This window comes from Mirounga angustirostris, unplaced genomic scaffold, assembly GCF_029215605.1.
Source record: "Mirounga angustirostris isolate CCGP_5_RB_7025 unplaced genomic scaffold, mMirAng1.0.hap1 SCAF_4, whole genome shotgun sequence".
Lineage (NCBI taxonomy): Eukaryota > Metazoa > Chordata > Mammalia > Carnivora > Phocidae > Mirounga > Mirounga angustirostris.
In genome coordinates this window covers 107,054,123-107,198,301 of record NW_026991712.1, presented here as the reverse complement: position 1 = coordinate 107,198,301, position 144,179 = coordinate 107,054,123, and the positions used below count along the sequence as shown (strand labels likewise).

General features: G+C 39.2%; 1 protein-coding gene and 3 long non-coding RNA genes across 4 annotated transcripts; 3 read left to right on the top strand and 1 right to left on the bottom strand.

Annotated features, from left to right (window-relative positions):
- Nucleotides 1-53,560: 53,560 nt before the first annotated feature.
- Nucleotides 53,561-68,769, top strand: LOC123859350 (uncharacterized). The gene is made up of 3 exons (XR_006794436.3): nucleotides 53,561-53,821; nucleotides 61,710-61,790; nucleotides 67,703-68,769. It is a non-coding gene; the product is annotated as an uncharacterized LOC123859350 (long non-coding RNA).
- On the bottom strand, nucleotides 61,789-95,468 carry LOC129046448 (uncharacterized). Its single transcript, XR_010410820.1, has 3 exons — nucleotides 94,845-95,468; nucleotides 66,276-66,446; nucleotides 61,789-63,321 (listed from the first exon to the last, which is right to left on the bottom strand). It is a non-coding gene; the product is annotated as an uncharacterized LOC129046448 (long non-coding RNA).
- LOC135364144 (uncharacterized) lies at nucleotides 78,523-81,029 on the top strand. The gene is made up of 2 exons (XR_010410823.1): nucleotides 78,523-78,870; nucleotides 80,497-81,029. It is a non-coding gene; the product is annotated as an uncharacterized LOC135364144 (long non-coding RNA).
- Nucleotides 92,832-143,683, top strand: PALMD (palmdelphin). The gene is made up of 8 exons (XM_045897125.3): nucleotides 92,832-93,364; nucleotides 109,713-109,793; nucleotides 115,789-115,913; nucleotides 135,224-135,338; nucleotides 135,475-135,508; nucleotides 135,630-135,743; nucleotides 137,767-138,861; nucleotides 143,325-143,683. The coding sequence occupies exons 1-8, from the start codon at nucleotides 93,320-93,322 to the stop codon at nucleotides 143,366-143,368; spliced, it is 1,653 nt and encodes a 550-aa protein (XP_045753081.1). The 5' UTR covers nucleotides 92,832-93,319; the 3' UTR covers nucleotides 143,369-143,683.
- Nucleotides 143,684-144,179: the final 496 nt, after the last annotated feature.

The window sequence follows — 144,179 nt, the reverse complement described above, 5'->3', positions numbered from 1 at the left end:
ATAAATTAATAAAAATAAAGTAGGTCAAGCTTACCCCAAAACCATGTTTTGTAGCAAATGTGAACTCAGAGAGATGATCAAATTCAGATGCTCAGTTACTCAAAGAAAAGACAGCAGATGCAAGCAGAGTAAACAAGACAGTTGGGGCTAAGAGCAAGATCAAGGTCAAAGCTGGCAGAAGCTAAAGGGGAAAAAGCAGGGCATTGGCATATGGGTACATTTATCAGATTATAAAAGGTGACTTGTCTGCCTTTCCTCTTCCCTGCCTTCTGCAAACGAACATTTGCAGGGTACTTTTTTTGTATCTAGAACCATATTAGGTTCTGAGATTACAATTAATAAAACCATTAGAATTAGATAATTTGCTTATTTCCTTGTCATGCTTATTTGAACTGCAAAGCAGGTCATTACTAATGTAGTTAGAGAGGAACTTCTCCTGCCTTGATTTCTACTGAGCCATCAGTATGATCTGTATCAGATGCCAAACTGAGTGTGAGTCAGATCACCATATGTAGAATTTCTCCCTGCTGAAAAGTTAAAGTAGTTTCCCAAGTCATGGATCCACCTCACTCACCTTGAAAATATAAAAACGAGAAAGGGAGAGAGAGAATGAAAGTGGGAAAATATTTGGGAGGAGATTTCTTTGGAGAAAGCTATGCTTTGAGCTTTCTCCCACCTACTCAGGACAGGGAAGTGGTCAAGTATTACCTCATGTCTCTCCAGCATAATAAATGGACTTCCTGTGGCACCTAATTGGCCACTGGATTTTCCCCCGTAGTTGATGGGCACAGAAGACTGAAGCTTGACTCAAACCTCAGCTAGCCAGAATGTCCTGTGGCAGGGTAGCCCTATTGGCATGGAGCTACTCTCTCAAATTTTTGCTGGGACAAGGGATGTATGAATGTTTCTGGTGGATGAGATGCAAGGCCCTTGGTAGACAGAGCTACCATGGCATCAGAGTGGGCCCAGTGAGGCAGGGACACCTGGACAAGCAAAGAAATTCCAGGAACAAGAAACTAGAAGACTCTTGATTCCTAGGGACTGTGGAAGGGAGTCAAAGTGACCATGCTATATAGAGATAGATCTGAGAGGGTTTACAAACCTAAATGTGAGAGGTCTGCAGGGATGAGAAGCCCAGAAAAACACAGAAAAATGCCCAACAGAGAGAGAATCACATTGGAAAAGTACTCAGCCCAGAAGAGCCAATTTATGACCTTTTCTATTCCCCTCCACCTGCCCTCCCAAACCTCAGTAGGGTCAAGAAAAAGCTCAAAAACTGGAATGAAAAGAGTGGTAAGGAGGAGAACAGCACAAAGCATACGAAGACAGAAGCCAACAATGTCTCTTCCATCATGTCTATCAACTAGAAGAAGGCCTGGGTTGGAAAAAGGGAAAACATCTGATACTGAATCAAGTTCATTGTGTATTAACATCTTAGACTTGGCAACTCTGATTTATTTATTGAGACTCGGTTTGTTTCTTAAAAGAGATGGTAAGATATCTTAATAACCAAGTAAGAGCAGAAAAGTTATGGAACCTACCCAAGTTCTGATTCACTAGCAAGAGATAATTACTCTCATTGAATGTCTGAAATAAAGCTGAGAGAGACAATAATGAAGTTGTGTTTTTGCTATGTGTCATGAGTCGTGTCTCCCCACAAAGGCCTGAATCTCACAACTAATCTGTCTCAATCTCCTCCATCTTCTCTTTCTCTCACTCCTCCTCCTCCTCCTTCTTGTCTCTCACCTTCCGCCCCCTCCAATTCTTCTCTCTCTCTTATCTGTGCATCTGTTTGTCTCTCTCTTTTTCTTTTTCAAGGATCTTTGGAATTATCATTAAAAAGAATTAGAAATAATTGACATTATAACATACCAAAATAGGTAAATAACATTCCCAACACAATCCAGTTTGCATCCTCTATTAGTCAGTGTTCTGTTGCAGAGAGCAGAACACACACATAAAGCACTTAGTCCAAGTGCACATAATAAGTACTCAATGAAGAACAGCTATTATTACTTTAAACACCACCTCTTAAGCATGCTAAGGGACAAGGCATCTTGAGAATCACTCACTTTTTCTTTTTAGATGTTGTTCTGCCACTACTTACAAAGAAATGCATTGTATTACTCATTCTCTTTCAACTCATACATATTGTTTGCAGATACCAAGCTTCTTTCCAATCATTAGAAATAATAAATCACATTTGTACATTCCAAACTCTGAAGGAAGTTAAATATTTACAAAGTTCTGCGTGGCAAATAAAGAACAATTCATTGAGACAGGCCCTTAAGAATGATTCTTTATACATTTTTGGGAAACTCTATCAGAAATTTGGCCAGAACACTTTAGCAATAATTCATCTGACCTTTAATGTTATCACTGCTTTTAACTTCCTCAGATCCACACAAGAACAGAATGCAGCAAGATCAACAGGAGCTGTTAGTAAACTAGCATTTTTCTATCGTGTAAACTTTCGATGGTGCCAACTGCAATCACCTAAAAGACATAGTAGGGTGAAGCAGATTTTTTTCCATTTTCCTTCTGCCTTTCCCTGCTCCAAAATCAAATGGAAAAAAGTGCTCAACTTTCCAGCCATCTAATGTTACCAGAAAATCTTAAATTTTCCGGATTTTTATGAAAGCATACATCCTTAAAATGAAACATCCAAGTAACTAACAATTTTGTGAATCTTTGTGGTCTACAGAGCACTTCTGCTATTCACCACTCTTGCAATGCTCTCCCTTCCCCCATGAGCTAGACTTTATCCTCCTAATTTATAGATTAGGCAACTACAGCACAAAGCCAACCAGCTAGCAAGAGCTGGGTTATAACTCAACTATTACACTTCTGAACCTTTTTCATTTCAGTATTTCATGCTTTCTTAACCTCTTCAAAAAAAATATTTTCTGCTCCTTATTGAAAGTTGATCATCTATAAGGAAGTGAAGTGATTCCACATTTAGGACTTGTAAGGAGGACAGAGGAAACCCCAGTTCTTCTTATACAGTTATTGAATGACCAGAAGATGCAGCACATACTCTCTGGGCTTTTAGGTTTCTTCCAGTGAAGTAGACATTCTCACTGCCTTCCAGGGAGGTAATGAGAGAAAGAAGGGAGCAGATGAGGATGGGGATGTGTATCACGTGCTAACTGATCTTAAAAGTAGAGCTGACTTCAGCCTTTGCAAGCGTGTGCTTTAACATAGACCTTGGCAGATGGCATAAGCGAATTCAGAGAGGCTATGAAAATATGGTTAGGGAGATCCCAACAGAACACCCAAAAGCATCTCCTGCTAGCTCCAAATCCAGCATTCAGGAGGGCTGGGCACCTTCATACATTGAGTCTGTCAGTCAAAAACTTCACTGTGGGCTGAGGAGGTGGAGATGCAATGTGGGCTTATCTGGAAGGATAAGAGATCAAAAGAAACAGAGAAAGTGTCTATGAAGTGCTTTGAGCTCTTTAAAGATAAACGCTTACTCTGAGATGCCATCAGCAAGGACTGGTCGTGGCTCTAGGAGGGAGATGTTAATTGTGTGTTACAAGTAGGCTTGTTTTGCTTACACCTACAAGGATAGTGACTGATAAACCTGACTCACCAGATAGACACAGTTAGTAATCTCACTCTCCCTAGTACACAACAGAAAAGGTGTTGTCCTAGCACAACCTTTGCTCTCTTTCTATGCCATACCTTAAAGATTGCTTGCCTTCATCAGCTGTATTGTGAGCTATGCTCTTCCTTTTTCCCAAATGCCTGCAATGATAGAATTCTGCCTCCAGATAGGATTTTACCTTCGTCCCCTTTTAGCCATCTCCTTATCTTTCTTTGCCTAATATTCCTTTCTCATCTACCCTCACATCAAGAGCAGATATGTCCAAGTTTAAGAAATAGGAAAAATTTGAACTTACAAATATAGTAATCATGAGTAATGTTTCTGAAATATTTAATTTACAAAGATTAACAGTCTTATAAATAAATATTTTCCGAAGTGCATTTAAAATGTATTTAATATATTTTTGAAGTATATTACCAAGTACTTTTCCAATTGCTTAAAATGAGGTTCACTTATATTATCTTCTCTTAGAGAATCGTTAAGTAGCCAAATAAATAAGTAAATAGAATCAGAATTCAATATTGCATTATCAGGTTCTTATAGCGTGTTGGTTTCAGCAATGTCATGAAGGGGATAATACTAGAACAGCCAATGGATTTCATTAAAATTATAGCTAAATTTTAATTTGGGCTTCACTACAAAAATCATTTCAGGCCCTAATTACTCTTGGGTATGGGACAATTTTGTCATTCCTCAACATACTAATGAGCCTGGTGATCTATTAAACAGAGGGGATGGACTGTTTGAATTTTCCAGGCTACAAAAAGGCTACTCAACTCTGGTCATCTTTCAAAATTACAAATCTTTTTGAAAAATATACTGGAAGAAAGCTTTGAACAGCTATTTCCTAGTTCTTTTCAAGGCATAATGCCTTGCTCTTAGAATTCTTTCAACATATAAACTAAAAGCCAGTTTTAAATTTATCAAAATCCCCTCAGCATGCCTCTTTTCCTGAGCCCCATCCAGCCGTGGAGATAAATTTCTATGTTCATACCACCAGGTTTAAAATTCCAACTACAGGGACACCATAGGTGAGTTATATTGCAGAAAGAGAATTAAGCTTAGCAAATACATGAAAGCTAAATTCCCTATTAGGTTAGCAAAAGAAAAATTTATCCTCCTTACAAAAAACAAAAACAGGGGCACCTAGGTGGCTCAGTCAGTTAAGCACCTGACTCTTAATTTCAGCTCAGGTTATGATCTTGGGATCATGAGACTGAGCCCTGCATCTGGCTCCACCATCTGTGGGGAGTCTGCTTGAGATTCTCTCTCCCTCTCTGTTTGCCCCTCCCCCACTAAAATAAAAAATAAATCTTTTTTTTTTTAAAGGCAAAAACAAAATCAAAACCCTGTGCTTAATGTGGAACCTGTTTTGTATCTTCACTTTTCTTTCCCTAAAAGTCTTTAAAAGTAATGATCAAGATGTTTCAATAAATTGAGTGCCAGGTCAGAGTGAGGTCACTGTCTGCTAGGAAGGAGATACTTTGCAGTATTAGCATCACTTGGTCAAGAAAGTTATAAAGAAAACTATACATTCTTCCAGGTTCCAGATCTGATAGACTTGTGGGGAAATAGATAGATGATTAGATACATAGATAGATGATAGATAGATAGATAGATAGATAGATAATAGATAGATAGATAGATAGATAGATAGATAGATATAATGAAGAAATCCCTCCCAAACTGCTGAAAAGCTATAAAATTATGTGTATGTTTATAGAGTCCTAGCTGGACCCACATCACACATAAAGTTTATTTCCTTAACATAAGACAAAAGAAGAGAGTATATATCAAGGTACACTCTTTTTTCTGCTTCATTCTATTCTGACCCAGTATTTAGATGTCAAAAATTTATGGGTTTTTTTATTTTCCATTTCTAGATCCCTCCAAGATTATTAAATATTCAGAAACACTCAATCAATCTCCTTCAGATATTCTAGAAAAAGCTTGCTTGGGAGAAACCAGTCATCTTCTGTTTCAATCTTCTGAAGTCTACCCAGGTGAAAGAAATTTGTCACCACCAGCAAGTCACAGGCATGCTTAGTACCACCAATATTTACTATTTTTTGTTATTGTTTGCCCACCCACTAATTCTACGCAGCCTAACAAACAGAAGTAGGTCAAAATTACCTGTATATTAAGAAAAAAAAAAACTAATATTGAAGCTCTCTCCACTTGCTCTCTACTTATCACATTAATCAGCCTTTTATTTTTCTTCCATGACTTCTCCAAATGTTCAAATAACAATAGACAAGACCTTCCACACAGCATTTTTCCTTTTAGATAGTAGTAAACAGGGTAATTGCTGGCATCAGGATGGTCAAGGTCAAGCAGGCAAAAACAATGATTTGCTTATGATGTGCCTTCTAGAAACACATCACCAGCCTCACGCCATTAGTAAAGTTGGTCCTGAATTAGAAGAAAGGCCAACATTTTAAATTACTCTCTGGAAAAGTCATCTCGGAAAATATCCTTCACTGAATCCTCATCCCCTTCATTTGTTCTTCCTTTCCTCCATTCCTATTGATCCTCAGTGTGAATTTTCAAGTTCTATGGCAGCCACTTCCAACCTCATTGCTGAGTTGTTGCCAGAAATAGTAACAGGTTCGCGAAAAGAGCAACAGCAGAAGTCACTCAGAAATATTTCCTTTCAAGGAATGCTCTGACAGAAATAACCTTCAATCCCTGCTCTCACCAATGTCCTGAGATGTATGTAACATTAGTCTTAGACTGGGTTCTGAAGACTTAGAACAGACATCCTGACAATTTATTCCACAGAATCCTGGAGCTTCTAGAGTTGCCCTAGGGGCCACCCCAAAGGCAAAGATAGAGCAAATCTACACCTGCTCTAACCCATGACACATAAACACACACACACACTACACTCAATGCCACATCCAATTTAGCTCTGGTTTTTTGGGTTTGTTTGTTTTTTTAATTTTGAATTTCTATGTAAGATTTCCTTGGCAAAAAAAGGTTTGTACTGCTAAGAAAAATTATTGACTCAAGCTTAATCTCTATATTTTATAAATGAGAAAACTGAAGAGAGTAAATGATTTTCCCAAGGCCACATAAATAATGAGTAACCAAGCAAGGTCTTGAATCCAGAGCCTCTGAGTCTATATCTAGCCTCTTTTTAGCTCTTTGTTATTTTTCTTCATGTCAAGAAGTCAAATGTTTACCCAATGTGTCCACTTCTGTGACCTACATTAGTTTATCCAAAACAAGGCAAACTGATGATCAAACTATTAATTCCACCAATTATGCAGCCTTAATAAATAAAAATCAATAAAACTAAACTTTCTTCTCTCACAAAAATTTTTTTAAATCTTCCTAAATCCCTTGGCAGAAGTTTCCTTCAAATATTTTTTCTGATAAATGTCAATAAGGTCAAGAAAGAGGCCATGTATAGATTATATAGCTCCTGTACATCTGCAAGGCAATGTAATTATGTGGTCAAAGAATGACACAGACCCAGAATGGATTTTTAAAGTTTCATCATAAGTTTCTGAAAAGTGAGCTCTTGAGGAGGTGGGATAGGGAAATAATATGACTAAGGCTTAGGAAGACACGATTTTATTTTTAGTTCATCAGCATTGCTATAAATACAAACTGATCATGGAACAGAAAGGAACCCAGAGAAGTAAGCCCTGCATTCAGAGCCACTTTTTTCTGGAGACTTCCGCTTCTTTTAGGAAAGACAATGAGGTGCTGAGCAGAGATTCTGGAAACCTTCTAGGTTAGAAGAACAAACTTTCTTTGGTGAAATACTCTATACTTTGGGTTATAATCCCAAAGGGCTGAGTCTAGGAAGAAGGATAAACCAGAAATAGTTCAACCTTTGCAGGGACTGAAATACAACTTCATATCATATTCATTTCTATAATTAGAATGAGTTGATCTGGGATGGCTAATGCTTCTACACTCTTGCAAAAAAAAAAAAAATACAGTTAGTAAGGCCTGGGATAGCATATCATATGCTTCAAATTAATTTCATAGATTTCATTATACGTTGCTCAGCACAATCAAAAGTAACAAGACAATGTGATTAAAAACTAAAAGAAATAAGAGAAAACAGATTTAGAAGATTCAGATGATGAAAATTCTATACACAGACTTTAAGCCTTTATTAATATGTCAAAAAAAGAAAGAAAAAACTTAAAGAATTTTGACAAAAATATAGAAACTATAAAATAAAACCAAGTGGAAATTCTGTGCTATGGTGAGCGCTGTGAATTGTTAAGACTAATGAATCACAGACCTGTACCTCTGAAACAAATAATACATTATATATTAAAAGAAGAAGAAGATAGTAAGAAGGGAAAAATGAAGAGGGGGAAATTGAAGGGGGAGATGAACCATGAGAGACTATGGACTGAGAAACAAACTGAGGGTTCTAGAGGGGAGGGAGGTGGGGGGATGGGTTAGCCTGGTGATGGGTATTAAAGAAGGCACGTATTGAATGGAGCACTGGGTGTTATACGCAAACAATGAATCACGGAACACTACATCAAATAAATAAATAAATAAATAAATAAATAAATAAATACCAAGTGGATACTAAAAACTCAATGGATGACTCTAAAATTAAATTATGCACAGCTAAGGACAGAAATAGTGAACTAAAAGCAAAATTTGAGTAAAATCATCAAAATGAAGCATGGAGAGATAAAAGTAGAGAAAATTCAGAAAAAAGGGTAAGAGATATAGGAGATATTATAGTGAGAAAGTCTAACTACTTATAACTGAAATCCCAAAAGAACAGATTGCTAACGGGGCGGGAAAGTAGGAATTCCAAAGTTTCTGAGCAAATGGCTTTCGAAACAGTTAAAATCACCTAGTTTCAGCAGTATCTTTTGCAACAGTCAACGCTAAAATAAAATTATAGAATTGTCAGTCAAGGCCCAAGAATTTTATAACTAGCCTAATTGTCATTTGCCTAAAATCAGAAGCCAACTGTGGAAGTTATTCTCCTTGTTTATTTTAACTGAAATAAATAGGCATTGAAGTGTATGACAGTTATATTAATATCTTACCTTTTCAGTGATAAAAATGGTTTTATATATTTGTTTTTTATATTTTTTTGTTTTTGTGCTTATAAATATGATGCTTACAAGCCTACAAAAATCTGAAGCAAAAACTATCTTACGGGGGGGTGGGGGGGGGCCGGAGCAAGATGGCAGAGGAGTAGGAGACCTGGATTTCCTCTCCTCTCAGGAATTCAGCTGGATAGGGATCAAACCATTCTGAACACCTACAAACTCAACAGGAGATCGAAGAAAAGAAGAGCAACAACTCTCTCATCAGAAAAGCGACCACTTTCTGGAAGGTAGGAAGTGCGGAGAAGTGAATCCGAGGCGATATTCGGGAGGATAGACGGCGGGGGAGGGGCCTCCGTCGGCCGCTACTGGCAAGTGATAGAGCCGCGGAGCACAAAATCGGAACTTTTAAAAGTCTGCTCCGCTGAGGGACGTCACTCTGGTGGCTAAGCGGGGGGTGGAACCCTCAGGACAGTGTGGTCTCGGGACCCTCGGGGTCACAGAAAGACCGGGGGTGCCTGAGTGCGGCGGAGCTCCCAGGTAACGGAGCAGGGAAGCCGGCTGCAGAGGCGGAGCCCAGGCGCCATAAACCGTGATCCGCGGCCCAGTCGGGCCCCTGCTCCTCCAGCAGGGACCCAACAAGCAGCAGATCCGGGGAGACTCACCTTCCTCCCCCGGGAGGAGCCGCGCGGGAGCGCACCGCAGGGATCTGCTGGGTTTGGAGACTCCACACGGGGTCGGGTGCCAGAGATAGAAACGCGCGGTCACAGGCCAGGTGAGCATGGAGTGCGGCTGGAGACCGGGGAGACGGGAGTGACTGACGGCTTTTCTCTGGGGGCTCACTGAGGAGCCGGGCTGAGTTCTCGGCTCCTCCGGGGCGGAGATTGGGAGGCCGCCATTTTCACTCTCCGCCTCCAAAGCTGTACGGAAAGCTCGCAGGGAACAAAAGCCCCGGAGAGCAAACCCGAGCAGATTACTTCGCCGGGAGGGGGCAAGGGCGGGGCAGTTCCGCCTCCGGCAGAGACATTTGGAAACCACGGCAACAGGCCCCTCCCCCAGAAGATGAGCGAGAACAGCCGGCCAAGACCAAGTTTACCGATCAACGAGAACGGCAGAACTCCAGCGCTAGGAGACTACTGCACATAGAATCCATGGCTTTTTTACCATGATTCTTTAGTCTTTCAAAGTTAATTTTTTTTTAACTGTCTTTTTTTCTTTTTTTTTCTTTTTGAATTTTTCTTTTTCCCTTTTTCAACCAACATCTTATCAATCCCTTTTTTTAAAAAAAAAACATTTTTCTTTTTCATTTTTAGAGTCATATTCTATCCCTTCATAGTAGTTACCCGTATTTTTGGCTTATATATATAAGTTGTTCTCTCTTTAAAATTTTGAGATAGTTTCTTCTAACAGATTAAAATATACCCTAAGTCTCTAGTATATGGTGTTTTCTATTCCCCTGCCTGATCACATCCTCTCCCTTTTTTTTTTCTTTTTTCTTTTTTTAAATCCTCTTCTTTCTTTTTTCAAACAACTTCTTATCAATTCCTTTTATAAAATTTTTTATAATTTCCATCTTTACAGTCATATTCCATCCCTTCATCATATCAACCCTTATTTTTGTACATATATAAGTTTTTCTTTCTTTAAAATTTTGGGAGGCACTTTCTTCTAAAAGACCAAAATACACCCCAAATCTAGTGTGTGGCACTGATCTATATACCAGCCTGATCATATTTGATCACATTCTGGTTTTTTTTGTTGTTGTTGTTGTTGTTTTGTTTTGTTTGTTTTTGTTTTTATCTTTATCTTTTTCTTTTTCTTTTTTTTCTTTTTCTTTTTTCTCTCTTTCCCTTTCTTTTCCCACTGCTTCAGGTCTTTTCTGATTTGTTTAGAGTATATTTTCTGGGGACGTTGTTACTCTGCTAGCATTTTGTTCTCTCATTAATCTATTCTCCTCTGCATAAAATGACAAGACAGAAAAAATCACCTCAACAAAAAGAACAAGAGGTAGTACCGACTGCCAGGGACCTACTCAATACGGACATTAGTACGATGTCAGATCTAGAGTTCAGAATCATCACTTTAAAGATACTAGCTGGGCTTGAAAAAAATATGGAAGTTATTAGAGAAACCTTTTCTGGAGAAGTAAAAGAACTAAAATCCAACCAAGTAGAAATCAAAAAGGCTATTAATGAGGTGCAATCAAAAATGGGGGCACTAACTGCTAGAATAAATGAGGCAGAAGAGAGAATCAGTAATATAGAAGATGAAATGATGGAAAATAAAGAAGCTGAGAAAAAGAGAGATAAACAACTACTGGATCACGAGGGCAGAATTCGAGAGATAAGCGATACCATAAGACGAAACAACATTAGAATAATTGGGATCCCAGAAGAAGAAGAAAGAGAGAGAGGGCCAGAAGGTATAATGGAGCAAATTATAGCAGAGAACTTCCCTAATTTGGGGAAAGAAACAGGCATGAAAATCCAGGAAGCACAGAGAACCCCTCTCAAAATCAATAAAAATAGGTCAACACCCCAACATCTAATAGTAAAACTTACAAGTCTCATAGACAAAGAGAAAATCCTGAAAGCAGCTCGGGAGAAGAGATATGTAACCTACAAGGGTAGAAACATTAGATTGGCAACAGACCTATCCACAGAGACCTGGCAGGCCAGAAAGGACTGGCAGGATATCTTCAGAGCACTAAATGAGAAAAATATGCAGCCAAGAATACTATATCCAGCTAGGCTGTCATTGAAAATTGAAGGAGAGATAAAAAGCTTCCAGGACAAACAAAAACTAAAGGAATTTGCAAACACAAAACCAGCCCTACAAGAAATATTGAAAGGGGTCCTCTAAGCAAAGAGAGAGCCTAAAAGCAACATAGACCAGAAAGGAACACAGACAATATACGGTAACAGTCACCTTACAGGCAATACAATGGCACTAAATTCCTATCTTTCAATAGTTACCCTGAATGTAAATGGGCTAAATGCCCCAATCAAAAGACACAGGCTATCAGACTGGATTAAAAAACAAGACCCATTGATATGCTGTCTGCAAGAGACTCATTTTAGAACCAAAGACACCTCCAGATTGAAAGTGAGGGGGTGGAAAACCATTTACCATGCTAATGGACATCAAAAGAAAGCTGGGGTGGCAATCCTTATATCAGACAAATTAGATTTTAAATCAAAGGCTGTAATAAGAGATGAGGAAGGACATTATATCCTACTTAAAGGATCTATCCAACAAGAAGATCTAACAATTGTAAATATCTATGCCCCTAGCATGGGAGCAGCCAATTATATAAGGCAATTAAGAACAAAAGCAAAGAAACACATCGACAACAATACAATAATAGTGGGGGCCTTTAACACCCCCCTCACTGAAATGGACAGATCGTCTAAGCAAAAGATCAACAAGGAAATAAAGACTTTAAATGACACACTGGACCAAATGGACTTCACAGACCTATTCAGAACATTGCATCCCAAAACAATGGAATACATTCTTCTCTAGTGCCCATGGAACATTCTCCAGAATAGATCACATCCTAGGTCATAAATCAGGTCTCAACCGGTACCAAAAGATTGGGATCATTCCCTGCCTATTTTCAGACCACAATGCTTTGAAACTAGAACTCAATCACAAGAGGAAAGTCGGAAAGAACTCAAATACATGGAGGCTAAAGAGCATCCTACTGAAGAATGAATGGGTCAACCAGGAAATTAAAGAAGAATTTAAAAAATACATGGAAACCAATGAAAATGAAAACACAACTGTTCAAAATCTTTGGGATGCAGCAAAGGCAGTCCTAAGAGGAAAGTATAGAGCAATACAAGCCTTTCTCAAGAAACAAGAAAGGTCTCAAGTACACAACCTAACCCTACACCTAAAGGAGCTGGAGAAAGAACAGCAAATCAAGCCTAAACCCAGCAGGAGAAGAGAAATAATAAAGATCAGAGCAGAAATCAATGAAATAGAAACTAAAAGAACAGTAGAACAGATCAATGAAATTAGGAGCTGATTCTTTGAAAGAATTAACAAGATTGATAAACCCCTGGCCAGACTTATCAAAAAGAAAAGAGAAATGACCCAAATCAACAAAATCATGAATGAAAGAGGAGAGATCACAACCAACACCAAAGAAATACAAACAATTATAAGAACATATTATGAGCAACTCTATGCCAGCAAATTAGATAACCTGGAAGAAATGGATGCATTCCTAGAGATGTATCAACTACCAAAACTGAACCAGGAAGAAATAGAAAACCTGAACAGACCTATAACCACTAAGGAAATTGAAGCAGTCATCAAAAATCTCCCAAAAAAACAAAAGCCCAGGGCCAGATGGCTTCCCAGGGGAATTCTACCAAACATTTCAAGAAGAATTAATACCTATTCTTCTGAAACTGTTCCAAAAAATAGAAATGGAAGGAAAACTTCCAAACTCATTTTATGAGGCCAGCATTACCTTGATCCCAAAGCCAGACAAAGACCCCATCAAAAAGGAGAATTACAGACCAATATCCCTGATGAACATGGATGCAAAAATTCTCACCAAAATACTAGCCAATAGGATCCAACAGTACATTAAAAGGATTATTCACCAGGACCAAGTGGGATTTATCCCTGGGCTGCAAGGTTGGTTCAACATCCACAAATCAATCAATGTGATACAATACATTAACAAAAGAAAGAACAAGAATCATATGATCCTCTCAATAGATGCAGAAAAAGCTTTTGACAAAGTACAGCATCCTTTCTTGATCAAAACTCTTCAGAGTATAGGGATAGAGGGTACATACCTCAATATCATAAAAGCCATCTATGAAAAACCTACAGCGAATATCATTCTCAATGGGAAAAAACTGAGAGCTTTCCCCCTAAGGTCAGGAACGCGGCAGGGATGTCCACTATCACCACTGCTATTCAACATAGTATTGGAAGTCCTAGCCACAGCAATCAGACAACAAAAAGAAATCAAAGGCATCCAAATTGGCAAAGAAGAAGTCAAACTCTCACTCTTTGCAGGTGATATGATACTTTATGTGGAAAACCCAAAAGACTCCACCCTGAAACTGCTAGAACTCATACAGGAATTCAGTCAAGTGGCAGGATATAAAATCAATGCACAGAAGTCAGTGGCATTCCTATACACCAACAACAAGACAGAAGAAAGAGAAATTAAGGAGTCGATCCCATTTACAATTGCACCCAAAACCATAAGATACCTAGGAATAAATCTAACCAAAGAGACAAAGGATCTGTACTCAGAAAACTATAAAATACTCATGAAAGAAATTGAGGAAGACACAAAGAAATGGAAAAAACGTTCCATGCTCATGGATTGGAAGAACAAATATTGTGAAGATGTCAATGCTACCTAGAGGAATCTACACATTCAATGCAATCCCCATCAAAATACCATCCACTTTTTTCAAAGAAATGGAACAAATAATCCTAAAATTTGTATGGAACCAGAAAAGACCCCGCATAGCCAGAGAAATGTTGAAAAAGAAAAGCAAAGCTGGTGGCATCACAATTCCGGACTTCCAGCTCTATTACAAAGCTGTCATCATCAAGACAGCATGGTACTGGCACAAAAACAGACACATAGATCAATGGAACAGAATAGAGAGCCCAGAAATGGACCCTCAACTCTATGGTCAACTCATCTTTGACAAAGCAGGAAAGAATGTCCAATGGAACAAAGACAGTCTCTTCAACAAATGGTGTTGGGAAAATTGGATAGCCACATGCAGAAGAATGAAACTGGACCATTTCCTTACACCACACACAAAAATAGACTCAAAATGGTTGAAAGACCTCAGTGTGAGACAGGAGTCCATCAAAATCCTAAAGGAGAACACAGGCAGCAATCTCTTTGACCTCAGCTGAAGCAACTTCTTCCTAGAAACATCGCCAAAGGCAAGGGAAGCAAGGGCAAAAATGAACTATTGGGACTTCATCAAGATAAAAAAAGCTTTTGCAAAGCAAAGGAAACAGTCAACAAAACCAAAAGACAATCGACAGAATGGGAGAAGATATTTGCAAATGTCATATCAGATAAAGGGCCAGTATCCAAAATCTATAAAGAACTCATCAAACTCAACACCCAAAGAACAAAGAATCCAATCAAGAAATGGGCAGAAGACATGAACAGACATTTTTCCAAAGAAGACATCCAAATGGCCAACAGACACATGAAAAAGTGCTCAACATCGCTCGGCATCAGAGAAATCCAAATCAAAACCTCAATGAGATACCACCTCACACCAGTCAGAATGGCTAAAATTAACAAGTCAGGAAACGACAGATGTTGGCAGGGATGCGGAGAAAGGGGAACCCTCCTACACTATTGGTGGGAATGCAAGCTGGTGCAGCCACTCTGGAAAACTGTATGGAGGTTCCTCAAAAAGTTGAAAATAGAGCTACCATATGATCCAGCAATTGCACTACTGGGTATTTACCCCAAAGATACAAAAGTAGGGATCCGAAGGGGTATGTGCACCCCGATGTTTATAGCAGCAATGTCCACAATAGTCAAACTGTGGAAAGAGCCAAGATGTCCATCGACAGATGAATGGCTAAAGAAGATGTGGTATATATATACAATGGAATATTATGCAGCCATCAAAAGGAATGAGATCTTGCCATTTGCAATGACGTGGATGGAACTGGAGGGTATTATGTTGAGTGAAATAAGTCAAACAGAGAAAGACATGTATCATATGATCTCACTGATATGAGGAATTCTTAATTGTAGGAAACAAACTAAGGGTTGCTGGAGTGGGGGGTGGGGTGGGAGGGATGGGGTGACTGGGTGATAGACACTGGGGAGGGTATGTGCTCTGGTAAGTGCTGTGAATTGTGCAAGACTGTTGAATCTCAGATCTGTACCTCTGAAACAAATAATGCAATATATGTTAAGAAAAAAAAAAAGAAGAAGAAGGTAGCAGGAGGGGAAGAATGAAGTGGGGGAAATCGGAGGGGTAGACGAACCATGAGAGACGATGGACTCTGAAAAACAAACAGGGTTCTAGAGGGGAGGGGGTGGGAGGATGGGTTAGCCTGGTGGTGGGTATTGAGGAGGGCACATTCTGCATGGAGCACTGGGTGTTATGCACAATGTATGGGGATTAACATAAGAATAAAAAAATAAATAAATAAATTTTTAAAAAGTATCTTACAATTACTTTAGGTAAACTTTCAAAAATAACTTAAGTTTCAAGGAACAAGACACAGCAAATATTTGATACACTCCTCAGTTAAATATTCTTATCAAACTAAATGTGACCAAGAGGTAACTGAACTCTGGGGAATTTTTGCCTAGTGATGTGGCACTAAGTAATCAATTGGGAATAAAAAGTCAGCCCCGGGGGAAATTTGTAGTGTAAAAGCAACCTTTTAATATTAAAATGTGTTCAAATTTCACAACATTCCTCTCTTAAAAGTCGCTGATAAAAATTCTGCAATTCTGAGTCATCATAGAAAGGTGTCTCCGATGGAAGACGATTGACCGAAGACTTACTTGGATTCTATTCGATATTGCATGAAATGAGCTTGATAGGACTATTATCTAGCAATGCTTGCTTTTGAAGTTGGGGGAAATCTGATCACAAATTGCCTGACTCATTTAAGAGTGAATATCTCTGGCATACTGCTTGGTGCCAAAGTTACCTGAAAGGATCCATTTACTTCTAAAAGGTGAGTCATTTACTACCCACTCACTAGTCAGATGACGTCAGTATTGGTAAATTTTTTGCCAATTTCGTCTTAGTAATATTCATCTTCCAGATTTAACTGAGAGAAAGGAAAATTGATTTGAGGAAGGAAAATCCACAGTGCTTCTGCATATTTGTGCTTTATTTAATCAAGCTTGATGAATTATGCTCAACAAAATAACACACAAATACAATTTCTTTACAATTCCAACACAGTGTAAAAGGTCACAAGATTCCACAACAATACTGGGTTGACCAGATGACAATAACAAGGGGTCCCTTTATATCATGTGGTAATTCTATTGTTGTACAGAGAATGAAATTTAATGCCAAAATAATTATAGAGGCAACTCCATGATAACAGTGATTTCAAAAAGGGTTCTCTTTGGAAAGTTGAAAAAAAATTTTGAAGGTCCATCAGAGATTAAAGAGGAAAGAAAATGTAATTCTGAAGAGAGACAAAGCAAATATGAAACCTAGCCACGGAGCATAGTTCATGTCAGGGCCAGCAGATGAGAGGTCAACAACACTAGAGCTAGAATCCAAAACAGGGTTCACAAGCAGGAACAAAAGTCAAGCTAAGAAAGATAAGCAGCCCAGTTCAGATTCTTTCCGCACATAAGCATGAAACTATTAGATGAACAAGGATGATGGGCACCCTGTGTCCTTTATGAAAGGAGAACTGACTGATAGCCTTGGCCCTTGGATAATGCCAATGTGGGTCAATAGGTCATTCTGCTCCCATCAATCAAGGGACTATATTGGCATTTATGTATTGGCAGGACAATGTTTTCAATGTTAGTTTTGTGATTTTAGGTGTAGCAGAATCTCTCCTCTAATGCAAAGACTTCTTAGTTGACAAAGGTGATCGAGTCAACATAAAAAGTAGATAAAGCATGCAATTAGAAGCAGTATTTGTTGGGTTTCACTAGATAAACAGACTCGCTACAGCATGTACTTAGTATATATTTCCCGAATAAAGGCTGGGAGAATAGAGAGTCCACTCACATTTCAGAAATCACACCACAGGGACAATTGAGGCCATCAAATTCTGCCCCTCACTCATGGGAGGAATAGCTCTCTACAACTTCCCTGGTTAATGGGCAGGCACCTTCAACCCAAACACTTCTGGAGAAGGGAACTGGTAAATTCTTTTTTTTATTAACATATAATGTATTATTTGTTTCAGGGGTACAGGTCTATGATTCATCAGTCTTACACAATTCACAGAGCTCACCATAACACATACCCTCCCCAATGTCCATCACCCAGCCACCCCATCCCTTCCATCCCCCACCACTCTAGCAACCCTCAGTTTGTTTCCTGAGACTGAGTCTCTTTTTTTTTAATTATGTTATGTTAATCACCATACATTACATCATTAGTTTTTGATGTAGTGTTCCATGATTCATTGTTTGAATATAACACCCAGTGCTCCATGCAGAACGTGCCCTCTTTAATATCCATCACCTGGCTAACCCATCCCCCCACCCAAGATTAAGAGTCTCTTATGGTTTGTCTCCCTCTCTGGTTTCATCTTGTTTCATTTTTCCCTCCCTTCCCCTATGATCCTCTGTCTTGTTTCTCAAAATCCTCATATCAGTGAGATCATATGATATTTCTCTTTCTCTGATTGACTTATTTCGCTTAGCATAATACCTTCTAGTTCCATCCACGTCTTGCAAATGGCAAGATCTCATTCCTTTTGATGGCTGCATAATATTCCATTGTATATATATACCACATCTTCTTTATCCATTCATCTGTTGATGGACATCTAGGCTCTTTCCATAGTTTGGCTATTGTGGACATTGCTGCTATAAACATTGGGGTGCACATGCCCCTTCGGATCACTACCTTTGTATCTTTGGGGTAGATACCCAGTACTGCAATTGCTGGGTTGTAGGGCAGCTCTATTTTCAACTTTTTGAAGAACCTCCATACTGTTTTCCAGAGTGGCTGCACCAGCTTGCATTCCCACCAGCAGTGTAAGAGGGTTCCCCTTTCTCCGCATCCTCGCCAACATCTGTCATTTCCTGACTTGTTAATTTTAGCCATTTTGACTGGTGTGAGGTAGTATCTCATTGAGGTTTTGATTTGGATTTAGGAATGGGTAAATTCTTAAGATTGCCAATTCTACTTTTTTTTTCCCTTTAAAAAACTTGGATAATTAATATATTCACAGGGATCAGATTTTTTAAATTATAAAATAATGCTAGCAAAAAGTCTCCCTCCAACCCATCTGCCTGGTTCTACAACCATACCAGCAGCCCCACTGTATCCCACCCTGCAACGAAGAACCACTATTATAAATGTTCTGTTTATTCTTCCAGAGGTTTAATGCATACAAAAGTGAGTGCGAATATTTTTTTCCAGTTCTACTTTAAGGAGTTCCACTTATTAGAAAACACTCATTTGCTATGATTATAATTTGGCTTCCTTTTATTGAACAGAAAACTTATAACAATAATATTCAAAGACATTAAATAATATTAAGTTTGAACATATATGTGTGTTTGTACACTACCCTAAATGCTTTACAGTTATTTTGTTACATTAGCCTTACAAAAATCCTATAATGTAGGTAAATAAATCCTTGACTCAGGAAAATCAGCAAATGGAATACAGGTTAGCAAAAATATCCTCTGATTTCTTTTCTTCTCCATCTCCCCTAATGCTCACATCTACACCCAAATCATCTTTTTGCTCCTAAATTCTGGCATGTTCACCTGTAAGGGAGCCATGTATCCAATACCAACCTCGCAGTTGCTTAGCCCACATAGTCTTTAGCATAGACTTTGGAGAAAAACAGATCTAAATTTGAGTAAACCTTTACCATTCATGAGCTATGTGAACCTGGATTCTGTCCTTGCCTCTCTGAAATTAAGAAATTGGAGGTGGGGTGAGTGTGAGGGAACACAAAATGGAAAAAACTCTACAGATTTTTGTAACCAAATATTTATGATTCTGAGCCATAATTGGGTCCCCAGATTTCTTTTATTTTGTCCCTTTTTATTATATTCTATGGTGATTAATCCAAACCATTGTCATTTTCTTTTTTCCTCCTTACCTCATGTCTATAGCCCTCATTATCAGCATATTAACTTCAAATAACACCATATAGGCAAGTGTGACATTAGAGGAAATACATGTTTGGTCTCTGCCCCTAGTTTCTGACACAGAGCTCCTAAAACCGTTGTAATTTCCTAAGTGATATGGATGTTAGGAGCATCTTTTTTTTTTTCTAATATTTTACTTTTTACTCCAGTTCCTGACACAGAGCTCCTAAATCCTTTGGAATTTCCTAGGTGATTAAAAAAAAAAAATGGTAATGCCATTCTTTTAGAGTAGGTCTATTAATGACAAATAATTCTCTTAGTTTTCCTTCATCTTAGAATGTCTTGATTTCCCCTTCATTTCTTTTGTTCAAATGAGACAACTCTTAGTGGGCTCCTGGATAATTTTAGGATGGGGGCTGGTCATCAGAAAGGCCAAGCCATGATTAAGAGCTTGGAAATTTCTGGAACACCTGGGTAGCTCAGGGTTGAGCGTCCAACTCTTGATTTCTGCTCAGGTCATGATCTCATGGTTGTGGGATCAGCCCACATCGGGCCCTGTGTCAGGCTCCTTGCTCAGTGGGGAGTTTTCTTGAGATTCTGTCCTTCTCCCTCTCCCTCTGCCCCTCCCCCTGTTCACTCACTCTCACTCTCTCTCTCTCAAATAAAAAAAAAAATCTTTTGGAAAAAAATAAAAACTTGGAACTTACAGCCCCACCCCCATTCTCTAGAGGGGGAAGAGGGTCTGGAGATGAGTTAGTAATTAATCATGCCTACATGATGCTATTTCCACAAAAATTCCTAAACTGCAGGGTACAGGGAGTTTCCAGGTTGGTGAAAACATCTACATGCCAAAAGGGTGGTATGCCTCAACTTCATGGAGACAGAAGATTCTGTGCTCAGGATCCTTCTGGACCTTGCTCTTTATGCCTCTTCATCTGGCTATTAAGCATAAGTAAATGTTTCCCTGAGGTTTTGAGCTGTTTCAGTAAATTATCGAATCTGAGAGAGGTTTGTGGCAAACCTCAACTTTGTAGCCAGGTTAAACCAAACTATGGGTACCCTGGAGACCCATTACTTGCAACAGATGTCTGAAGCAAGGACAGTCTTGTGGGACTGAGTCCTTAAGCCTGTGACTAGTTAGTGGCAGAACTAAATTAAATTATAAGATACCAAGTTGATGTCTAGAAAGTTGGATAATTGGGTTGGTGTTGGGGGGCGTTACAAGGAACCCACCTATTTGGTGTCAGAAGTGTCAAAAAAATCTCAACAAATTTTTAAAAATTGAAATAATCCAGAGTGTATTCTCCAACCACTTCAAATTAGAAATCAGTAAGAGAAACATAACAGGAAAATATACAAACTTGGAAACTAAACAACACAATAACTCATAGATGAAAGAGGAAGTCTTCAACTAAAAGAAAATTTCATTGAATTAAATGAAAACAGAAATACAACATATCAAAATTTGTGGGCTATAGCTAAAAGAGGGTTGAGTGGGAACTTTATAGTATGAAATGCATACATTAGAAAAGAAGAAAAGTTTCACATCAATAATCTAATCACCTACTTCAAGAACCTAGAAAAAGAAAAGCAAACCAAGCCCAAAGTAAGCAGAAGGAAAGAAATAATAAAGATAAGAGCAGAAATCATTGAAATTAAAAACGGGAAAACAGAGGAAAAATCAACAAAGCAAAGAGCTATTTTTCCAAAGATCAATAAAATTGACAAGCCGCTAGCAAACCTCACTGACAAAGTACAAAGAGAAACGACATAAATCACCAATACCAGTAATGATACAGAGGATCTTACTACAGACCCTGCAAACACCAAAAGGAAAATGGGGGGAAACTGTGAATAATCCTACATACATAAATTTGACAAAGTAGGTGAAATGAGCCAATTCCTCTAGCTACCACAATTAAACTAATATGAAATAGATAATTTGAATATACCTATAACTATTAAGGAAATTTAATTCACCAACTTAAACCTACCAAAAAAGAAATCTCAAGGTAGAGGTGGTTTCACTGGAGAATTCTACCAAACTTTAAAAAATAAACACTAATTCTGCACAATCGCTTCCAAAAAATAGAAGAGGGGAAAGCTAATATTTTGGTGAAGTTAATATTATCTGACAAGGACATTAGAAAAAAGAAAACTACAGACCAACATTCTTCATGAGCATAGACACACAAATCCTTAATAAAACATTACCCAATAGAATTCAATAAAATACAAAAAGAATTATACACCATGATCAAGTGAAGTTCATTCTGGGGAAGAAAGGCTGGTTAAATATTTAAAAATCAATCAATAGAACCCATCATGTTAACAGGCTAAAGAAGAGAAAACATTTGATCATATCAATTGATGCAGAAAAAGCATTTGAAAAAAATCACTATTCATGATTTTTAAAAACTCTCAGAAAACTAGGAATAGAGTGGAACTTGCTCAGTTTGATTTTTAAAATCTACAAAAAACTACAGATAATGATGAAAGACTGAATGTACACACACCCCTCCCCACCACCTAGATCAAGAACAAGGAAGGCAATGATACCCCTCTCTCCACTATAGTTCTGGAAGCTCTAGCTAGTACAATAAGGAAAGAAAGGGAGGGGGAAAGGCAGAGATTGGAAAGGAAAAAATAAACAGCTTCTATTTTCAGATGACATGATTGTCCATGTAGAAAGTCCTAAGGAATTTACAAAAGAACCCCTAGTACCTCCTAGTATTAATAAATGAGTTCTGCAAGGTCACAGGACATAAACATTCAAAAATCAATTATATTTCTATATACTATCAATGAACAAATAAATGCTAAAATTGAAAATGCAATACCATTTACAATTGCTCAAAAAAATAAAATACTAGATGTAAATCTAGCAAAACAAGGACAGGACTTACATGTTGAGAAGTATAAAACACTTATGAAAAAAATCAAAGAAGATATATTAAATGAAAAGACGTAACATAGTCTCAGATTGCAACACTAGGCATAAAAGTGTTACTTCTCCCCAAATTGATATAGAAATTTTAACACAATTCTTATCAAAATTCAGTAGGATTTCTTACAAATATAGACTAGACTTCTAAAATTTATATGGAAAGACAAAGGAACTGGAATAGTTAAAACAACTTTTAAAAAATAAAGTGGGAGGGGGGCACCTGGGTGGCTCAGTCGGTTGATCATTCAACTCTTTGTTTCAGCTCAGGTCATGATCTCAGAGTCATGGGATAGAGCGCCAAGTCCAGCTGGCTCCACACTCAGCAGGAAGTCTGCTTTCTCTCTGCTCCCCCCCCTGCCTTTGCCCCTCCCCCCACCCCCACATGTGGTCTCACTCTCTCTCTTCTCCCTCTCAAATAAATAAATAAATCTTTAAATAAATAAATAATAAAGTGGGAGCAATCAGTCTACCTGAATTTAAGACTTATAAGTAATCAAGACTGTGTGGTCATGTTGGAGGGATAAGCACACAGATAATGAAACATAATAGAGAACCAAAAAATAAACACATGCAAATATGCCCAACTGATTTTTGGCAAAGGTAGAAAAACAATTCAATGGAGGAAAGATCGTCTTTTCAATAAATTACGCTGAAGCAATTGGACATCCATAGGTGAAAGAAAAAAGAAGAAAAGAAAGAACAGGAAAAAAAAGAAACTTGACCCAAGCCTTACCTTATACGAGAATCAACACAAAATAGATCACGGACTTAAATGAAAAAGGTAAAACTATAAAACTTTTAGAAGAGCACATATGAGAAAATCTTCAGAACCAAGGACTAGACGCAGTTTTTAGACTTGGTACCAAACAAAAAATTGATAGGTTGGACTTCATCAAAATTAAACCTTTTGCTGTGTGAAAGAACTTGTTACTGCAAGCTATGGACTAGAAGAAAATATTTGCAAACCATGTATCCAACAGAGGACCAGTATCTAGTAACTAGACTATATAAAGAATTCTCAAAACTCACCAGGAAAAAAATCCAGTTAGTAAGTGAGCAAAAGATGAAGAGACATTTCACCAAAGAGGATCTACAGATGACAAATAAGTACATGCAAAGGTGGTGGGCACAGCTCGCCACTAGAGAAATGCAAATTAAAGCCTCAAGGATGTATCACCACACACCTATCAGAATGACAAACACAAAAAATTGTAATAATCCCAAAAGGCAGCAAGGGTACAGAGAAGCTGGATCATTCACACTTCGCTACTAAGAATGTATAATGATACAGCTGCTCTAGAAAACACTTTACCAGTTTCTTCAAAAACTAAACACAGCTACCTTGCAATCCGAGAGCAGTTGCACTCAGGCATTTAACCCAAAGAGGCAGACTTATGCGCACATAGAAACCTGTACATGAATGTTTATAGCAGTTTTATTCATAATAGCCTAAAACTGGAAATAACACGTGGCACTTTATGTACTAGAATTATACTCTTGGAGCCTTTTAGTTATTTGCTTCCATGTCCTTCTACTCAACTAAAAAATGACATGTTTGAGGTCAGAAGTCTTATTTACCTGTGGGACATCGCATGGAGGGTTAAAGGATGAAACTCCAGAGCCAGACAGTGTGGATCAGACCCCACATGGTAGCTCTCTGTCTTTGGACAAGTTATTTGATTTCTCTGTTTTTATTTTCTCGTCTATAATAGTGATAATAATAAGACACTTTCCCGCACAACACTGGGAATAGCTCCTGGACACAGTGAGCTCATACCACGTACACCTGGCTTCTGGCACCTCGCCCAGAACCTGGCAAAAAGTAAGTGCTTTAATAAATGTTTGTTGAATGAATAAGTGAGTGAATGAATGCATGAACTATTAAGGTTCCAAAATACTTTCCCCACACTGTATAAATTATTGCCCCTTTCTATCCCCATCGCTAAAAATCCAATCAAATCTCTTATCAATCTCATCATACTAGCATAATAAACTCTGACCTAATAAATGAGATAATGTTTAACATAGTTAGCCCAATGCCTGACACAAAATACTCAATGATAGCCATGAATACATGGCTACAGTCTTATGAACTCCTTCACAGTTCTATCACAGGGAATCACTCTTCTCTTACTCCAATCACGAAGTATAAATCTCTTAGCATAACATTGAAGTTATGGCAATCTGACATTAACCTAGTTTGATATACAAGAAAGTGTTCAGTAAATGATAGCCAAAATTATATTTACTTACCCACTAGATTCCTTTCCATGTCCTATATTCAAATCCTACCAAATTACCCATTATTTCCTGAAGAAGCAATGACTCTATCTGAAATATTCTTCTCTTCCTTATCTGACATATATTCTCTCTTCAACAAAGCCCCCCATCTGTCTCTACCCAAGCCCTACCCACACACCTATCCATCTAAATCATTCTTTAAGCATTCACTTATTATTTATCTTCTTATGCCCAGGGTCCAGCACAGTGCCTGGCACATAATAATGCTCACTGATGTTTGTTGCATTGAATTGAGGAAGAGAGAGAGAATCGCTAAAGTCACCAATTTTCAAAACTCTTAAAACCTGCACTGGTTTCTTGGAAATGTAATCATTATAATTGAGTGCTATGTGCAGTGTTTGGTAAAGTGCTTGAGTTTCTAAGAAGTAGGACACTAACTGTCAAGACATTATTTTAAAAGTTGCCACATGAATCTCTTAGGAAATGCTGAGTGTGTCTCTAAGGGGTGTGTCCAAGCTGGGTATTAAAGAATGCACCACCACTGTCACCCCCCCTCCCTGGTTCCCTGCCCCCAGGAGCACTCCTCCCAGCCACCTCATCTCGCACTGCCCAAAGTTCCCAAACACACATCTAGTCCACATTCCCACCATGTCCTTTCTACTTCTTCTAGCAAACTTCTTTCTCTTTCCCATCAAATCCAACTCCCAGGGTCCTATTCACAGCTATTTTAAATAACACTGATACCTTGATGACTAACACAACTTACAGGTTTTTTTCTATCCCTGTCACATCATTTGAGCACTTGAGCATTTTGAAGTAATTCCTGTTTTGACTTCATAAATCCCAGCCAGGAATTTTACCTCATCCTTCAGATTACTGCCACCAGATAGACAGTGCCAATGATGAGAATATAAGCTTTACAGAACACTGAGCCGAACTTTGTATAAACCTGACTTCATTTTCAAAAATTAAAAAAGTCTAATTAAAAAGGCATAAATTTACATTCATTATATAATTGAATCAAAAAATTCTTAGAGCAAAGATATCACTCGCAAGGTACATGAATCTACTACTTATTTAATTTTCTTTTTGGTAAAATTTTCTGACAAGATTTTGACAGATGTTTCTAAATAGATTTTTCCATCAGAATAGTTTCTACATCTTTAATGAGCTAGGTTGGTTTTTTTTTTTTTCATTAATAAATCACTCCCTGACCAAAATTGATCCACACAGAATGAGGGCACTCTTTCCCCAGCTGTTTTAACTCTTAATCACTGTTTCACCAAATCTTTACCTCCCCATCACACAAGGCACAGAAATATAATTGAATTTAAAAAGCTAAGCCTTGTTTTCTCTTTCCTTATACATATGATATCAAGTCTGATCATATACATACATTTTCCATCTGCAACCTGAGATCTCACAGTTTCCTCCACCTCTTAACATAGAACTTCTAGCAAAGTCTGTGAATGTCCCACCCAGCCAAGGCCACTGATCCACAGGCAACCAGGGCCTCCAAGGCGATTTATGGAGCAATGAGGGTAATACCTCTCTCCTACTTGGGTTAATCTCCAAAGGTGAGGATCCTCACAGGTGTTTCTCAAACTTCACCGTTTATATTTTTAGTGAAAGGGATTTTTCTATTTTTACTTATTCTCTTTCCCTGTCAAAAGACCAATGATAACACTTTCATGTTCAGAATCATTTTTCCTCTTCAATGTCTAAGACTTTATGACTCAGCCAAGCATGGGGTCTGGCTCTTTTTGCTTTTAGGATGAAGTTTCCTCCCAGACATGCTCAGCTTGTATAAACAGTTCTGTGAACTGCCTGGGCATCTCACCAGACATATCCAGCATGCTTCAGTCCTGGAAGGAGCAAAGCTCAGGTTCAAGTTGATTCCCCACCACCTACTAGGACTAAGTAAAGGAAGAGGACAAAAATTCATTGCATTAAAACCTCTTGCAGATTCTTCCATTTCAAAAGAGAACATCTGAAAATGATAATACCTTCACCCAAAGAAACAAATGCCTGACAGCAAAACTTCCAAGGGGAGAGCAGGTGAGGAAATATCTTTAGAGATTTTCTATGAAATCACACACTACCAGGATTATATTGGCTGTCTCCTCAAAACATCCAGGGCTTTCATAACTCACATAAAGGATCACTCTTGATGGGCATTATGGGTCCATCAGCCCACCTCAAGCCCTGGGTCCTAAGTAGCACAGGTGGTGTCATATCCTGTCTCTAGGACACTTAAATATCTGCACTCAGGAGCTGGCCCGCTGCCACCCACAGGGAGAAACTTCACACAGGTTTATTGTGGTAATTTGGGGATCCAAAAACAACCTGACATTTAAGTTTTGCCACTAATTACTCTAACAATCAGCACACTGTTCTTTCAGTACCACCTTGACTTTCCTTCATTTCCATCCAAGCTTTCTTTTTGAAATAAAAGTCATTTCCCACCTGACTTCTTTTGCTTTCTCTCTGTGCAGATTTGTAAAAATCTTTCCCCTAGCTTTCTTTTATTTTTAAATCTATCTAAGGACTTTCAAAGTGTGTAGACAGTGGTTGATCATGCAGTTGTTAGATTAAGCACTTGCTTCCTGTGGGGAAGGGAGAAGTGGGTCACTGACATTTATAAAGCATAATTCTGGGCTCTTTACACAGATGTGAAAGCCCCACGACTTCCTTCAAGGATGAGTTGTGTTGCCTTCATTTTACAGATGGAAAAACAGAGGCACCACGAGACAAAGTAAGATGCTCAAGGTCATATAGCTCCTAAAGTAGGGAGACTGGGTTTGAGCCCAGGTCTGTCAAACTCCAGATCCCACTCCCTTTCCATATACACAAAGCTTTCCATCAGTCAGAAAGAGAATTCCGTAGATAATTCTCTTCACACCAGTCAGGCCTTGAATTTAAGTCTAGCAATTCACTTCTCAATCTACCTCTTACTGGATGTTCCTATAGTCACCATGTTAGAAGAATATTTATGCCTTGGATTTGTCTCCAAGTAGATATCTCTACTATTTTGTCTCATTTGTGTGGGTTTTTTTTGTATCTCAGAGGGCAGTTTTAGAATTATTCCACACTTTCTTATGAAGTCCTAGCCGGTAAACATACTTTCTCCCTCCTGGAGACCACTCATTTGGATGAAATTACTTGGGACTACTTAGCCAAATTACAACTATTATTGAAGTATGAAATAAAACTGAAAGATTTAAATCTGCAGTCTCAAAAGACCTTGCTTCTGGATGGTAGGGTTAATTGTTACCTGGAAAAGGTCCTGATATAAGATGGTTTGGGCAAAATTGATTGGGTAAACAGTAAACCTTAAAGACTATAACAGTTTGATAAACTGTAATGAGGTAGAAAATAAATGTTAATATAATTTTGTAAACACCAGTCAGACATACTAGGTGAAGATTACATAGAGTCAAATATTTGTATAGAACATGCCTAAAATTCTGGGTATTTAACCTTCCTCTGTAAACTCTTCTGAATTTTGATTTGTGTGGGCAACACTGTTCAAGAATTCTACAAAGAAATACTCAACCAATGAGGTCAGCCTTAGTTAAGTATCTGCAAAAAAAAAAAAAAGAAATGAAATGTGTATATAAGAATATAAATCATTGAGTCAACACCACCTAGGGAAAACACAGCAGCTATGTAGAAATGCAACCAGACAATTTCAAAATCCCAGAGTAATTTACAACATATTATCTAGTTACTGTAGCCTACAACAGCATCTTGCATTAGGAAGGGTGAAGTGGCCAAGGTCTTGATTGGGACAAAATTCATGTCACCTGCTTTGGGTGGATCCTCATTTAAACAAGTTCTGTAAGCAAATAAAATTTTTATTTAATTTTTAAAATGTCTGCTTTTTTCGTTAAGTTGGGAGATCTGTGCTAGATCTGCATACCCATTCTCAGTAAAAACACTCCCCAATTTTCCCAAAGTTTCCCTCCTCTGGAAAATGTTCCATCATCTTCACAACACAAAAAATCATCTGCTGCTCCTAGTACTATACTTGTTAGCGGCATCTTCCACTTGCCACTCATTATATATTATCTTGTATTATTACTTATCTTTCACAACTGATTATTTGTATCTTACATGTATCTAATTTGTACGCCAACAATAGATTGTCTAGTCCTAGAAACAGGAGTTGTTATGCATCTTTGTAGTCTCCCCAATGTGTAATGTGCTGTTGTATATGTATTGGTGCTCAACACAAAGCTGATTTACCTAGCACTGATTTTTTTTATAATTACCAGGGCTATCTTCTTCAATAAATGTCAAAGATTTTTGCTAAAATATTCTGCGAATCAGAACAGATTATTTTTTTAGTTCTTATATAAATATCTTCATTGCAACTGATATAGATATAATGTCTGGTGCTGAGACAGTCATTAATAAAATTTACAAAAAATATAAATATAATATGTAAGAATTCTAGAAATAAAATACCAGAATAGGCCTTGAAAAACCTCTCATGATCATTCTGCCTCAGCATTAAATGATCTTTTAACCATTCATTCAAAAACATAGTATAAATACTATAATATCTAAAATTACTTTTTATCATAGCTTTGATGTATTTATATGTAATTCATTAATAATTCTAGTATACTGCTTCAATTGAAATGTTTTGGTACATATTTACTACTCTTTAGTTGCCAGATAACACATTGCAGTATAAATCTTTTTAAAGCTTTGAATCTTCCAGGAATTGGTTCATTTGCTCCTTTGGCAGATGTAACAAACATTCTCTAATTTTATTATTTCATTTCCTTTTCAGTGATCCAATACCTTTTATATTTTTTCATTTTGATATTTTGATAGAGAAGTTCAACTGAAATTCAGCATGTACTTAATTCTAACCTTGAATAACCCATAAAGTAAATACATGATGACACTGACAAGAATCTCTGGACCTTCCACAAATTCTGACATACTTTGGAAGACAGGGGAGAATATATGTATCATAACAGTACAAGAAAATCATGACAAATGAACTGATAAAGATTGAAGTGACAATTTTCCAGTTTCTTAAATATATCAACCCTTAACAACCTAAGATTATAATGAACTTTGAATAAAAGCTCAGTGCCTTCCCCTACTCATGTCCATTTTAAACTTGAACTATATCCAGTTTTTGGGACTTGACCCTTACGTTAACTCAAAACTCAATCTCTGGAGGCCAGTCCTAAAACTAACATGGAAGACTCGCAATAATGAACAGGAAATCTGGCTTTCAACCTGGTGCCTGAACCTCTGTCCAAACCTTTAATATTCATTAACCATGAGTCCAAGTACCATTGCTGAGAGAGATTTATGAAACTTATGCCCCACTGGAACATTTTGAGGTAAGCCAGACCTAAAAAGAACTTTATTGTTTGTGAGAGAACCTAACAGACAACTCTGAAGAAGGAAATCTGATTTCACAATTGAATTATCAGCCCCCCGAGGAATTGAGACAAGTGACATCTTTAACAGAGGAGAAATCCCAAGAGAAAGTCCCAGTGAGGGGAGGAGCATAGCATGGACACAGAAGCAGGAAGAAAGTGGAAAAGGGGACTAAGGAACTAGGGAAAGGGACAAGGGAGGAGACCAAGACCAAACCTGAGGAGTTTGTAAGAGGCAGGTCATCCAGTATCCCCACTTTCTGAAAGCCCCTTCCCTCCCCGACTCTCTCACACACACATACACACTCTACAAAGGTTAGGTTCCAAAAGAACGTTGGTTGCAATAATCCACACTGAGGTGCTTTACTAAGCAAGCAAGAGAGGTAAAAGCACAATCTCTGCCCTGCCCAGTTGGGAGGGGAGGGTTAGTGGAGATGAGGAGATCAGGACAAAGGAGCTGAACTCTGAAGTGGAGCTTAGAACACACCAGAATGCCCGTCAGCATCTTCTTATCTAGCATCTGCCTCCCTGACAGAATGGAACAGTCCCAGAACACAGTGTTTTTGCTTAGTGGTGGCTGGCCATGACCGTATGAGGGAAAGCTGTTCCATAGATGAAGACATCTTTTTTTTGGGGGGGGGGGGTTCAGAGCAAGAGCAAGAAAGACAGATTAATAGGGATTTCTCTTTCTAAAATCTGACTCAGACTTCCCTTTTAGGCAAATCTGCCAAAGACATTATTATTGCTACTTTTTGTAACATAAAAGCTAGAATTGAGATATTCCCAATTTAACTTAAAAGATTAAATTTTTGTATTTCAGCACTCTCCTACCTGAGAAAAAGTGATAGCTGAACTATAGTGGTAATATCCCCCTCTGAAATGCAGATTTTAATGCAAATGAGGGGAAAACTTCCTTAGAGAACACAATCAAAAATAGAATGGGTTGCCTTCAGAGGGATGGACGTCTTCAGTACCTCTTCAGGCAGAATCTGGGCCCTAATAAGTGTTTAGAGAGCATTCATGAATCAGGGGTGTGTGTGTGTGTGTGTGTGTGTGTATTTTCAGAGAAAGAGAGAAATAAGTATGGCAAAATGTTAGCAATTATTGAATCTAGGTGGAAAACATATGCGTGCTTCTTATTCTTTCACTCCTCTGTTTGAAATTTTCATAATAAAATGTTGGGAAAAATCCTATTCAACTTGTGTGCATAACCTGAGTATTCCCAAATCATTACATTATACTAGAAGTGTGGCTTTGTGTTCTTTTTTCACCAAATATATCATAGATATGTCTTCATATGAATTAATTTATGTTTACATTACAGTGTAAAGTAGTCCTTGTTTTGCTTTAACTTTTTTAAACTAGTCATCATGGGGCGCCTGTGTGGCTCAGTCATTAAGCATCTGCTTTTGGCTCAGGTCGTGATCTCAGGGTGCTGGGATCGAGCCCCGCATTGGGCTCCCTGCTCCGTGGGGAGCCTGCTTCTCCCTCTCCCACTCCTCCTGCTTGTGTTCCCTCTCTGTCAAATAAGTAAATAAAATCTTTAAAAAAAATAAAAAATAAACAAACTAGTCATCATTACTCTATGAAATATTAGGTAGTTTCCATTTGTTGTTATGTTAAATAAAGTAGCAAGGAGCATCTTACATACATATTTTTGCTTCTTTGTGATTATATCCCTAAGTAATTTCTAAAAGTAGAAATACAAGGCCACAAGTACATGTATTTTACATTTTGAAACAATGGTTGCAAGATTGTTCATACAATTTGTACCATTGCATATTCCCTCCTACAGTGTATTGAGAGGGCCTCTAGCCTCAGTTTTGCTAAACATTGGTTATTACCAATTCTTAAATATTTTCTATGATAAAATGGTAAGCATTCTCTTTTTTTTAATTTTATTTATTCATTTAACAGAAAGAAACACAGCGAGAGAGGGAACACAAGCAGGGGGAGAGGGAGAGGGAGATGTAGGCTTCCCGCCGAGCAGGGAGCTGGATGCGGGGCTTGATCCCAGGACTCTGGGATCATGACCCGAGCCAAAGGCAGACACTTAACAACTGAGCCACCCAGGCACCCCAGTAAGCATTCTTTTAATTTGCATTTATTTCATCATTGATGAGTTTAAACTTTATTTCATATGTTTAATGGCCATGTGTATTGTTTCTTCTGTTTTTCTCCAGAAGTGTCCACTACTTCCTTATTGATTTTATACCTCTTTTGTCATACCTCTTATATAAGAAAGCTTAGTACTTTTTATCTGTTGTTCAAATTTGTTTATAGTGCTTTCTTTTGCTTTTTTTAAGATTTATTTATTTATTTGAGAGAGATAACCGGGGTCAGGGGGAGAGGCAGATGGAGAGTGAGAAGCAGAGAATCTCAAGCAGACTCTGCGCCGAGCACAGAGTCCGATATGGGGATCAATCTCAGGACCCTGAGATGATGACTGAGCCAAAACCAAGAGTTGGACACTTAACCAACTGAGCCACCCAGGCACCCATTTATAGTGCTTTCTATCCCAGAAATATTTTCATGCAACCAACCTGCAATTTTTTTCTTTAGATGTTGGCTTTAGATGTCATTTTTAGAAAGCCTTCCCTATTTCTAGATTATGAAATTCTTGTGTAAATCTTCAACTATCATTATGAGTTTTTTTACATTTAAATTGTAATCGCTCTGAAATTTAATTTGACATAAGTAGCTGAATGTTTTGTTTTGTTCTGGTTTTCTCCAGAAGCAGAGAATAAGTCTCTTTCCTTCAGGGTTCCATGTCCCGTCCAAATGTCATTCACCGATACTTCAGGATTATTAATCCTGTGTCCTAATTCTATCTGCTCCCTACTCCTAAACCGACCTTACTCTCTACTCCTGAACTACTTGCCAATATGGCCATATGAACTCAAGAAGTACTCCTGACGCAAATATTCACGCGACAGTATTTCAGGACATTCATACAAATTTCTCAAGTTCTGAAGAATCATTTCAAAACCATCCAAGTCTCCCTAAAGTGTCAGCTCTCCTGCCACCCCACTGGCAGTAAATGGTCTAAGTGTCTCAGCTCATTTAAGAAGTGACTTAAGTAAAAGGTAACACTTCTAGCCGTCTCAGAGTTTATCAAAGTCTCCGGTTCACAGAAAAGGACTGAATTTTCTCCCATGCCACTGCCACTTCCCTTGATCTACACATGTGACAAGTCAGAGTGTAGCATTTTCCTTACAAAGACTTTTCGGGTGTCCTCTGATCACAGACCTGACATTAGAAAGACGGGGAAACTTAAAGCCAATGGTGAAGAAAAGGAATCTGTCCCACTGTATTATCAAAAATTGGTCTCCTTTTCTCATTCAGGTTTATCCCTAAAGGTTTCCTAATCACTCAGTGACAGCTCTGTGTCTGGAGTCTCTGTGTATGTTTGACAGAACTGAGGTGAGAGAAGGCATATTTCTGTTCCTACAGAATAAAATTGAAGGCCCTTTCCTTTTCTTTTTTTTTTTTCTTCATAAAATGGTCAGGGAGGTACTATGAGAGATAGACTTTCATGAATCAAGCAGAATAAACTTACTGTGTTGGCTATTTCCAAATCACAATGGCTCCATTTTCTCTCTCATCTGAAAGTCAATAATCTCTGTTTTGCATCACTGAATTTGTTTTCTTTTGAACCAACTACTTTAGGCCTCAGGTTAAAAAAATTACTCTGGGTGCTGATCACAATTTTATTTCATGTCTTCCAAGCAGGTCATAACTTGCCCCTCCAACAATACTATCCCCATCTCTTCCCCAGAAACTCCTTCAGGGAAAACTGGCATCATTCTTGCATTTGTTAGTCTTTCGTTGTATTTTCTCCCTGGAAGAAGGATGAAGTCGTCTGGTTAAACAAGTTTATTTCTTCCCGGTCAAGAAGAAACAGGCCAGCCCTAGGATAGCCACTGTGAGCTGTGGTCATTTGCAAACCTGTTATTGAGTATGCCACCTATGAAACTGAAGCAGAAGGCACAAGAAATGTTGCCACAATCCCCTCACCTGTTCAGTGATGGAAGCAAGTAGGAGGACTGTGAAGCTTTAAGTGCTTAACTTCGACAACCCACTGGCATTCGTGGAGTTCACCATTTGCACGAGGGCCCTCTGAGGATAGGAAAGTTAGCATACAGCAGGATATCTCATGATATATTTTTTTGAAGTGTAAGCTGTAAGCCAGTCCATTACAACCTGTCCACCTGAGCTGTTTGCTGTTTTACTCTCTTTGATCTCTGCATAAGCAGTATCAGTCCAGACCATACTGAAAGATTGGCAGTGATACGGAAGATAGTTAGGAGGTACCATACTTTCCAAAAAGCCATGATTTAGCCATGTGGAATCCACCCTGTCTCCGATAGGGAGCTTGCAAGCTTTGGCATGTCTTCCTGTGCTGTCCTGCCAGCCTCCACACATTATATTTTGAAAGCACGTCCTCCAACTGCCGCTGAATTGGCAGGATGGACCTCCTGTGGATCAGTTTTTCCATTCTCTCAGTCCTGCTTAGGCACGGTGTTCTGTTGTCTGTCAACTTTCTATTCTAGACCGGGCCCTGCTCTTGGCCTGCTAGAAACCTGGGAGCTGTTGGAAAGGAGAGAGCCCTGTTAACGGTGCATACCAGACAGTCAGACATCCGAGCCTTCCCCACCTCTCCCGCCACACATCTCTGGCTTCAGACCAGCAATAAGCAGGGGCCGAGCAGAGGGTATGTGATCATTTGGTTTGTTTAAACCAGATTCTTTTACTGAATGTTCACTGGTCTCCTTACAAATCCTGTGCACATGTGATGTGTAGCCAGAATCCTTTTTGGTCCTCATTAAACCCAGGGATCATCCCTCTAGACCCAGTCCAGAACTATCAGTGACATCTCATGAGCTGTCCTTTTGATACATTCCAGCAGAAGAACATTATTTGAATCAACTTCCAAATAAAAAGTGAAACCAACAGTTGTTTAGTGAGCACAGGCTCTTTGCCCAGCACCACCTAGAATACTCAAGATGGCACAAATGTGGTATAAGGCATGATCCTTGCTCTCAAGGTACTTAAAATTCTATTACGAAGAAAAGACCACCACCAGAGCCACGAGAGAAAAACAAGTAGTAATGAATTAAATAGTATGGTATAATTCTTAGTATTATGGATGATAGGACTGCCAAGAAAGAAAAGATATGAGTGAGATGGAAGTGTTGGGGACACGCTTCATGAAGGAGTTTGACCTCAAAAGATGAATTGATAGTACTTTGCTTTGTAGGCAAAGTCAGGACGTAGGAAAACTGAATGCATCATAATGAAAAGCTTTGATGTTTTCAAAGGACGATTGAATAGGAAGTGTCTTTTGCCAAAGAATACATTTATAATAATAAAAGTAAGAGTTACCATTTAATGAGAGCTTACTATGCGGCAGGTACATCGTATAACATCATATATGAGATAATGTATAATGGCATTTAATCTACACAGTAAACCCTGCTACCATTATTAGCCTCATTTGAAGGTTAAGGAAACTAAAGTTTACAGTAGCTAAGTGGTTTGTTCAACATCACAGTAGGCAATAGTGTGCCAAGAACACAGGCCTCTGGCCCCAGAACCAAGACCTTGACCAGCTGCACCCAGACCTCATGCTGTATTATTATCACTCACAAAGGACAGTGCTTGAACTCTGGTCACAAAAGTCCAGTCAGAGCCCATGTTGTTCAAGGTTCCTAAAACTTCCATCCTTAAAGAATATTAGTTTAGAGAGCCATGATAGCACAATCTACCTGAGGAGAACACCAAACTCATTTGGTCATGTAATTTTCCTAGTAAATGGACTGTAGGGCCCTACTGGTGAAGAGCATGGATGCTGGGGCCTGTAAGGTTTTGGTCTTCTCACTATAGTCCAGAGCAGTCCCAGAATTTACAACCTCGCCTTGTGTTATTGGCAATCAAGAAGATCCCATGAGTTGCATAGGAACAACACCTACTTAAGACCTTACAGATTCCTTAGTCTGCCTTAGAACAGATGCAAATATTTCAGGCCCCCCTACTTATGATTAGGCCCACCCTGGACCTCTCAAGCTGTTCTACTGTGGGGAAGGGCTCCTGGATCACCCCATACCTAGTCTATCTTTGACATAAACGTCGACAAAGCCCACCACGGATCCATGTGAGTCTTCTCTTAATGGCCAAGTCTTAGTAATTTATTTCTTTATTCAACTACTATTTACTGAGTACCTACTATGTGATAATCTCTGTTCTGCCAAGTGGTATCAGAAGAGTTCTTTCTTCTTTTTTCCGCTTTTGTCCTTCCTCATACTCATCCCTAGTGAGGAGCGGGATATGTTGCCTAACCTAATAACATTAAAGTTATGTTGTGAAAAGTGCTCATATTACTGAGAAAAGATTGTTGGTTTACAGTAGTTGCAATCTATCAACTACAGGGCTATTTCTTAGTTTTCCTAGAAAAAAAAATGGTTCCCACTGGCCTTTTTGAAATTCACTCCCTCAGCTCCTCCCAGTTTTTTAAAATCTTATTCCTATAAGAAATCTCTGATTTGATAACATTCATGGTGGTTCTGCTTCTCTGGGTGAACCCCAGTTAATAGAGTTCCATATGAAAAATGCATGGAAGCATCTGGATCAGTGATATAATAGGCAGATCCACTTCCTGCCTGTTCAGACAGTGTGAACACTGGGGCAAAGAAAAGGCTTTTTCAAGCAATTGTGTGTGTGTCTATATTATATAAAAGGCCAAGCCAAGTAGTGGAGTATCTACTGTCTATAAGCCATAGGAGGAAAGTATTTAACATAGTTTGCAAATAAGGATGTATTAGAATTGTGTCCTCATGTGTTCTTGCCCTCCCCCAAAGCTAAGCACTTACATTAATATCACAGAATGGGGAAATAATGGAGAAGTTGAGGAGACTTGTGTGCATGATTCCTCTTTTTCCTTTTAATAATAAACTAATTCCAATATTTAAATTAAATTAAAACCAATATTTGTTAGAAATCTCTTTTGCCCACCTCTGGCTACACCTTGTCAAAGTTGAGCAAGGGGGAGTGAACAAAATATGAATCTTGCTCTCTAAGAACTTACAAACTAGTAAACAAATGTCTCAAATGTACATTAGTTTAATGAAAGATAGAATATTTTAAAAATTGCTATAAGAAAAGTTCAAATATAGGTAAATAGGAGCTTAGATCCAAAGAGATTGCTTCTGGTATGTTTCTGGGGTGAAGGAGTACTTTCATATTTGAACAGAACCATGGAAATCTAATAATATGTTATTCACTCAACAAATACTTTATTTATTTAAATGTTTTATTTAAGGTCCTTTTACACCAACACATAATGATATCTTACATAAATGCATAGATACTATCATAGCACCACACTTGAAGCTATGACTTGGAAATCAGAACCTTTGTTTAGAGAAAGAAGTGTTAGAAAATGAAATAAGTGAAGGCAAGGTGATGTTCATCCTAGTAAACCACCCTTTGGAGAAGGCCATCGAGGTGTTATAACCTCGAAGCTTCATGATGGTCACAGGTAGAAAGAGGTAGTTCTCTCTCTCTCTTTTTTTTTTTTTTTTTTTTGTAAAAAATGCCTGCATTCTGGGGCTTGAGGCCCTATGAAGCTAGGAAAATAAAGACTCATGAGGAGAGGCAGTATCTCCTGGCAACGGACTAATCTACAACAACATTGCACTCACCACCAGTGAGTCTTGAAGGTCATAAAACCACACCTTATTTCACACAACCACCTAATACCCAAGTGGAAGAAGACACTCCAGACCTTGAGGAAACAACTTGCCTAACAAAACAAGGACAACAGTGAGAGCCTGTTAGAAAGAGCTTCCTCTGTCAAACAGAGCAGCTTCTGTTCCAAGGCTAGGGTCCCTTCGTGAGAGGACAGGCTCACTGGGTTTGCTGGGGTTTGTTGGGGTTTGCTTTGTTTTGTTTTGTTTTGTTTTGTTTTGTTTTGTTTTCTTGCCTCTCCAATCTGGCTCCACTTCTTCAGGCTGAACGTGTTTGATCTCTGCCAGCAGCATCAGCAAGAGGTGGCTCTTTCCAGGCATCCCCCTGAGCATTCTGTATCATGACCCCCTCCTTCCAGTAATGAAGCAAGTATCTACTACCTGCTCAGACTTCATCTAGGACCAGACAGGTTTACATCCTAGTCCTTCTTCTGTAGAAGTAGAGCTGCTCTTCTTCATGCGAAATGAAACTCTCAACATGTCAAAACATAGCCTGTCTTAGATTTCCTGAGAGAATGAGTAGAGCACTCAGGAAGGGGTAAGATCAGTGACAATCAAGTTGTTTTTCTAGCCCTGCCAGAGCTGACAGGAAAAGTGAAGACCCTTTCATACAACAACCTCAGCCTCAGGTCTTCTCCCCAAAACCATCACTTGACAGAACTGTCCTATCAACAATGGGCTGAGTGCATGTGGCATTTATTAAACGAAACTATTTGTGAAAGTAATAGTGTATCTTAGATGCAGTCCTGTCCAAGGAACTAGAACAAAATAAAGTCAAGGACAAATCACAAGTGTTCAAACACACTGCCATTTATGTGCTTCTGATGCTCTCTAGAATATTCTTCCAAGTCATTACGTGCTCTGAAGCAACTAACATCAAAACCAGAGTACCATCTTGACACCCTTGTTAATTGAATGCCTTAGAAATCCAGTGCTGTAAAAAGACATACTCTAAAAAGATAAATGAAAAATCAGTTTAAATTTTCCTTATGTATGTAAAGAATCAAATACTTTTATATGACTAGGAATTAAACAGAAAAAGAAGAGATATTCACAAACAAGAGCAATAGCTCTCAACTGGGGGCAATTTTGCCACACACACCCCCTCCCCAAGTATATTTGGCAAGATCTGAAGACATTTTTGCTCATCACTACTGGGAGGGAGGGAGTTGGTACCGACATCTAGTGAATAGAGGCCGAGGATGCTTCTGAACCTCCTATAATGCACAAGACAGCCCTCTTCCCTAACAAATAATTATCTGGCCCAAAATGCCAAGAGTTCTGAGATGGAGAAATCCTGGAGTAGAGCCACCAAAAATTATATTATTTTCAGCAACCATGAATTTTAAAGTATAGTTTAACAGTTCTAATCTAAGTTCATACTTTGAGCCTCTCCTCATTGTCCAAAAGCCCTTGTTCCAACCATTGTATTGATAGATAATATATGAAAGAGAACATCAAAACACAAACTATGCTTACAAATAAGATAAGCATCTTTGTGCAGCAGAACCAGACAGCAGTGTGAGTTGGATACAGGTGCAAGCAGGGGCAGCCAGGAGTTTTGTCCCTGTGCACAATAAAGAAGGTGGGGAAAGCACCAAGTCTCACTGCAGAGAAGCACATTGTGAAAATAAGTTGAGAAAAGCTATTACATACAGCTCTGTGAGGCTATGGCTTGTAGGAAGCTGGATCCCCAGGAGATAAAGGAAACATATACAGACTCTTAACTAGGACTCGAGCCTAGCCACGCAGTGTTTAAGAATCTATGATGTCCTTAATATCGCCATGGCACAGGAACCTGAGCCATCAACGTAAGACCTGGTTCTGTGTTTGGGGTTAAGGAGCTAAAGGTAGTGACTGCAAAAGCAGTAGAGAGCAGAGAGTGGGCAGTAAATCTGTACCTCAGTTCCAAACACATGCAGAAATTAACACTAAGAAAATTAGTTTTTAAAAAAAAAAAAAAGCAGAGCATAAATGCACTCTGAATTAGTGATTCTCAACTGGGGATGATTTTGTCAACCAGAGGACATTGGGCAATTGCTGGAGACATTTTGGGCTGTCTCAACGGGTAGGGGTGGGGGTGCTACTGGCATCTTGTAAGTAGAAACCAGGGGTGCTACCGTATATCTTACAGTGCACAGGACAGCCCAGAACAGAGAATGGTCTGACCCAAAACACCAACAGAAGCTCTGCTCTCGAAGAAACAAACAAGAATGAAAATGTGTAAAGTCCTCAAAGAGGTCCTTGAGGCAATAACATCCATTTTGAAAACTGGGAAGTTGTGAAACGAGGTCAAAGAAATGAAACAAATGAATGTATTAAAATCTTAGAAATGAAAAAATATCAATATGTTAAAACTCAAAAGTCTACACAACATAGAAAAGTAATAAATTAGTATAGAGTACTGAAAAATTCACCAAAATTCAAAACAGCATGATGAAAAGAATTTTTTTAAATATGCAGAAGTAGCTAAGTGCCTGGAGGACAAATTAAGAGCCTCCAATTTTTTTTTTTTTAAGATTTTATGTATTTATTTGACAGAGAGAGACACAGCGAGAGAGGAAACACAAGCAGGGGGAGTGGGAGAAGGAGACGCAGGCTTCCCGCGGAGCAGGGAGCACGATGCAGGGCTCAATCCCAGGACCCCGGGATCATGACCCGAGCCGAAGGCAGATACTTAATGACTGAGCCACCCAGTCGCCCCAAGAGGCTCCAACTTCTAACAGTAGTTCCAGGAAGGGTGTTAGAGGCAATAGTATCAATCAATGCAATATTCCAAGATAGAGTGAATGAAATAGCTTAAAATACAAAGAAGGCTACGAGCACTTATTAAAAGAACCCTCCAAGTACAAGTAGGATGAACAAAGATAAATCTACATCAAGACATATCAGAGTAAATCAGCAGAATATTAATATGCAAAGAGAAAACTTTTAAGAACTACCAAAGAAAAAGAGATTACCTAAAAAGTAATGACTATCAACATTTTTTTACGCATTTTCATTGTCATTAGATTTCACACTGGTAGCAATAGACATCAGAAAATAATGGAATGATAGCTTCTAAAACCTTAGGGAGAATAACATTCAACCTAAAATTCTACACTCAGCAAAACCATCTTTCAAGAGTATGAGAAAAATAAAAATACTTTTAGACATAATAAGAATAGCTATAGACTCAATGTAGACAAGAATCTCTGTATGTATATAGAGAAGCAAAGGTGTGTGTATATATCCTACATGTAGAATTGTATGTAATCATGTATGCCTATAACACACATATATGTGCATATACATGGATATGTACATATACATATATAATTTTAGCTTCTAAACCAGGATAGGAATTAAGAAAAGGAGAATGTATAAGACTATCATTTTAGAATGGATAAAGACAATGTAGCACATATATATATTTGTGTGTGTGTGTATGCTATTGTATATCTATTATATATATACATGTATATGTATATATCTAATGTATATCTATTGTGTGTATATATATATACACAATAGAATATTTTTCACCCATAAAAAGGAATGAAATCTTGCCATTTGCAACAACATGGATGGATCTAGAGAGTATTACGCTAAGTGAAATAAGTCAGTCAGAGAAAGACAAATACCATATGATTTCACTCATATGTGGAATTTAAGAAACAAAACAAACAAAGGAAGAAAAAAGGAGACAAACTAAAAAACAGACTCTTAACTATAGAGAACAAACTGATGGTTACCAGAGGGGAGAAGGGTGGGGGGATGGGTGAAACAGGTGAAGGGGATTAAGAGTACACTTATGATGAGCAGAGCAATGTATAGAATTGTTGAAATCACTATATAGTATACCTGAAACTAATATAACACTGTATGTTAACTCTACTGGAATTTATTTTTTTTTAAGATTTTATTTATTTATTTGTCAGAGAGAACGGGGAAAGAGAAAACATGAGCAGGGGGAGGGGCAGAGGGAGAAGCAGGCTTCCCGCTGAGCAGAGAGCCCAATGTGGGAATCAATCCCAGGACTGTGGGATCATGACCTGAGCCAAAGGCAGATGCTTAACTGACTGAGCCACCCAGACACCCCTATACTGAAATTTAAAAAATAAATTAATTTTTAAAAATGTTTAAACTATCATTTTGAAGGAAAGAGGAAGAGAGAGAAAGAGAAAGAAATAAAAAGTAAATAGAAAGGATAATAACCAGAAAACACAAGTAAGATAGTAGAAACAAGTCCAAATATACCAATAATCATAGTAAATGTAAATAGATTAAACAGGAAACACATTACAATAAAGGTGCACAGGAAGTTTGGAAATAAGAGGCTAGAAAAGATGTATCATGAGACTATTAATCAAAAGAAAACTCATGTTGGGGCAGCTGGGTGGCTCAGTCGTTAAGCGTCTGCCTTCGGCTCAGGTCATGATCCCAGGGTTCTGGGATCGAGCCCCGCATCGGGCTTCCTGCTCCGCGGGAAGCCTGCTTCTCCCTTTCCCACTCCCCCTGCTTGTATTCCCTTTCTTGCTGTGTCTCTCTCTGTCAAATAAAGAAGTAAAATCTTAAAAAAAAAAAAAAAAGAAAGCTCATGTTTCATATGAGTAAATGTAAATGTTTTGGAAAAAATAATAAGGAAAAAGTTGAGCACTAAATAATAAACAAAGAACATTCCACTGTTATAGCAATACATATATATGCATCTAATAATTTGGCCTCAAGTTGATAAAGCTAAAACTAACAGAATAACAAAGAGAACTAGACAAAACAATGATAGTGAGAGATTTTAAAACACCTCTATCAGAAACAGATCAATCTTCCTGAGATTCAGAAAATTCAAACAACATAATTTTACAACCCTAATCTAAGAGACATAAAGAGAACCCTGCACCTCGAAAATAGGTAACACTTTTATTCGTACATGAAACATTTGCTGAACAAATTCTACAGAATATTTTATTAATCTAAAGAAGTATGTGCTTAAACTTGTATATGCTAGTCATTATCTAGATAGAAGAGTTCTTGAGAAGAGGTAGCTGGAGGAAGACAGAGGTGAAAGAAATATATCTTAGTTTATTTAGTAGACGAATAACTGAGCATCTAGTATGTTCCATACTCCAAAATGGTTAAAAAAAAAAAAATCTTCCAAAGTGCTCGCCCCCACCCCGCTGCCACACACACACTCTCTATCCATTCTCCCAGATGCTTCTCAAGCAGAGATAACTTTTGAAGATTCCCTCCTGATAAACAGGTATGTAATTCTTTTAAGCATATTTTGGGTATTCTTATTTTAAACTACAGAAAGCTTGTAAGGGACAAAGGGGTAAGAATTTCATTAAAGGGTTAACTGGTTTGTGGAGCCTGTTCAGCTAATCACCATTAGTGGTTTTAGATTTTGCTTAATTGCAAGGACTCAGACTGGGGACAGACACACGGTTTTAAATCCTTTTTCCCGTCTCAAAACCTACAAAACCAAGAACCTACTCCAAAAATGACTACGGGGCTGACGAATAGGGGGAAAGGCGGTAAGAGGCTTTCATCTTCTCTCAAGGCGGCAGCAGGGTTCAAGAAGCAACTTGACATGAATCCGACTCCAACTTTTGTTAGTACACAACCTCTAGCAAGTTCTTAACCTCTCTGAGCGTCAGTTCCCTTCTTAGTGAAATAGAGATAATGATGCATCATAGAGCTAGTCTTCCGAGATTGTGGTAATGAGTAAATGACATAATGTTCAAATGTGTAGCACAGGCCTAATGGGTAATAAATACCCAATGCCTGTTAGATCTGAATCTCCCATTCTGAAACAGCGTGCCGAGAGCTCCCAAACCAGCTAAAGACTGCTCCTTTCCTTAAAGTCCCACTCCTGATCCTGTCAGCTGGCCCCACCCTTTCCTGAGTTGGTGACGTCAACTTCATGACCACTTCACTGTTTCCGTGCTGGGAAATTGGCAGCTTCAGTTCAGGAATAAAGAGTCTGTATTAGGTAGTAATGCCTATCAGGGTAAAGTATTCAGAGAATTTCATGGGTGCATTAGGAGGATATCGGCACTAAAATCAGAGCTCCATAGCCCTGGGATTTTGGAGGGAAGGATGCTTGTTTTCTTTTTGTTCCATTCTCCTCGGTGTTTAACATTACTGGGAGATGAATACGCTAGAAGAAACGACTTTATGACTGAAAGAAGACCTAAGGAAAGGTCTGATCATACTGTTATTTACAAAATGGGGTAAAATCCTAAAATCCTACTAGAAGGAAAAAAAAAAACAGAACGTAAAATATTATTACAGATTTTAAAATTTTCAAATGACCATGCCTTAAATTCACAATAGTAGCTTATAATTTGGTCTGAGTATTCCAATTTATAATCGTCAGTAAAATATTCCTATAATAAGAACATTCAGGTACATTTGGAAAGGCAAAAATTGACCACAAATAGGAGGTAGAATTTGTTTTGACTTTATATGATATGAAAACTACATCTACTTAGTATAGGAGGTGCCAGGCTTTCTAATAGTTTTTTCTATTTGTTTGTTGGCTTGTTTTTTCATATCTTTTGAAAGGTTCCAAACCAGATATTTGCTTTCACTACTATGTTTAGCGAGAACACATTTCCCAGGTCTTTCTCCCAACCCAGTGTTTAAGCAGCTGCCTTTCTAATTCAACACTCCCCCAAATCCTGGAGCTAGTGAGCAATGAGACATTGGCTCTCACATCAAACTTATGTGTGAATTTTAGCAAGATGCCCTCCGCCCAGCTTTCTTTTGATGTAACAAAGGAAAAAGACTACTTCCCTCCTAAGAAGTGAAAAAAGGGTCAATAAAAATGAAAGGAAATCGTTTCAACGGAAGGAAAAGGAACACATCACACTTGCAATATCATCTCTTTTGCTAGACCATAAGCACCATGAAGACAGAAACCACAACTAAACTGGTAATAATAATACCTTCCTTGGCAGAGTTCTGTAACAGACAACAGAAAGCACTCTGGCTGGTAAAAGGACAAAGGGATTTATCAGGAGGTATCCAGAGCTTATGAAATTATTGGAATGCAGCAGATTTTAGGCTTTTAGGAGCACCTGAACCCTCAGAATCATTTTTCCTCTGCAGGAGGCTGCTGACCACAGGACCACACTGCCCCTGTGTCTCAGCCAGAAAAGCAGAGCTGCTAAGAATAATATAGAATATGGGATCTATTGTTGGGACTTGACTTTATGCAACTGTGGGAGTAGTTCAGTGATTTATATATGACTATTGCTCTTGCACCTGGTATTGGAGACTGACGGTTCCAGGTCAGCAGGATGGGCAGCTGGGAAGGAAAGATGAAGGTGAGGTACAAGAGAACCAGGATAACTTAGAACCAGTAAGGACGAGCTGGGACCCACACGGAAAACTAAAACCCACATTGGCCTCTTACTGCTTCTAAGCCTTCCACTTCAATAATGGGATGTCCTGTAAGAGAAGCCTTCACGCACAAACCTGGTCCAGGAATTAAAGCTGAAAGGGAGGATTTAGCGGGGGCTAGAAGAGCTGTGGGTTCAGCTCCTGCCCCATGCCAGCAAGGCGACCCGCAGACAGGGACAATATATACAGCTGCAACGGGGCCGGGGTGTCCTCCGTGGACCTTCTGAGGGTAGAAAGAAGATGATGATTACTGCTTTATTTCCACTTTCCAGATCTCAGGCAAGATCACATAGCCCATGCTTACGTGAATTACGCAGGGAAGGGAATTCTGAGAAACATAGTTCAAGTTTAGCTAAATTAACAGAATACAAACCCACCACTATGAAATGGTTGCCTTGTGCCTTCCGTTCCAAGTCCTGCCTCAAGCCAATGCATCTGATAGGAAGACTCAAAGTCACATATGGCACCCTAGTTGCAAGGGAGTGTTGGGCAATGCAGTTCTTCTAGCTTTGTGGAGAGGCAATCTAGAAGGAGATTGGAAGAGAGGCTGGGTCAGCCAACACATAATATATGCTAGAGTAACCAACATTTATTGACTCTTTACTATGTGGTACATGGTATACTTAATATTTCTATGTATCATTATTATAACTTATACGAAATAGGCTCGTGTGATTACGGAGGCTGAGAGGTCCCCCGCAATCTGCCCTCTCCAAACTGGAAAAGCAGGAAAGCCACTGGGGTAGTTCAGCCTAAGAGCCTAAAAGCCAGAGAGCTGATGGTGTAGATTCCAGCCCGAGGCTGACTGCCTAAGAACCAAGAGCACGAGGGCAGGAGAAAACAATGTCCCAACTCAACCAATCAGGGAGAGAGCAAATTCAACCTTCCTCTGCCTTTTTGTTCGTCTCAGGACCTCAGTGGATTAAATGATGCCCACCCACAGTGGGGATGGCCATCTACATTACTCAGTTCACCAATTCAAATGCTAATCTCTTCTGGAGACACCCTCTCAGACACTTGGAGAAATAATATTTTATCAGTCTGGGCATCCCGTGGCCCAGTCAATCTGAAACATAAAATTAACCATTACAGAGGTTTAATTGGGCAAGCTCCAATTAGCCAACCCAGATGGGCTTCACAGGAACCAACCCTCCCTTCCCTCTTTTTGTAATTTTCCTCTTCCCCAGCTGTCCGGAGCCCCTCTCCCTCCACTCCCTACTCCTTCATTTTCCCTTTAAAATGTCAGGTCACCACTTTACAAATCGAAGTTGAGTTCAGCTCCTGCTAGACTCTTTTCCCTCTTGCGATAGTATATTAAGGATCAAAAGCTGTCTTTACCACTTTAACTAGTACCCAGCTTTGTTTATCTTTGGCAATACTTAAACATTAAAATAAAATGGCTTTCAGAACTGCCAACTTGAAAAGTGGAATTGTTCCACCTTTTAGGGACTGTACAAGAACAACTATGAAGAAGAAAGAAAAAGAAAAAGGAGAAGAAAAAGAAAAGCCACACTGGTTATTTCAATACTAAATTGATTGACTAACACCATTAAATTTATAACGGAAATTTTGGTGCTAATAAATGTGAATCTTTCTGAGTTCCTCTGGGATGGAGTTCATTCCTGAGGAATTCACATTGCCTCGGAAGTAAATACAGAGGACTGCTGCAAGGCTTCCTGCCTTCATTTGTCCATTCAACAGATTTTATTGAGTACCTAGTATGTTGAGAACCAAGTAAGAAGACAGAATAACCCGGCAGCCAAAAACAAGATAGGAATCAGAAATCAAGCCTGATGAAAGAAAAGGAAAAACAGGGGCACCTGGGTGGCTCAGTCAGTTAAGCGTCTGCCTTCAGCTCAGGTCATGATCCCAGCCTCCTGGGATCGAGCCCCATGTGGGGAAGCCTGCTTCCCCCTCTCCCTCTGCCACTCCCCCTGCTTGTATGCACTCTCTCTCTCTCAAATAAATAAATAAAATCTTTTTTTAAAAAAAAGGAAAAATTAAAAAAGAGGGTCATGCATAATTTATTATTTATTATCATTATATGTTACATCTATTGAGGACGTGCTAAGTATTGGCACTGTGCTAAATGCATACATATATTATGGAAGACACACCCATCCCCAGATCATTTTAGCAAATGAAATTATTTCAGCCTTTGACCATTCACCTCTTGTATTTCCTCACATAGTTCCATATTCTATTGTTTCTCTCTTAACAAGAAAAAGAACCTGGTATCATTCTGATAACACCTTGGATTAATTCAAATTCACCTACCCTGGGAAAGCCCACTAACATTGCCATCAGATTTGGAAGGCCTGGACCCCGTCTGGATCATAATTTGCTCAGGCACACCTGAATTGTGTGTCCCTCCCAAGTCCCCACCCCAACACTCCCCGCCCCCAGTGAGCATTCTCAGTCCTATGTGTGCAACATTTTACGTAAACTATAGAACATGGTTTGGACTGAGGACCATACACCCTCCAGGCTGCCAGAAGGATGTTGTAGAAGAACTCCTGAACCAGCTTGAGGCTCTTCGTTACTGAAAACAGTCTAGACACCATGTTTTGTTTTTTTTTTAAAGATTTTATTTATTTATTTGAGAGAGAGAGCATGAGAGGGAGGAGGATCAGAGGGAGAAGCAGGGAGCCCGATGCGGGACTCGATCCCGGGACTCCAGGATCATGACCTGAGCCGAAGGCAGTCGCTTAACCAACTGAGCCACCCAGGCTCCCTAGACACCATGTTTTACTCCCAGGAAAGGTCAAATGAGATAGTCTATGTGAGTAGACTTTTTAAACACTGTACAATACTTTGTAAATGCTCCACTTTATGTTTCCCCAGCAAGCTACCCTGGGCCAGGCTCCACATTGTTCAGGACTGAAACGGTCCTCAACTAGACTCCAAGTGACAGGAAGTTAAGAGACTGGTAAAATTTATTATCGTGGCCTACAACTGTAAGAAGTAATTTTTTTTTCCACAAGGACTAATGCAATACGAATGAAACTTCTGCAGGCTGCAAAAAATTGTTGAAGAAATGAAGAGATTTTTCTACAGGCCCCGCAACCAGTCAATCCAGAGCAGTAGCTAGAATTAACCCATTTCATTTAAGGTAACACTTACTGATGGGTGCTGAAGAAAGGAAAATGAATGACCTTAGCCCTCTTTCCCCCACAGTTAGCTTCCTCATGGCCACGAAATCTTTATTCTTCTTGGTTGGATCATGCTCCTAGGAATGACACTGTTACCACCAGTTTCCTAGAATGAGCAGCTGGACCCGGGCTTGTTGGAGAGAGGGTGCAACTCTCCTGTGATTTCTGATGCCGGAGGGTCACGCTGGGTCATGGCCCAGCTCTGTCATGCAGGATCTTCCACTAGTGAGAATGCACCTCTGGCTGCCACTCTGAAGACCAGCAATTTTTTTTTTTTAAAGATTTTATTTATGTATTTGAGAGAGAGAGAATGAGAGACAGAGAGCATGAGAGGGGGGAGGGTCAGAGGGAGAAGCAGACCCCTTGCTGAGCAGAGAGCCCGATGCGGGACTCAATCCCGGGCCTCCAGGATCATGACCTGAGCCGAAGGCAGTCGTTTAACCAACTGAGCCACCCAGGCGCCCCAAGACCAGCAATTTTTTAAAAAAGATTTTATTTATTTATTTGAGAGAGAGAGAGAAAGCACAAGCACAGGGAGCAGCAGAAGCAGGCCCTCCGCGAAGCAAGAGCCCAACTCGGGAGCCACCCAGCCTCCCCAAAGACCAGAAATTCTTTAAGGTTACTTTCCTGGGGACGCCTGGGTGGCTCAGTCGATAAGCGTCTGCCTTCGGCTCAGGTCATGATCCCAGAGTCCTGGGATCGAGTCCCGAGTCGGGCTCCCTGCTCAGTGAGGAGCCTGCTTCTCCCTCTCCCTCTGCTGCTCCCCCTGCTTGTGCTCTCTCTCTCTCTGACAAATAAATAAATAAAAATCTTAAAAAAAAATTACTTTTCTGTTTGTCCTGATGAGTGTCTCCCCAATTCCTTTTCTTTGTATTAGTTGAAGAGCATTGGTTTGAGGTAAAACTGAGGGCCACTTGCTCAGGTTGCTGGTTGCTTCTGAATTAACAAAAGTTTTTACACCCAAACACACAAAACCTTACAGTAAAATCCAACACAGAAGTCAGCAGTTCTTACCATTTTGACCCTGCTCTCATGGTAGTAGGGGAATATGAAACAGGCCACAGGAGAAAGTCTAATGAGGAAGAATTCCCTTGGCAACCTCTATCATCAAAATATTTGAATTTGTCCTCCCAAAATGAGGACCCTTAGTGATCTTTAGTAGCTCTGGAGGAATTTGATTTATCTGAAGAATAAAACTAGGTTAAAAAAAATTTTTTTTTTTTCCAAAAGAAAAGAGAGTATCAGACAGCCAAGTCACTGGAGACCAACAGAAACACTGAGGTCTGAGGCAGGAGAACATTCTCAGAAGGAACTCTTGGGTGTGAAGAAAACAGCGACCACAAAGAAAAGATCAACTCAGCCCTGCAGCCTCAAAAAGGAGGGCAAACCAAGGGGAATTCTGAGGGTGAGATGTATAACGGATTGAGAAACTTCATCATAAAAGTGACTGAATTTGAAGATATCAAGGGGAGGTAAGGCAGAGAAAACTAAATCAAAAGAAGCTACGCTTTTCTGCACAGAGAAAGCACACAATTTTTTGGAAAGACCCAAACGTCATGAGGAAAGGGTTATTATTATTGTTTGTTCTTTCCTATCACAGCAGCCTAGCTGGAAAGCGATAGAGTCAGCTAGAAAAACACAATGCAGCCTTCTGTTCTAGGGGAAATGGAAACAAAAAAAGAGGTCCAAGGTTGCCTCCTTCTTACCCACTCTGGAGGCACATTTTTATACCATTGTTGGACTTTGCGGTTTTCTTCTGGTTGCCATGGCATCGGAGAGACAAATGCCTTGCTTCCATTTTAAAGCTGAGTTCTCTTATAAACAAGATTGTTTCCCTTTGAGATAGTCTCACCCTCATGCTCCACCAAAACTGCTTTCAAAAGAACGTATCTTTTTAAAATATAGATGAAATTCATCGCATCCTTCTGATGACAGGGGGAAAAAAAACCACATTTTTCTTTTAAAAAATTAGAAAGTGCAGAAAAATATTTTTTTAAATGAAATAGAATTGCCCTATGAGCTCTTGGCCTACAGATGATCAATAATTCACATTTTGGCATATTCATTTCAGGTCTTTCCTCTACGTGTGCATATATATATATTTATTTTATATTATATGGTATATAATTGCCGCCCTGTTATGTATATAGTTGTGCAAGTTGTTTTTTCTTTATATCCTATAGAGGCACTCTCCTGAAGCAGGGATAGAAAACCCAGATAGGTCCTTATAGACCTTTAACATTTTCTTCATTTGAATCCTACATATTGTTATCAAAGGAGAATTTAATAAGACAGCAGTTTGGCCTTTATGTCCCCATGAATCTAAAAGTTTATGAAAAGTTAGCAGCAGGGAAGCATGACTTAACGGTGTTCAGAAATGCTTGCAGTGGCCATTTGCTTTCCATTAATTCACACCACTAAAGAGGGAATACAGATAGCATCATACGTTATCCTGGGTTTGTTTGAGCAACAAAAAAATCTGAGGAGGTAACTATAAAATGTCATGATTTTTCTTTCAATAATTATATTTTCTCTACAAGTACCAGAATACTTTACAATTAGTAATTCATTAGCCCATTCATTCTTTTTTTTTTTTTTAAGATTTTATTTATTTATTTGACAGAGACAGAGACAGCGAGAGCAGGAACACAAGCAGGGGGAGTGGGAGTGGGAGAAGCAGACTCCCCGCCGAGCAGGGAGCCTGATGTGGGACTCGATCCCAGAACCCTGGGATCATGACCTGAGCCGAAGGCAGTCGCTTAACCAACTGAGCCACCCAGGCGCCCCTCATTCTTTTTTTTTTAAAGATTTTTATTTATGTATTTGAAAGAGAGAGAGAGAGAACCAACTGGGGGGAGGGGGTGGGCAGAGGGACAAGCAGACTCCCCCGCTCAGTGGGGAGCCCGACGACACCGAGGGGCTCATCCCAGGACCCTGAGATCATGACCTGAGCCGAAGTCAGTTGCTTAACCAACTGAGCCACCCAGGTGCCCCTAGCCCGTTCATTCCTGAAAAATTGAGATTACTAAGCTAGTTCCATAAGGCAGGAAACCAGACTCTGGTGTATATAAAAACACCAACAAAGACAGTGTGCTATAGCAGAAATTGCATCCCAGTTTTGCATCACACAAAAGTGGTTTCCAATCTAAGCCCGGAAATTCAGTAAATGTGTGATCTTGAACATGTTATTAAAATTCCCTAAATCTCAACTTCCTTATCTCTGATAATCTATATTGAAAAACTACCCAGCCATAGGATTACACTAAGAATTAGATGAGATGAGGGCGCCTGGGTGGCTCAGTTGGTTAAGCGACTGCCTTCGGCTCAGGTCATGATCCTGGAGTCCCGGGATCGAGTCCCGCATCGGGCTCCCTGCTCGGCAGGGAGTCTGCTTCTCCCTCTGACCCTCCCCCCTCTCATGTGCTCTCTCTCTCATTCTCTCTCTCAAATAAATAAATAAAATCTTTAAAAAAAAAAAAAAAGAATTAGATGAGATGTAATATGGGGGGGGGGATGCCTCACATCATGCCTGACACATAGTAGGTACCTGGCAACTATTGATATCCTTCTTTCAGTGGCAACCTGAGTTAAACTTAAAATTCTTCTTTGGACTTACACCATTTCTGTAAGCAATGCTGTTTATATTGTTCGTCACGTGATTAGTGATTCTATGTTGTTCTTCATTAACAACCACGCTTGGTAAATCCTACCTCCATTCTCCTCTTAGTAAAAGTTATGTAACGTAAACATTTTCTAAAGAAACTAAGAGTCAGGAAGAACAGGAATGTTCATATTTCCAACAGGTTCCTTTTTCGGAATTCCCAGCTCAGGAGAGGAAACGAGTTAATTTGTGTACCATCAAAACCAAAAGAGAAAAAAAGACTTCCCTATTCACTCTTAAGAAATCTCGTTAACTATTCTACCAGGGCTTCCAGAATCAAGATTTAAAAGAAAAGGAAAAAAAATGAAGTTTCCACACGTTTCGTATCAATAGAAGGATGTTGAAACTGTGCTGGTAAACAGGGTAAGGAAGCAAAAGCCTCATTAGAACCTAATTGTTTTATAATTAACCGTACTGGAAGCAGATGCTATCAGGGGGGTTGCTGGAAAGATTTTTGAAGATCACAAGACAAGACTAAGTTAAACCAATTATTTACTAAATCTCCTGAAAATATATAGCAGGCACCTAAAAGCATTCTCATTTTTTATTGTTGTCAGAATTGGTCTAAGTCCGGGGCACCTGGGTGGCTCAGTCGTTAAGCGTTTGCCTTTGGCTCAGGTCATGATCCCGGGGTCCTGGGATGGAGCCTCGCATCGGGCTCCCTGCTCCGCGGGAGGCCTGCTTCTCCCTCTCCCATTCCCCCTGCTTGTATTCCTTCTCTTGCTGTGTCTCTCTCTGTCAAATAAATAAATAAAATCTTAAAAAAAAAAAAAAAGAATTGGTCTAAGTCCAAATAAATAGTAGAAATGTGATTATTTTTCTCTTGGCTATTAGGTTTGTTTATTTTGCATGTTTCAATCGAGGTAACTAAAATCAAAACCACTTGTATAGGTAAATCAATGTAACATTGGAAACCAGAACAATTCACACCCTGTATTTGTATCCACCCTAAATACAAACTACCACTAATTCTACTGAGAGAGAGATGATAGAGAGATAGATAATAGTTAGATATAGCAAAATACTACTTTTGAACCATTTAAAAATGATTAGATATACATATCTGCCCTAGGCTACTAAGATAATCTATGAGCTTCTATATGTCAATGTCATTTTATGGATGAAAAAAAAAACAATGCCCAAGAAAATTTTGTGATTTGCTTAATGATCTAAAGATTTGAAAACCAAAGTTGAAGTGTTTGGATTTTCTTTCTGGGACAATGACAAGTCATGGAAAGTTTTTGATCATGAAGTTTATATTGTCACTAAGATGTCTTTGGAAGGTCATTTAGGAAGTACTTTGCAGAATAAACTGAAAGAGAGAGAAATCAGTGGCAGGGAGGGAAAAGAGAAGCCTAAATGAAATAATCCAGCAATGAGGTAATTTTCAAAAGAGTGATATGTAACAGGTTTGCTTCCACCAAAAATAGTTCAGTTTGGTTTGCTTTGCTCTCTGGTTTGGTTTGTTTTGTTTTTGTCCTCCTACCCCATTAGAAATACCTTCTCTATTGTCTCTTCTACTTTAGAGGAAATCTGGCCACTGTCCCTCCCCCTTCCTTCCCATTCTTGGGAACTCCCGCCTTGTGGTTTTTCATTCTCACTTCAGATTCCAGCCTCTGGTTCTGAAACCTCTCTGTCTGTAACTATAGGCGCGGATGTCAGGACTGTCCATAATGTGTCTTATTCACTCGTCCAATCTCTCCACTTGCCGTACATACAAGTTTGAGCCCCTCAGAGAAGCCGCCTCCATGTGCAGCTGTAGACTATGAATCCTTTGTGAGATTACCTCTCAACAAGAGAGAGACACGGGATGTCTATCATCCAGCGTTCCCAAGTAAGTCTTGACTTTTAACCCCACAAGCGCTTTCAAACTGATAATGAATTTCTTTGCAGAGAGAAATTGCAAATCCACAAAAAAGTATTTCCTTTTAAAATACCCATTCCTGAGGTTTGGGAGAGCTAGGATAGCCTGACTAGGGGTGCAAGTGTAGAGTCTGTGATTTGGGGCCTGCATTTCAGGGCCCCGTCTTCTTAGGAAGGTTACAAGGTTTTTCATTCTTTTGAGGTATGAGAATATATGGGTTTTTTTTCCCTTTTTCACTGTGAGAATATCTTCCTTCTTTGGGATACATTTTTCTATTTCAGATAAACTGAAGAAATAGGAATCTTGATGATGAAGGGAAAACATGATCATGTTTATTTTTATATGATCGATAAGTAAACTTTTATCATTGGTTTAATAAACAGGCAAGAAAATGTCACATATTTGACAAAGCTCACTAACTTTTAAAATTGAAAGATATTCTAAAGTATGTATGCTCTGATTTTCCATTTTGTATTTGAAAAAAGGAAACAGCTCTCTACCTGGTAAGGCAGTAATTCTTTGATGGACAAAGTATAATAAATTAAAGAATATCCCCAAATTTCCCCGATAAAAACCTTTGAAATACTTGGCAAATCATTCAGAGTTTAAGGATTACCCAATATAAAAAATAATCAATATTATTTTTGGACTAATATGTTTTCTATGTTCCAGGATCTAGTTAATGCACATGTCTGTTAATTTCAATATAGGGGAAAAAATATTTTTTAAACCTCTGGCACTTTCTCAAAGTGCTTATCAGATTGTTTTGAACTTCCCTATTGTCTTTATCCACCACTCAACTCTAAGTTCAGGAGGACAGGACAGCATCTGACATGTTCATTGTTTTATCAGTGACTAGAGATTGTAGGCTTCAGCAGCTATCTCTTGAATAAATTCAACAACTAACTAATCAATTCATATTTTAACAACAGGGCAGTTTTTTTAAATAAATTTGTTATGTTTTAATATCTTTAAGATTACAGACAAGTAGTGAGGATAGTACAGAGAGTTCTAGTATATCTCCCTTACCCAGTTTCAGTTTCCTTTAAATGTTACCATCTTACCATGGGACATTTCTCAAGACTAAGAAGCCAAGATTGGTACATTATTACAAAGTAAACTCTAGACTTTTTTTCAGATTTCAATCTCATTCTCCCATCAGGGTTCTTTCTCTGTTCTAGAACCCAAACCAGGGTACCACACTGTATGTAGTCATCACATCACATTAGTGCCCTCTGGTCTGTGACAGTTTCTCAGTCTTTCTTCATTTTTCATGACCTTTAGAGTTTAAAGGAGTATGTATTTTATACAGTATCCTCAAAATTGGCTTTGTCCAGCGTTTTTCTCATGATTAGACGGGGATTATGGGTTTTTGGAAAGAATGCCACAGAGGTGAAGCGCCCTTCTCATTACATCGTATCAAGGGTATGTGATTTGCACCTGACATTGGTGGTGATAACCTTGATCACATGGTTACAGTAGGGTTTGCCAGGTTTCTCTACAATAAAGTTATTATTTTTCTCATTCCTTACTCTTTCCTTTGAAAGTGAGTCCGTAAGTCCAACCACATTTAAAAAGGGGAAAAGAAAGTACTTACCTAAATTATTTGGAATTCTGCTAGAAAGATTTGTCTTTTCTTCCTTATTTACTTTTTTATTCAATCATTTATGTATATGATTATTAATATATGTATATCTCCTTTGTATTTCATAGTATAATACTATATTATGCTATTTATCTTGGGGCTCAGATTATTCTACTTTGGTCAATGTGCATTCCTTCAGTTTAGCTCCTGTCCCTTTGACACACTCAATCCTTTACTTTTTGAGCATGTCCTTACTTTTTGGTCCCATGAGATGCTCCAGGCTTGTCTTGTGTTTTCCCTGCCCAGTCCTGCAATCAACCATTTATCCAAGGACTCCTAGCTGCTTGTATAGCAAAATGACATTTAGAAACCAAGGTATGTGCACGGATGGTGCTTATGTCTCCTGGGATATCACTGCTTCTTAGACTCTTAGTGGACAAAGCTAAGTAATATATGTATGTTAACCTATATGTAGAACACATGTCTAAATTTTTTTCTATATTAACCCATCTGGGTGTATATTAAGCCCTATGTGAATTCAGACTGATGTCTTCAACTCTAATCCAGGACCATAGGATTCATTCTAGCCTTCCCCTCTTGTAACCTCCCACTCCAACAGTGAGAAATATGGCACCCACCATCCACTACCCACTTACTTTGTTCAGTATCAGTGTAAATGTAAAGCAGTTTCATAATTGTTAACCCATACCTCCTTGAAAAACAAAATCACCTAGAATACAGTATGTATATAGTTCTTTTGTCTTCACTTTTAACAGTTTTGAGCCAAAACTCCATTTTCCAACTTAGATCAGCTTTTTTTCCCCCATACACTGGTGTTGTTATGTTGTACATTTGTACTATAGTTAGAATCATTGGTCAAAGTCTGCATTCCATCTTGGGAATCTCTAATATCCTGGTGGACTTTTTTTTACAATTTGCATAGATTAAAGTTCACTATATGTGATGTGCAGTTCCATAGATTTTGAAAAACACATAAGGTTATACATCTACCATCCCAATGGCATACAGAACAGTTCTATCACCCTAAATTTTTCCTGTATATCCTCTCTGTAGTCAACAACTGCCCCCATCAGCCAACCCCTGGCAACCCTGATCTGTTTTCTGCCACTGCAGTTTTGCCTTTTCCAGAATGTGATATGAATGGAATGACACGATATGTAGCCCATGGGAGCTAGCTTCTTTCACTTGTAGAATGTGTTTTTAAGATTCATCATGTTGCTGGGTAAATCAATTGCTCATTCCTTTTTATTGCTGAGGAGTGTACTATTGAATGGATATACCACAGTTTATCCATTTTCCAGCTGAAAAACATCAGTTTTTAGTGATTATGAATAAAACTTCTATAGACATTCACAGGCAGGTTTGTGTTTGATTATAAGTCTCAATTCATTCTGACTGGTGTGAGGTGGTATCTCGGTTAGGAAATACCTAGGAGTGTAATTGCTGGGTCATCTTGTAAATCTATGTTTAGCTTTATGAGAAACTGCCAAACTATCTTCAGGGACCTTTTAAAATACTATAATATAGACTGCAGAATAAAAAACATTCTTAAACCAATTCAGCTATAAATGAGATTGTAGCATTAATAGTGTATTATCATAATTTTTAAAACCATGCTAGTTAAAAGCCTCTCTAAAAATGTCTACAATAATTCATGACTGGAGGGCCTTGGGTCAATTATTGTTCAGCTAACATTATCTGTGAATAGTGTTGCATTACTTACATACAAAAATTACCAGGTTAAAGCGCTTTTTGTCTTGAGGGTATTTGTAGCCAATGTAGGTAATTCATAATGACAAACTAATTTCAAATGAAGAATGTGGTAATTCTCTACAAAGCACATTCAAACTTCTGCAAATACTAATGAGCAACTTCTCTGTCCTACTTTAAAGCCTCATGTATCTCAAATATAAGAGCACTAGGCTATTAATTTTAAGAAAAATTAAGTGATGGTCTCTCAGAATTATTAGCAAAGCCCTTCTTTTCTATGTCATATATTTTACATGACACTCTTTCCATTGAATTTCTGGTTTAGGTAAATTGTTCCTAAAAAATTAGGAAGTTATTCTTATATCGTCCTCAATCTTCTTCAAGTTCAGCTACATACTTTCTTGGGTATTTTTCTAAATCTGTTTCCTGAAATGTAAACTAACTCGTCAGTTCTTCAAAAGGCAAGGCTGTTTCTTTCATTTTTTTACTTTTCCCTACAGCTCCAGAAAGTCTAAAGACAATTAAGTAGGCATTTTCTTTTTTTTTTTTAAGATTTTATTTTATTTATTTATTTGACAGAGAGAGAATGAGAGAGAGAGCACATGAGAGGGGGGAGGGTCAGAGGGAGAAGCAGACTCCCCGCCGAGCAGGGAGCCCGATGCGGGACTCGATCCCGGGACTCCAGGATCATGACCTGAGCCAAAGGCAGTCGCTTAACCAACTGAGCCACCCAGGCGCCCTAAGTAGGCATTTTCAACTACTCAACTGTGTAATTTATGTGCAGCCTACCTTTTGTCCTCTCATCCAAAGAGAGAACATGGAAAAAATATTAGAGTGTCAATATAAATAAAATGCATTTTTATGTTGCTATTACCTCCTCTGTCCATGAAATCATATATAGTTTCTGAACAGCTGAGCTCATTGTGGATTCATTATCCGTTTATTAAAATACATTTTCCCACTCTTGTCTTTGCCCCCCACCAGAAAAGGACAAAATGATAGAAAACCATTGTAGAGCTTATTTGTGTCTGTAAATATCATGCAGACTAAAATTTTAAAAAATTTAATGTCACCTTTACTCTTCATTCCACAACCTTATTAATAGAGATAACCTATAACCTGTATATCAAGCTATCTTCAATGTAGATCAATAAAAAGAACCAGGAGAGGTAATTCTTTCTTTGAGTTCAAGATCCAGAACCAAATTCACAGGTATGCAACCTGTGCAGACACCCAGGGCTCCACACTGACAAAGGCCCCACATTTGGTTTCATGCTCTGCTGTCTCTGTCTTGAAGTTCCTAATAACTTTTGAACAAGGGGCCCCTCGTTTTCATTTTGTACTGAACACTGAAAGTTATATAGCAGGTCCTGTCAAGATCATATCTTAACCACTAATCAAGGCATGGCAAGGGCGCTTTGTGGAACTGTGCATAGTTTTCCTTCCAACAGGATCTGTTTTTAGGGTGATAGTCTCCTAAATCAGCCAGCTTGGTTTTGCAAAGACTACAATTCTATAAATTCCTCTCCCCTTATTTGTCAGGGATGAGGATACAGTAGGGGAAAAGCAGGGAGGAGCATGATAGTCAAAAGCTTCTTTGCAGTTTTTATATAAAATGGACTTTTCTAATGGTCCAGATTAATGAAGAGGCTTCTGATTTAAGGGGCTACATCTAGTAATCTACCCTGTTCCTGGACCTAGAATCAGTGGAAATAAGGTGTGATAGATGAGATTTCCTATTAGTAGACCTGAGTGTGAATCCCTTTTTCACCACTCACTAGGTTTTTGATCTTGGATAAATTATTTAAACAATGAGGCTCAGCCATTTTTTTTTTAATTTAAAAAATAGAGATAATGACACACTGCTTTATGACTCTCTAGATTTGTTTATTTTGAACATTTCATGTAGTGGAATCATACCATATATGGTCTTTTGTGAATGGGCATTATAGAATATTTTCAGGGTTCTACCATGTTGTAGCATGCATCTGTATTTCATTTATTTTTATTGCTGAATAATACTGCATTGTATGAATATACCACGTTTTGTTTATTCATTCATTAGTTGATGAACAGTTGGAGTGTACCATATTTTGACTATTGTGAATTGCTGCTACAAACATCTACGTATAAGATTTTGTGTGAATGTGTGTTTTCATTTCTCTTGGATATATACCTCAGGTAGAATGACTGGTTCATATTGTAACTCTATGCGTAATCATTTGAGGAACTGCCAGACTGTTTTACAAAGAGGCTGTACCACTTTATATTTCCCACCATCACTGTTTGAAAATTTCAATTGCTTCACATTCTTGAAAGTACTGGTTATTATCTGACTTCTATTTCTAGGTTCTTAATGGATGTGATGTGCTATCTCATTGTATTTTTGATTTGCATTTTCTGGATGACTAATGATACTGAATATCTTCTCAAGTGTTTATTGGTTATGTGTATATATTTCCTAGAGAAATGCCTATTAAGATCCTTTGCCCATTTTTTAGTTTTTTAAAAATTCTTTTTATATTCTCAATAAAAGTCTCAAGTATTTTCTTCAAAAAAAAAAAAAAAATAGAGATAATGATACTTGTCTACAAACTTTTGTAAAATGGGAGAAGAAAACTAATATTATATGCTCAATATTATTGTGGAACCATTCCATTTCTAAAAATTGAAAATACAAACAAAAAAATCACACACACTTGGATGATCACAATTTTTTTAAGATTATTTATTTATTTATTGGGGGAGGGGCAGACAGATGCGGGAGAGAGAGAAATAAGCAGACTCCACGCTGAGTGGGAATCTCCATGTGGGGCTCCATGCAAGGGTTCCATCTCACAACCCTGAGATAATGACCTGAGCCCAAACCAAGAGTCAGGTGCTCAACCAACTGAGCTACCCAGGCGCCCCTGGATGATTATGATTTTTTTTAAGATTTTATTTACTTATTTGTCAGAGACAAAGAGAGCACAAGCAGGTGGAGTGGCAGGCAGAGCGACAAGCAGGCTCCCTGCTGAGCAAGAAGTCCAATGCAGGACTCGATCCCAGGACCCTGGGATCATGACCTGAGCTTAAGGCAGATGCTTAACCAACTGAGCCACCCAGGCATCCCTGATTGATTACAATTTTAAAGACTCCTTAAATCTCCTCCTCTTGGACCATGCTCACTTCAGGGCTCTTTTCTACTTTGTCATGTTGCCATTAAAAATTCATCACATGTATTTATATCCTAGCTGAAAAACACAAAGGAATTGAAATAGGCTCCATCACATAGGTTCCTTACACTTGGCAGACCCTTATTAAACTGTTTGGAAATAAATAAAGGAGATAGGAGGAGTGAGTCAAAAACAACCTCTATCCGTAGTTTTTTAAGAATTGGCCTACCTGTCTCATCAAAGCCCTATAAATCCACATCCCTCTCTCAGACGGATTGTTCTGGGTTTCTCCTTCTCACTAGTTAAAATAGTAAAAGTAAGAAGAGAGTTCTTTCATCTACATTTTGCTTATAAATCTTCATTTCTCCTTGGGGAAAAAAATTAGCTATTTTTGAATTCATCTTCCATTCCCAAAAACACTAAATAAAAATTTACATTTTCAATGTCTTTAAATTGAAAAAATTAGGTTAAAAATTGTTTCAGGCTGTTATCATCACTAAGTGATGTAACTAAATTCCAACAGGATGCCTTCAGAGGACATTCAATGTCAAATTTGTTCAGAGCTATTTATAATTAAGTTTCAATATGATGAAGGTCATAAGTAAACAATCAAGATGCTTTATCAAATTCCACCACCAAAACTTACCCTGCCACAGTCACTTATGCATTGAAACCTTAACTCAATGGCTTTCTTTGTATGTGCCCGGTTGTTGACATTGACCCATGAGAGGAAATCACATAAAACAAGAGACGGTCGTGCCTGGGAGTACAACCAGCCCTCTCAACCTTCCTCAAAAAGTTCAACTCACCTAAAACCAGTTAGGAGATTAGTTTGTCCTGTAAGAATCTGATTAAAGTTCTGAAGCTACAACAGACCATTTCAATCTATTTTTCAAAATTTGTTCATTTCTAATATGTCTCTGTATTACTTCTCAGAATAAAGACATCAATCCTGTTGCTTAATGAACCTGTTTTCCAATTAAAACTGTCATTGAATTTTAGATTTGGTACCTTTGAAATTATCTCATCCATCCCCTTTATTTTACAGTCTAGAAAACTGAGACCAGATAATTTAAGCAACTTGCTCAAATCTTGCAGCATGTTAATAGCAGACCTGGAGCTAGAACTTGTCTCCTGACTCCTAGGTCTACTGTCCTTTTTATTAGCAAGTGAAGCCACTTTAAAGTTTATCATACCTGTCTGTGTCTTTTGCTAAAACTGCCTCTTGCTCACTTACATCAGAACTACTCAATGTCAGAGAAGGCAGAGGCTCAAGTATGGATGTGAATCTCAGGTACAGTCAGAACAAATATTCTTGCCCACATATGAGTAAAAATTGGGAAAATCATTTTTTTTAAGTATAAAAATTTTCCCTGTGGATTTGCAGCATTTATAGGCCTGACATCAGCTGCCACAAACATGAAACAGCTCCACAAGAAAGTAATCTCCAGATGGCTACATCAAGTTGGTAAGATCTGAACTTCTTTTCCGCATGTCTTCACCATCTCATCAAGGGTCTGGATATGCATTTATTCCAGTATGTCTTGTTGTTTTGTTTTGTTTTGTGGGGGGGGGGGGGTTGTTTTTTGTGTGGTTTTTTTTGCTAAAACCAAAATACACATGGAATAGGTTTAAGATCTTCCTAGAAACCCGTAAAGCTAACCCTAGATGTAGCAGGCAAGTTGTATGACACCAGGGCCAAGGGAGCCATCCAAATGTTTAAAACACGGGGTCTCTCCCCAAAACCCTGTTATTACCATAGTACTATGCTCAGCCTACCTTGGTTCAATCTCCATCCCCATCCTTAGCTCACCACTAAAACCTTTGCAGTCTGGCCTCACATTGGAACTTGCCAGAAGGACATTCTTCTCATCTCCCTAGGCCTGTGGAATTAAAAATCTTGGGGGTGGGACCCAGCAATCTCTGTCTTCATAAGGCCTCTAGCTGAGTCTCAATCACCCTAAAGTTTGAGAACCACAGATCTAGCCTACATCCCTTTACTTTAATTAACATTGGTAACAGGAGAAAGGATGCCTGGGTGTCTCAGTCAGTTAAGCATCTGCCTTTGGCTCAAGACGTGATCTTGGGGTCTTGGGATCAAGACCCACATCTAGCCCCCGGCTCATGCTCTCTCTCTCAAATGAATAAATAAAATCTTTAAAAAAAAAAAAAACTTCAGCAACAGGAGAGAGAAGCATGAGGAAAAAGTAAGGGTTTGATGAGACTAGAAAAAGACTGTAAGGAATTCATTGAGGACTAAATACAAGTTGAACAAACAGTTCAAAAAAACTTCAAAACTTCAAAAAATTTTTTAAAACTGTCATATAATAACAAAGATTCCATTGAGTTTAGTTAACACAATATGCAAAAATTTTGCATCTTATCTTGCAGTTAAAAAGAAATAAAGAATGGGGCGCCTGGGTGGCTCAGTCGGTTGAGCGACTGCCTTCGGCTCAGGTCATGATCCTGGAGTCCTGGGATCGAGTCCCGCATCGGGCTCCCTGCTCAGCAGGGAGTCTGCTTCTCCCTCTGACCCTCCCCCCTCTCATGTGCTCTCTCTCATTCTCTCTCTCAAATAAATAAATAAAATCTTTAAAAAAAAAGAAATAAAGAATGTATGGGATGGGGAAAGACAAGAACATAGGCAAGTGTGGTAGATTTGTATTATGTCAGCTTGGCTAAATCTCCCAGAGTTCCCTTCTCTACGTAGGACTAGGTGACTTTGAAGCACAAAAGACAGCATTTGAAAGGCAAAAGAGGAGGAGCAGTCATCTTCCTTTTGTGCTGGGAAGGTCAATGTCAGGCTCAAGGTATAGCTGCAGCTCCTGGACATCATGCTTCCATGCTGTTCTCTTGGGTGGCACAGGGTAGCAGCCAAGTGAACAACTTCTCCATCTCCAGATAGATCTCCCACTTCAGCTTCTACGGATCCTGGGCCAGGTGCACGTTTAGCTCTGTGACAAAGAGTGCCAGCTTCTCTTGCAAGATATGCCCATCACCTGAGTTAAAGGGAATCAGGAAGGGACTGACTCAAGGCCATTTCAGTGTTTTTTCGCCTTCAACTGCCTCTTCTGAGAACTTCAGGCTCCATTACCAGACAAAGAAATAAAAGCTTCATGTAAATTGTGCAATCAGCTCTCACAATTGCGTGATGTCAAATCCCTAAAATAAATTCCTTTTGTGTGTTGATGTTTATATACTAAGGGATACTGAGATAGATACAGATGATATAGATGATAGGTGGATATGGACATGGATATAGATGTAGATATAGATATGGTATGGATCTGGGTATGGATGAAAATGAGGATGTGGACATGGATGAGGATGTGGCGTAGTGTGGATATGGATATGAACATAGGACACAAACATGACACAGACATAGAGAAAGATAATGGTTCTCTGATCAGATCCTAACTGATATAGATTTAGGTACCTGGAAATGGATGCTACTCTAACAAAAATTTAAAATGTGAGTGGCTTGGGGTGCCTGGGTGGCTCAGTCGTTAAGCATCTGCCTTCGGCTCAGGTCATGGTCCCAGGGTCCTGGGATCGAGCCCCGCGTCAGGCTCCCTACTCGGCGGGAAGCCTGCTTCTCCCTCTCCCACTCCCCCTGCTTGTGTTCCTTCTCTCGCTTTGTCTCTCTCTGTCAAATAAATAAATAAAATTTTAAAAATAAATAAATAATATAATAAAATAAAATAAAATGTGAGTGGCTTGAGATGGGGTGATAGACAGAAACTGGAAGGACCTTGAGAAAAATGTTTTTAAGAACCTAAAAGACTTGGAAGAGACTGCTATGAAAGCCTGATGTGCTTCAGTAAGAGTTTAAAAGATAGTGAGTGAAAATAAAATAAAATAAATAAAAATAAAAAACAGTGTCTGAATGTGTAAATAAACTGTGGTACATCCAGACAATTGAATATTATTCTATACCAAAAAGAAATGAGCTATCAAGCCATGAAAAGACATGGAGGAAATTTAAATGCATATCACTAAGTGAAAGAACCCAGTTTGAAAAGGCTACATACTTATGATTGCAACTGTATGACATTCTAGAAAAAGCAAAACTATGGAGACAGTAAAAAATCAGTGATTAGGGGGAAGGGAGGCATAAACAGAGCACAGAGGATTTTCAGGGCAGTGAAATTACACTGCATGATACTATAATGGTGGATACATGTCACCATACATTTGACAAAACCTATAGAATATACAACACCAAGAGTGAACCCTAAGGTAAACTATGAACTTTGGATGGTAATGTGTCAATGTAGGTTTGTCGATTGTAAAAAATATACCACTGTGGTGGGGGATGCTGATGGTAGGCAAGCTGTGTCTGTGTGGGTGATGAAGGAGCAGAAGGCTAACTGAGGACAAAGCACAAACTGACACCCTGCAACCTCACCCCCGCCCTCCTGGGTGGGACATGTGTGACATCTCCTCCAGGAAGCCCCCAACTGTCTTAATGTTAAATGCCTTGCTAGAGGGAAAAACAACCTTGACAATGGCAAGGCCTCCAGGATCTTGTAGGTTCTCTTTAGCATAAGAAAGTTTTTTTGAAAACCTCCCTTTTTCCTTACCTCCCCCAACCCCACAGTATATAACCAATTGCTCCTCACAACCCCAGTGCAGGACTTTCCGCCCAGGGGTCCTGTCCCCATGCTTTAATAAAACCACCTTTTTGCACCAAAGAGGTCTCAAGAATTCTTTCTCAGCCCTCGGCTCCAGACCCCACCCCACCAAACCTCACCTATATTCCAAAACTACATCATGGGGATGAAGGCCCCTGGGAACTCTACTTTCTGCACAATTTTGTTGTGAACCTAAAACTGTTCTAAAAATAAAGTCTATTTTTAAGAGAAAAAGAAAAAAAGGAAGTGTGAGAAATGTTATTGAAAGCTGGAGGAAAGCGTGTCCTTGCTATGTAGTGGCAGAAATGTTAGGAGTACTGTGGCCTGCAGTAATGGGCAAAGTAGAAAACGTATCTAATGAGCTAGAGGATCTAGCTAAGGAGATTTCCAGCAGGTTGCTACAAGTCCCACCTGGCTTCTTTTTGCTCCTTACAGTAAAATACGAGAGGAGAGATGAGCTGAAGAAAAACGTTTAAATATAAAGAAGCCAAGACTTGCTGAGTTCAAAAATGAAACTCTCCCATTCTCAGCCTTCCCAAGATTCTCAAATTAAGAAATCACTTCAGGACAAAGACCAAATCCAGTGGAGAACCATACGATCCTTTCTTAAGGCCTTAGAAAGATCTCAGGCAGTACCTAGAAAAACTACTCAGTCAGACAAAAGGTCCTCTAAGGTCTAAGACTAAGAAACACAGATTTGCTCCTTTAAGCAAAAATCCCTCCAAGACTCTTAAAGGTTATGTCTTGGTGAAAAATTGACATGACTGGTGCCATTTTAAAATAAAGTCAGAGAAACTACTATAGAGAAACTACCTTATCCACCTTTGTTTGAACTGGGCCTAAACCTTTGGACCAGGCAAAATGGCACTTGTTTTAAGCAATTGTTTGAGAAGTCAGCAGAACAGACATCCTGATCACAAGACTGATGGTTGTGGACTTTCTGAAAATAGAATCAGTGGTCAGTCGATGTATAACCCAGAGTAGCTTAGCTTGTAAACACACATAGAAAACATTTTTTTCTCTTCTTAACTTATGCAGTCCCCTGACTCTGCTTCCTTTTCCTCATAAAAACCCCTTGCTTTCTCCTGTAAGCAGGAGCACTATTTAGGTATCTAAATGAATTGTGCTCCCTGAATTGCAATCCTTTAATCCTAAGTAAACACTCATTTGCCTGTCACTGTGGCTCTTGATTTTCTGGATGACATCTCTCAGTAACCTTGTAGGAAGATCAAGGTGAAGGGGAGTCTATCTTGAAAAAATGTGTTTGTGTAGCTTCAGTCTAATAGACTGGATTATAAATCTATTCATTAAATACTCACAAAACTTTGGGGCGCCTGGGTGGCTCAGTCGTTAAGCGTCTGCCTTCGGCTCAGGTCATGATCCCAGAGTCCTGGAATCGAGCCCCGCATCGGGCTCCCTGCTCCGCGGGAAGCCTGCTTCTCCCTCTCCCACTCCCCCTGCTTGTGTTCCTTCTCTTGCTTTGTCTCTCTCTGTCAAATAAATAAATAAAATATTTTTTTAAAAAAACTCACAAAACTTTAAAAAGAATTATGTCTTCTTGGATTTAAAAGGACGGAGACAGTACAAAATGAGAGAGCTTTGAATCCCCAAACACCTTGGGCGAGAAGCAGGTTGAAAAAAACCACTCAGCTGCAAATACTAGTCATTTCATAGGAAAAAGGAAGACTCAGAAGTTAGAATCAGGAGCCCAGAGAGCAGAGGCAAGAGTCTTGGAGAATCCTTCCCAGGCAATAGAGTCGAGCCGTAATCAAGGAACTGGCAGTGTGGGCCTAGCTGGATTGTAGAATTGCCACAGACCATAGACCACTGTGTGACGCCTGTTTTCTCTCCTTTTTGAAGAGCTGGATTGCTATTATCCTATGCCTTTCCCTTAATTGTTGGATACTGGGCATTAAGGGGACGGAAAACTTGTCCCCTTAGTTCACAGGTCTTCAGATCTTGAGGAACATTATTAAGGAGCGTTACCCAGATCTGACCTAAATGATGCCGTTTTGGACTTTGAGCTGATACTGTAATAGCATGAGATTCAGGGATCTTGTGGAAGGGGATTAATAGATTTTTCAAATAGGAGAAACAGAAACCATTGGTTTCTGGTCTCAAAGATGGCCTCTGATGATAACCACCACTATCCCACCACCACCCAACTGAATTATTCCTGCCCCGGGTGACTAGTACAATATGGCAAAAGTGACAGTGTGTGACTTCTAAGACTAGGTCATAAAAAGCATTTCAGTTTCTCTCAGTTCATTCACTCTGGGGGGAAGCCAAGTATCATACAGTAGGAGACCAGAATGCACCACCTCAAAACATGTCTCCTTGGCTTCAAGATTATTTTGAGAAACAGTAAACACAAGAGAAGCTCTGAAAATGGAGTAGAAGTTATCCTTTGGTAAGGCAAATTTATATTTATAAAGAAAATCTCCATCTGTAAAGATGTCTCCCTATTTGTACCAGGAAGATCACTCTAAACCACAAAAGACTCTTATCAATGGAGAAGACACTTAAATCTACGTAATAAACCTTACACTTATTTACTGCGCTTTCCTATTCATCTTCCCATAACTGGCCTCCCCCAAACCCTTCTTCTGTTTTAGCTAAAGATGGTATTTAAACTCCAATTCTAGCCACCTCTTTGAATTACTCAACCCCAAATATTTCCCATGTATATACAAGATATACATGTTAATAAACTTGTTTATCTCTTGTTAATCTTCTTTTGTTACAGGGGTCCGAGCCTAGAACCTAGAAGGGTAGAAGGAAAAAAGATTTTTTCCTCCTCTACAATTCCAGGAGGAAACTCAAGCAGGACGAGGACCATGGGGAAAGGAACTGAAATGCCTAGCCAAGAGCTATATGAGTAAACCACCTTGGAAGTGGATCTTCCAGCCCCTGTTAAGTCTTCGGGTAACAGAGCCACACCTGACCTCTGACTACAGTATCGTGAGATACTCCTAAGTTTTTGACCCACAAAGCAATGAGAAATAATAAATGATTATTACTATTTTAACTGCCACGACATTTTGGAGTGGTTTGCCATAGATGACAAATATAGCAAGATGGGAAATGTACATCAGCAGGGGGAAGGATCCAAACATGACAGATAGCACGTCTTTGATGTGACTAACGACAGGGCCCAGACTGCGCAGGAAAGCAAATGACGCTTTGAAGGAAGGTCATGATTTTAATGGGGATGTTTAAAATGAAGTCAACATGTTCTGAGATATTCTGGCATCCCTAAGAAAGGAACTGAAATGACATAACTTCCTGTGGTTAGAAAAGTGTGGTTATAATAATAGTCATTCATTTGAAAAAAATTTTATGAGCAAATATTCTTAGTAATTTACATGTGTCTGGTCTTTGCACACTTAATTTCCCATACCTTCTGGTGTTTAATATTCACAGTAACCGTGTGAGATAGCTATTGTCAATTTAATTCCATTTTATGGATGAAGAAGCTAAGTCTTAAAAAAGTCACCTAAAGTCGCAATTAGGAAATGGCAGAGCCAGGATTGAAATTCAAGTCTTCTGATTCAGTGCATAGTTTTTGTTCCTTTGATCAAAGTTGCTCTGTGGAGAATACAGAGGAAATGGTAAGTCTTGGAAGCCCTATCCTCTCGGAATTTAAAGCTTTGTTAAGGTGAAAAGATATAAATATACAGAGTAGGTAATTAATGATAATTAGCACTTTATTCTCAGGGAAACAGAGGAACAAAGTAGATAGCAAATGCAACAGGAATTTAAAGAAAGAAAAGATGCACATGCACTAAAGAAAAGCTTCATGAAGGGCCCTGGGGTTTTAGTGGAGGAAGGGTACAATTTGGATAGTGGGAGGGGAAGAGATATTCCTTTCAAAAGCCACAGAATAAGTCAGGAGCAAAGCTTCAAATCAGAAAGCACAGCATATTCAGGGAACAGAAAGGAGACTTCTTAGATCCAACAAAAGATCTATATTAGATCCCAAAAGAACAACTAGAAAAACATTGGAAGCTGGTATGAAGAATTGAAGGTTAATACCATATACAGTGGGAACTCACTGGAGATTGCTGGACAAGGTAATGACCCATAGAAATGTCTATTCATAGATGTAAGACCTTCTTCCAACTTCTGGCATAAATACAGTCAGACCAGCTTTACCTTTCCAACTTGTTGCTAGAAACTGCATTGGCCCCAGCAGGAAGTCTAGCATCCATTTCCTAAAAATGGCATCCCATCCTAATCCTGAATTGTCTGAGAATAACAAGGGCTTTCACAGTTCAATTCAAGGGTCATTTTTTCCCTCAATGTTAGGGGAAGGAGAGAATGAAAAGGCACATCAGTCCACTAGCACCATAACTGGGCTCACCGTCAAGTCCCCGCACTGGCTAAACAGCTATCCACTGCTGAGGTGATGTCCATACTGGACCAGATGACAGTCATATCCACAATGTTTCCTTACGCTTGCATTTCAAGGCTTTTCTTCTTTGATTCTCACATGCTTCGCCATTGTCCCCAGAACACAACCTCATGCCAGGGCAGCTGGATCCAATGGGGCATCTGCTACATGTTGTTCAGAATCAATCTCCCTTCCTTTATTTTTTTTAAAGGTTTAATTTATTTATTTGAGAGAGCGAGTGGGGGGGAGGGGCAAAAGGAGAGGGAGAGAGGATCTCAAGCAGACTCCGTGCAGAAACCAAGAGTCAGAGTCTCATGTGTCTGCCATGCCCTGTCCTTCCCCTCATAACCCACTGAGCCACCCAGGTGCCCCTCCCCTCTTTTAATTCTTAGTTCATGTATTGAACCCAGACCACTAACCATTTAGCCCTTCCCTTGAGGTGATGCTAATAGGACTAGCCCTAAAGTAAAAAATGAGTGGGTCAATATATGTAAAGAATGTACACTATGTGGTGCCTAGCAAGTTCTCACCGAATGTTATTCTCACTATTATTTTACATGTGAGCCTGCATGTCAAGTGGCAGAAATCTCAGAGATACAGGCTAAGCATATTATTGTTTCCAAAATAATTTCTAGCTCTTATTAGTGCCTTAGAAATAAAATTTGGTCACTCTGTCTTTCCCAGAGAAAAATTGAGTACCGGCAAGAGTACTTTGTCAAGAGTCACATCTTCAGCCTAGGTAGTTATTAAAAGTGAGAATGGATGAGTCAAGATTTCCAATCCTAACAAAGCTATACATGTTATAAATAGGTCTTTTCTAATAGAGGGAGCAAGTCAGGACAAGGCAACTTCAGTGAAGAAAAACTAAAAGAGAAATGGTTGTAAAGAAAAAAACAGTTCTAGCGGTGGTGCATGAGGGAAAGGATCACTTCATGGAGAATAAAGCATGATTACTATGCTATATGTGTTTTCTGTGCTGATACTTTCACATCCAATCCTTCCTGGGCCTGTCTTCCAAACTTCACTCAAGTTTGGTTCCGCACATCTGTGTACATCAAGGACATTCGTGAAGACAGTGTCACCCAGTACGCCGACTACCTCTGCCGTTCCGAAGCATGAAAGGGCCTAGGAGAGGGCAAGTCTCCTCAAAGAAATCTGGGCGGGGGAGCATTTAGGACTACAGTGCTATACTCTCCATGCTGCCTTTGAAGCAAGCCTGTTTTTTTTTTAAATTCACCATCTCAGGTAGCAGGAATGACTTCAACAAAGGGCACTTCCTGAAGATTAACTATTTGGAAGCAGGGAGAATTTTAAAAACTCTCAGCTCCTCCACCTCAGGAAATGCCAGGCCCTTTGAGAGCTATTACTTAAGTGGATCCTGCCACATCATTTCATTCCTAATTAACCCCAAATCCCCACTTTTATCCATGTGCTGAAACCATTGTTTAATTCAAACTTGTATTCTTTTTTTTTTTTTAAGATTTTTTTTTATTTATGTATTTGAGACACAGAGAGAGCGCCAGGGGGAGGGGAAAAAGGAGAGGGAGAAGCAGGCTCCCTGCTGCTGGGGCTCCTGGGACCCTGAGATCAGGACCTGAACCAAAAGCAAACACTTAACCCTTAACCGACTGAGCCACCCAGGCGCCCTAAAACTAGTATTCCAAATTCCTCCCCCCCCAAATCTGTTCTGCATCACGAAGACAGCAGTATTAGTACTGAGAAAACGTGATCTAAATCATGACTTCTCTTTTGAAGAAGCTCTTTTTCTTCACTGGGCCTCTTTATGTGGCACATCATGACAGTTTTCTTTGTAATATTTCACCAGGTTTCGATAATAAAACTGCCTTGGTAACGAAGAAAGTAATACTCTAATCAAGTGTGACTGTGGGTGTCTGCCAGTCAGAAACAAAGAAGAAAGCTCTGGAAAATCACATGAAACTTAATGAGTTGGCTCTGCAGGTAGTTTGCCTGTGTTCCACACTCCCCCCACCCCCGAGTCCCCTGCTGGGAGAACATCATCTTGCCTGTGCCCTGGGTGCCCACACCTGTTGTCCTGTCCTCTCCCCCTGGGGTTCCTGCCTTGCGCCCCCCCTGCAGACTCATGTGTCTGCCATGCCCTGTCCTTCCCCTCTGGCTCCGGCCCAACTGCCCAGCGACAAAGCAGGGATGACTGACAATGGAAGGACCCACGTTTCAGAAGGCGTTTTAAATTCCAGGGAAATGTCTGTGAGCTCTAAAGGCAATGCTAGGGGGCCGGCACCTGATGAGCAGCTAATCACACTCTCGATGCCCTCATGAGAGTGTGTCATCGTAGTGACAGGGTTGAAATAACTAGACTCCCTGGAACCAGAGGGTCAGATCCAGGTAAAATTAGCTCAGCTTTTCATCAGGGTAATGACTATAATCTTTTGCATTCCCTAGAGAGCTTTATAGTCAGGGATCTTAGGGAGAGTTTGCCAACAATTAATCTCAGCAGAGGCCTGTAGGCTTCAGATGGACAATAACACTCACTTACTTCTTTCCAGCCCAAGGTGGGCTCTCACAAAGAGCCGCCTGCAAGGACCATGGCTATCAAACCATAATATTACCAGTAATATCACACCTTTCAATAAATGGTCCTATGGAGGACTCAGTGATCCGTGCTGAGTCCAAGAGTGGAGAAGCACGTAGCAAAGCTGGCCATAATGCAATGCATTCACCAAGAGTGGGAAATGCCCCTTGCCACCAAACTGCCCATCAGTCCCAGTGGGGCTTGAATCCAAACAGAAACTGGGTCTGAGACAGACCTGTCTTCCAAGAAATGTACTATAAGCAGAATACTATTTTAGGTCCAGATAATATTTCCGAGAATACAAAAGAGAGAGAGGGAGAGATCAACAAAACAAAAAGAATAATTCCACAAACATGAGGAAGACAACAATGTTCCCAAGAAAGTTTATAATCAGTAGTTTTCATTTTGCCCAGAAAAGAGGCAGAATCATAAAATCACAAGACTTTAGAGCAAGAAGGGATCTTGGATATCATCTAGACCAATTTCCTCATTTCACAAGAAAAGATGTAGACTAGTTTTTTTTTTTCCCACCATCACTCAGCCAATTAAGAATAGGTTTCCACTGAAGGGGAAGGAGCCAGGTTGAGCCAGGGCATAGGGCACTTCCTGAGGAGGGGCGGGCTCTGTGGGATTCCCCATGACCAAACTGGACACAAGTGGCAAGATGCTGAAAGGGAAATAAGAATGTTGGAAGGACAGATAGAAGGAAACCAAAACCAACACCGCTGTACATTCCAGAATCTCCTAGACTTACCTTGAACCCAACCCTGAAAGCTTGCAAACAAAAATGAGGATCTTGAGTCTAAAACAAATTCAACAAATTATAATCCAATGTCAGATAAAATTGCCACATGCATTTCTGGAAGCCTTGATGGTACTCCTGTGAAACATGGCAATAAACACGTGTCTTTTGCCAAATATAGACTATGCTCTATGTTCCCTCATAATAATGTTAAATAAGACATGAATGAAGAGAGGTAATTAATGACACCAGGAAGCAGGGTCCTACAAACTTCCATTTGAAGTTAGGACAGTAAAATACATAATTAAAAATATGTACTTTTGACAATTAAAGAGGACCATTTCTCAAACTCTCTGACAATGCTATAGTCTCACACCGCTTCTAAAAATTCCTCTCACAGTTGCTACTATAGAAGTTTACGTTCTGCACTATTCTTAGCTCTCAGCTAGGTCTCCAGCAGTTGGAGAATTTGGGGAGTCCTCAACGCCAAATTCCAAGGCATGAAGCTCATACCACCCCTTCAAACTTCTCTTTTTAGAGTAAATGCGTGATTTTAGGTTTTAGTTATCAAAAGAACGCTGCTTTTAAATATAATGTAGCTTAAAACAAAGATTTTTCTATAGCAAACTCTTAAAATAACCATTTCAAGGAAAGCTTATAATAGGGTAGCAATAGGGGTGATAAATAAAAGTATATATATATATGTATATATACATACATATATGTATATATATCTTTTTAATAAACGGTATTTTTAAAATAAGCATCAGATTTAATATATGGTTCTAGTACCAAACTTTCGAAGAAAATTGATATTTCACACAATAAAGCCATTTGATCAATAAATTTAATAGATGATATTGAATGCATTTCTCAATTTCTCAGATCACTTCATTGATCAAATATTTATTGAGCACCTACTGTGAGCCAGCACTGAATGGTTGTGGATAAAACAAAAATTCCAGATTCCATGGAACGTACATTCTTGCGGAAAGAAACAGACAACAAAAAATAATCATTAAAAAAAAAAAGAAATTATATAGTGTATTAGAAGGTGCAAACACCATGCAAAAACAGAACAGGTAAGAAGATCAGGGCAGAGATGCTATACAATTTTAAAAAGGGTGGCCTAGTGTACCTCTTTGAGAAAGGGACGTACAAAAAGATTTATAGCAAGTGAGGGAGCTAGTCTTGTATGTATCCAGGGGAAGAGAATTCCAGGAAGTGCCCTGTGCAAAGGCCCTGAGGTAGTGCACATCGGCTTGTGTGAGTAGAAGGGAAAGTATTACAGAAGATGAGATCAGAAATGAATAGGGGCCCAATTCATACAGGAATTTGTAGGCCATTGTTAGTATTTTGGCTTTTATACTGAGAGTTTTATGCAGAGGACTGACATGATCTGACTTATGCTTTACGAGGATCAATCCTTATTGAAACAAATGGTAAGGAGCAAGGATGGAAGCAGGGAGACTAATTAGGAGTGAGAGACAATCATGGGCTTTCACCAGGGTGTTAATAGTAGAGATGATGAGAATTGATCAGATAAAGCATGCAATTTAAAGGCAGAGCAAATGAGATCTTCTGACTAATTGGATGTGGGGCAAGAGAGAAAGAGAAGATGAGAGATCGCTCTAGGAATTTGGCCCTGAGAAGTTAAAAGGGTGGTTTTGCCATCAGTGAGATGGAGACAAATGCAGGGGTGAAGATCAGACGCTCCATTCTGGATATATTGTGGGAGACATGGATTAGCTCTTCTAGTGGAGATTTCAACAAGGCAGTGGATAAAGGCAACTGCTTCAAAGAATTTTGCTGTAAAAGAAAACCAAAAAATGGGGTGGTGACTGGCAGGAATGGTAGAGTCAGTAGGAAGCTCTGGTTTTCATTATTCGTTTTAAGATAGGAAATAGAATAATTGTATATTGATAACAAAGTTCTAAGAAAGGGAAAAATTGATGAAGCAGGAGAGAGGGGAGAATTGCTCCATCAATGACCTTTAGTAGGTAGGAAAGCATGGTTGCAGATGGAGAATTATCTTTCAGTTGTGATTAAGAATGATGGAGGAGGTATTTGAAGTTTGAGGAGAGATGTGAAAAAAATTAACTAGAAATGTGGGCAAGTCAAGAGAATAGAGAAACATCATTTTCAGGCAGCATTAAGGATAAAGCATAGAGCTTTGGAGGCTCACTTGAAGGTAGTCACTAATTTACAATAGGATAAATTTGGACAAATTATACAGTCAGGCACGATTGTCTGTTTTCCTCTAGTCCTAGGCAGATTCATTTAGGTGTGTAGTAGACAGAGAGAGAGAGAAATAGTGGCTTGAGCAAGGAATAACACCGATGCCAAAAACAGGCAAGGAAATTGGGGGTATATGCAAGGGAGTAACTATACTGACTGCACATGGAATTTAAGCTTGGTCAGGATGGAAAAGAGGACATCAGAAAGGTGACAGTGACAAGGTAGTAGGATCAATGGGTTGGAAATCTGGGTGGGATCAAATTGTTAGAATCATGATTCTAGAAGGAGTGAGCTACAAAATAGAAAGTGATTGTCAGAGAGTAGGAAGAGATTGTGAAGACATTGCAATTATGAGTAATGACAAAATTCAGAGTGACAATCTTTTTATTTACCCAAGGAAAATCACTATAGAGAAAGAAAATATAATGTGACCAGAAGAAAATGAAAAGGGGGCTACACACACAACTGTTGAAAGGATCAACAGCTTCTCAAAAGTGACTGCTACATTGCTTCTTTGGGAATTTTGTGGGTGTAGAGAAAACAGTGACAGGGCAGCAACCAGTGTTAGAAAGGGCACTGGGAAGACTTCATTCCTCACAAAGAACTATCTGCAATTATTTCACCAATTTAAAGTTCATTTGAGTTCTAACATTCCTCTCCTAAAATGCATGTAGTACATCAGTCATCTACACCTCAGTATGAATTCTGATAATTAGATCGTTCTAATATTCTCCAGTCTCTGAACTTAGATTTGAGCAAGTGCAAATTCCAAGTAAAGAAATGAAACTATAGAATAAGTAACTTAGAGTGATGTTCACATCAGCATTATTCATAAGAGCCAAGAAGTGGAAACAACCAAGTGTCCACCAACTGATGAATAGATAAATACGATATGGTATATCCAAGCAGTGGAATATGACTTGGCCATAAAAAGAGCTGAAGTTCTGATATATGCTACAACTTGGATGAACCTTAAAAACATTACACTAGCCCCGCATCGGGCTCCCTGCTCGGCAGGGAGTCTGCTTCTCCCTCTGACCCTCCTCCCTCTCATGCTCTCTCTATCTCATTCTTCTCAAATAAATAGATAAAATCTTTAAAAAAAAAAAAAAAACCATTACACTGAAGGGGCACCTGGGTGGCTCGGTTGGTTAAGTGTCTGACTTTGGCTCAGGTCGTGATCTCAGGGTCCTGGGATCAAGCCCCCTTGAGCCCCATAGGGTTCTGCACTCAGCAGGGAATCTGCTTCTCCCTCTCCCTCAAGCTCCTCTCCCCATTCATGTGCTCTCTCTCTCTCAAATAAATAAATAAAATCTTTAAAAATAAACAACATTACACGGAATAAAAGAAGTCAGAAACAAAAAGCTGTATATTGTATGATTCCATTTATATGAAATGTTCAGAAGAGACAAATCTAGAGACAGAAAATAGATTAGTGGTTGCCTAGTGTTATGGGTACAGGGAGATTGGGAGTGATGGCTAAGGGGTGTGGGTTTCTTTTTTGGAATAATAAATATGTTCTAAAATTGATTGTCATGATGAATGCACAACTCTAAATCTACTAAAAAGCCACTTTCATGAGTGCATTGTATGGTATGCAAATTATGTCTCAATATAGCCATTTAAAAAAAAAAAAAAGAAGCTTTGCGTGAGTTTGGGTGAGCTTTGGACAGCTGCAGGACAGCATTAAAATAGACTACAGGAAAGAAGAATTTGGAAAACATTGAAAGAAGCTTTATCTTTCCTGAAATTTGACCTGAGCCCTGCTGTTAAGTCATCCACCATGGTGCCTCTTAAATCCGTTCCATCACTGTCTTGGGGCTGATTGCCCAAGGTTGCCCAGGCCTTCCCAGCAGAAATATGCACAAAACAAACTAACCTAGGAGAGTTTTCAGAGCACAGTGTTTAGAGTTCAGTTTCTAAATTCAAGCAGAAAAGGATTCAATCCTCACTCTGCGGTAGGCTGTGTGTGTGTGACTTGGCGCAAAGTCTCCTTACCACTCTTGGTCTCCATTCCCAATGGAAATAACAATAGTATCTATCTTATCGTGCTGTTTTAAGACTTAAGTCAGGTGAGAAAGCAATAGCACTTATTAAAGTAGCTGGCACATAATAACTGCTTAATAATCATAAAACTTCAGAAATGTAAAGAGAGGTGGTGAGAGATTCCAACAAATAGTAAGGGGTACGCTCCAGCACACCACATTTATGCCCTTCTGGGCCAGGCAAATCAGAAAAAAAAGACGTGTTCAAGAGAAGTATGTGTTCCCTCTTTCCTCTCTCCTACCCCGCACTTCCTCATTGACAAATATTCCTGTCTTTGGGTAAAATCTATTCTTCCATAAAAAAGAAATAATGACAGGGGTAGCTACATTTCCACCCAAATACTCAGGCCCAATGCAAAAGAACTGCTCTATCATCACCTTTTGTGAAAGAATCAGGCCCAACGTCATCAAATGGCTTTCCTAAACCTCTAAGTAAAATTCTCCAAAAATATATTTTATACCTTTGACATTAAGAATTAAATGAGAATTGGGGCAGCTGGGTGGCTCAGTTGATTAAGCATCTGACTCTTGATTTTGGCTCAGGTCATGATCTCGGGGTCAGGGGATCAAGCCCCACGTTGGCCTCTGCTCTGGCCTTGAGCCTACTTAAGATTCTCTCTCTCCCTCTGCCCCCTCCCCTACCCTCTACTCTCTCTTGCTCTCTCTCTCTCTCAAAAAAAAGAATTAAATAAGAATTTACTACCAGATGATTAAAACACTTTCTGAACTTGTAGATCTCATATTTTAGTGGGCATATAGATCTCCAAATACATTTGAAATTACAACTTATTAAGTGGTATAATAAAAGTATTATGGGCTATGGTGCCACATGAGAGGAAAATTAGCTCTATCAATCTAGGAAGGCTCTCTTCAGAGAGGAGGTGTCCTTGGCTCCTCTCCCTAATGTCTCCTGAAGCATCACAGGAGAGGCCATGAGGACAACACTGGACTGATACGCACCAACAAGACAAGGCATCACTAACTGGTACATCAATAGCTCACTACCTATCAAGTAGAACCTATCACTCTTGAAACATTTGCCCCAGAATCCAATTACCCATGTAGCTGGTCCAAATACATAAAGAAGGAAGGTTAAGCAAGTTGGCTTAACAATGAGGACACTGGGTGGGATACATTTTCTGAGGGGGCTGGTGGCTCTACCATAGTTAGAAATTAGCCAAATTACTTCTCTTTTCACATAGCTAAATTCTGAAAAGACCAAGATAACTTGTTTGGTAACTTCTTTGGAAAGCCATCAAAAAGATATAACTCCCATGCCAACAATGTTGGGATAGGTTTAAATATACAGAATTCCTAAAAGCAAAGTCACTTTTCGTTGGTGAAAAAAAAAATCTATTATGTCTCTATGCTTGCTTATAGCTGAAGTCCGGCTATTAAAGTCATGAGGCTTTTTTTTTTTTTTTTAACAAGTATTACCCATTACCTGGAGGCAGTTTTCCCTAATTGTGAGATATTTACTGTAATTCTTAAAAAGAAACAAAATCTTCCCAGGTTCAACTTGCAAGTCTATTAAATGCTTATATAGCAACCACAAAAAGGTTTGGCTATTTTGGAAAGAGCAAAGAAAAGCCAAAAAGGTATTCAGCTAAGTTTCATAGGTCCAGAACTGTGAAAAGAGAAATCCACTTCAGAAAGATCCATGAGCTTGGAATAATGCAAATATCATCTCCTCGGAGAGGTCTTCCTTGACTGCTCAGTCTATATTAGCTCATCACCTACCACCACCACCACCCCAACCAGTAACTCTACTGAAAACCCTGCTTTCTTTTCTCTATAGCACTTAACACTAGCTAAAACTGTGCTTATGTGTTTGTTTTTCTCATGCCTGTTTTCCACTACTGAAATCTAAGGCCCAAGAGAGCAGAACAGCATGCATGCTGCTCAGAACCCTATCACCAACCCCATGTACAGAGCCTGGTTCATGGTAAGTACACACCAAATACTGGTTGAATGCATGAATTCAACCATGCCACAACAATCATTTCTTTAAGGTGGATGGCATTGAAAAAGGTTCACACTGTGAGCAGAGTTTTAGATCTCAAGAGGCTTTCAGTTATCATTTGATTCCCAGCAACATGTGTGAAACCAAGATCTTCTTTGTCACTCCAAGTGATTCATCCTTTCCAACTAACCACATAGGCACTACCACAACACCAACTGGCACACAGGTGATAAAGTGGAATGTGATTCCCACAATGGGCCTACTGATTTCAGGCTAGTTCTTTAGGGGAAGGATCACTTGTCACATGAGTTGGCCACTCAGCAAAGCATGAATGCTTAAGCTCACATTCCATTTAGACTATGGGAAGTGTTTTCACTGCTAACTATACCATTCAGATTGACCTAAACACTTTGAGAGGTGGTAGATTAGTAAACATACTTAAACTCATTTAGTTATATTTTACCAAGAATTACAATTCCAAGGTTAAAAGGAAGAGAGGGACAAGGTGGACTTCATTCAGGGAGTGAGGAAACAGGTAATAACCAAGAGCTCTGTGCACAATTAGATACGAGAAAAAAATAAAACTGGCCATGATATGGAATTAATTATGCATGTTGCTAGAATTTTGGCTACAAGCTCCAAATGTGTTATCACTCCTTGGTTTGGCAGAAAGAACCGAGAGCTATGGGCAGAGAAAAGTCAAAAAACAGCATGATATTGTTGTGGGAAACAAAGACTCTCAGCTCTTATTTTAATACCTTATCAAAATGACTTTAGAAAAATCCAGGTTTTTTTCAAAAAAAATTCTGTAGTGTGTTGAATTTACATTTTGAAATTGGATAAGCCATTGTGTGCTGAGAGCTCTTCCCCAGGCCACATCAGTCCTAGAGAGCAGGGATATAGTAGCAGTTGCAATAATCTTTGACTCTTGAGCTTTGAGTCTGTGAGGGCACTCCATTCCTAAAAGTCCAATCTTTGCCCATTCTCATTGACCTGAGGGGGCTCCACACACTCTGTGTCCTTTGTTGGAATTTTCTGCTCTTCCTTTGGTGGTCTCTTCTATAGAGCAGCTCCTCTCCTCCCTGTTCCCTGTTCTTTACTCTCCTCTCTGCTCTTTAGAGTTTCTTAATTAGACCCCTAATGGCACCATAGGCTGTTGGTTTTTACAGCGCTTACTCAGGATCTGAGATCAGGTTTCTTCTCATTCAGGTCCAAGACAGTTGGGTCCTACACCCAAAAGTTCTCCTCCCCGACAATAATTAATCAGCCTCCTAAATGGAGGTACAAGTTTTTTCAACAGTCTCCTATGCCAAGGTGAGTTTCCTGATTACTCAGGGTGTTTCTAGTATTTTCTGGAGCCCCAGACCAAAGAACTGATTCCTCAGTTATCTCCCTATTTCCCCTAGGAGCCCACATGTAAATGCCCTGATAGCACAGCATTCTCAAGGATTAGTATATCCCAGACTTCCTCTTACCTTGCCCTCTACCATTATTCTCTTGTCAAGGTAAAACTCTACTGTGGTGTGAATTTGGTGCCTTTGAAGTGAATGGAAGTGAGAAATTTAAAAGCTCAGCTTAGCAGTCAAAGCTCTTCTTTGTTTACTGCAGAATCTTACCTGAAGTAGAGAAACACCATACTGAAGAAAGAGAGAAGAAAGAAAGAAAGAAAGAAAGAAAGAAAGAAAGAAAGAAAGAAAGAAAGAAAGAAAGAAAGAAAGAAAGAAAGAAAGGAAGGAAGGAAGAAAGAAAGAAGAAAGAAAAGAAAGAAAGAAAGAAAGAAAGAAAGAAAGAAAGAAAGAAAGAAAGAAAGAAAGAAAGAAAGAAAGAAAGAAGAAAGAAAGAGAAAACTGAAATCAGTGGTTTGGACTACAGTAAATAAAGGGGAAAAAAACTGACTGTGAATCAGCTAACATTTAGGACTTCTCTGTAGGAGTTGGATATTTCTCCTAGAGAGGTCAGCGGCTGCCATGTAATATCTATTCAATCAGCTAGAACATTTTGCTCTTTAGTATAATGAAGCTTGTAAATAAAGCTAAGCTCTGAGTTGGTTCCCAATGGGAAGATCATACAGTTTGCTTTGGTGGAATGTCAAGACGTAAGGGGAAAAAGTGATCATCAATAAACAAATGCACAGAACTGAATCATTACATTCTTTTTTGTAGACAAACGCTTCTTTATTTTGAGCCCTATGTTAAGAAGTCACTGCTTCTCCTCTTTATAAATAACTTGGCATTTGGGGGCTATCATTTCTAATGGCCTATAAGAACCTCTCTGTACATTTCCCCCACAGTGTACCCATTGCATACCATTTGTTTGCATTCCATTTGTCAGCATGTGTATCCGTACTTGGTAGAATTTGGGGGAAGGGAGAGAAGATCCAGCAGTCACAGAAAACTCAACAAAAAAATTAAAGTGTTTACACTGCTGTGTTGGAAGTGAGTACACTGCCTTCAATAACTCCAGGAAACCTAATACTTACTCCATTCAGCCTTCATAAAATCCATTTTCTTCCTTCCTCACATGCACAGATTTGGCAAATTCGAAGAAAGGAAAATAGATCTGCCCCACACCCTAAAAGGATGTGATTTTTATTTCATTTATATCAATTTCTAAAAGATACGTAAATAAAGGAGGGGTATAAGAATAGAGCTTGATTAAAATCAAATGTCAAATGGGCCAACCATAGTAAGTTAATAAAGCCTTGAACAAAATTAACCAGAGATAGTCATCTGGCTTGACCTTTCTTTTCCAACTGAATTAGGGTTTTTCTCCTATTCAGGACTGCCTTTAGAGGGCTGATTACTATTGTGGTACCATAATGGCTTAGATTTCATTTTTAAGAATGCCAAGGTCCTTGAGGAACTCCAGAGACTGCCCTTTGGAATTTCATTTAACAAACAAAACAAACAAACAAAAACCAGAAACAAACTCATAAATACAGAGAACAAACTGGTGGTTGCCAGAGGTGTGGGTGAAATATGTGAAGGGGATTAAGAGGTACAAACTTCCACTTATAAAATAAATAAGTCCCAAAGATGGAAAGTACAGCATAGGGAATATAGTCAGTAACATTTTAATAACGTATCGTGGCAGATGGTGACTACGCTTATCGCGGTGAGCACTGAGTAATGTATGAAACTGTTGAATCACTGTGTTGTACATCTGAAATAATGCAACATTCAATGTCAGCTATACTTCAATAATAAAAATTTAAAAATTTAAAATTTAAAAAGAAGGAAACATTCACTTAAATTGTTTTTAAATTTCTCTCCTGAAAATATTTTTGTATTACGAGATTTTAAATTAGATATGCACAAAGGAATAATTTTGTTGTTGAGGTTTTTTTTTTTAAAGAGGGGTAATGGGGAACTGATGTGGGAATGTGGGTGTAAAGTGGCAGCTATCTCTCACTATTTGCACAATACTCGACCTTCAGATTTCACAGGAAGTCAGGATTCAAGAACCTCCGGCTCTAAGGGAGTTCCTACAGATCTGTTTGTGGCAACTGTAATTCTTGGAACTTAGTGTTCTCCTAAATTCCCACCCCACCCACACCACTGCATGACTACATAATGCAATTCTTTCAGTCTTTGCCCTGGGCACACATGAAACAATCTAACTCCTACAGTTAGAATCTCACCCAAAGGAGAGGAGAGGGGAGAGGGGGGAGAGGAGACAGGAAGATCCAATGATGAAATAATAAAGATTTTTTTCATACTATGCTAAAACTGAGTCAAACTTCCAAATGAAAATGTTTGGGCTTTTTGGTTTGGTTTTGTTTAGGTTCCTTCTTAGAGATCTCTCTAAGGCATGCAATAATCACCGGCCCTTACAAAGCAGCCATCTCTCCAAAGAGAGATCCATGAAATATTTTAGAAGTAAACTTTGAGTTGGCATCTTTCAAAACACTTATTTCCAAAAATCTTCAGGCTAGAATTACAATTGTCTGGAATCCAATCTGTCGCTGAACAAAACCTCAGGCCCTTCATTCGTAATAGTGAAGTAGACTGAGGGCAGACGCACTGACAGCTGGCTCATTTCTTGCTTTGCCATGTAAATCCACTTTCACATAACTGGCTTGCACCCTAATTTTCAGAGTGATGGCTCTGCCTAGAAGCCAACCTAATTGGATAAGCTTATAGCATATTTCCATAATGACAAAGAATCAGATCAAGCCTTCTAAAATTTCTAGAGTCAGTCTAGTGGAAATACTGCTGGACAGAGAATGTTACCATTTAATGAATTGGATCCCTGTCCATCTCTGCCTCAGTTTCCCATGTTGGAAAAGAACACATCTGATGGCTTCTTGGTTCACAGAGAAGAATGAGATCCTGGTCTTTCTCCCAAACAAGTCAATTACAGTATTAGGTTATATGTGTAGAAAGATGCATTCAGCAAATGTGAAAGCACTGAAAGAATAATGTGCCTACAAGATTTAATAGACTTTCTAAGAACTTGGTTTGCACAATAAGATAATTAAGTAGTAACAATAATAATAATAATTAGTTGCTATTTATTACATAATCATTATGCTCCATGACCAACTTTACCTAAAGATTCACTTAACCTTAATCAAAAAATCTTATGGAAACTATTATTACTATCAGTTTTACACCCAAAAAACAGACTCTCTGAGATAGTAAGTGATTTTTCCAAGTTCCCTCACCTAGTAAGTGGAAAGACTAGAAAATAAGACCATGTCTCTCTGACTCCAAATCCACCTACATTTATTCACTTTCTAATGGCAGAGAATTAAGATTTTGATGTATGTGAATTAGTTAAGGATCATTAATAAATATACATAGACAAATTTATTTATAATACGTGTATACATACGAATACGTATGTATAGTCTTTGAACACCAAATACCTTATATAACAAACTGGGATTTACAAGCCTGTATATAGACAATTTGTCAAGTATGTCATTCCATCAGCCATTGGGGAATCTGCCCCTGAGGAGACTATTCAGTTTGTCTTTGACCGTCTAGAAAATCAGGAGCTGTGACTGTACAATTTGTCTTTTGCTTCCCCACCCCCTACCCTGACTCGACCTTTGGGTTAATTAACTCCTAATTGTCCAAATATAAAACACTCCGCTCAGCTGTCCCCTCTGCTAGAATGACTTGGCTGAACTCTGGCCTCCCCTCTGCCCTGAATGCCTTTGGTGACCTAGCACTTTTCACACAGTGTTTACTTGTCTTCTGTTTACGTCCTGTCTTTTCCACTAAAAAGAGTTCATTGTCTTATTCATCTGTCTCTAGCACATAGCACGATGTTGGTTACATAGTCTGTAGATGTTTAACCAGTGTGATATATGGATAGATGAACAAACTCTCAGAACCCAGAATACCTAAGCCTCCAATTAGTAGTGATATGGCTCTAAAATTCCATATCCAATTTCCAAATCCTGTGATGACCAAATGGTTCTTTGAAACCTCTTAGGGAATACAGGTATTTGAGATCTAAATATTACAACCCGAAATACCCATGTCTAAATGCGGAAGTCTAGTTGACCTATGAGTCAATGACTCCTTTCTGGGGAAGATAGCCTCTTGATGATCAGTTTCAACTTCTCTCTTTGCATTTATGATCCCAATACAGATAAAAGGGCATTTATTTTGCTATACCAACAAAAACTGACATTGAAACTTATGGAGGAAGTAAAAAGAAAATGCAAAATTTCAGTGAACTGAAGGAACCCCATTCAATATTTCCTTGTGCAAGTCTAAGACAAAAATTTTCAAGTGGTCAAATGCTAAAACTTAAAATCGGTTACTCTTTAAACTAAAATCCCAAACTCGAAGAGAAAAAAAGAAAAAACAGTTTTTCGAAACAAAAAGCAAAGAAAGCTCAAACTTCTCAAGTTCAAAAAGCAGCTGAGTACGCAAAGAAGCACCCTGGACCATTCAGACATCCAGTTTTGTATGGGCTAGCACATTTTGTGGAGTCCTTTCAAGGTAGTTTTGACTTCGGGAACATTTCTAGGTCCAAATATTTTAAACATTCCATTTAATCCACTGGCTAAAAGTAAAGCATCAAGCCAAGGCATCACAGGGGAACAACATTTTTTAGAACACCGCAACCTGAAAACAATACTGAGGGAAGGGCTGCTTCCTTATGCTGCGAACAACGGAAGGAAAGTGAGTAAGGCCAGCGGTCCTCACCAAAGGCTCTGATTCAAAACAACACTTAAAGTTCAACCCCAATGATCCTTTTCATCCCCTCTGTGGTACACACTGCACAAAGACATGAGTACCACAAGGTTTATACATGGGAGTGGTAAATTGGCAGAGAACTCATTGTGCTGGGGCATCTACAGGCCTTGATCTTGGTGGGATGATAATTACAGACTGTTTAGTCGCTTGCTTTTCCCTGGCTTACAGTAATGCTAATACTTTACATGATACCAATTATTTTCATGTCCATTTGTAAACTGAGGCAGAGAAAATGAAAAGATCCCAAATACAGTAAATATTAACTTTTCATGTGCGTGAGAGGGGAAATAAATTACAAAACATTTTCCTTGTGTTTGATGGAGGCTTTGGGGGGATCATTTTGCTACAGGTGTTTGGTTTGTTAATAGGTTATTTTTTATCTGTGGCTATTTTTGATAGGCTACTGGGTAACTTGAGGCCATGTTCAGAAAACAGCTGTCTCCTTCATCCCCAAAAGTCCAACAATTGGACAAGTTAAATATTCTTTCCCCTAAATCAGTTGTTTGCATTCTAGGAGTCTCAACCTGAAAGAGCTGTGTGATGTTCAAAGAGAAAGCAACATGCTTAACACTCTTCAACTATCTGTTAGTAGAATTTTGTTTGTACTGATGTACCCCTGCAATACTTTACTTACAGAAAAGTCATAGTGCATTTTTAGACAAATTCCCAAGGAAAAATGGTTATACACTATGTCCAGTCTTAAAAAATCAATTCCACAAATCAAAATTATCAAATTTGCTTGTCACACAGAATGCATTATTCTAGGCATGCAAAGATATACGTGGTTAAACTTCATGCCATGAGGTCTATGACAACCAAGGAAAAGTAGAGGTAGGATGATATAATGGACTGAGATGTAGCTTTGGGACTAGACACTCTTAGAATTAAATCCTGGTTTCACTGCTTACTGGATGCAGAACCCCTTGATAGGTTATTTAATATTTTTGAATGCTGATTTCCCAATCCATTAAGTAGGCCTATAAAGCACCTGACACAAACGGACAATCAAATAGAAGACCATAAGAATCATCATTCGACAATTATCTCTTGAGTGTTGACTAGGCACCAGGAATATTGTAAGCACTTAGAATACAGACAGAACTTTCAGTATCTGGAAGTTACACTCTAGTGAAAGAAGACATGCAATAAAGAAACAAACAAACAAAAAGAGTGCAATATACAGTATTGCAGAAGATAAGAGCTATGACAACAAATAAAAAAAGGTGAGAGGAATTGGTAGAATCAGAGAGAGGTTTCTGCAGTTCTCTCTACTGTGGTCAAGGAGGCCTCACTGAGAAGCTTGTATCTTGGCAAAGACCTGAAAAAGGGGAGGCAGTGAGCCATACAGATAGCTGGGGAAGTGAGTTCCAGGCAGAGGTAACAGCCTAAGACCCTAGGACAGAAAAGAAGTCTGCACTGGAGATTAAATAAATTTAGAGTTCAGGCATCTAATTGAGCATTAGGATGAGACTAAATGAGATCCCTGGGGGGTGAGTAGAAATGAATGGAGGAGAAAAGGACACCAGCTGAGCCCTGGTGCACTCCAGTGTCAAGTGGAAAAGAGAAGGAAGGAGCGAAGAAGGCTAAGAAAGAGATGCTAGTGAGGTAAGAGTAAAATCAAGAGAGTGAAGCGCCCCAGAGGCCCAGGGAAGATAGGAGGAAGGAACAAGTCTGTCCAGTGTCATGGATGGTTCACGTACAATGAGCACCTGCGCTACAGGCTGTCTTGAAGCCTACTGCATTTTTTCCACTTATCCTCTAAACTGTAGAGCTCAAATTACCTAACAAAGACACCAGTATCTTGCCAACCCAACTATATAGAGTACTCTACGATGACAATAGCTCATTATTAGGGATCTCTTGTAGTTTATGCAGTCACCCTATTCACATAATTGTTTGTTACTTGTGGATAGCAACTAAATCCCATCTAGGGGTCTACTAGAGAAGGAAAGGATGCAAAAAAGCCCATGTTGCCCAGCCATGTGGAAAAGTAACTGTTCAAAGGTAAGAACAATTGAGATGGCCTGGGGAAACCTGGGCGGCTCAGTTGGTTAAGCATCTACCTCTTAGTTTTGGCTCAGGTCATGATCTCAGGGTCGTGAGCTCCCCGCTCGGCAGGGTGTCTGCTTGGGATTCTCTCTCTTCCTCTGTGCCTCCCCACCTCTCTCTCAAATGAATAAATAAATTTTAGAAAGGAAAAGAGGGGCACCTGCATGGCTCATTGTTGAGCGTCTGCCTTCGGCTCAGGTCGTGATCCCAGGGTCCTGGGATTGAGCCCTACATCGGACTCTCTGTTCAGCGGGAAGCCTGCTTCTCCCTCTCCCACTCCCCCTGCTTGTGTTCCCTCTTTTGATGTCTCTCTCTCTCTCTCTTTGTTAAATAAATAAATAAAACCATAAAAAAAAAAGGAAAAGAGGGGAGAGGAGAGGAGAGGAGAGGAAAGAAGGAAAGGAAAGGAAAGGAAAGGAAAGGAAAGGAAAGGAAAGGAAAGGAAAGGAAAGGAAAGGAAAGGAAAGGAAAGGAAAGGAAAGGAAAGGAAAGGAAAGAAAAGGAAAGAAAGGAGATGGCCTGGTTAGTACTAATAAATGTAAGGTTCAGGATTTTTTTTTTGAGGATTCGTTCAGAGATGTAGTAGGAAAAAGGAAATTCCCTTTCCTTAGGTCAATACCACTTCTGGCTTTGAGAAGTCATAAAGAAAGGAGAGAGAGAGAAAAGAGTCAGGAGTGAACACTTACTTTTTTAATGGGATCTGGGTTCAAAAAAGTTCTAGAAAAGTCTTTTTACATATACATCCAAGAATTATTTATTTCCTTATTTGGATTTTAATTCTCTGTGGTTTTCAATCCAAAATCTCTAATCTAAGCTTCCCTTTTGTACTTAATTTGGAACCTACAAATTCTCATTCTTTTCTCCAATTTAACAATCACTGAAATGTTTTTTTGGTTTCCTCCCTTACAAATCATTCCCATTGCTGTCACTTTGGGGTTTTCAAATATTTAAATTAGCACATTAAATAATAGTCTACTAGTCCACTTACTTTGTCCTATGTCTTGGTCTCTGGATTCAGACCTTCTGAAAGACAGGCAGAAACCTGGGGACTTTCCCTAGAACACTGGCAAAATTTTTAGACTCTTTCCACAGGCACTCACCTTTCATATCTCCTACCTTCCTACCTAATCTTTCCCTCTTTCTATATGTTCTGAAGAGTCAACAGTTTTATTTTCCTAAAATATGAATTGGATCTTTCGTCTCCCACTCCTCTAGCCCATTTTCTCCGAACATCAAATTCTAGGTATGGATGTATATTCCCATCAATCTTTCTATCTAACTTCTCCTCTCTGCCCCAGATAAGACCTCTCCTTTCAGATCCTCTATCACAGTATGTTTCCCTCCCTCTCACCCTTAGAAATGGCTTTTAAGTTCTGCTTTCTCCTGGCAGTGGCTTTCTTTTTTTTTTTTTTTTTTTTTTTAAGATTTTATTTATTTACTTGACAGAGATAGTGAGAGCAGGAACACAAGCAGGGGGAGTGGGAGAAGGAGAAGCAGGCTTCCCGCCGAGCAGGGAGCCCGATGCGGGGCTCGATCCCAGGACCCTGGGATCATGACCTGAGCCGAAGGCAGACGCTCAACGACTGAGCCACCCAGGCGCCCCTGGCAGTGGCTTTCTGCAACTCACATTAATCCTTATCTTCTTCAACTCATTTCACACTTACTGCTCATGCCACACAACTACTGTTATTCACTATGCTATACTCTCATGGTTCCACACAGTGCAATCGTTAAGACTTTGTTTTATCACAGTACAATGACAGTTGGTTTACTATTCTTTGCACCCTAATTGTTTCTAGCGTATGTCTTACCTCTCCAAACCAGATAGTGAATTCATTTTGAGAAAGGGTACTGTCTCAGAATCTGTTATATCCCTACCTCTTAACATAAGGTCGGGTCACTGATTTTAACTTCTAACTCTTGCCATCTTCATTTACATTGGTTGGCAAACAACAAAGTCTTCGGGAAAATTAGTTTAACAAGGCATCTGGGAACAGATAAGTTCTATTGTATATCTGTTTTACAGAGACTGAATCTGGTTATGAATATATAGTTAACACTTAACGTTAGTTCACTAAATTATGCTACATTGTGAACTACAGTTCTAGATATGTTGTGATCCTGCTGACTTTCAGAGATACAATGTATTTTATAAATCTAGCTGAGGCTTCTTTCCTGAACTCCAAACTCATATATTCAATTTCTCCTAAACATCTTCATGTGATAACTAATTAACTTGTCCAAACCTGAGCTCTTGGTATCTGCCCTCTCTGTCAAAAGAAAACTATTTCACCACTTCCTTATCTCGATTGATGGCAAATTCCATTTGCTCAGTCCAAGAGTCAAAGAGTTATAATGAATCTTCTCTTTCTCTCAAACTCCATATCCAATGTCAGGAAACCCTGTTGGTTCTACTTTAAAATATATCCACAGTTCAACCAATTCCCAATAAATACCCTCATTGCTATCACATTGGCTCAAGCTACCATCATTTCTCAACTGGGTCACAGCAGTAGCATCCTACGTAGTCTCCCTGCTTCCATCCTTGCAAAACAGCTAGGTCACACCATTTCTCTGTTCAAAACATCTCAATGGTTTCTCACCCCACACGAATAAAAGCAAAGTCCTTACAGCGTTCTATAAGACCCTACATGGATTGAGACCTGTTATATTTCCAACCACCTCTGTTACCATTCCCTGCAGTGCCTCCTGTCAAACCACAGTAGCCTTGTTCCTAAAACAGGCCTGAGAAAGTCCACCTTAGGGCCTTTGCACAGACTTTCCCTGATATGTTCTTCCCACTGGCATACTCGTGGCTAATCCCCACCCCTCCTTCAAGGCCTTATCCAAATGCTCCCTTCTCATTCTAAATTCCAAATTGCAACCTTCCACCCGTTAGCAATCTTTACTCTCCGTCCTTGCTCTGTTTTCTTTCCATTGCATTTATCACTGTGGCTGTCATAAAAATGTGCCTCCCAGACATCCAACTACAGGAGCATAACTGATAAAGGGTCCCAGCTGTTGCATCCTGAAATCCTTCCCTGCATTTGCATCAAGACCCTGCCTCTCAGTGGCTACTCCCAGCCAACGGGTGAGTATGGCAGAAATCCTAGAACAGGCTCATTCCTGGCAGACATGGGCCCTCTCTGGTAGCTGACTTTGGCTCCAGGATTTTTTTTTTTTTTAAGATTTTTTTTATTTAGGAACGCCTGGGTGGTTCAATCACTTAGGCATCTGCCTTCGGCTCAGGTCATGATCCCAGAGTCCTGGGATCGAGTCGCACATCGGGCTCCTTGTTCAGCTGGGAGCCTGCTTCTCCCTCTGCCTGTCACTCTCCCTGCTTGTGCTCTCTCTCTCTCTGACAAATAAATAATTTAAATCTTTTTTAAATTTTATTTATTATTTATTTATTTTAGAGAGAGAGAGAGAGTGAGCACGTGAGCAGGGGGACGGGCAGAGAGAGAGGGAGAGAGAAACTCAAGCAGACTGGGCGCGGAGTGTGGAGTCTGACATGGGGCTCAGTCTCACGCCCCTGAGCCCATGACCTGAGCTGAAATCAAGAATCGGCCACTAAACTGCCTGAGCCACCCAGACACCCTGGCTGCAGGACTTTTGATGGCCTTGCCAGTCTGGCCGAGGCTGCACTGCAGATCAGGCTGTTCCCACGCCACTTTCTCTTCCTCTCTCCCTCACTTGAGCCAGACTCGTGCCACAGTCTGACCACTCTCCCAGACTCCCGGCTCCAACCCTCTTTGCCTACCTCCCCCATCGTCTCTCATAGAGTCATTCTCTTAATAAAATTTAATACTCCTAACCTGTCTTGCTAATTGTTTACTCAGAAGACTCCAACCAACAGAATCATCTTCTCACCTACCCTATTTTGCTTGCTTACTATGTTTATCTTTCATTGCCTACCAAAAGAGAAGGTCCAGAGAGCAGGAATTTTGGTCATCCTTGTGTCCCAAACACCTAGCACAGTGTGTGACACATCATAGGTACTCAATAAATATGTGCAGAATAAATGAATAACAAATGCCTTTAAAATATTAGCAATTATTAGTATTATCAACTAAATAAATGAATAAACACAGGATGATACCAATCAGTTGTCACAACTCTGCTCCCTCCTAAATTCCCTGGTCTTCTTATTTTATCGAATCCTCCCCTACACTAGAAAACCTTTGAGTTTTCCCATAGCAGAAATGAGATTTAAGTGGTAAATTGTTTTTAGGAAAAGATCCAGACTAATAATTGGATAACTGCCCATCTGTTCTGGGCTGCAAATATGCAATGCTGACTGAGATATTTATCACTACTTCTCTCTTGTATTTAATTTCACCCAGGACCTACATAAACAAAATCAAAAATTCTGAAGGTTTGATTTTTTTTTAAGCATGAGTATCCATCCAATAGTAACCAAACTTGGCCCATGCCTAATCAATTCTCCAACGCTCTAGTTTCCCAAACCGTCTCTTTTGAGTATGTATGAACACGGACAAACTATTCTCAAGTAGGATTTCAGACTCTTGAAACTGGTGGGTTTCACTCTGTGGCTAGGTAGCTCTACATGACAATATGGAAAAATCTTTTCTCTCTAGGGCCACTAAGTTACTCTAGAGATTCATAAGGAGTTTTGCCACAGGGGGTTGCTTTCAGATGTAAGTGTTCCGGGACCTAGATGGAGGAGGAGGCTGGGGGTCCAACTCTTTCTCGTAAAGATTGGTATAGCCTTCAGCCCCTTTTTTGGGCAGGTCTTGATGAATGGCTGTTATAAAGTCAGTCCGCCAATCCTGGGTTTGCCATTTTTAGCTATGTGGCAAATTACAGCTCTGAGCCTCAGTTTCCTCATTTGTAAAATAGGGATAATAGCAGCACCTTGTACGATAAGTAGTATGGAGAACATTTGTCTACAGACAGTACTCAACAAATATTAGCTATTATTATTATGATCAATAATGTGAAGGGAATTAAACCATATGGTCACTGTTTGGCTTGTCCTTTTAACCTGTTCAGCTGAGCTGATCTAAAGGTGCTTGCTAGCATCCAAAAATGTAACAACGAGGTAGACAGTAACTACGGTTTACTACATCAAAATTTAATTAAAGAAATCATAAGGGAAAGAAAACAAAATCACTAGCAAAGCTTCCAGCCTCTGCTAAGAGTTTCCCTGGGCTTGGCTTTCTTTTTTGAAAGGACAAGGGAACACCCACACAATGTCAGACCGCATGAGTTACAGAACGTCTGCTCACACTTTCAAAGGCTCGCTCCTTTCTCTTGCACCACTGGTGAGGTCAAAATGGGCACCTTCCTGAAAGCCGAGAGTGCCATTTCTGAATAAGGTCCAAGAAAGGACGGCGTCCTGTGGAAATCCAAGACAAGAAACAACCAAGGGTGGTACTTGACGTTTAAATCGCACCCACCGCCGCTCGGTGGGCCAAGCGCCGCGTTAACACCTTTCATTTCTCCATGACCTCAAGATTCCAAAGTTTGAAAGCAACTGCTCAAGTGGGAAGAGGAGGGAGAGGGAAGGACGCCCTGGGGTAAATCTACCACTATACGAAGTTCTAAGATCACCCCAGCATTTATTATGATTGTCTGAAGCCAGTCAGAGGAAGAAAGGCAAGCGAGTGGCTTGCCCCGGCCAGTCCAGGCGAGGCCCTGTCTTTGTAAACTCAGGAGGAGGGTGCCGGTAAGCTTTGTACAAACACACACAGACCCACGCACACCCAGAGACGGCTGGCTGTCGCTGGAGCCGAGGCTGATGACACACTCAGCTCCCGGGCTCGCCGTGCCACTCCTGGAAAATAATGAGTTGGCTAAGGAACAGTTAATGAGAAAATGTGCCTCGCTAACTGTGCACATTACAACAAAGAGCTGGCAGCTCCTGAAGGAAGAGGGCTGGTGCGGCTGCCGTTCCAACTTGTCAGTCAGCTCTCGCCAGCAGCCCCAGGGTCTGCCTCCCCGGCACACTCTCATTGCATGTGTCTGTCTGGCCTGCTCTGCACCTCTGCTCAGAGGCGCTCCTGGCGCGCCGGGGATTTCTGCCTTCCTGCCCTGGTGCGAAGGGCTTCTCCTCGGTCACCCCTCGCCTCTGCCCCAGGACGCTCCCGCTTTATGGTAGCCTTGGACTTCCTGCACCCGTCTGCCTGCCCTTGACTTCTAGAATGGAAGAAGCCGAGCTGGTGAAGGAAAGACTTCAGGCCATCACAGTAAGTCTGCGTCCAGTTATAACCCAAGGAGGTGGTTGCTTAGAGGAACGGCAGACAGGTTGCAGCTGCCCCTGCCCCCGAGCCCCTGTGAGTGGAAAAACAGAACTGTCACCCTTCACGGCGCTCTCTTAACCCTTGTGACCCTCTGTCATTCTCGGGCTTCGGAACCTGAGGGCAGGGCGATGTTCTTTATTTTCGCAAAAAAACTGTGCCGGCGTTTTAAAGAGCACTCAGAAGCTTGGGAGGCAGTTTGGTTCACTGTCATTCACCTTCTCAGTGCCTTAAAAAAGCAGTTTCTCCTTCGATTGGTGTTTGCCAGACATGAGATTAAAACTTAGAGACTTTTTAAAACAAGGAATATACCTAAGAGTTAAACTCTTTTAAATGGGGGAGAGAGGAAGAGATAAAACAACTTGAAACTTTTTATTTGCAGTGTGGTAGTATGTTCCAGAGAGCCTAACAGAATTAAAATGAATGTCGTTGTATTAAACTAAGCATTAAACAAGAGAAAAGTAGGTAAAAGCACGTATCAGATTAATTCTTAGATATCAGTTTTCAGCAGAGTCACAAACTGAGTAAGATCCTGATAAAGGAATGCAATGCATGCAATGCAATGGGTTTGGAAAATATCTCGTTAATACCGGGAAGGAAAATAGTGCATTTTTTACGTTTGTTCTGGGAAAGAATTACAGCAAGAAATAAACTACTTTCCTTAAGTGATCCGGCTTTTTTTTTTTTTTTTAATTTTCTAAAATCCTGTATTTGGCAGTAACCTGGAAATCTGTGGCACAGTCACTTATGATTAGCTACAATTTTTTGATATAATTTTCTAAAAACTTGGAAATCCACATCCCAATTTCTCAGCATTTTCTGCCACTGAAATTAGCTGTCAGGAAGAAATGAGTACTTTTTAAAAACTGATGCTAAATCAGGGTGGGTAGGAGGATATTATTCTCTGCTCTTCTCATTCCCATAGCATAAATAATAATGCTAATCCAAATTTAGAATTTTTACTAAATGGATACAATGTCTTAGTTCCACCCAAAAAGGATTCAAGAAGTTGAAACATTTTCTCAGCCAATAGTGAGGAACCAGAAGTCCAGACGTCCACCAATAAGGTTGGCACTTCTCCATAAGACAATGCTTTTGAAATGTTTAACTTCTAATTAGTACATTTTCCTTTCTTCAGAAAACTTTGCTTTAGAACTATTGTTTGTTTTGTTTTGTTCTTTTTTTTTTTTTTTTTGTCTTTAAACTCAGCCACCGTTTCAGCTGTCGGGCTTTAAGGGACAGGAACTGGGCCCTGCTCTGTTGTTTTTGGCATGGGCTTTTTGCATTACAGCTGTTGTCTAAAGGTTACTTTATCACACTGTGTGAGTTTTGTGGGCACAAGCTCAGCCTTTGCTCCTACCTCCTAATTTACGAAACTAAATCATGTAGCTGGAGAAATACACAACAAGCCCGCTGTTCCCCATTGTACCTTCTCGAATTGTAGCACAGCCTTATTGAAGCCCTCAGTACCTCCAGTGCACCTTACAACTCCTCCGGAAGCAGCGCGTGGTCTGCAGCTCCGATGCGTACAGTTATTCAGGAAGACCAGGAATTTGCACTGAGGGTTCCAAATGCAAACAGAGGTAGAACAAGAGGCACCACGCCTTCCAAGCAGGCAAGAGAGTAAGCAGGTTCCTGAATATACTGGTGTGTGCTTTTTCTGATGAGTCACACACAAACGCATACACACACACACACACACACAACACAAACATCCCTACTTGTGAATTATTCCATTAGCCTGAACATATCCCATTAGAAGGAATTAAGCACATCTCCAAAGTAACTCTAGTCACGTACTCAAAGTAATCACAAAGTAACTCTACCTTGGAAGTAATATGTTATATGAAGGTTACAGGGGGGAAAGTTTATGGAATAAATTAACACCAGCCTCCACCTCACCAGGCGAAGCCCAGTCCCAATTTGTCACAACCTAGAGAGGAAAATGGACAATGGTATGTCCATGGAAACAACACATCCACTCACCTCCTGCTAGACACCCCAAGAGATGCCAGCTTTCTCCACCCTTGCTCTACCAGGAAGCCACCTCAGCACTGCCCCATCCCCCCCTGGGAGAATGAAAACATACAGTATCCAGAGAATCCGCTGGGACTGTTTCACTTTGGGAAATACTTAAAATCTTCAAAATCTCTGACCGAAACTAAAACTCAGACACAATTTTCTCATTTTAACTGTTTCCCTCCTGTTTCCTTTCACAGAAACAATGTTTGTATACTTCAGTAACAAACTCATAAGACTTTTCCAATGTACCCAACCCAGCAACTCACAGACTTTGTTAGGGAAAGGGGGAAAAAAAAAAAACACCTTTTTACACTCTCAGATCTATTTGATTTTTGTATTAAAATTTGTTCTTCCATTTCCTCGCTGTGAAACGAGATGATCTTCACTGTTGCATTTATCCCACCTGGTTTCAAGTGTCCAAACAGTCATTATTTCCACCAAATGTCTCTGCCTATAACTTGACAGAACCAAGTGCCCGTCCTCATGTTCCTCTAAAAAAAAAAAAAAAAAAAAAAAATAGATTAAACACAGTAAGTAGATGGAATGTGGCATTTAGGCTCTCGGATTGAGAGCTAATACTGTAACTGTGTCATTCATTTCTCCTCTCAGGAAACTGAATGTTAGATTGTCAGAAATCTTCTCAAAGACTCAAAGAGAATAAAGAAAAAAAATTTATGAAAGTACACAGAAACGATTGTTTAAAAGCCAGTATATCAGTTTGGGTATACCAAATATGGATTCTATTTTATACATGTACTCTCACATTCTTCCTTCATTACTTTGTCCATGTACCAACACTTTCGTCGCTGAATTAATCGTCAAAGTATCTCTCAGCCAAAGAGTTCAGTTTTCAGCTGTAACTCAAAAGCAGGACTGCTTCAAGCTGATTAGATGAAAAGTCTCCTGAGACTCTTTTCGAGTTAGTATGTATTTTAACAAATAGCCGGGTTTTATACAAAAGAAGAGCCGTTGACATAGACTAGTAATTTGAATTTCACTTTTAATATTACTGGGATAGACGACACCAATATTTCCAGCATCCTCAGGAAGAGTGAGATGAAGGACTGACAGTTATCCTGACGGAGCTCCTCTCTGGAAAGAAACTTGGCCCACAATAAAACCAGTGAAAAAACCCAGATGAAGTCCCCCCAGAAAGAGAAAGATCCCCTTAGGATTAGTAATATTCCATATGCTCTCGGCATCCTCCTCCGCGAGGAACGCATTATCTTATCTCCATTCCCACTATGACCTTAGAAAATCCAGTTCCTAAATAACATGGGGACACTCAGACTGGAAAGCTCCTAGACCTTAAACTGGCTAGAGATCATAAGAACAGCAGTTTGGTGCTGACCCCAGAAGAATTCTGAGAACGAGAATCAATTTTTCAGAGAAGAGAGCCAGCTGGGGAGTAAAGGGATAAGAATAAAGTCAACATTTTTATTCTCATCAAAGTTTATCTTTAATTGCTAGGAATTTGTGCTATCAACTCATTCCCTCATTCCTTTATTTAATTAATGGTGATTGAGCACCTACTGTGTGCCAGGCCTTATGTATTTAAATGAAAGGAAGTGAAATAAGGGAAATCAGGAGTAGGTGGGAGTGGGCCGTGAATCACAGTGGCATTGGCAGGATGGGCCTCACAGAGAGGGTGACATTTAAGCATAGATGTGAAAGAGGTGAGCTCTGTCAAAATTTAGACAACGGTACTAATCACACACAACAACAAGCACCTGCCGAGGACTGACTCCATTGGGAAGGGAGCCATATAAAGTCCTGACGCTGGAATTTGAGCAACAGAGCCAGATTTGCCGGCCAAAGCTGCTCGTGATGCAAAATAATAAGGAGCTCTCACATTTCCCCAGATCCACTCCCTATTTCTTTCCACTCCCAAAGAATTTTTTTCTAGACTTGTAAACATAGGAATTTGGGCGGCAGAAAATTCTTTGCATAAAACAGAAATCCATCTAATATGAAGACCAACATTAAAACAAGAACAAACACACACAGATTCTAGTTATTTCTTTAGCATGTGTAGCCTGTCACCGGACACCACACCTCATCCCGTTCCCGTTTCGTCGATAGCTGGGATCTTCTAGCAGTTAATAAGACAATAGATGGCCTCAAAGCCTGACCTGCTTCATAATTTATGGGGCCAGTACACAAGGAAAATATGCAGACCCCTGTTCAAAAAGCATTCAGAATATCAACGTGGCAACAGCGCAGCATTAAATGAAGGGCTGGGCCCTTCTCAGTGTGGCGTCAAGCATGTCTTCACAAGCCACTTGCCCAAGAAACCAGCCCTACTTCTATGTCCTAGGCCCGCCATATACGTTTCTCCCCCGTTCATTCTGCCAGTACAAATGGGAGAGTGAAAACGAGACCAAGCAGCCTGGATCTTCCTAAAGGTATACCCTCACGTGTGTTTGGATCATTACATCATTTAGAGTTCTAAGGACTTCTTAAAATAATAATGGCTAAAAAAAATGCATAAGGCACCATTGTTCGGAAGTACCTCATGGTTAAGCCAAAGTTACAGGAAGCACTTCTAATTTGTCCTGGGCATCGAAAGGCATTCACATAACAATGGTACATGGAGACGCGGAAATCTCCTAAATAAAGAAGTCTCGTGCTAGGATATTCAAACAATCAAGCCTCTGCCCAATTTTCCACAGTGCCATACTGAGATTGCCTGCTTCTCCCAGAGAGGGAAAGGTTTCTTCAAACAGAATGTTCTGTACCATGTTTCTTTGCCAAACATAATAGCCCACCCACAAAGGAGAGCATGTGATGAGGTATAATAATTTTGATAGTTATTAAGGAAACTGCTTTTTGATAACAGGGCGAGGTTTTTCCAGCGTGCTACAGAATGATAATGCTACTTTGCAAAGACCTCTCCTGACAAGGATCCCCAGGAACCTTCTGAATAGTACCAGATGGTTAAAAGACAAAAGCTGCTTCTTTACAAAACTTGGACTGAAATAAACAGAGTCTAAGCTCTGAAGTCTAACTAGAGTATAAACAAGTGCCGCAGAGTTCTGGCTAAAACTCAAACAGGGCTTCTACTCCCTCATCTCCAGTCTCAAACCGCCTCACTTCTCTTAAAATAAAATACAAATATTTTAACTTATTTCAGTGACACTGATGTCACTGGGGGAAGAGACTCCCTGAAAACTTACTGCCTCCACAAGTTCCCTCACCAGGAAACCTGTAGGATGTCCACCTTCCTAAGAGGCCATAGGAGCAGTTTGAGTGTGATCTATACTTATGGTTTTTTTCCCATAAAACCCCTCAGTGACTGAGTGGATTCAGTCAAGCCCTTGGAGACACGGAACCAGATTATTCTCTGAAGCTCTGAATGGAACTCAAAACTGGTTCCTGTCCTAAGCACCAAGTTTTCCATGTGTAATTGCGCCTGTGATTGACATAGGGGTGCAACGTGTTCAAATAAGCTACAACTGCTACTCAAAATCAACCTATGCTCACAGATCTAGAACATAAAGGACGTCTCTTAAGTGAAAGAATTCCAAGATTAATAACGATAACAGCACCTATTGTCACTGGAACTTGGGCTTTAAAAATAGACATATATATAAAACTTTCACATCCATATCTCATTTGTCCAAATATCTTATGAGTATTTGCGAAAGCAGATGTCACCATCCCCATTTTGTAGGTGGAAAACCTAACACCATAAAAAGTTAAGGGATTAGCTAAATACAACTTGAGTCAACTCTTCTGCTTGTCAGACTCTCTGACCACAACATCACAATAAATTCTAAGCAACATCAAAACCACAAACCTTGGGCGCCTGGGTGGCTCAGTTGGTTAAGCAACTGCCTTCGGCTCAGGTCATGATCCTGGAGTCCCGGGATCGAATCCCACGTGGGGCTCCCTGCTCAGCAGGGAGTCTGCCTCTCTCTCTGACCCTCCCCCCTCTCATTCTCTCTCTCAAATAAATAAATAAAATCTTTAAAAAAAAAAAAAAACACACACAAACCTCACTCCATTTAGAACTTCCCCATGGTTCACTCTTAATAGAGTTTGGCGTGGAGCAAAGAGAAGAATCTGTGGAGGTTCTGCTTCACTCAACCACATTTTCTAACCCAAACCAGTCCTTCAGCCCTTCCAGTCTCCTCCGCTTTCCCCAGTTCACGGGGAATAGAGGTGGGAAAAGAGAGAACATGATGCCATTTCAGAAGCATTTATAATTGCTTCAATAGGGCCAGGACGGCATCATTTCCCAGAGCATCCCATACTCTAACTAAGCTTTTGTGACCTTCTTCCCATCCCACTTCCATTACACAGTCTCTTCCCTCCAGTCAGGATTTCTTAAGGCAGGGATATCACTGCATCTCACACAGCTCCCCAGCACTGAGCGCAACACTAGCTGGAGCGCACACACACACACACACACACACACACCATTATGAATGAATGCCATCAAGCTGAAAGATTTTTTTCACTGAAGAAAATAACCAAGTTTACCATCACCCTTAATTTTGGGGGGTTTCATTTTGTGTTTGTTCTTTATCCTTGTTTTGCTTTGTTTTGTCACTATTCATTTGAACAAACAGGAAAGGACAGACAAAGGAATAAACAAGTAGCACACAAACTGAGTTTTATTTTGAGATGTCAGAATTTGTTGTCAGGCTAGGAAAGAAGACTAAAGTTACTGAATAAAATGAGGTTTAGAAAATGTGTGCTTTTTCATTCACCCCAAAAGCAGTAGTGATAACGACATCCAATTCCCATGGATAACTAAAAAAGAATGAGGGTGTTTCAGAAAGAGGATGCAGAAATAATCATAGAACCAGGAGAAAATCTAGAGATTTCCCATTCTAACAGAAGAAAACTTAGAGAATGTCCATATTCCCATTCTCGCTATGCCATGCTCCAAAGATGCTCACCCAACTTCTCCTCGAATACTTCCAGCATCAGGTGTATCAATACCTCACCCAAAACCCTCTTCCATTTGAGAACAGCCCTTGGTGTTGAGTTCAGAATCTAGTTTCCTTAAAATCCCACCCATTCATCATGACTCCAGCCACTGAAGCCATACGGCTTCATTCTCTTGATTTCAATCATTGCTCATATCACAGGCTCATTCTAGACACTCTTTGAAATGTCAGCGTCACTCTTAAAATTTGGTGTTGAGTCGAACAGAACACTCTGACCCATACAGAGTGCTTAGTGCTCTAACATTACTTGTTTGGGAAACTGTATTTCTACTGACAGGTTTGAGAAGTGATAAGGTGTGGTATAAAAAAGCATCGTCTTTGGAGTTATAGAAATTTAGGTTGAATACCAATTCTGACTCTGGACCAACCACACCCTTTGGGAAAATTAATGAACTCGCTAGTCCTCAGCTTCATTGTCTGTAAAGTTAAGAATAAACTTTAACTTGAAAGTTCAGTAGCCACATACACAATGAATACACAAAAATCAATAGCTTTTTGAAAAACAATAATTAGTCAGAAAATGTAATACGAAAATATCCCATTCCTAATAGCTACAAAATTTAAAAAACTGTTAAAAGCTAAAAATAATCCTACTTAAGGAATGTGCAGGATTTATACCAAAAAACTTTTATACTTTTATACCCACTAAGGTAAGGAAATGTGCAGAATTTATATAATGAAACTACTAAGCAATATATGTGGTTTGAGGAGGCACACCACTCCTCGAGGTGAAGCTCAAATATAAAAAAGCTGTCATATTTTTCCAAATTTATTTTATGTTTAATGCAATTCCAATCAAAATCCTTGAAGGAAGCATTCTCGTTCACTGCTGGTGGCAGCATGAAATTGCTAAACAGGACAGAAACCTCAAAAATAGTTTTATCCTTTGACCTAGAATTTCATTAACAAGGAACTCATACTAAAGAAAAACAAGAGATGCACTCAAAGATGGATTCCTAAGATGTTCATAACATAGCAAAGTCATATCTTATAGTACAAAATGTCTAAAAATAGTAATTTAGCTGAGTAAATTAGTGCATATATGTATGTGTGTGTACATATATAGGATAATATATATGTATATATTATATATAATGGAATAATATGAAGCCATTAAAAATAATTTAGAAGACTATTTAATGAAATGGCATATCATAATGTTCATGATATATCAAAAAAATAAGTCAGATTACTAAATATGTAAAAAACACCTCCAATTTTATATGACCTATTTATATCATGCAGATATAAATCATATATAACAGTATTGATCTCTGATTATCTCTGGATAATGATAATTACTATTAGGAGTGACTTTTAAAATTCTGTCAGGTTATGTGGTTTTTTGTTTGGTTGTTTGGTTGTTTGGCTTTTTTGGTTGGGTGGGGAGTAAGATGGATAAGGAATCGGTTGGGTTTTCAATGTCATTTCTATAGGAATTTAACAAAATAACTCCAAAGTCCAAGTGGAAAAAATACTACTGCTACTAATTAAGACATTTTAGGCAAAAGCAATAAAGTTTGAAAACTTGACCAATAAAATGTTAATTTGCCTCATCAGCCATTGTCTAAACTGTGTAATATTAGTACCAAAGCCAACTATGCAGGTAACCCGGAACCAGACCCTAATGTACATAAAAAAATTAGTAAATGATAAAATTAATAAATGTTTTACAAGTAAATCAATACGAAAGAATTCTTTGAAAAAGCTTCAGAGCAGCCAAAAATTTGGAAAAAAATATTAGATCCTTAGCAGTTACCATAAACCAAATCAATTCAGCTGGATTGAAGAGGATTTTTAAAAAAATCTTTAGGAAACGGAAAGAAAATATGGATGAATAATTACTGTATCTCAGATGATAAAGATATTAAAAACATCAAGGCAATAGAGAAAAAAACACTTCTTTTTTTTTTAAAAAAGTGTTTTATTTATTTGAGAGAGCGAGAGAGAGAGCATGAACAAGCAAAAGCAGGGGAGCGGCAAGAGAGGGAGAAGCAGACTCCCTGCTGAGCAGGGAGCCTGATGCAGGACTCAGTCTCAGCACCCTGAGAACATGAGCTGCCTAGCTGCTGAACCGACTGTGCCATTCAGGCATCCCAACTTTCAGTACTTCTAAAAACACCAGAAGTAAAATTTAAAGGCAAATAAGAAAATTATTTTTAACTAACACGACAAACAAAAGGCTACTATCCCTAATTCAAAGAGCTCTTACACATTGATAAGTAAATAATTAATAGGTTTTACAGAAAAATGGGTAGACATCACCAACAATTTAAAAAATAATTGATACAGATAGCCAAGAAAATTATGAATAATAGTTGACCACACTAATCTCAGAAATCTCATTAAAACATCAAAATGAGATACTATTTGCCCTATGCAAATTGCTAAAAGATCTTTTACTTGCAATATTCATAATTAGTAAGGTTGATGTGACAGACACTGTTACATAGAAATGTAAGTTAAAACAACTTTTCATTGAAGTCTTTTTAGCAATCTGTATTAAGAATCTTTAAAACAGGGGCGCCTGGGTGGCTCAGTTGGTTAAGCGACTGCTTTCGGCTCAGGTCATGATCCTGGAGTCCCGGGATCGAGTCCCGCATCGGGCTCCCTGCTCGGCAGGGAATCTGCTTCTCCCTCTGACCCTCCCCCCTCTCATGTGCTCTCTCTCTCTCTCATTCGCTCTGTCTCAAATAAATAAAATCTTTAAAACATCCCTACCCCTAGGTAACTAACTTCTAGGGACCTATCTTGAGGAAATAATCAGAGAAAAGAGGTCCAAAATTTACATACAAGGAACTTCATCATACAACTACTCATAACAGCAAAAGATTCAAAACAGCCTAAGGGGCAGAAAAAAAAGGAGACATTAAGCAAATTATGATATTCTGAATAACATTTAATATTTTATCAATAAAATTTAATAACCTGAGAAACACTCATGACACCATATTGAGTGCAAAAGATGGAACACAAACTGTGTATGAGCCCCTGGTGTGGTTTCCACGTGTGTTTGTGTCAGGGTGCCCATCTATGGTTTGGGTATGCTGAAGAAAAGATGGAATAAAATGCACCAAAATGTGGATAGCAGTTAATTCTAAAGCAGTGGGAGTATGAGGGATTTTTATATTTCTCTTCAAAGTTGTCTGGATTTTTTTAATCTTCTACAATTAACATATTCTACAAAGTTCCATAGTTTACATTTATAATGAATAAAATTAATCATTAATTTGGGTCCAACAGTCCTAATAGACAAGATATTTCAAAATCTTGATTTGGTCCTCTTTTATTTCACTGACTCCTAAAACTAGCTGACCAGGAAGAGTTTCTAACAATAAATCTTCCAGCACACCCTACTACACTCTCAAATTCTGAGTCAGAAAGTTACCTCAATATGTTTATGTTTATTGGTTTATTGGATTTAATTTTAGTGTTCTCTCTTCTTATGGGGCATTGTTTTGTTTTGTTTTTTAAAGTTAAGGTAATCATTTTCAACTATATTTTTTTCCGTTTGAATTTACACAAAGTTCTGAAAGAATAAAATAAGAAACTTTGTCTAAAGCCATGCTAAAACCAAGGTATGCTGAACTTCCATGATCTAGATATCTTCATTCCTCAGTTTCTTCACCTACCTAATGGGGATAAATGTGGTCCCTACTTCAAAGAAATTCGGGGGAAGATTAAATTAATTGATACATTTAAGTGCTTTAAGTAGTTCCTGACTCACAAAAAGTTATCGGTAAATGTTCGCTATTGTTGCAACCACCATAATCTTCATCATCTGCTGATGTAGAAGAATTAAGCAAAAGAAATAAAGTTAGTTTTAAATGCTTCATTTTTAATAATCGAATGTTATCTCTTAGACATTGCTTGTCTAAATACAACATTGTTTAATAATTCATTCTACAACTTTGCCAGGGATTAACCAGTAAGTTCACCAGTCTTTAAATATTCATAATTCCCCTTTGTCCCTCTTCCAAAAATTGGGGCATTTGCTGCTTTCAGTCTTCAGAGACCTCTCCTCCCAAGATTCCAAGGTTACTTAACAATAATTTTCTGTTATGTTGGTGCACCTGGGTGACTCAGTCAGTTGAGCATCCGACTTGATTTAGACTCAGGTCATGATCACAGGGTCGTGAGATCGAGCCCCACATCAGGCTCTGCCCTGGGCATTGAACCTCCTTAAGATTCTCTCTCACTTCCTTCCTCTGCCCCTTCCCACTCACTCTCTCTTTAAAAATAACAACAACAATAATAATAATTTTCTGTCATGTCTCTAGATTTTTCTGCTTCCTGAAACGAAACCTATCAGAGTCTGAGCAGCTCTGTCTTCAGTGCTCTATTTCTTCTTGTGCTTCAATTTTCCTTTAAGCTTCTTTGCTCTACCCTCTCCAGAGTTAAGATTATCCTCCTTAATCAAAAATGTGGAAGCAAAATGGAAATGGAATAGTTGTATTTTCATCATGTTGCTATTATACTATGTATCTCAGCAGTTGTCCAATGGCTTAGTCCTTTACCTTTTTGTTCTCAACATAACTTAAGGATATGTAATTATTTATACACCCATGCTTTGTGTGCCCTCAGTGTTTCTCACATGCTTCTCATCTTCACAACACCCCAGATTTTTTTTGCCTTTATTTACACTATTACAAATAGGTACCACTTGCTAATCTTCCCTCTTGGTTTCATGAGCTCATTGGAGAGCTCCCAATGATACCGAACTATTGGGGTTTGTTTTGCTTATAGTAGCACTCTTTTCTTCTTACCTGAGATCATTTGTAATTGTGTAGCCGTGTTTCCACTTGTAAATTTCCCAGGCTTTGTGGTCTATCTTCACTCTTGAAATGCTAGTCCCTTTTTCAAGAATTTTTTTAAAGAAGTTTTCAAAAAATAAAATAAAATAAAATAAAATAAGTTTTCAAGAATTTTAGAAATCTAAGTTTCAGTGAAAACTAGTAAACCTCTATGCTCAGGATTCTTTTCTAGGAATATTGTGTTAGCACATATCTTTCTTTCCAGGCTACCATTATCTGCACATCACCAAGAAGTTCTGTATTGTTGGTAGTACTTAGATCCAAATAAGCAGCTTCTATTATTGTTCTTTGGAGACCTTAAGCAAGGAAAATGTCAGCAAAGCTAGTCATGAAACTATAAGATACTCAGCTTCTAGCAGAATGAATCTGAAACCATTCGACTAATTGAATTAGCCTAATTTGCCAAGTTCTAATTTCTAATTTACCCCGAAATAAAATTCCATATGGATTCCCTTCCTCTTGTACTCCTTAAATGTAGGTGCTTCATGAAGGATCTGTCCTTAGCTCTCCTTCTCTTCTGACCTCAGCTATCCCTTCTGAAACTCCTACATCTTTATCTCTAGCTCTCACCCCTCATCTCTCTCCAACCATTGTTTCAACTGTCCACCAGACAACTCTACCTGTTTTCCCAAAGACACCTCAAATTTGGTGTGAATCCACCATCTCCCCTACCAAACTCTCTTTCCTTCTCCTGAATATCTTGCGTCTATTGGCAATTCTGCTCTACCTAGGCATAAAAGCCTTGTACTCGCATTTGACCCCTTCCTCTCTTGCATCCATATGTCCCACCAACTTTAACTCCTTGCAATCTCTGACATCCATACCCTCTCCTACCTCTTGCTCAAGCTCTCCTGGTCTTATGTATGAGTCATAGCCTAACTAATGATCCCCATTCACGTGCTCCTCCTTCAACATCTATTACCCAGTTAGGCTAGATTAAACCTCTTAAAACATGGTTTTAACTCTACAAATCCTCTCCCTCTGAACACTTTTCATTGCTCTCTATCAATACATAAGCAAATTCCAAACCCCTTGTCCTGCCATTCAGTATTTCTATTGAGAACTTATCCTCACCCTCTTATCCGTATTTTATTTCCCACTATTCGTATGACAACTTAGATTCCAGAATTGCTGTTCTATACAATGTACTAATTTTCTACTTCCAGGCCTTTGCTCACATTGTGCCCTTGACTTGAATGCCCTTTCTCCCCACCCCCTTCCTCCCCAGCAACTATCCAACATACTCTTCTCAAATGCTACATCACAGCCTCTCCCAACCACATCAGCTAGAAACAACTGCTCCCTATCTCCCCTCAACTCTCATAGACCTTCCCTGTGCCTCAGGAATGACATTTCTCATTTTATTTCTTAGACTATACAGTTACTTGAATGAATGATTTTCTTTCTTTAGGAGAGTGTAAGTTTCTTGATGAAACTACTTCTGAATAATTTTTAAACATTGCACAACTTCTAACGTCACCTTGAACACAACGTTTGTACATAAGGACCCCAGTACCGGCTAAATTAATCATTAAATAACTCAGGATCAATCCTGCCTTCTTTACAGATTCAGGGATTCTGGAATATTGGCTCCTCGTCAATCTATAATATCTCTAAAATAGTCACACTCCTAAGTATTGTGCTGATTTTTATCAAGTACATGGTTGCGATAATACTGGATCATGGACGTTCACAATAGCTTTCTAGTGGCACAAATAAATAAACTAATTTTCAGCATAATCAAGAGGTAACTTTATACAGAATTGGAATTTGTGGGTGTCAACTGCTAAAATATTCTAAGTCAGACAGCTACAAACCTATCTAGACAACAGTTCATTAAACAGAAGTCTTTCTTAGTTGAACATTAAAAAAGTAAACATCAATATAAGTTATTCATAAGAGTTAACATTAATAAATATCTGATGTGCCAGGTTATAACAGGTGTCTTTAGAGATGCTCAAGCTCCTGGGAAAATTTTGGGAAGCAGATGGCATTTCACATCTATTTGTTCCGTGATAATTTGGAAAGGAATTAGTGGGCTCTGGTAACTTTGGGTACACTAGCAATAGAGCTAGATATGCAACTTAAGGTTGACTTATTTATTTTGCTTTAATAAAATTAAATTACTACCATCTTATTTTTCAGTAATTCTTATAAGTCCCTATGAAATTTGGCAAAACGATAACTTTTTGTTGAATATTTTATGGGGAAAAAAGTGCTTCTATCTTAAAAGAGAATCATGCCTATAACATTATAAATTATCTTCTTAATTACCTAGACTGACATAAGGGAGGTATCACATTACCTCTGAGAGACAAAACATAAGCCTTGTGTTGCCAAAACACTTCAGACACCCTGCCTCTACCCACACAGCTTTCCTTCCCTTATTACTAACCCCAAGATGAAACAAGCCCAAACTGGCTATTGACAGGGGTGGGGAAAACTTGCTAGGTTCAGCATTGTCTCTTATGCTTAAGGTACTCTTCTCGATGGGCTACCTGTGACGAGAGGTGGATGGTTACACACCAACACTAAGTATGGAATGAAAAATGGGCTCCCTTCTAATGAGAGGCCCCACTCTTGTTTCCAGCCACAGTTCTTCATGATAGAGAGGACAATGAGGGAAGTTGTAAGAAGCTGGACTAATTTCTTACTCAGGAAAATGGTGTCATGAGTTGGCTAAGAGTGTGAAGGCTGAACTCAAATTGCCTGGGTTCAAACCCTGGTTGAGCCACGTATTACTTGTGAGAGCTCAGATTAATTAGTTAATTAGTTAGTTAAATTTACATTTCCTCTCTTGAAATGAAAATTATCACAATATCTTTGTTATTATGACAATTCAATGAAATAATGCCTATAAAATACTTACCAAAGTGTTTGACATAATACATTATAAATATTACTAGTATTTGCTCAATTACAACCTCTAGAGAGAATGGAGAACTGACTCACAGGTCATTAGAATTTTTGTTCCTAAAGACCAGCTTTGATCCAAAGAAGCGATACTGAAGACCACGCTAGTTGCCTAGCTAATGTTTTTATTTTTTTTCAAAATAGCTGCTTATGAAATTTACAAAGTGGGATACAGACCAAGTCATATATTCTTCTAACACACAAAGAAAAACATGACATAAAGTTGGAGAGCAACATGTTGTTTTTCTTCAACAAATGTACCTGAACTTATACATCAAAAAAGAGTTTTTATCTTCAAAGGAGTCGCATCAGGAAGCCATGCACTTATTTCAACAATGCTGCCAAGTATTTTTGGAACTCTTCCTTCTAAATTACCTTCTGAGCCTGCTTCAAATTCTTTTAGTTGTCTTCACTGGCAACAAATTTTTTATCCTTTGGGAGTTTTCAATTTTGAAAGCAGATTTAAAATCTACTCTTATAAAAGAGATGGAGGATAATGTCACCTCTGGTCAAAAAATAAGGAAGTAAGGGCCTTTTTGCGTAGCTTGTAAAAAGCCTCAAACAATTCCAGAGAGGGACTCTCTAAAACATTTCAGGCTTATGGAAGCATTATCAGAATTAGTTTGCTACTTTCTGTGATTAACAGATTATGTCTTATTTACTTAATTTTATTAAACAAATACAGAGTGCTATGCGTCAAACACCGTCCTAGGAAATTTAACATACATTTAATGCTCGTATCTTATGAGGTAGATTCTCTTATTTATCCCCATATTTCAGATGAGGTAATTGAGGCACAGAAGAGTTAAGGATTTTGTCCAAGGACACAGACCTAGTAAATGGCAGAGCCAGAAATCAAAACCAGACTATATAGTACATATGCTATATTTTCTAAAAAGTACAACCCCTGGGCATTAACAGTTATGCTTCCTGGGTTTTTTGAGGGTAATGCAATTTAAACTTGGTGAAAGAGACTCTATCTCTCCATGAATTTTTTTTAACCACAGCTAAAAGCCCTCTTACTGTTAACAAGCATTATCTGAACCCTTTTTTCTCTATCTTCACATAGCAAGTTATACAAGGAGGAAACACTCCCACTTTCTAGCTTCCTAGTTTTCGAATGCTCTGTAGGCTAGCTATTCTGTTTTCCCACATAAGCAGACCTTTTACCCAGCAGTTTCTTCAGCCCTGTGCCAGGAACAGTCTCTCTCCTCACAGGGTTTCCTCAGGCCTATTTCAAAACTCCCTCCTTAAAATTTACTTTTTCCATTGCATCACTCAGTAGCTCAATCTTGCTTGATTAATGGGGAAGATTTTTTTAAAGGGGAGGGGAGGAGAGTGGGGAAGGAAAGACATTAAAATATTTGCAAGTTCTCTCTGAAAAAGCACCTTCTTTCGTTTTCCATCAGCAAAATGCTTTGAATGTCTCACTTTGCCCCCCTTCGCTTTGAAATATGAGTTTCCAAAGCAGCTTTCTACCAATGCCAAGAGCGTACCGTTGGCCAGCCATTTGGTAATGACGACAACCCCAAGGAAGCATATTTAAGCAAATTGAAAAAATAGATTATGCTGGAACTTCTTTTATTTCAGGATAAAAGAAAAATTCAGGAAGAAATCTCGCAGAAGCGTCTGAAAATAGAGGAAGAAAAACTAAAGCACCAGCATTTGAAGGTAATTTATGATTTTAATTTCATTTCAATGATTTTTGTATTCAAATATCCTAATGGCACTCAAAATCTCTATGGTAAAGATGCTTTAGGAAGGAAAAAATTCAGCATAGTTCTACTAACCCCCTAATAATGATAGGGGAGGGCCAAGAAGTTAGTAATATTTGCATAGGAGATTAATACCTTCTGGTAAACATGTAGAAAACACGCTTTTATTACTTTTATCCTTTATTACTGAATTTCCTCATTTTCTTGGGTAACCTTGAGAATTCAGCCTTGATAATTTGCCCCCCTCCCCCGCAACACAGTCTTGCTTAACATCCCTAGGGATGGATCCAGCTAGGAAGTCCCTTTTGAAATCAATGAAAGGCCAACCTTCCCCCAGGGGGTGAGAAACAGACGCTGTCTGACCTGGTCAAGGATGCTTGTATTTAAAAGCTCAGTGCAATGAATCCAATATTGTTTGAATATCTTTTGGGGTTTTGTTTTCTTTTGCCTTGTTTTGACAAACCATGAGATCATCACCAGAAATAAACCTCCATTTTTAAAACCAGACTTTGCAACTTCCATGGGTGTGGTCATTTTGTAATTAAAGCACATTGAGTTTCAACATTGTATTACGTAGCTCGGTCATAGGATGCAACCAAATGACAAACAGGAGCTCCTTGTGAAGGGACTCAAGCAGGAAGCTACTTCTCATGGGGTCTATACATTTAAGCTAAACTTGCCAAATTCAGCTACATTCAGCTTTCTGAGGGATCAAGTAACCACCTCTGAAAAGAAACATAATTTAAGATTCCAATTAGCCTCAGTTCTCTGGATTCTGTTTGCTTCTTTGCTCCTATATAAATTGGCATTTCCAATGTGTGATGGATAATTCTAAAGTATAGTTAGCCTGTTATTCTTGCAGTGTCTCACACTGAATTTACATGAGTGGTGGGTATAGCCAAGAAATGCAGTGTGTATAACCAGAAAAATCAATGAGATTAAAACAAATTTTACCAAGTTATTTTGGTGAAACTCAAACCAAAAGCCAATTCCACAATAATTTTTGAGCTAAGCCATTTCTAACTCCATTTCTAACTCGTTCTCTCTTTTAACCTCTCTCTCTCTCCTTCTCTCTCTCTCTCTCGCTCATACAAACACACACACACAATTTGAGTCTCTCAATAAATTAATGACTGCTTCTGAGTAAATGGATAGCTCTCTCACATTCAGCAATTGCTATCCTTGTCCAGTGGGTAGCCAAACAACAGTAGAGCTCACAGTAGGAGAAAGGGTTAAATATCCCCTGAGTTCATTCTAGGAAGCAAGTTTGACATAAGAAAACTGACTCACTGAAAAGTCCATTTCTGAGGTGGCACCTCTTTTCAATACTTGCCAAAACCAGTCCAAAAAGTCATACATGAGGGGCGCCTGGGTGGCTCAGTCCTTGAGCGTCTGCCTTCAGCTCAGGTCATGATCCCAGGGTCCTGGGATCGAGTCTTGCATCAGGCTTCCTGCTAGGCGGGGAGCCTACTTCTCCCTCTGCCTCTGCCTCTCTCTCTCTGACTCTCATGAATAAATAAATAAAACATTAAAAAAAAATCTTAAAAAAAAAAGTCATACATGATCTTCCCTTTATAGGGAAACTTATGTTTGCTTTCTGCAACCCAAGAGACTGTCTAATCCAATCCAATCAGAACATTTATCAGGCTCTGGATTGCCGAAGACCATTGTGCAGATTGTGTACTGCACAAAGATACCCGAGAAAGGGGTGCTAAAACCCTGTCCACACTCGCTTGGAACTGTGCACGCTGGCATAGGGCTGCTTCTGTCTGAAGGACGATATTTCTTTTCCTCTGCACAAAGGTGCTATCCATTTTCCCAAGCTGTGCACTGACCCAAAGGGGTGGGGTGAGGAACAGCACTTTTTCTGATTTTCATATTAATGCCATACAGACTACCAGTGGCCCTAGAGGGCTGTAGCCCTTCTGCCTGCAACCTAGTGGGGAACTCAGAATTAAATAAATAATTAGGACAAGTTAAAAGATGATTTTTTTTAATTTAAATAAGAATATAAGGAGTAACTCTTTAATCTGAGGTGGTCGAAGCAGGTCTGTTAAAGGTGTGGGATTTAAGCTGAGTCTTAACTGGTAGATAGGATTTATATAGGTGTGTATAGAGCCTTTTAGTCAAAAAACATTTATTAATTACCTATTATGTGTAAGGTACTAAGCAGGACACTAAGAATACACAATAAAGTTTGACCTGTGTCCTTTTTTTTTTTTTTAAAGATTTTATTTATTTATTTGAGACAGAGAGAATGAGAGAGACAGAGAGCACATGAGAGGGGGGAGAGTCAGAGGGAGAAGCAGGCTCCCTGCTGAGCAGGGAGCCCGATGCGGGACTCGATCCCGGGACTCGATCCCGGGACTCCGGGATCATGACCTGAGCCGAAGGCAGTCGCTTAACCAACTGAGCCACCCAGGCGCCCTGACCTGTGTCCTTAAAAAGAGAACTGACCCAGAACCCTGAGACGACCCACACACCGTGATGAGCAGTGTATGCAAGGCACAAACTGCAAAAGCAACACAAAGGAAAGAGTCGCTGTTTGCAACGTGTTTTGCAGAAAATGGTTGGCTGCACCAAACAGCAACTAGGCACCATTACAAACGGGGGTCAGAAATGTGCAGAAGTATTTTTTTAAAGATTTATTTATTTATTTGAGAGAGAGAGAGCAGAGTGGGAGGCACAGAGGGTGAAGGAGAGAGAGTCTCAAGCAGAGTCCCCGCTGAGCACCGAGCCCCACGCAGGGCTCAATCTCGTGACCCTGAGATCATGACCTGAGCGGAAACCAAGACTCTGAGGCTTAACTGACTGCACCTCCCAGGTGTCCCAGAAGTATTTTTAAAATTGATTCTGCAATACCCTCACCAAGTCAGGAAAGCCCTATCGGCCTCTACAGTTACCAGTCCTTCTTTTATTTTCTTCTTCATCCGTCTCCATTCCACTGACTGTCCTCAGCACTTTCCTGATTGCAAACTATTTCGTTACACTTCAATGACACACTCTAAACAACACAAACACAAACATTTACAAAGCGCTCCTCTGTATCATTAGTACATACCTTGCAAAATAATAGTAGTAACTCTGATATTCGTTGGCTCTGGAACCTGGCAATCATACCAATGACATGCTAGAAAGGGAGTTTCCAGGGATATGAGGAGCATTCTAACTTTGAAACATTTCTGAGATTTGTACACTATGGGTCTCCTCACCTAGTAACATGATCACAGTCTGCCACCAAGAAACACAAACTACACTCAGCTTAGAAAACTTTTCTGAAAGTCCATTTGATTCATGGTATGAAAAACTAATTTATTCCTAAAGTATACTGTAATTGCTATATAGAATGCAAAGTGCTTCAGGAAAGCCTTTCCCTAAAAAAACTGCCCAAAGATCTATTACCGGCATGTTCCTTATATTTTCATTTAGTTTATATCGCTTTTGATTCTGAATGTCGTTGTTGTGAAATAGATTATTCATCAACCTCATAGATGAAATCACAAGTTTAAACTGAGACATAAAAACAAAATGACTGGGGCGTCTGGGTGGCTCAGATGGTTTAGCGTCGGCCTTTGGCTCAGGTCATGATCCCAGGGTCCTGCGATTGAGCCCCATGTTGGGCTCCTTGCTCAGCAGGGAGTCTGTTTCTCCCTCTTCCTCTTCCCCTCCCCACTGCTCCTGCTCTCTCTCTCTCTCTCCGTATCTCTCTGTCTCAATGAATAAATTTTAAAAATTCTTAAATAAATAAATAAGGTGTTATTCCACATTAAAAAAAAAAACAAAAAAACAAAATGACTATGTTTAAGTTGTTACAATATGTGATTGTACCGTATCATTTTAATTACACATCCAAATTATGTATTTTATATTCAGAGGCAAAGAGTTAATTCACAAATTCATTTTTTCATTTTACCTCTGGCAAAGAGTTCTTTGCCAGGGGTAAATGACAATTTGTGAGTTATGAAAAAAGTTTTATGAGGCTAAAATTAAAATTATTCTTATTCCTAACCAGACTAAGAACCAAGACAATAGCCTCAAGTTCACATAATCACATCACAAGAATTATTCTCTGCTCTCTGTAACTCAACAACATAAGACTATCCCATCTAAATGCTTCTGATAGTGATATGGATGTAAATGACTGAAACTGTCCTCGTAGGTGGTTTGTAAGGACTATAATTTACTTACAGGTGTCCTCTGTCTTCTTTACTATGCATTAGCTATCATCACATTCCATCAAATAAAAATAAATTTAAATTAAGGTAAATTCTTAAAATGATAGTATACCAAGATTTTCTTGGCATCTTTGATCTCAAAAGATAAATCTTGACCTTTATTAATAACATTTGACTGTGTCTGTGGGAGAACATTTTTACAAACAGCCAAAGAGCTGTAATTAAGGGTTAAGATAACACCGAGGGAAAGAATCTCTGGCTACAAACTTCTCTTATGGGGTTTGTTGTCCACATGCAATTGCTTGAAACTCTGGAAAGGCCAACACAAATACGATGATCTGGGACAAGGTTATTACTCAATCTAGTGGTTTTCAAACTGTGTTCTGTGCATCCACGGGTTTCCAGATACCCTCGCTGCGTCAGCTAGAGCAGCCCAGTTTATATCAGTCCTACAAAGTACAATTCCATTTAATATATATTCATAATCAGTGTAATGTTTCTTACTGGTTTGAAAACCATTGCCTTACTTAATATAACCATCATTTGGTAATTACCCAGCACAATCAACCTTATTTAAATTTTGTTTAAAATTCAAAGGTATTTATATTCCAGTAGGATTGATCCTAGCATCCTTTTAAAAAAGACAGAAGTTCTATTAACTTGCTCTCATTTTAATTGTGGCATCAGAGAAAGAAGTCTCAGAAAATACAAAGCTCCCATTCTTCTCTCCTCATCATTTTAGACACAGCGAATCCCCAAAAATTATTTTTGAACAAATAGTTTGCACAGGTAGATTAGATATATAGAGAGAACAGTTTTCTCCAGGAAGAAAAGGAGAAACTCAAACTCTTTGGAAATAATATCTAACAGTTCCTATGTAAGACATGGATGGGATGTTAGCTAAGTTCCCTCCAAATTTTACACATCTCTCATTTGCTTTAGGTCTTCTTAGGCTCAAGGTCCAGGATTGTAATTCTTTCATGCAAATTCAATGTTTTCTTCCATGTGATAAAGCATAAATATTTTTTGTTTTGTTAAAGTTGACAAAAATTCAGCTCACCAATATTCAGACAGATCAGTAAATTTTGTGCATCCTATTATCAGAACAAGTAATTCGTGCTAAACTTAAGTATCTGGAACCAAGGAGGTTCTCAGAAGAAAGAAGGGTATTGGGTCGGCAAAGTCATAAATGCTGACCACACCACTAAGACTAACATTGAATTGGTTTAGGATACAATAGCAACCTCCTGTTTTGGCCACCATTTCAAATAATCCCTCCAAAATTTTTTTTGGAGTGTTCGCTGTATAATGTCATTGAGATAAATTTTAAAAATGGCTTGAAGGAGGTTTTTACTCCAAAGACACAAGATGTACAACCATTAACCAAGTAAACAGTAGCAAAGTATCACAGATAAGGTCCCCATACGAGTGCTAGACATACACAGAGAGTGCCACGGGATTCTGAAGGAAGAGAGTTCTCTGAGGGCGAGGATGGGGCTGTGGAGGGCTTGGGGGCAGGATGGAGATTTTCACAGAGAAGGAGGGACCTGAACTAGAACTTCAAGGACAAATAGGATTTAGACACATCAAACTGGCTTTGGAAGGGGGTCACAAAGGGTGCAATGAAGGAAGATACCAGATTTATTCAGGCAAGGCAGTGAGAAAAAATAATTTCTCTTTACTCTGTCCACTATTAAAATTCATAAGATTTCGAAGCAGCCAGAGATTTTGGAAATTATTGACTGATTTAAGAACATCTTTGTTTCCTGATATCAGAAAAAGGCCTTAAGGGAGAAATGGCTTCTAGAGGGAGTCAGCAGCGGAAAAGAACAGGAAGAGATGAAGAAGCAAAATCAACAAGACCAGCACCAGATCCAGGTTCTAGAACAAAGTATCCCCAGGTACGGCCCTCACGGAGATACTCCACAAACTTGTTTTATTTTGACTTTGCCCCATGTTGCATGTATAAGAGCCATTCTTATGTTTAGGTTTTAATAAAAAGCAAGGCAATACCAGAAAGCAATAGAAATTTCACTATAAATATCCCCTACACATAGCAACACAAGATTTATTTTTTAAATACATATTAGTGACTTACCCAAAGTTCTCCAAGCCTATTTCCTCATCTGTAAAACAGTAGTAACAATATCTATCTCTTACAGTTGTTGAGCAAATAAGCAATATATGTATTTTGTATATTGTAGCTAAGCTACTGGCACATAACAGGTGATCAAAACACAGTCCTTCTTCACAGCCCCAACCTCCACTCTCACCTCAGGATAGGGGACAACTCTATGGGTGTGTTTACATTGTCTCTCCGTCACCCCTCTCCCAGGCTCTCCTCAGTCACAACCATATTTTGGAAGAGAAGATATTGTAGGAATACTTCACTAGCATTTTCTCTCTTCTACTTCCCTAATTATTTGGTCACAGGCGTTGACCTCACTTCTCGATATCCTCCCCTGCCCATCACACACAGTCAGTCCCGAGTCAGCAACTTGTGACATAACAAGGGAAGTTTTAAAATTGCCTTGGCTTAAAATGAGGCGATGGACATGAAAAAAAAAATTGAAAAGCTGGAATAGAAGATGGGGTTATCAGTATCAGCACAAAATATAGATAGCATGGAAGAAAGATGTGGGAAATGTCAGAATCATTTTCTAACCTATGTGTGGAAAAAAGATGGGATTTCTTGTGGTATAATAATGACAGTAATTTAAAGCCTATGGATCTTTGAAACATAGGTAGCTTTCAAAATCTCACTGCGAATTTGTTCTCTTTAGTGAGAACTATAGGAAACACCTGGAAGGTGAAAATATCCCATAGCTGTACGACTACATTCTGTCCATCCTCACCACACTCTGGACAGATTGCATTAGGCGTCAAATTGACAACATGAAGAAAAGCTTCCTTTTTAAACTGATTCTCATTTTATTTGCCTAATTTCATACACTTGTATATTTAAGAGCTAAAATCATTGACTACTCCTTCTTATTGACATTTTTTTAAATTAACAATTCTTAAAAAGTTATATTGTAATCATTGATATGTTTACATTTACGAACCCCTCAGTTGCTTGCTCAAAGATGTGAAGTGCCTCTGAATGGTAGATAACAAATACTTAAAAATAACTCAATGATTAAATCAAGTCTACAGTTTGGAAAACTTGATCCGTTATAAGGCGTCCCTTAGCAAGAGCTTCTTACCAAAGTCTGGCTTAGCTGGTGATTACTTTCTCATCGTCAACACAGAACTCTTATCTCCGAAGGAGTCCTGAATTTAACCCCTGCATACCCTGCGCTCTGCAGACACCTCCATGCTTCCCTTGAGAGCCCCCTGGTTAAGAGTCTTTGCCCTTACTGAACACCTACAACTTTCTCTGCACCTGATGATCTTTGAAGTGGCTACATAAATTCAAACTCCATTAACAACTGGAAGCAATCCTAGAGAATTTACGAGGGTTCTACTGATTGCTTTCAAACCTGGCCTGAATGCTCTGAGAAGCACATTAGCTTCTAGTGATATTGACGGTGGCTTGCCTAGAGTTCCTATCTGGCCAAAAAAAAAAAAAAGGAGGAGGAGCAGGAAGAAGTAGAGAAACCATATTTACCAGCCATATTACCCTCCAGGTACTTTATATATATCATCCCATTTAATCTTCATGACCCTGTGACACAGTGTCATCATCATCACTCTTTGCACAGAGGTTGAAGAATTCACACAAGTAGGAAGTGGTGAATCAGAAACTAACTCATTTGACTACCCGATGCTGCCTATAAAGTGACAGCACACAGCATTCCAGACCACACACTATGGGCTGAAGAGCTGTTATCTCTTATAGGAAGTCTTGAACGCATGTTCTGTCCCTTGGTTCTCCTTTGTCCAAACAGCTCCTACCACACTCCGGAACTTCTTCGGTGTCGCTCTAACATCTGTATTAAATTACCACTTCCGTGTCTATACATTACCCAATTTCTGGCATCTTATTATGACTTTACTTTTTTAATTGTTTTAATTGAAATATAGTTGACATATATTATTATATTAGTTTCAAGTGTACAGCATCGTGATTCAAGAACCCTATACGTTACACGACGCTCACTAGGATAAGTGCAGTCACCATTCCTGTGACTTCGCTAACAACTTTGTTTTAGATCTTCGGGATGTCATTAACCATCAGGGCTCCTTTATTATCACCAGATGATGTTAACCCCCAAATACAAATAATAATAGCAGGAATGGTTCATTTTTAAATGACCTTGTGCAATTTGCAAAGCCCTTGAACCTGCATCACGCCATTTAATTCTTGCAGCAATCCTAGAAAGAAAACACTGACACCTCCATGGCAGAGATGACGAAACAGGGCTCAGAGAGATCAGGGGCTGAATGAAGGTCACAGTCATTAAAGGGTAAACTTGGGCCTCAGAGCAAGTCGGATTCAGTGCTCTCCTGCTGTAAAACTAAAGGAGTGCTGTGGGTGTAAATGTTCTGGAAATGGTAAAACCCCTAACACCTCATAGCAAATCGCTTTGTTTAAAAACCAAAAAGCCATATTTGCAAAGAGTTAGTAAAGAATTTGCGTCGCTGTGACCCATGAAGGCATGTTTATCTCGTTAAAAATGGGCAGGGAACAGAATGTTCTGAAGCAACATAGGGAGACACAAAATATGTGTGCCTTGTCTGCGTTCCTCAGCCTACAGCCTCCGCTGCTGCCCCGCATTAGAGAAATCAAGCTGCCAAAGCAGCTTTACCTGATAACTGAACATTTTCTTCTCAGAGGTTTCTAAAGCTGCTAAACAATCAAGTGGGTGTTCTTAAAGTCAATCTTTCTCCAAAACAACTGCCCGCAGAGCCTCAGGAGCTTTTCTTACCAGCTAAGTAAAGTACATTTTCCTGTTAGCTCTAAGAAGCAACCCAGTCAAGGGACGGAGTTGAACCGGGCAGAGCCGTGCTCTTCCCCAGGCAGCGAAGGCATCCCAAAGCCTGAATGCGGTTTATCACTTGATTTAGGTGACTGCTCAAGGGCGACATTTGCCATCTGCCAGGCCTCTCAGTTAAGAGGATAAGATTTTAATGGGAACATCAAAATAGAAACGTTGCTATTACCTCAGAGTCTGTAGCAGGGCCAGGCTGCCCCTGGAGTTTTCATTCCCACTATTATTCCCACAGTCTTGTGAGATGAACTGAAAGAGCGTGGCCTTTGGCCTTCACATCCCTGTTCTGCCGACCGTAGTACATAGAAGCCTGGAAATGTTCTTTCATCTCTTTGGGCCTCAGTTTCCTTGTCAGTAATAGTGGGACAATTAGAGCGTCTTCACAAGCTTTGAGTGAGGCAGCTTTCGGAGTGCCTGACACATGGTAGGTGTTCAAAAAATATTAGATCCTATTCCTTATTAAGACTCAAAAATAATTAAGAGAAAGATGGGGATGTTTATCTTTTGGCCAAGATCTCTCATTTCTTTACGTCAGTACAAAGAATCTTTCTTTTTTTTTTTTTTTTTTTTTTTTGAGTAAACTGAGATTATCACCCAACAAGGATTCCTTCCATTCAGACATAATTGATGGGTTTTCTTTATGGCTTAAAGGTTGAAATGTTAACAACAGCAGTTAAGTTTTACAGAGTATCTGTTATAGACCAGGCATTGTGTTAAGCACTTCATATAGATTACTTCATTGAATTCTCACAACCACCTTATGAGGTAGATAACATTTAATAGGTGAGAAAGATGACATTTGTAGATGCTAACTTGTCCTGGCTCATATGACTAAAAAATTAAGACTCAGGATTTAAAACCTAATTAAGAGTCTTAATTACAAAAATAAATTATGCCTCAGATCCTGCAGACAACTTTTACAGAAGTTAAATCCCGTAAGTGCTACCCTTTTACAGCACCTTTTTATTTCTAATCCATGCTATGATTTCACTCTCTTGCATGCATCATTGTATAGAGACATTCAGATGACTCTCTGCCATACTGAACACACTCAGAGGTCCCCTGACTCACACCTAACCTTTAAGTAAAGCGTGTCTGCTTATTCCTCTTCTCATCTTTTCTTTCAGAGAAGCAACATTTCAGAAAACAAGTAGGTTTCCATGGTTTTTGTCTCAGAAACACATTCTTAGCTTTGGAACAACATTAGTGAGTATTTTGCCTGGTGCCCTGATTAATGCCTTTGCTTAAGTAGAGTTTCAGTTTGCCTCCCAAATGAGCCCTGTTCTTCCTGTGACCAGTGAACCAGTTACTTCCTAATTGTAGGCACAGGTGCAAATCCAGCGCCGACTTCTCGGTGCCGACAGCACGTGTACACATTCATAGGCTGGCTTAGAAATCCTCTTCTGTCACATCTCTTGCTTCCCTCCATCCAATAGCCTACACCCAAAATGAGCCCCCCACGCCTCCCCCAAACACCCTCAGAAGTATCCAAAGGAGCTATGTCGTTCACATTCCAGATTCCTTTTTCCTATGCGGCTGCCCAGCTGTTCTCCGTGACTCCCTCTGCCAAAATGCCTTGCATCGAGCTGCCCTCCAGACACTTGCTACTTTTTGAACTGTGTCCAAAGACCTCTGGCTTTAACTGGAGCACCCAGAGCGCCTGCCAGAAATGTCATAAGCATAAAAATGCAAAAGGTTAACTGCCAAGGAGAATGAGGCAAACGCACTGCCTTCCCTTTGAGAAGGATTATCTGCTTATGATTAAATGTTCTCTAGTAAGGATTTTTTTTTTCATATTCCAAAGTACCCTTCTGACCCTCTGCCTTCCTCTAACGAGCTTTCATTTGTCTCCAAATGGTAAGAAATTGCCTGCCCATATGGTACTAACAGGAAGCTGCATGAAGGAGTGGATTTCTGTGCGATTGTATGCCATGAGAAAATCTGAGGAACGGGCCCCTACTGCAGCTTCCATCACCCCACATAAGTTAAGGGAAATTCCTCCACAAATGGAGATGCAGTTATTAGGAGATACATTCTGCTCAATATCATATGAAGCAATAATCTACTCAGTTAACTCAAAAAAGAGCAGACAAGATTCAATTTCAAAAAGGAACCCAGAGGATTAATGTAGAAGTATAAAGGTTAAATGATATTTTTTCCTGGTTATGGATTTATCAAAGTTCAGCTCATTATGATTTCTATCCAAATTTAACCCCTACCTGATGCTCGGATCCACCTGTGAGGGCCAAGTGTACCTTAATGAAACTAATGCCTCATCCAACACAGCAAGGAAGGCTGCATAAAAAATAATCACATTCTAAATGTTTCTGCCTTCCTGCTCTGACGCAGCCAGGCATAGCTAACATCACATCATGGGAGAGAGAGATGCAACCTGCTCTTCTGTGATAATGCGAGAGAGAAGAGAAAGGGAAAAAAGGAAAAAAAAAAGAGAGAGAGAGAACCCACCATTTGTTTCTTCTTCTTAAATTTGCTGTTGCCTAGAAACACTTAAGAAATTATTCTGAAGCAATTACATGAGTCAAAATCATTCCAAGCATGTTTTTCACTCTCCATATTTGACTAATTGGTTTATCAGATTTGCAAGAGTTCATCTGTTGTTGTTTTTAATTTCCCAGATATTCTAATTATTTTTAATTCAGGAGTTTTTTTTTAACTTCACAAAAAGAGCAAAATAAAGCAAATTTCCAGCAAAAAAAAAAAAAAAAGGAAGAAATCTATCCCCAACCCCCACTAGAGAAAGCCTAGTACAATGCCTAGCACATAGTAGGAATAACTGTGACTACATAGCTTAATAAATGAATGAATGGAAAAATATGGATGATCAATGGATGGATGGATGGGTGGTTGGTTGAACGGATGGTTGGCTGAATGGATGGCCAGATTTGAAAATACCACCTATTAAAGGGACCAGCTAAAGACTACACAATGACTTGAACATTAAGGAACTAAAAAGGAAAACCTTGAAATTCTTTAAAAAATAAAAAAGAATAAGTACCCAACTGTGTTGAGTCAAGGGCAAAGTTATATGACAGTGGTACCCCTGGTTTGTGAGGCCACTGTTGATGGCTCACCATCACTTCACTTTCTCACCTTTCCCCTCTTACATATGCTTTTTTATTTCCTTATCCCCCACCTCCCAGCCTTCTCTGTTGTTCACACCTGCCAATCTCATCCATAGGTTGGTAGAAATCAGGGTGAAATTTACACAGAATAAAGACCCCCCCCACCATGGTAGGCCAAAAGGTAGATTAGAATAACACCACTCCAGTGCAATTCAGTAATAACAGCTACACTTTATGGAGCACATATTATGTACTAAGCATTATTCTGAGAATGACAGTTCTCTGGGGGAAGTCTAACTGGTGTTATTTCACAAATAAGGACACTAAACCACAGAAAGCTGTAAACCTAGTAACAGTCAAGCCATGAGTCACACGTAGATCTTTCTGACTCCAGACCCATTCCACCATGACTCATTCTGCTTGTTTTTGATTCGGGTCAATAAACATTTATAGAGAAGCCCCCACATTGAACCCATCTTCATCTTCTAAAGAGATTGAAAATCATAAGTGCTTCAAAAGCAAATATTTATGTTTGCCTCTCTTTAGATCTTTTAACTTTTCAAAAGTGACTTTACACTAATTATTTCATTCAAAACAACGTTCAGTAACTCGAAACACAAATTTAAAACCGTTAGCATGAATGTCATAAATCTTTGGCCGTGTGGACATGGGTCAAGAAGGAAGAAAGGAGTAAATGAACAAAGCAGAAAGTGGGAGGGGAGTTAGTTTCAGGGACCCATTCTCCAGGTCATTGTCATAAAGAATGTTCAAAGGCAGAGACTCTTTTGTATAAGGTGCTACCAAAGAGCCGAGGCTTCCCCATTGCCCAAGATTGTCCCCCACCCCAGCCCCAACCCCTTGGCTATATTTATGAGCTCAGAAAGCTTCCAGACCACACCCCTTGGAAAGCCTCTTTTGTCTGCCACAAGGCAAGAGTCACTTAGTCCGTTTAAACCGCCCCAGGCTAACTGATCCTTGTTGGTTAGTCTATGTTATATTAAGGTTGGAATTTATATTTATTGGCCTTCAAATAATAGAGTCCTGTTCTTGGTATCAAATATGAACAATTAATACAAGAAGCAAAGCAAAAATGAAGTGGAAAGAGAGTTGAAAACACAGTGGTTGCTCTATAATACCGTGAGAGGCAAATGCTCAGGGTTGCAAGGCACAAAGCCAGTCATTATTTCTGAGTAGAGAGTCAATGGCTGTCTACATCATTACATATGCTTTGCCATTTCGTAATATGGTTACAAGTAGTTTATTCACTAAAAATATTTTTCCCCTACAACTTTTTTTTTTTTTTTTTTTAAGAAAAAAGCTTCCTCGGGGCGCCTGGGTGGCTCAGTCGTTAAGCGTCTGCCTTCGGCTCAGGTCATGATCCCAGGGTCCTGGGATCGAGCCCCGCATCGGGCTCCCTGCTCGGCGGGAAGCCTGCTTCTCCCTCTCCCACTCCCCCTGCTTGTGTTCCCTCTCTCGCTGTGTCTCTCTCTGTCAAATAAATAAATAAAATCTTTAAAAAAAAAAAAAGCTTCCCCAAATCACGGATAAGCACATGTGCAGCTAACTTGCCATGTCCTGGCGATAGCAGTATTTGAGGTCACTTGGGAAACTCATTACACCTACAGAGAGGTCAATTTGAATTATTATTTTTAAATTATTTAGTTCTTATTAAGTGTTTGGCATGTACGACAAGGCTCTCTACAGGCTCTAATTAAAAGCCACACACCCGGTTTCTGTCCTACCAGAACATTCAAAAAGCCCATAACTAACCAATCTGCCATACCTCACCAACCTCCAGAGCGTGCATTAATTTGCATTCATTTGAAAGTTATGTTTGTAATCTGCGCGTGAAAGTGGCTGATTCTCTGAAAACCAGTTTGGTTTCTTATTTTTCATGGCAAATGAAACCCTTAATTTACAAAATATGATTCTGATTAAGAGGGTGTGCTTTTCTACTAAATTATTATCTTCTAACTTTACCTGCCCACATGGCACTTTCAAATCAGTATCATCTGCCCATGAGATAATTATTAATATTTACCGAGTTATATTAGGAGATGAGGTTCACCCATGCAAAAGCTGCTCACATGTAACTATAAATTATTCAGCTTTTCTAAACATCTGCTCTGCTCCCAGTTATCAGAGCAGACTGACACTTGTTTCAATGTCACTTCTGGGCTAGCTCTCTGCCTCTTGTTTTCTTGAAGCTTCTGTGTTGTACTGCTCCTCCTGTTCTTAAATGCTCTGGATTAGAGGCAAAAGATCTGGCTCAGGGCAAACTGAATGTTTGTTGTATGCCAAATGCCCTTTAATTCTCTGGCATGCTTACCCATAGCATGTGATTGTTTGCACTGGTGGGTTAGATCTTCCTTATTATACACATGCCCTTTGGCAAAGGCTGTTTATCGGGCAATTCTTGTCCTATGCCCATCGTTTTTGATATACTTTTATTTCAGCCTGGTGAATAAAATGTGCCTGACATGCAGTAAGTGCTTTTAAGCCATGTGTCAAATGTTCGATGAAATTCATCAGACCCCTAGTTTTTTAAAAAGAACACAAAAAAGCCCACCTTCTACTAGACTGCATGTTCTCAATTTTATGAGAAAATATAGTTTGATAATACCATGAAGTAAACTGTCTATAAAGACAAAGTATCTTTAACCTCTGATCCACTAGTAATCACTTATTTGCCCATTACATATGACCAACACACTGCAGTCAAGATTACCTGATTAAAGTCATCAGCTACATATACTCAATAGTATCTGTTGTGATTCCAAAGCTATTCGTTTAACCAAACTATGGTTAAAAAATAAATAAAAAGGTCTTTCCTTTTTCATTGTAAACCTTAGCCATTCAATAATAACTAGCTATAGTAAATATAAGCCATGTCAGATTTGATAAATGATCTAGAAACATGTAAATTCCTTAACCACTAGGCACAAAGCTGATTTCTTTTTCTATTTTTACTGGTTAACTACTGGAAATGCAAGATACTAATGAGTAATTTTGCAAATCAAAGAAAAAATATGGAAAAATCTCAGACAATAGTTGACTCAAAGATTCATCCCCATAAGGCGATAAAATAGTTAGCACACTGGCTTTGATGCTTTAAAAGATTCCATAATAAAAAATTCCATAATTTTTCCAAAAAATCCAAAAAGATTTCTCTCACACCCATAACCATCCTAGCTGGCAGACATTCAAGGGAAGAGGAGAAGCAACGTCCCATGAGATGATCAATGATAGAGAGACCCTGTTTCTTTCTGTCCCGTTGCTTTGCTTTGGCCATGGTTGGATGGCCAAAGACAGCTTGCCATTACCACATCCTCATTCCAGTGTAGGAAAGGGAGTATAAATGGAGGGCAAACAGTTCTATTTTAAAGATATGACCTGAAAATTGCAGAGGTCACTTCTGCTAATATCCTATTATCCAGAATTTAGTCACATGGCACCATTTAAATGCAAAAGAGACCGGGAAATGGCAGGGTAGCTGGGAAGAGATATAAAACTCAAGGAGTTCTATTACTAAAAAGAACAGGAGAAATGGATTGGGGTGAGGGGGAGATTAGCAGGTTGTCAAAACAGACTAGCATATTATCTCATTTATAAAATAGATCACATTTGTTAAATAGACCCCATCCCCAAAAATATTACGAAAATTCTAATAATGCTGGAGTGCTATTCTGGTTTTCCGTCTAGAACTGTAGTTTTAAAGACAGGTGTGTCCCTGAAGCTATATTAACACCCACCCTTGCTCCAAAATCATTGATATTAAAGTTGAAGATCAAATCCCCAAATGGACGTGGTAGGTTTTCTTTTTTATCGGAGTTGTCATAGATAGTCTTCCCCTCCCTAGCAGAGTAGGAAGAGAAAGGACTAGCTACTACATTATCAACTAATTCCTCCATGTCACACCCCGTGCTAGAGGCTTACAAACATGACTTCATTTACCTCCTCAAGACAACCTTTTGTGAATACTATTCTTATTCGCCAAATGAGAAAACCGAAGCTTGGTTGGGCTAAGTAAGTAAGCCAAGTATATTAGCTTTGGTTAACTTTGGGCTCACTTTCTTGTTTCCATGGGTAGAACTGAAAACAAAAAAAGTAGCCCTGCCCACAAAAAAATCACAAAATGTAGGTAAGCCACCAGCCACCTCCTGTTCTCCCAGGATTCAGTGGGAAAGAAAGGAAAGAGAATCTGCAGCCCAAGAGAAGAGTCAAAGATTACAACTGCTCACCACTCGGGGCTGAATTCAACACCTGCTGGAAGCAAACACACTCTGAGAGCCTGTGAGTCTGAAAAGAAACCAGATCCTTCCTTGTCTTGCTTGGGGTGGGGCTGGTGAGATGGCCCTAGCACTTCCACCAACTGGTTTCAGAGGTAAATCAGAGGTGGCACAGCCTGGATCAAGTCCTGCTGATTCAGGCCATCCCAGAGAAATGATCATTGGGCCCTCTTTGGGTGAAGTCCTGGCTTTTAATAAGAGAGCATGGGCTCCCAAGAGGCAAACAAGTCATTAGTCCTTTCAAAGTATACAGCTAAAGCCAGTCATAAACTTAATTTCAAACATGGCATCAGTGATTACCTCCAAGCTACAGTTTTATAATCAAATTACATCAGCCAGCTTTTAATTAAGACCTAAAACTTCTCTTACTTTGAAGAACAGTTTTGTGCCCGAACAAAGAAAGGCTCTCTATAAAGTGGCTATAGCTCAGAGAAACCCCAAACTCTGAAAGAAACTGTTCTAAGAACATCTACCAAAATCCAAACTCAAGCAGCAAAGAAAAGAAGAGAAAGAAAGAAAAGAAAGAAAGAGAAAGAAAGAAAGAAAGAAAGAAAGAAAGAAAGAAAGAAAGAAAGAAAGAAAGAAAGAAAGAAAAAGAAGAAAGAAAGAAAAGAAAGGAAGGAAGGAAGGAAGGAAGGAAGGAAGGAAGGAAGGAAGGAAGGAAGGAAGGAAGGAAGGAAGGAAGGAAGGAAGGAAGAAAGGAAGAAAGAAAGGCTTAACTTTAATCCTGGTCAGACTGTCCACTAAGCAGAAAAACTCCTAGTATAACACAGTAACTCTAATGAAGGCCAGGACAGAAATATTACCTTTATATGTAATGAGTCAGCACTGTTACATGTGAGTGGACCCCAGCTAGGATGTCAGTCTTCTCTCTCTCTCTCTATTATGATAGGAAGTAAGAAATCCTTTTACACTGCTCTGCAAAATGAATGTTGTGTCTAAGTTCATAAGAATCCACTTTTTAAAGTTTTGTTCCCATAGTGGTTAATTAGAAAGTGATTAAAAGCTCAGGCTCTGTTGGCAAAGATTTGATTTCAAATTCTGTCCTGCCACAAGCTACCTGTAAGCCTCCAGACCCGTTGCCTGTCTAAGCCCCCTGCTTGCTCACCTGTCAAATAGAACTAATAGTGGTACTCAAGGGGGTTGTTGGGAGGACTAATTAGGTCAATGCCTGGCATGGTGTAGATACTCAATACATTTTAAAGGTTGTTATAATTGCTAGCAAATAAAATGATGGAAGGTAGGATGTAACTCTCCTGAGTTCCAGCCTTTTTTGGCCTCAATGGCAAACTTCATTAGGTTGTTAGTCCTTGTTAAGTCCACCAAAAACTGAAAGAGATAAATGAACACTTAGCAGCAGAAAAAATTGCCTTCTGAAATAACCCCTTCTGGGTGCATCCAGCATTTATGTGCTGTCCTTTTTCTAAGACAAAAAATTGCATGTTGAAATTGGATTGGGGACATTATCTCGTGATGATTAAGGGAGGTTATTACTAGAACAGTGCATGAAATGAAAGCTACCTGCTTTCACCTAGGGAGCTCTTGAAATAACCCTATTTTTCCCCAGCAAATAGGCAAAGAGAAGAAAGATTCCAATAATGGATAGCATTACAAATCCTTTTTCATGTACTCTGCTTATCTAAATTGGCACATGATGCCCTCCCACCATCTCTCAGAAATCGTGAGAGGTGCTAACTCATCCATCAGGCCCTGCCTAACAGTCCAGGAGGCACCAAGAAGGATATTTCTCTTTCTCCTCCACCTGTTTCTTGTCAAACTGAATCAGCATTTCTAGGAGTTCAATTCCCATTCAGAAAGGTAATACCTTCTAAAGATGGGCATGGCAGCACTTAGGGAAATTCTAACCCATCTGCTGAGAGATAAGCAGGTGAAGGTTAGAAAGTTATCCCCTAGTGACCTCCCCAAAAGCTTTCCATGTAAAAAAAGAGTTTTACATATATATAAAATAACATTTTTATATATATAAAACTAAAATTTTATATATACACACATAAGTGGTTTATGTATGTATAATATGGATGAGTGTACAAATATATGTACACACATGCATGTATATATATATATATACACACACACACACATATATTTCCCCAGTACTTCATTTATACTTCCTAATTTTTCTCTCTACCCAAAACTTTTGGAAAAGGATTAGATATGAATCCCTAATGTAAGCCTTGAATTTTTTTGAGCTTACAACCCTGAATCGGGGTTGAGTAACCACTTCACTATGAATGGTCACTGAGCCAGAAAAAAATCAATAAATGCACAGATAGATACAGATACAGAGAAATTTGAGAAGGAAGTTAACCCAAATGGTAATTTTAAATAAAAATAAGGCTGGTCAAATTCTAGTCAACAAATAATAGTTTGAATTCCATTGATAGCTACATGGAAAAGAGAAATAATGAGGAAAAAATAAAAATATCAGAGAGATGGATATTTTAAAAATCCCTTATGAAGCATGTATCAGCCACCTATCATACCAAGCACTGTTTTAGGCTCTCTCAACCTCAGCACCATTGACATTTTGGACCAAAGAAGTCTGTTGTGGGGGACAGTTCCGTGCCTCCTAGGATGTTCAGCAGCATCCCTGGCGTCCGCCGACTAGATGCCAGAAGCAAGTCTTCAAGTTGTGACAACCAACATGTCTCCAGCTTTGCCAGATGTCCTCAGGGGGAAATCGCTGTCAGTTGAGACCCACTGTGCTATATATACAAAAATAGTGCCTACATTCCAGTTGCAATTTTGGGGGTTTTGTTTTGTTTTTTTAAGATTTTACTTATTTATTTGTCAGAGAGAGAGAGAGAGCATGAACAGGGGGCGTGGCAGGCAGAGGGAGAAGCAGACTTCCCGCCGAGCAGGGAGCCCGATGTGGGGTTCGATCCCAGGACCCTGGAATCATGACCTGAGCTGAAGGCAGCCGCTTAACCGACTGAGCCACCCAGGGGCCCTGCAATTTTTGTTTTATGTTCCTTAAGAACAGACAATCCTCAAAAACTTGGCGCATTACCTAGTGTGGAGCTCATTAGACCTCCTCTTCTTCCATTGCTGGACTACCATAGTGCCTTCACCTCTGAGTTCCGACCCTGTGAGAGGGAGGGGGGCAGAAGCCAGGTCCCTGCTCTGTTACTCTTTTCTGGGTTTCCCATCACTTCCACTGGCATTCTGAGCTGTCAAAAAGCTTTTCTAGAACAACAAATCTCTAACATTTATCTTTTGAGGTTATTTATATTGTCCACAAATAATATACAGAAGTAGCAAATCAACATATAAAAATGGGATATAGCGTTTTGCATTGAAGTGAGAATTTTAGGAAATGGTCTATATCAGTAAGCATTTCCTGTAGAGGTCTGTGACTCTAAGTAATTAGCACCAAAAGACTTCCGTATTATCCTATTTAACTGACAGTTGGCTCTAACTAAATAATAAAGAACAGAAAGAGTGTGTTTGTTTGTTTCTGTTTGGTTTTCATAAACATTCCTGATGTGTCATCTGACTCATATTAATGCGTTATGTACCCAGTGACTTGAAAACCTTCAAAAACATTCATTAGCAGATACTTTGATGAGGTTAGCAGGCTTTCAACCTCATACTCTTACCATATTAGTCTAAAGACATCCATGAGAATCATATGGCCTTACATTACCCATGGGCCTCTCTACAGAGGAAAACAACTACAAATACCAGTGCATTTCTAAGTTCCTGAGATGTAATTGGCCAAACAGATCCAGAATCTGTCTCTGTGCCCCAGCTATAGAAAGGGGCAGAAACAGGAGGAAACTAGCATTTGCTGAATGCTTGCTATTTCTTTTAATCTTTATTATACCCTGTGAAGTCGTAACATTGCCCAGATTTCTAAATGTTTAATTGCTCCAGGATTCCATCCTTGGAAGCCCTGACTTTCTAGGAAATCTTACCCATGCCTATGGTTATAAATACCAACTCCCAAATTTATTTTTTTTAAGATTTTATTTATTTATTTCAGAGAGTGAGCACAAGAGAGGGGCAGAGGGAGAGGGAGAAGCAGACTCCTGCTGAGCAGGGAGCCTGATGTGGAACTTGATCCCAGGACCCTGGGATCATGACCCGAGCTGAAGGCAGCACTTAACAGACTGAGCCACCCAGGCACCCCACCAACTCCCAAATTTATATTAAAATCCAGACTTCTCTGAGCTCCTGACTTTTATATCTAGCTGTTTTCTCAACATCACCATTGACTGTCTTGAAGTAACCACATCCCCCACCAATCTCCCTTCTTCTCCCTCCCAGATTTCTGTCTTTGTGTTCACATCTTTCCAATTATTCACAAACACTGGAATCACACTTGACATCTCTCTTTCTCTCACACCCCACATGTAATGTATCAACAAATCCTGGCAACTCTTCCTTCAAAATATTTCCAGAATCTTATCACTTCTCACCCTTCTACCAGCAACCATCTTGAATAAGCCACCTCCATGTGAAGTATGACAACTGACCTCCATGTTTCTCCCTTCACCCAGCCCCTGTCTATTCTTCACACAGCAGCCAATGTAACTGGCTAAATTTCAGGTCATAACCTGTTTGTCCTCTGCTCAGAACTCCCCATGGTTCCGCAAAGACCTCACCATGCATTAGGCCTCATATGATCTGCCACCTCTCTGACTTCATTCCTCACCACTCTCCTCCTTACTCCCTGTGCTCTTACTTTGAGTTTTGTAGTTACTCTTCCCTCTCTTGGAAGCGCACTTCCCCTGAAACCCTCACATATCCTTCTCTCGCTTCTTTCATGTCTCTGCTCAAATGACACTTTATTAGTTAGCCTCTCCCTGACCACACTGTGCGAACAGTGTCCCCTCCCCAGGCACTCTTCATCCCATTTTCCTTCTGGTTATAGCCCTTATCCTACTTTTTCGTGGAAATATTTTTCTTCATAAATAAATGTGTGTGTGTGAACAGATATATATACAATAAACAAATATATATATGTACATATGTATGTAAATATGTATGTACATTTGCAGGAGTTGGCAAACTATGGCCCAGGACAAAATTTAGCCCTGGCCTATTTCTGTATAGCCACAAGCTAGGAATGGTTTTTTATTACTTAAGGGATATAAAAAGGAAAACAAACCAAAAAAAGATGAATATGCAACAGGAATTGTATGTAGCCTGCAAAGCCTAAGGTATTTACTATCTGGCCCTTTATAGAAAAGGTTGCCAGCCCGGGCGCCTGGGTGGCTCAGTTGGTTAAGCGACTGCCTTCAGCTCAGGTCATGATCCTGGAGTCCCTGGATCGAGTCCCACAAAGGGCTCCCTGCTCGGCAGGGAGTCTGCTTCTCCCTCTGACCCTCCCCCCTCTCATGTGCTCTCTCTCATTCTCTCTCTCTCAAATAAATAAATAAAATAAATCTTTAAAAAAAAAAAAAAGAAAGAAAAGGTTGCCAGCCCCTCTATTAGTGTATTGTCTGTGTCCTCTCCTAGAATGTAAACTCCATGAGGGCAGGGAATTTGTTTTGTTTACTATTATATCCTTAGTAGATAGAATTGTGCCTGGTACAAAATAGATGCTAAACAAATCTTTCTGAATGAATGAATGAGCTTAGTAAGGTCTGCTGACTTGTCTAGGGTCACACAGGAAGTTGGAAGATGAACCAGTATTTAAACCCAGGTCCATCTGATTCCACAGGTGAATCCTGCAGTCCAAGAGCTGCTTGCAGCAATGATTTGAACACCCTCATTTTCTATTCAAAGGCTCCTCATTAGACTGTCTCAAACATGCTATTGGGTAAAGGACCCTGTGAGACAAGGTGTAGAGGGAGAAAGAGACACAGCATATGGCAGAAAACCTTTAATACCAAAATAATACTTACATCTGATATCAACCACGTTTGATGTGCTTTCATATACATCACCTCTTCTTAGCTTCACCAAATTTCTGCATAGTAAGGCAGGTACCATATTTTCATTGTACATGTTAAAAAACTGAGATTCGGGAAGGTTAAAGGAATTGGTTCTCACAAGTAGTGAATAGCCGAAACAGAATAATCCAGATGTATCATGTTTAGTATAGACCTTTCCATTCTACCAACCAACATATATCCCCACAACTCTACTGATGGGCAAATGTGCTATCATGGATGGAGATAGGTTTTTTTTAACTTATTTAAATTCAGTTAGTTAACATATAGATGTAGTGTATCATTAGTTTCTAATGTAGAGTTCAGTTATTCATCTGTTGCATGTAACACCCAGTGCTCATGACATCACGTGCCCTCCTTCACCCAGTTATCCTATCCCCCTCCCCCATTTCCATCTTGCAACCTTCAGTTTGTTTCCTATAGTTAAGAGTCTCTTATGGCTTGTCTCCCTCTATGATTTCGTCTTATTTTGTTTTCCCCTCCCTTCCCCTATGATCCTCTGCTTTGTTTCTTAAATTCCACATATGAGTGAAACCATATGATAATTGTCTTTCTCTGACTTATTTTGCTTAGCATAATACCTTCCAGTTCCATCCCCATTAATGTAAATGGTGAGATTTCATCTTTTTGGATGGCCGAGTAATATTCAATTATATATATATGTATATATCTACCACATCTTCTTTATCCATTCATCTGTCAGTAGATATCTGGGTTCTTTCCATAGTTTGGCTATTGTGGACATTGCTACTAAAAACATTGGGGTACAGGTGCCCCTTCAGATCACTACATTTGTATCTTTGTGGTAAATAGCTAGTAGTGCAATTGCTGGGCCATAGGATAGCTCTATTTTTAACTTCTTGAGGAACCTCCAAACTGTTTTCCAGAGTGGCTGCACCAGCTTGCATTCCCACCAACAGTGTAGAAGGGTTCCCCTTTCTCCACATCCCCGCCAACACCTGTTGTTTCCTGACTTGTTAATTTTAGCCATTCTGACTGGTGTGAGGTGATATCTCATTGAGGTTTTGATTTGGATTTCCCCGATGCCGAGCGATGTTGAACATTTTTTCGTATGTCTGTTGGCTATTTGGATGTCTTCTTTGGAGAAATGTCTGTGAATGTCTTCTGCCCATTTCTTGACTGGATTATTTGTTTTTTGGGTGTTGAGTTTGATAAGTTCTTTATAGATTTTGGATACTAGCCCTTTATTTGATATGACATTTGCAAATATCTTCTCCCATTCTATAGGTTGTCCTTTGGTTTTGTTGTCTGTTTCCTTTGCTGTGCCAAAGCTTTTTATCTTGATGAAGTCCCAAAAGTTCATTTTTGCTTTTGTTTCCCTTGTCTTTGGAGAAGTGTCTAGCAAGAAGTTGCTGTAGCTGATGTCAAAGAGGTTGCTGCCTGTGTTCCTCTCTAGGATTTTGATGGATTGCTGTCTCACATTTAGGTCTTTCATCCATTTTGAGTTTATCTTTGTGTACAGTATAAGAAAATGACCCAGTTTCATTCTTCTACATGTGGCTGTCGAATTTTCCCAACATCATTTGTTGAAGAGACTGTCTTTTTTTCCATTGGATAGTCTTTCCTGCTTTGTCGAAGATTAGTTGACCATAAAGTTGAGAGTCCATTTCTGGGTTCTCTATTCTGTTCCATTGATCTATAGGATGACAATCACACCTCAGTAACTTCTAAGAAAACAAAAGTACTACATTTTACCTGGAGTTCTATGATATGTGAGAAAACTTCCTTAGCTACAAATAGCCAACCAGCAATGGCCAGAGGCAGCAGAAAAGTCAGAACTTTGAAACTGTAGCAATGAGTAGGAGAATAGTCAAGCAGACCATATCTTGGGCTATTATTATTGTGACAATAGCACAAGATTTTTGAGCTGTCAGATCCATAATCATCTTAAAGAAGGAAGCCAAAAAAACTGACAATTATCATAACAGATGCAAATACCCATGGCTGTCACCTCCTAGACTAGTTGCTTTACCTAATCAGCCATCCCCAGAGGCAGCTGACTTTAGAGTTTAGGGTATTTGGCTGAGACACCACGCATATTTCGTGGCAGCCAAGGGTCAACTTTATTAACTGCATGAGTGCCAATGCCTGTATGTGTTTATACAGGACAGAAGTCATGACACCACACCCCGATGTTAACTTGAATCTGAAATGCAACTGCACTCTGGTCAAGATTCCAGCTCAGAATATTTGCAACAGTCCAATTTCAAATATCTGTCTCTTTGTCTTTATAAGTTCCCTTACACTTCAGCAGGCCATGTGTGCCTTTTTTTTTTTTTTCTTTCTAGAAAATGTAGTCTCTATAAACAGCAGCAGCTGAGGCCACTATCCTAGGTTTTGTCCATTTCCCATCTCTCTACCCTACTCACTATAATAAGGCACAACTCCTAGGACACTGTGAAATTAAAATGAAGTGTCATTTTCAATGATAGGATATACAGGGTTTTGAAGTGATAGTTCTGATTATTAAATTAAGTCTAAACATTATAATCTTATAAAGTGTTGATTGGTTAGAAAAAAATAATTATATTGCTTTCTCCAATAATTTATATGGAGACTTGGGTAAGAAAAATTGGTGAGCTATGTAGTAACTACTGATGAACCATTCTTTTTGGTTCAGCTTTAAACTTAAGTCTCTTTATAAAAGAAATTTCTCTAATTATTTGGAAATAACATTAGTAATTGCAATGAAGAAAATGAGGCAAGGCTAAAATACTTTACCTAAGAATTCCTTTTGTCAAAAAAAAATTTTTGTTTTAACTTGAATGAAGATTGTTAAATCAAAGTCAGGTGTTAGGTGCCTTCTATGTATTAAATGTGATTAGTGTGATGCTATGTTCTTAAAAAGTATCTGGATATTTACAAGCAATATTCCAAGAAAAGTGATATATGGAGAAAATATATTTGGGAACTCTGCATTTGTACTACTTTAAGCAATGAAAAGCATATCTTTCTGTTGTCAGACTTGAGAAAGAGATCCAAGATCTTGAAAAGGCTGAGCTGCAAATCTCAACTAATGAAGAGGCAATTTTAAAGAAACTAAAATCAGTTGAGAGGACAACAGAAGACATAATAAGGGTGAGCATTAACATGTAAAACTATGAGCTCCTCCTAGAATGAGTCCACAAATAGTATATACTTCTTTAAACTATATCCGCATTTAGAATTTATGTTTTAAGCTGTATTAATCATAGAGAATTATTTTTTCTTATAGTCTGTGAAAGTGGAAAAGGAAGAAAGATCCGAAGGTATGTTTTCAAGCAGTCTATTCTATGTCTAACTATGATATTTTTTAATAAACCCACAGAAAATTTTCCCATTGTTATAAATTATCCTAAATGTATTTTTGAATTAATATTAATTTTACAGAGTCAATCGAAGACATCTATGCTAATATCCCTGACCTTCCAAAATCCTACGTGCCTTCCAGATTAAGGAAGGACAGATATGAAGGAATAGAAGATGATGAACAAAACAGAAAAGGTATATGAAAAATCTGTATCCAAAGGCAGGTTCTCAAATTCAGATTTTACAACGTCAGACATTAACAACCTGCTAAGACATCCGATGCTTCAGGTGAATCAATGGTCCATTTTACAAAGTTCCAAGAGGTATTTGAGTCACTTGCATTGATAAGGATAAGGGGGTTACAGTACTTATGCAAACTAGGTAGAGACAAAGAAGGTAAAGGCTTGAAAGAGACAAACTCTTAAAAGCAAAGCTCCCCTGCTCAAAAATCTCTCTCCCCAAGTACTCCATCTAGTAGACACTCTCTTGGGTTACTAAGATCCATTATGAAAATAAAAATATCCCCTGGGGAAGTTTAGACATGATTTACCCCCATGTGGGAATGATTTTCATAAAACTTATGCTTCAAAGCCTCCGGACAAAATGAAGGCTTGCCTGCGGGCAGAGAGGGAACCTTTGAAGTTTAGACTAGAAAAGGAAACCACACTCTATAAGCAGGGAGCAGTTATTCACTTAAATATTCAACAAGTAGGGCACCTGGGTGGCTCAGATGGTTAAGCGTCTGCCTTCGTCTCAGGTCATGGTCTCAGGGTCCTGGGATCGAGCCCCGCATCAGGCTCCCTGCTCCGCGGGAAAACTGCTTCTCCCTCTCCCACTCCCCTTGCTTGTGTTCCCTCTCTCGCTGTACCTCTCTCTGTCAAATAAATAAAATCTTAAAAAAAAAAAAATTCAACAAGTATTTAGTGACCCCGTACTACATGGCAAGCTCAGTTCTTGCAGTAGGAATCCAAGAGTGAATAAAACAGCAATAATCTCTGCCCTCTTGGAGCTGACATTCTAAAGGAGAAAATGGACCAAAAATTAAGTAAATACATAAAATATATCATATGAAGGTGTGAAAATACTAAAGACTAAAGCAGAGGAGGAGGACAGGGAGAGTGGGGATGGGGGTGGGGGTGGGGAATTTGCAGTTTTAGTTGGGTAGACAGGGAAGGCAAAGAACAACCAGGCTACTGAGGAGGATGTATGGAATCCAAGATGGGTCCAAAAAAGGACGTGGGAGGTCACAACAGAAGCAAGCTCCATTCTTACTTGGCCCAGATTCCTATTAGCTCTTAAAACTCCTAAAGAATTTGCCTGGGCCGGGAAGCAGAGCTCAACCACCCAGCACTCTCCGGTTCAATTGTTTCCAGTTCAGCTGATATTGCTCTATTTTTTCCCCCTACTTGAAAATTGGAGTGAAAGAACCAGAAAAAGAAGGCAGAAGGAGAAGCATGTGATTCTAGCCTCCCTCCTCCCTCTTCAATAGCAGTTCTACATTTAAACAAGCTCCCTGCTGTGGAAACTTTAGAACACTCCTCTATAATTTCAGCAGGCTGCTGGCCCGCACAGCAAGGATGTAACTGAATGAAATATACTGTGCTAGGCCTTTTACCTGCTGCAGTGCCTAGCACGATATATTGCTCCTAACTGACAAAGAGGTCTGATTCCTCCCATTGCATAACATAAGAGTATAATCCGTCTTGTCAGATTTATTAGTTACAAATAGAATATTTTGGGGGCTCCTGGGTGGCTCAGTTGGTTAAGCGACTGCCTTCGGCTCAGGTCATGATCCTGGAGTCCCAGGATCGAGTCCTGCATCGGGCTCCCTGCTCAGCAGGGAGTCTGCTTCTCCTTCTCCTGCTCCCCCCTCTTGTGCTCTGTCTCTAAAATAAATAAATAAAATCTTTAAAAAAAAAAAACAAATGGAATATTTTGTGGTTTCCCAGTGAAGATCCTTTCTGTTTGGAATCATCAGCTTCTCTTCTCCAACCAGCTTTTCAATCCCATTTTTCAGTCATCCCATGCATCCTTGCATAAAAACCTCTGTCATTACCCTGTTGGCCATTATACAACTAAGGAATGAAGTCAAAAGCTTTAAGAACAGAATCTCACAGAAAAGAATATCAAAGAGTATCCTTAGCATAAAAATCACTGTGAAAGCAGGCTGCTTGAGAAAATTTTAACTAAATCAAAGATCAAATTTCTCTCTCAACAGCTTTGTATGCCATGGAAATTCAAGTTGAAAAAGACTTGAAAACTGGAGAAAGTACAGTCCTGTCTTCAATACCTCTCCCCTCAGATGACTTTAAAGGTACAGGAATAAAAGTTTACGACGACGGGCACAAGTCAGTGTATGCAGTCAGCTCTACTCGCGGCGCGGCGTATAATGGCACGGATGGCCTGGCCCCCGTTGAGGTGGAGGAACTTTTGAGACAAGCCTCCGAGAGAAACTCTAAATCCCCAACAGAGTATCATGAGCCTGTCTATGCCAATCCATTTTGCAGACCTACAACACCACAGAGGGAGAAGGTAACTCCTGGACCAAACTTTCAAGAAAGGATAAAGATGAAAGCTAATGGACTAGGTAATGATATAAATGAATCCATACACAATCTGGACAATGGGCTTTCAGAGGGGAGGGACAAGAGCTTCAATCATGTCAGCCCCGTTCGGCCCATACCTCAACCCCGATCAATGACTCAGCAAGCTGAGGAGATGCCCCACAGCCTACAAAAGAGGCTGATGACTCCTTGGGAAGAACCCAGTGCGATGCAGGACAAATATGTGGCCTCTCCAAAGGCAAGACTGAGTCCCAGTGAATCACTAGCTGGGAAGTCAAAACACCAGGATTCTTCTCCTGCTTGTAAGGAGGATGAGGAAGATATTAGATACAATATCGTTCATTCCCTGCCTTCTGATATGACTGATTCAGAACCTGTGACGATGATTTTCATGGGGTATCAGCAGGCAGAAGACAATGAAGAAGAAAAGAAGCTTCTGACAGGGTATGATGGGATCATCCATGCTGAGCTGGTTGTGATTGATGATGAGGAGGAGGGTGAAGGGGAAGCTGAGAAACCATCCTACCATCCCGTAGCTCCCTACAGTCCGGTTTACCAGCCTGCCATGCCAACACCTCTTCCTAGAAAGAGATCAGAAGTTAATCCCTATGAAAACACAAACCACAAATCTCCCCACAAAAATTCCATATCCCGGAAAGAGCAAGAAGAAAACTTAGGCAAGCCAGTTCAACATTCTCCGCTTGACGTTCAGATGGCCGGTGATGGGACTGAGGACCCATCCTTAACAGGTAATGAGAAAAACAAGGCTTGCCACTGCTGTTTAATCATGTGACTATCTTCCTTTTGCGTTGTTAACACACCCTCTTGCTTTCAGCTTTTTTGACCGCCTCATAGACTAATACACACTAAGGGTTTTTTTGTTTTTGTTTTTTTTAATTCATGCTGACCTGAATTATTGTCACCATAACTAAAGTGATTAAGTCACTTTGAAAGATAAAATGAAGAAACAATTGTTGCCTTATTTGGATAGTGCATTGGTTGACCTAAGAAACTTGAAATTTGTCTTCTGTCACAGTGTGGTACTGTTTGTGAATGTATTTGGATCACTAATATGTTGGATCATCTACATCATATCTTTTCCCACCAGAAACTGATGCCAGCTACTTGTTTGTGCTTCTCTGTTATTTAAACTTCTTATCTAAGTTAACAAGTTGCCTTAATTTTGCAAGAAAAAACAAGAAACAAATTTTATTTTCAGTGTGATATTTTATTACTTTGCTATATCTTGTTTCTCTGTACTTTTATAGTTTAACTTATTTCCTTAATTTTTCTACATTTTAAAACAGAATGTCAATTGTCAAACAGAAATCAGAATGTCAAACAGAACATCTACCTTTCCATAGTCTTCCTGAACTTAACAATTATTTTTCTATTTCCTATATATTTACATTTCTCATTCTCTATAGTTTTATAGCTTATCTAGCTTTTTTAGCTTTAAATGGAAAATACATTTTTTCTATAAAAGTGATAGCTCACCAACTTAAATTCCTTATTATCACTTGAATATTGTATTCTACTCCTCACTTACAAAAAAATAAATAAGAATCTGACAAAATCAATTATAATAACTGTACTTAACCTTAGCTAAAGACCTACATCAAATTACCCAGACATATAGGTTCTAGGTGTGTGAATGTGAAGGTAAATTTTAAATGTTTCTAATGGAAGGATTCTTGTTAAAAAGTAATAACTATTAAGTCCCAGCTAATTCATCAAGCAGAACTTGATACTTCTATAGAAGTGTGGTAGTACTTGCACAATTCAGGAAGGGTTCTTCTGCAACCCATAAGCCCAATTTGGGGCTGCCAATAATACAATGAAATGGACTTCTTCCATCCTTTTAAATAGTTAAATCAGGGATACACTGAAATTTTAATTATCTGAAGAATTTCTAACCTTTTGGTAAGTGTACAGTTATCTTCCTCAATCAGAGTTGAGTGATGTGTCCCCACAATGAAAACCTGCTAAAACTAAACATCCCTTTCCGTTTTGAGAATGAATTTTGTTTGCTGATCAAATTTTGCATCTTAAGTTCGTTTTTAAAACAACGACACAGTAGACCTAGAAAAGAGAGACACACTGATTATGGTCAAGAGCAGTAACATTACCCATCATAAAGCCTTCCATTTTTGAACTTGGATGTTAGCCACCTCCCCCCACATGCCCTTATTCCTTCTCCCTTACCCATGTCAACACATTTACCCCATAGAAAAAGACAGGAAGTGACTAACATTTCCAGACAACACTAATCATGCCACTGAACTAAAATAATGAAAACAGGAAGACCTTTTCCAGACAAAGTAACAATACAAAGTTCCATACTATCAGTCGAAGCATATTATAAACAGACTGCCCCAAATTCCTTGCCTTCCATCATGATATTGTTTTACATTCCTGTTTCCCAATTCAGTGCATGGATTACAGAGCTGATACTTTTCTAATGGGTTTTTTAAATAAGCATATCATATTGACATATGACCTCATCCTCAGGAGGCATCCATATTCATAGAACATATAGCCACCTGTGCAGTTCAATTTCACAAGCATCACGTAGGTTGAGTGTTTCCCCCAACACCCCAAAAATGCTTTTTGATAGTTGAAAATCCATCATTTCAATAAATTCCCTTATTCATGGTATAGGTCCCCCGCTAAAATATTCTTGGTAGGCATAATAAGAATTATTAGTCTCTCAGTGTAAATGTTGTTATGAGAGCCTTATCTAAGAGCAATTTTGAACTTGGAAAAGAACACAAAGGAGGGAGATAGAGGTGGAAAAATGGAGCCTGGAAGTCCAGATGTCTTAGTCAAAACCTTTGAATAGGTAAAGACATGACAAGAAAATTCAGCGAAGTTATGTCCATCTGCTAATGTAAATATAACAGGGTCGTGTTCTAAAGGATAACTCAATGCCAGGCACATCCACCAATGAGTGGCCCCAGTAAGCTTTTACTGGAACTCCACTACTATTCCCACCAACTAGGCAGCTGGCTTTCTTTTGTAGTTAGTCCTCACCAACCTACTCTTGTATTCCTTCTAGCTCTATTCACCCCTCTTAGATATGTCAGCAGCATTTCAGGATGATAGAGGCAGGGAACCTCAGCTCCAAGGGATTCACATGCTATTGGTGTCAAGATTGCCAACCTGTGGCAATCATTAGGAGCCAAGGAATACTGAGAGTAAGGAGGCAAGTTCTCTTCCACCAAGTTCAACCAGCCAAAACTATGTGTCTGAATTGCTGTAGGGGGAGGAGGTAAAGATCAGAAAAGAGCAGAAAGGAGAAATAAAAAGAAGACTGATGGCCCAGGTATTTTATCTGCTACACCCTCCTATTGCCAACATGCTCAGACCCCACGTGCCTACTTGAAATTCACACCATCTACTTGCCATAGGCCTAAAGAAAAAAAAATAGCAGACTCTAACAACCTGGAATTCATTTTTTCCCTTAAGAAATGGGACAGTGAGCTACTGCATTCCCTCACTCCTGAGGATGTGCACATCTAAGGTGTCCTTCAAGAACTTCATTGAATTGTCCATAGCACAAAGGCTGTGCCTGATTTACTGAATCTCAAATTGAGGAATAACTGTAAGGAGGAAGACTTTGTCCCTGCCTTAAAAGAGACCTTTAAAAAGTCCCTTAAAATGGACTTTTCCCCTACCCTCTTTTTTGGTATGGCCAAGGTAGAGGTCTATAAAATCCAAGAGTAGAAAATATAAAGCCTTCCCTTCTGCCTTCATTTCACCTCCTACTGTGGAATTACGGTCCTCTCCTCAGGCTTCACCATCCAACATCCCCAGCAATAGAGGCCATCCTCCTGGCTACAGAGTAAAGAAAATTCTCTCAGCTGGTCCTAAATTCAAGGAAATATTCTTTTTTTTAATAAATCTTTTGTTTTAATATTTTATTTATTTGAAAGAGAGTGAGAGAGAGAAGATGAGAAAGCGGGGTGGGGGGCAGGCAGAGGGAGAGGGAGAAGCAGGCTCCACGATGAGCAAGGAGCCCGATGCAGGACTCGATCCCAGGACCCTGGGATCATGACCTGAGCCAAAGGCAATTCTTAACTAACTGAGCCACCCAGGCATCCCTCAAGGAAATATTCTTGACCCTGACATTAGAAATGACCATTCCCCATAAGATTCCACAAGAAAGAACGTTCCTTGACTTCATTTAAATGAAAACATTTCACATAAGTAGAATAACAAAAAAAAAAAAAAAAAGATCATAGTCTCGTTACAGTATTGGATTCCCCCATCTCTTCTCATATGTATGCAAAAGAGCTCCTTAGAGATGGGGTCATTTCATTTGTTAAAAGACAACGAATTATATGGCTGGAAAATGAGAGAACAAGCCTTCCCTTTTTTTATTTTTTACATTAAATGAAATCTTGCAATCAGTTAAATAGCTGGCTCTTGGGCCATATTGACATATGAATACAATGATCAGTGCCTTGAAAGCAGCTTTCAACTTTTGGAACATGACCAAGGCAGCTATACTCTGAAGGCCTAAGTATTAAGGGCATGATACCAGGACACTGGAGGAGTGTTATGAATTCTAAATCTACATTTTAAAAAATGGTTTCTACATCATATTTATCATTAGCAGTGGAATATGCTCAAAAGATATATTTGAAAGTATACTTATAACATATCCTGACAAAGACATAATTTTATAATTACTCCAACTCTTAATAACTGGATCACATTTTTTCACTCAAAGAAATATGTTTTTGTCATTCTATATCCAAGGATGGAGTCCCCTGGGATAACCATGTTTGATGACTTAAAATATAACTCAACCATGAATTAAGTTTATGTCAATGCCTTTTTTATTTTTAGTAATACATAGCTCAGAAATAGGCACAAAACATGGTCATCGATGTATAGAATTTATCTAAGGCTAATAGTGAAATTGCACACTAATCCTATATTTACTCAACTTATGCTATGTTTGCCCTACTAATTTTTCTAACCTTTATAGAAATAGGTTCCTTCTAGTTCTGAACCTGCTTCAGCCCTAGTTAACCATAGCTTATTATTTCTACTATCTTTTTGTGCTACTAAAACAATGCTCACATTGTTGGATAAAATCATCTGAGGTATGTTTCAAACTTTCCTGCATTCTATGAAATGGTCATTTAGAGTGAAAACTAAAGCTCTTTTTTTATAACTCTCTATTTTTTTTTTTAATTTTCAGCTTTAAGGATGAGAATGGCAAAACTGGGGAAAAAAGTTATCTGAGAGGTGTATCATCTACCTAAACATCCTTTGGAGAAGAAACTAAGAAACATTTGCCAACTTCTCTTCTGGGTATTTTGTTTCTTTTTTCCTGAGACTCCAAAAATTATAATTATAGCCATATTAAGCCATGTGAATAAGCAGTAGTCATCATTTGTGAAAAAATCCCAAAAAAGCTAGGAAGAACAAATGCTTAACTTTTCCAGTTACTTGACACAATTCAGTGCGGGGGGAAAAACCAGCATATTTTTATTGTACTGATACCAAAGCATTTCTAATAAGAGTGTGTTAATTTTAAGAATAAAGTTATTTAAAATAGCTTGACTATATTCTATTAACTGACATGGTAATTTTGCTAATACAAAGATTGAAAGATCATAGGAAGCCATTGCGACCTCATCACAGAAATATTCATCTTCAGGGCGCCTGGGTGGCTCAGTTGGTTAAGCGACTGCCTTCGGCTCAGATCATGATCCTGGAGTCCCTGGATCGAGTCCCGCATCGGGCTCCCTGCTCGGCAGGGAGCCTGCTTCTGCCTCTTACCCTCCCCCCTCTCATGTGCTCTCTCTCTCTCATTCTCTCTGTCTCAAATAAATAAATAAAATCTTTAAAAAAAAAAAAAGAAATATTCATCTTCAATCCTAACAAACATGACATCCCATATCTAAGACATCTACATCCTCCTGCTAAGGACCAATTGATTTGGTCGTGACTTCAAACTCTTTGCATCCATCCCAAAGGTGCATGCCATAATTAACCTCATATTTGGGGACTAGATTTGTAGTATCTTGATAGTGCTCATGACTTTGTACAT

Bases quoted from the DNA above. Each gene is read 5' to 3' on its own strand.
- PALMD (XM_045897125.3), top strand. From the start codon at position 93,320: ATGGAAGAAGCCGAGCTGGTGAAGGAAAGACTTCAGGCCATCACA. The intron at 135,339-135,474 runs GTGAGCATTAAC...TTTTTCTTATAG, and splicing joins CAACAGAAGACATAATAAGG to TCTGTGAAAGTGGAAAAGGA. The intron at 138,862-143,324 runs GTAATGAGAAAA...TTTAATTTTCAG, and splicing joins TGAGGACCCATCCTTAACAG to CTTTAAGGATGAGAATGGCA.